General features: G+C 37.4%; 1 protein-coding gene across 2 annotated transcripts; it reads left to right on the top strand.

The window, feature by feature from the left end:
• Window positions 1–101,158: 101,158 nt before the first annotated feature.
• LOC149200154 (uncharacterized) lies at window positions 101,159–140,907 on the top strand. Of its 2 annotated transcripts, XM_089402620.1 has the most exons (4): window positions 101,159–101,528; window positions 101,727–101,791; window positions 136,485–137,584; window positions 138,397–140,907. In XM_089402620.1, the coding sequence occupies exons 3-4, from the start codon at window positions 136,508–136,510 to the stop codon at window positions 140,200–140,202; spliced, it is 2,883 nt and encodes a 960-aa protein (XP_089258746.1). In that variant the 5' UTR covers window positions 101,159–101,528; window positions 101,727–101,791; window positions 136,485–136,507; the 3' UTR covers window positions 140,203–140,907. The 2 variants fall into 2 exon arrangements, with proteins under 2 accessions (XP_089258746.1, XP_089258747.1); XM_089402621.1 differs by lacking the exon at window positions 101,727–101,791.
• The last annotated feature ends 3,272 nt before the right edge of the window (window positions 140,908–144,179 follow it).

Genomic DNA, 144,179 nt, shown 5'->3' with positions numbered 1-144,179 from the left:
TTTAAAGCATTTTGATTCTAAGTGGCCATCTCGATTACAAAAATTGCAATGTCTATCAGTCTTCTTCCCTTTGTTTTTATTTGTCTTATCATTTTGTTGAAAAGATTTTTCATTTTGGGGCTGAAATTGCTTAGGACCCTTGTTTGGTTTAGGACCATTCTTTTTAGGATATGACTTCTTAGGATTCTTTGAATTTGGTTGCTGCTGGGCGGCTAACGCTTTCTTGGAAGAGTTTCCAAGATTAAGAAGACCAAGGTGTAAGAGTTTTTCTTGTTCTCTTATTAAAGAATCACAAAAAGAGTCAAAGGAAGGGGGCTTGTAGTCTTTTCCTTGAGAAATGAAGGCTTCTCTTGTAGAATGGAAGGTGGAAACAAATACAGAGTAGGCTGGTCCCAACTTAGTAAGGATGGAATAAATAAGGTTACTATCTTCTTTCTTAACCTTAACACCTTCCAAAAGATATCTAAGGGTCTTGAACTTAGACAAGAAATCTTCAATGCAAGAAAAATTATTAGGGTCCAATGTAAGCAACTCATTTTCAAGTTGATGGGCTCTAATTTCATTTTTAATCCCAAAAACTTTATTGATTTGTTCCATTGCTTCATGAGGAGTTTCAAGTTCTGCAATATGGAATCTAAGATCTGGAGAAATAGACATCCCTATCAAACCACGTGCTTGATCTTGTCTATTTTCCCATTTAGCAGCCTTGTCTTCATCTTTCGGTTTCTTTTCTTGGCCTATGGCTATTCGGTAGAGACCTTTACTTCTAAGTAAATCCTCCATGTAGGACAACCATTGGAAGTAGTTGGTGATGTCAAGGGTAACTTGGTATTGACTTTCCATTTCAACAGAAACTGAAGCTGAAGATGCTGAAAGTAAGTGTTCCAATGGATAGATCTCGAAAAATTAGGCTGGTTTAAAAAAAAATGGCTCTGAAAAAGGCTTCCGGATGAAGAAGTTATGGCTTTTTGAAAAAAAGTTGTTGAAGTTGCCGACGAAGTGCGGGAATGTGCGAAAATGAAAAAAGTTCGCCCCCACAAAATGGAGACTTGAACCCAAGACCTCTACTCTCTTAAAATAGCTTTGAACCAATTGATCTATACAAAAAATTTGACCAATTGATCTATACAAAAAATTTGAGAGAGAGAGAGAGAGAGAGAGAGAGAGAGGGGGGGGGCTTTGGGTTGCGTGCTTGCTTTGAGAAGGCTCTTTTTCCATACAAAACAAAAAACACAAAACCCAACACGGACATGCAAAGAAAACGAACCTTGCGGCTCGAAGTTAGCTTTACCCAAAAAACTAAATATTTTCAAAAATTGAACCTTGCGGCTCAAAGTTAGCTTTAGCCGAAAAACTAAATATTTTTCTCAATGTTTCTGATTTTCCGAGATCACACTAAGGTGCAGGGAAAAGAGCATACGCATGAGAAAAATCGTTCCTTTCTGTTTCTGATTTGCCCAGATCACACAGAGTCGCAGGGCAAAGAGCATACGCAGAAATGAAAGGTATAGATCCGGTTAAAAAAAAGCTAAATAAACCGAAACCGAAATAAGCAGAGAGAAAATAACAGTAAACTGCAAATAAACACTGTATACCTCCAGATCTTAAAAATGACGCAGCTAGGGCTACCGGAAACCTTTTCGCGTGAAACGAAAGGGGTTCCTCACTGGAACAGATGCTTCGAACACAATAGAGCAGTCCTCTCGGCCCGAAAGCAGTCAGAAACAGCAGATCTAGGAAACGGCAGTCGGATGCAGTTCTACCGGCTTCAGATTTGGATCACCAACGGACGCGGCCCTCAAATAGCTCTGATACCATGTAGGAATTTACAGGGTAAGTTCCTCAGAAAGAACACCAAAAGGACATCGCTCACAACCAGATTACAGATCAATACACCAGTATTTTTGACGTGGTTAAAACCCTCAAAGAGGGAAACAGTCCACGGCCTGAGCCAACGCGGCCACTTCAGGAAATTTATTAATCAAAGAATGAAAATTTACATAAGCTTCTCTCATGCACGGATTACCCTACAAATGACCCTCCATGCGCTTTAAATAGAATTCATGGACCAATCGGGTGTCAAGCCACGGATCAAGTGTCGGTAATACCGAGGAGAGAATGAACCGTCGGATCACTACATATCATGACCGTCGGATTGTAAGTTACAAAATGTACAACGGTAAAGAAACACACTTTACCTAACTCTATACCTAACTCTACACTAGACCAAGTTGTACTTAACTATTTCCTATGTGTCGGAATACTAACACACGTGGCCTCTAATGATAGGTCAAAAATTTGGTTTTTGGGTCAAATGGGCCTAGTGGGATTTGAACGCGAGACCTTTGGGGTGGCAGCATAGTGCTCCACCACTGTGCCTCCGGTGCTTCTTATTAACTATAGCCAACAAATTGTATTTAAAGTTTACCGTCGACATAGTTGGGTGTAGGGTCAGGGCTACACCCCAGCCTTGGTCACAGTTCCCATGATGATCAAGTGGCGGGACCGTGGGCCAAGGCTTAGCCCCAACCTTTTTTCCTTTTCCCTCCACTCAATGCACCACTGCAAAGAACCGCAAGTAGAAAAGTTAAGGGGCTAGCCCCGGGGTCACGTGACCCATCGCAGAACTGGGAGCCCAACTCAAAACCGGCGGTGAAGTGTAAAGGGGCCAACCCTAGGGGACTAGCTCCAAGCCATTCACATCCCATGTAACCACAGGCAGAAGCTTCAAGGCGCTCAGCGAAAGGCACTAGCGGAAGAGGTCCAGGCCTAGGTCCTGTGGACCACATGTGACCCCGCGTGCCAGGAAAAAGGGCTCCCACGGTCAACCTGGAATTTAAGCACATAGTTATAGTTTTATGGGCTCAATGTGACCTATGGCGGTTAGTTGAGGGCCCGACCGACAGGGGTGGGCAGTTAGCCCCAACCCCTAAGCACGTGGCCTCCATATGACCGCGTTTTTTAGAACTGGGATGTTAATGGATAGTTTATTTGCCCGAAAAATTCACCCGTCGGCGGATTGTAGGCCAGGTTTGCACACCGGTTCCGGATTTGGGGCACTCAATCTAGGTTTAGGTCGAATTGTAGGATGGTTAATATAGAAAATCATGAGAGAGCTTGGAAGATCATAATTTTTGGAGTTTTTATCCAAATTGAGCTCAGAAAGAGGGTACTTAGGGGTTTTTGGACCTTTTGAATCCATTGGTAACCTCTATTCTCTGATTTGAGCACATATATAGGGTATGTTTTCAAGTTTGAGGCTAATAATGTATGGATCAGTAAGGGATTGGAAGCAGTTATGGGAAGTTTTTGGGCATGGAGAATAGATTGTAGGGGTAATATCAATTCCAGAAGGCTACTACAATAGTTGTAACTAGCAGGGTTCAGCTCAAGTTAAACTTCTCTTATCATGAAGTTTTTATTATATGTTTCAATGTGGAATTAAAGCATGCACATGATGTTTTTAACTCATTTCAGTTGAAGTAAGTCATCTTTGAAGGAGATGTTTGAGTTGTTGTTGTTGGGAGAGTTATTTGTAGGAGACCATTACCTTGTAGGGGTAATAGTCACTTATTTACCTGTAGCAATTGTTTATCTACTTCATTGATACTAAATATATGAGTGGTCTAGTCATGTTGACACGCCTGGAGATGTAGCCTAGGAGGGGTGAACTCCATCATCAAAACTTTGTCTTTCTCTTCTTTATGATTTCATGGATTCTGTGTGTTATGTTAAGCTATATATGGAGACTATTTCATGATTTGAAAAGGCATCGAATAAACTTGTTATTATAAGACCCAATTTTAAACTTACAAAGCGTTGACATGGTCCTAAGTTTTGTTTATTTGATTTTGGAAAAGAGGAAGAAATTACTTAAATCCAATTTCATATCAAGGATTTCCTAGAGAGTCCCATAAAATAAGCCCCACATTGAGTCCTCAAAAATGTCCAAAGTATCCACCTAGAACTTTCCTACTCACCTAACTACTACATCCCTCAAATAAGTTTTTGACACTTTGAATAGCCTAGAGGACAATAAGAGTTTTTCTCTAGAACAAAGCTTCAATGTTGATTAACCATAAAACCCAATTAACAATGGGAAACCCCTCAAATCCTTAACCCGTGGATCCATCCACCATGTTTTAAAATATTTTGATAAGGATTGACCTCCAACACTCCCTTATCTCCAATATTTTTTTATTACAAAGCATACTTGTTCAAAGAATTAATAAGAAATAAGAAGATGAAATATACATTCACCTTCTCTCTATAGAGAAAGAAAATCCCAGTATATGTCTATCCCTTTTTTGGAGAACTTCCCATGTTGGGAACATGCCTTCTAGCACCATCCAAAAATTTAATTTAATTTTAGAAGGGGCCTTTAGTTTCCAAATACTCTTCCATCATGATACTAGATCAAATTGCAAGCTTTGCATAGACAAATGTATAACCAAATTCATAGTTTAGTTACCATCAATTGGATTACTATACCAATTTTTTTTTTCTTTCGACCCTAGTTGAATTTGATGCTACTAAGTGCCCATTTATGGGTGTAAGCCTTTCGTTCAGGTGCCATGTCACTTTCCGAGTCTACTTCCTTTAGTGTTCCCCAATCCTCCCTCCATGGAAATCCTTTTTGATAAGAAGGCACATCTCGTAGAAAATGTAGGTTTTGATTATCTAGTTGTTGGGCTTTAAGTGCCTCTGGTAGGTCATAAGAACCTTTGTAGCCTAACAATGGACCAATTCCAAAATAGACCCAAGATGCATTCACAACCTCACAAGATAACTAGGAACAAAAAAAGGGAAAGACTATCACTAAATATTTCCATATGTTTGAGGAATTCCTAAAGCTTTTGATGGGATCTTATTCAATATTCAATTGACAAGGATTCTAGATATTTGTGTTTGATGGGATCTTATTCAATCTTCAATTGACAAGGATTCTAGATATTTGTGTTTGTCACATATAGTTTGATTTGTGTGTGTATTCCATGAAGTGTTTCCATGGGGAAAGTCTCTAGGAATTTCCTTGCATTTCATGAATGTACCTATGGAAAATGTCATCAATGAGAAACATGTACACCAAACCCCAAGGAACGTAGGTGGGATTTGATATCTCTCTCTCTCTCTCTCTCTCTCTCTCTCTCTCTCTCTCTCTCTCTCTCTCTCTATATATATATATATATATATATATATATATATATATATATATACATATAAGGAATGTTTCACCACATTCTTGGATGGTATCTCTAGTAATCTCATTAATGTACACTAGTGCACTTAATGAAGCGGGGTTTGAACTTAGGACTTGGTGGCATGGAAATAGCTAAAATGCCCAATAAAATTGGAAACAACAATTTAAGCTAACCCCATGTGCCACACAAACATACATATATATTTTTAATGAAAACATCATAGAGATACCCAAGGGATGCAGTACACCAAACCCCAAGAGATACCCAAGGGATGCAGTACACCAAACCCCAAGGAACGCAGGTGGGATTTGACCCCATATTGCCAACATGGCTTTGGCAAGTCAAACCACTTGAGTTAAAGATTGGGTCTCTCTCTCTCTCTCTCTCTCTCTCTCTCTCTCTCTCTCTCTCTATATATATATATATATATATATATATATATATATATATATCCAAAGAAAATAAGGAATGTTTCCCCACATTCTTGGATGGTATCTCTAGAAATCTCATTAATGTACACTAGTGTACTTAATGAAGGGGGTTTTGAACTTAGGACTTGGTGGCATGGAAATAGCTAAATGCCTAATAAAATTGGAAACAACAAGTCGAGCTAACCCCATGTGCCACACATACATACATATATATTTTTAAGGAAAACATCATAGGGATACCCAAGGGATGCTTTCCTACAGTCATAGTTGAAATCCCTAATAAACACATCGGTTTAGGCTAGTGTGACTCATATAGGGGATTTGAATCAGGCACTAGCTGGCATGAAACTAGTGAAATTCCCAACAACATTGATGACAAATGGTTGAGCTCACCCCTATGGTTGTTTCACACTCAAACACAAGTTCCTAAAGCTCTTAGTGGGTGGGGACTCAAAAGTATCTTTTAGTTTTCAAAGTCCTTGGAGAGGAAAAGTGTATGGAGACTGATCTAAGGAAGGATTTGTAGTGTCAAGTGGTTCAATATAATATATGTTTTCTTGATTCTTTTAATGATTGGGTAAGGAAACTTAAGGAGAGTTTGCATAATGTTCTTATCATATGGAAAACTATGATTATGCGATTCCCCTTAATTATGGATGGATTAATGTGGAAGGTGGTGAATGGAATGAATGTTAGGATAAGAGAGCATCCATGAGTAGGTAGGGGTAGAGACTAAAATAGTCCATGTCATATGATTTAGAGTGACACCACCCAAGGTCTGTAGCTTTCACAACACCTACAGAACCTAAATCATTGTCACAGAGCACACAACCCATGCCATTTGGTTTCTGGCTACTAAATTAATTAATTCAAGGACCAAATCATAGAACACAAACAAAGAGTAATTCAAGTCTGCTCATGAGAACAAAAAAAATGATTTCAAATATTTTTATTCATTCAAAATGTGTTGTTACATGAAAATATGGGAATGGAGTCCTCAGAGTCATTGAAATTCCTATGTTGTTACACAATAATACCATGACAACAACTAGACACCCTCGCTAACTCATACAACAATCAGTCGCGTTCTCTCAAAAGCATGCAACAACCAAAACCAATGCCAACAATCCAATAACCAAACCCCGAGAGGCAGAAGCAAAAACCTAAAAAGAACAAGAAAAACACCCATTTCCTTCCTTGTTCCTGCAATTTATCTTCATGTTGTTGACCTTTTATTATTCCAACTGAAACAAATCGCTTCCCATACTGTCGACCTCTTCACCTTCTAGAATTGAATTGACTCGCTCCATTTCAGCATGTAAACAAACCAAAATTTGTAACCTATGTCCTTTCATATCACATTTATTAATGTTTGTCCTGCATCAACCTAGTAAAACAATTGTCGATTTTGGATGTGTAAATAACTCCACATAGCAAGAGTATCAGCACGTGATCCTAGGAGTGCAAGTAACCTAAATATATTTTCTGCTTCACTAAAACGTAGCTACAGGAGTAGCAACAACCATCCGTTGGGTGTATCAACAATTAACATATCAAGTGTATCAACAACGTAAAATACATGGGAGTAACAACACTTATTACAAACTAAACAAAAACTTATTTTTGGTTGATGAGGATTTCCTGGGGCCAAGTATGCTCCTCTATCATAGAGGCTATTTCAAACTTCCCTAGATTTTTGACCCCGATCTTACGTTCGTATGACACCAAGGGTGTTTGTCAGCTACTAGTTTTCACTTCAAAGATGAGGTTGTTTAAGTTTGGGGGGTTGTTTAGACAAACTTAGGTTAAATAATTTCAAGTTGTTTGAGAGAGCTGGCAAACTCATATGATCAATGAATCCCTTTGGGATCTATACTCCTAAATATGTATATATTGTCATAAGCTTAGAAGGAGTTCAAATGATTGTTGAGTGGTGGTGGAGGAAAGTATGGGAATTTAAATTCCCATCAAAGGCAAAAAAAATATGTCATTTTTACTAAACAATAAATATTTGACATGGGATAGTCTTCAGAAAAGCAATAAAGAAATTTGTAGTAGATTCCCCCATCGAAGATTAGTGAAGAGACTACTACACATTTTATTATGGAGTGTTGATTTTCTTCTAAGGTTTGGAGGGAGGTATAAAATTTACTATTAGAGGAAATTTCAACTTTAAAATGCCAATGAAATTTTCACGTAATTTCCATGTCGTAATATGTAAACCAATCAAAATCCTTTAAATTTAAAAAGAATGTCCTAAATAATTTTAAATCGTTTAATTTGGGTATCTATGAAATATTTTATTATTAATTTGGGTATTGGTGAAATGTTTTGATATTAATTTGGGTATTCGTGAAATATTTATTAATGTTATTTACCTACCTTACCCATATGAATTAAAATATCAAAAAAGTTATTAATGCAATACAAATCGTCATATTAGTGCAAGAATATAAATTACAAATGTGGGACAATTTGACATGAATAACAATGCCCCAAAAAAACACCATAAAATAGTAATATATATATATATATATATATATATATATATATATAAACAATTAAATATAAGATATAAATATAGACGGTTATAGTTAAATATAAAATAGTTGAAAAATGCATTCACAAATTACCAGCCAAAAATATAGATATATAGTTAAATATAGGATAATTATATGTTAAATGTAATTAAATATAAAATAGTTTAATAGTTTAAAAATGTATTCCAGAAAGGATAAATTACCAGATTCGGGCCAAAAAATATATTTCAGGTGAAATTGTGGACAATGTCGTTAAAAAAATACAAAAAAAAATAGCTAAATATAAAAATTATATAGACAATTGTTATAATAAAAGTGCCTGAGGGATTTCGATAAAAGTAAAAAGATAGAAATAATACATTAATTTTTTTTATTAAAACTCATACTAGTCAATATTGTGGAACATAAATAAAAGAAAAGTAATATTAAAAAATTCTCTACATGACATTTTTTATTATTAATTTCTTCTTTTTTCTTTAGGATGCTACTTTTAGGCTGAAATTTCCTCTAATACGATTGGATTAAGAAACATGTGATTTGGAGGTGCTATGGAAGAAGGGATTAGAGTTTGATGTGGTAATCTAATGGTGAAACCTTATCAAGCACTCCTAGTGATTCTAGCATGGGGTATTTGGTTGGAAATAATTGCTAGTTAATTTGAAGATAAAAATTTAATCTCCCCATCCAATGTGAATCTTAAGGTTGTAGTACCTTAAAGAGTTTCTTGTTTTTGAATTAGGACAAGCCTCTTAGGCATTTTTTGTAGAGGTAGTGAATAGAGAGGTTGTCTAGGCATATTTCAATGGAGTTGTTTAGGGAGACCTTCACCATTTTGAGGCATGGAGAGTGATTTTTTTAATGATAATCAATTCTGAGATTCAGGGTTTGATTTAGTATAGGAAATTGGAAATTTTGTAGAGTTGATGGCTCCTAAACTTATTCTTATATTGGTAAATGAAAGAGGGAGCTTGAGTCTACAATGTTTTGGTGATTCTATGCTTGTGATCAAAGGGATAGGGAAGGAACGAAATTGCTTAAATTTGATTCTACAACCATTGTTGGAAGAGGCACAAGGTGTTTGTATATTTTTTCACAATCGTACTTTCTCCCATGTGTACAAGGAAAGGAACATAATTGATGATGGACCATCCAAATTTAATATTCATATGCCTAATGGGTAGTGGTGCATATCGGAGGAAAGACAAGCCCTATTGTTTGATTACTATCATCCTCCATTTCATGATTCTCACAAGCTAATATATGGATGGGTCTAATCCAGATTTTTTCGCTAGTTAGTAGGCTTTATTTAGTTTTATTTGAACTCTTATACTATTTGGAAATTCTATGTAAATAGGCATTGTTCCCTATAAATATTTGTGAGAACTTCATGAATTGTTTAAATTTTTACATGCTTTTTCTTGTTGATGTGAGGGTATTTTATATGAGGTTCTATTGAGGTTTATCTATAAGTGATTGTTAGGATAAGTACCCTCTCAATTTGAGGATAACTTTGGAGTTGAATGCTATATTGTTGTAATGCTAATAGAACATTTCAAAAATATAATTTTGTTCATTGAAATAAAATTATAATATTTTTTCAATATAAATGTTTTTGTGTCTATACACACACACACACACACACAATTTTATTTTTTCACTATGAAGAAAATTAGAGCATTTCATTAATTCAATAAAAAATTGCCCAAAAGGGTATATATAGAGAATCTTCTTTGGTGAACTTACAAACCAATCACAAACAAAACCCCAAGTCTTCTTGAAAACACAAAGAATAGGATTGAAACTGCAAAAAATAAGAGTTCTACGAGCCATTGTATCATGCATTCATATGAGAATCTTGTCATTAAGCCATCACAAAAGTGAATTAATACATAGTTATTATGATATTCCTTTAAATGAATAAAAGTATATCAACCAAATTCTTAACCAAACATATAACCATCTCACAACATGTGAGAATTTTTTGTGACATCCAATCCCATACCCTATAGTCTACTATCTTTGTCAAAGGCACTTTGTATTTTGAGACAAGCTACAAGTGCATGAGTTGGGTAGAGAGGAAGACAACATAATTGATGCATGCATTTTGGGTTAAGAATTTACCTTGTTTACCTAATACCTCATAAGTTGATGAAACTAGATCTAAAAAGAAAGTCCAAGGGAGCTTGTAATGAAATCTTGTTTAGATCAAAAGAATTGGAAGGACACCTTGTCTTAACCCTCATCAAATCAAGAAACATAATATTGAAATCTCTATTATGAATGGAGGAAAGGAGTTTGCATTTTCTATCATTTAAGAGTGTTCTGCCAATGAGTTATCAATCAATGAATCTACTCTTGATCTCAAAATTTTCATCTACAAACTTGAAAAATAACTTGAAGGACATGACAACCCTCCAATCAAGGAAATGAAACTTGCAACCCTTGGATATGAATTATTGAATCTTCTCTTTATTGTTGATTTCTTGGGTTCGAGAATAACTACTAAAAATTGCATCACCTCCTAGGCACTTCACCAGTGGAACCCTAGCTGAAGGAGACCAAGTATAATTATCAACCTTACGGGCACCTAATACTATTGCCAACTTCTCTAGGTAATTAACATTGTGTTGAGTACCTATGATACCATACTTAATATGGACATGTAATCCTCATTCTAGGTTAAAAATAACTTTGACTAGACGTTAGACCACTCTCCATGCTTTTAATAAATCCATATTGTAAATAAAATCTCGATCTAAATCCTCTATCACCTATAAATATTAAAAACCTATCTCACTAGATTGAGGTTGTGGATCCTCAATCTCTGAAGAAATAATGGTCTTAACTTCCCAGTTGGGATTGCTCATAACAATCCACAATATTTTGCCTCTAATTCTTCTATGGTTGAGAACAATGCCTCTAAACATATATCACCAAAACTAATAATACTATTATCTCCTTCCTCCATTGAATATGCTAAAAATTTTGAGATCTAGACCCTTACATCTATATCCTAACTACCAAACTTCGACTATCTCTGCAAATCACCCATTAGATCCCTAGAGTGTGAATGAGATACACTAATAATTCCCCACAGTGGGTCGTGGTCATATCTTGACCATATTTGAGATCTATACACTTTCATTTATATCATAACTACCAAACCTCGAGGGTCTCTACAAATCACCCACTAGATACCTAGAGGGTGAATGAGATGCATTAATAATTCCTCAATTGGTTCACGACCATCTTTTTACTTGGGCTATTTCCTCTTTACCAAAACCTTCCTAGGATAGCCATGATAGAGGTGACCATGGTTGTGATATAACCAAAAGTGAAATGGAATATTTTCATATTCTAAGATCTTAACCCACACTTATTCACACATTCAATGATTTATTTCTTTTGGGAGCTCTCCCATAAAAGAGGTCAAAACAATAAAGTGAGGGGTATTGTGAGGCACTAGCCTTGAATGGATTCAAGCACCTCTACTACATTATCATCTTGTTAGTCATTCAATGGAATAGATGGACATGATAGAAGGTTTATGGCTAGATGAATTGGTTTTGGGTGCCCTTGCACAATGGCAAGGTCCACCAAAAACATACTAAGCACCCTTGCTTAAACTAGGCAGACCACATACCTTGGTAGCTTGCATTAATTAGACACACCAAGAGAAGCTTGGAAGGAAACTTCATGAGGGAGGACAGAGAAGGTTATCACAGATGGCCTCATATGCAAGCATACACTAAGCATGATAGAATAAGTGCCCATAAGAACTGAGTGACTTACATATGACTTGGACATGATTCCATGGGTACACTTGGTTGAGTACATGTCAATCAAACATATTTAATTGGATACATTTGGATGACATGCATTGGTTAGGCAAACTTGTATGCACCCTATCAGACACACTTGGGTGCATCTTGATGGGAACACTTCCAGGTATACTTGTGGGTGTGCTTGGACATGGGCACATCATCATAAGAGTAAAGAGTTGTATCATTTTCCATGTGAAACCATAGGATGCAAGAACCAATAGACAAGTCATGTGGGTGCAATTAAATGAACAATTGGGCACTTGAGTCCACCTTAGATTTGAAGGAGCTTGAAAGATAAGGAAAGTCTTATATAAAAGGGAGGACACCTCTGAAGTTCTAAGGCATTCAAATGTTATTAATATAATAGTGAAAAAGAGATTTGTGATAGTGCTAAGTTTATGGGTTGGCACAATAGGGAGAGAGACGACATCCCACAAGATGAAATTATGTAAAATAATCATGAACTAATTGAAATCACAAATACCATCAGGTGACTGGAACCTAACATAACCATCAGCGTAGGCTGAAGTTTCCTACTCATCTAACTTAACCCTGAATTTCATGAAAACATGATCAAATTCTTATCAAAACAAGATTCATTATTCTAAATGGGATTCAAAATTTTGAGGTTGATCAGATAGATCTTCAAGCTTAGTACAAATATCATCAATAATAAGCATGTCATCTTCTTGATCAAAAGGAGTTATACCTGAAATCAAAGTTTTGCTGACTGCATCAAACTCTAATTTGAAATCCTATTGATCTAATCCTTCTTATAGGAACAAAGGTTCATCCATGTTACTTGAACAATTATTCCCATATAAATTAGAGAAAACGAAATCATCAGGGTCATGGTTGTCCAAGGGTTCAACTTGATTAACGAGTAAAAGATCGACTAGTGAGATATCAAGATTCAAAGATGGTGGATTGATAAGATTATATGAATCACCATCATGGGAAAGATGTGAAAGAAAAAATAATTCTTCATTAGCACTTTGATCTTCCAGTTTAGTGATCATTTCGAGTTGAAAATTCAAAACATCAAAAGAAGGGGCACATGGGACAAAAGGTATATATGTTTGTTCCTCAGGATGTTGAAACTATTTTTGATCGAGAGAACATGATGAATATGAATCAAAATATTTTCTCGACATCCAGACAAAGAAACGAACTTCTCATCCAAGGACTACCAATCCACATCCTCATCCAGAAATTTATAACAAAGATGAAGGAATCTGTCAACAAAATGTTCAAGAGATTCATTTGATTCCATTCTAAGATTATAAATATCATTAAGAACATCTTGATATTCATATTTGTCAAAGACGTGATGAAGCTCATTAACCAATCGTTTAAAATATGAGATAGAAGCATTGGGTAGAGAATATCAACATTGTGTTGCATGACTATCCAATGTAAGGGTAAACAATTGTGTGAGTATTTCTTCAGAATAAACACCACTTGAAAAACAAAATTGAACAAAATCAATTACGTAATCAAGGACGATTGTTGTACCCTTGCCATAGAATTTAAAATGTGACAAGTTATGTAAAAAGTCTATGAGGATTCAAAGATCTAAATATTCGGAGAAACACCTCAGGATTATGATCTGGGATGAAGGAACTAAAGGTAAGAGACTCAAATAGACTTCACAGGCTCAGCTTGTCATCTGGCCCTCCTTCTAGTGCCAAAAATGTTGACGGTGTTAGATGTCAAAAACATTGTAAGGGGATCTCCCTGATGTGAATTCCTAATTAGATCTCATATTGTTTGGTATAGGAGTCTCATCCTACCATACGGCCTGGCCACCATTGGAAAGGTTTCAAAGATATTCTTTGGATACGATTGCGCACAAGAGAACACAACACCTCTTTGGGGTAGCAAGTATGTGATATTTGTGAAACTCCTAATGTAAGGTGCACGATGGAACATCCACGACTGGTAAAAGGAAAACAAGCATTCAGTTAGAAAAGCAGTAGTAGTATCCTAAATGGGGACCCGAGAAGGAAGATAAAGACTTGTTGAATACCTACAGATTAGTCCACATAATAAACAATAATCATTAAAGAATAACAAAATCATTCAATAATAGCCATAGCTAAGAAACGAATTAGTTCATTCACTTAGTATGTAATTAAAGAACCATATATCATAAACATAACAAGAATAGTCCTACTATATCAATGATACATGTATGAAGAAGTGTCGACTCATAAAGCTTTTGATTAAGAGTGAAAGATCCCAAGTATAAAATGATATAAATGAAACAATATATCCAGTAGTATCACATGAAGCCACAACTTGATTTTCCAAAAAATGATCTATCTCCTATGCACTACAAGAGAAGCCAAGGCAAAAGTCCAAGAATCCAAACCCCTTAGCTTGAGTTATGAGGAGCTATTTATAAATAAAAAAGTGACCTTTGAAGAACTCCTGATAATCCCTTGTCCAATTGATTGGCTAATTCCTGCATGACCACCTTATTAGTCACATATCGCGGCATGATATTACAGGATATATGACAACAAAAATATCTGATGTACGTTCCCTCAGGTGTTGCAAACCAATATCGATATCACGTAATGACTCCTTCTCCTAATCAGTCATGCAAGGAGGATATGTAACAACCCTAGTGAAAATTCCATGTAATAAAGTTAATAAAGGAAAAATAATAACCATGGTGATGGGGCACGTATTCGAAGCTGAATGTTGGGAAAAAAACATAGCGATGGGGATCACTTGTGATTAATTAATGGATAAGGAAATTGGAAAAGGGATGAGGCACTAATTGGAATTTTATTTATGAAAATAATGGAAATTAAGAGAGAAGGAAGGTGAAAGGTCGCAGGTTGCATGAAATGAATCAAAATAATGGAAAATTGAATAAAATAGAGGCCTCATTAATAAAAAGGCTTCTGAGGATCAGTTTGCAGACTTTGGTTAGTTCATTTTTGGAGCTCTCTCTCTATAATCTCTCTCTCATACTTTTGGACACTTATATTTTTCTTGGAGCACTCTTGGAGGAGTGTGGCATACTTGGAGATTTGGAGAAATAAGATAAAGGAAGGGTAGGAAAGTGCAAGATTACATCGGGATCAACATCTACAATGGGTTTTTCTTGTAGGTACTGAGTTGTATGTATGATTTCCTTACTAGTTTTGGCATGCATGGCATATGCATGTGGTTTCTTAGTCATGATATGTCATTGGCATGGAGGAATGCTTGGATTAGCGGTGGATTCGCTTAGCCTTTCCATTTCCTGGATAGCCATGGTATTGTGGGTTTTACTTTTGTTTTCTGGTTGGTTCTCATGTTCCTTTGGTTGTGGGTTGAGTTATTAATTCCTGGAGCCTTGGTTGGACAAACACTCTAGAGCCCTGTAACAACTTGGGTTGAGTTACCAGTCCTGGAACCTTGGTTGGAAAAACAATATGGATCCCTTGGTAGGTTGAGTTACTAGTCCTTGAGCCTTCGTTGGAAAAACACTCTGGAGCTCAGCAACAGTTATGGGTTGAGTTACTAGTCCTGGAGCCTTGCTTGGAACAAACACTCTAGATCCCTCGACAGCTTGAGTAGAGACAAATCTAGTGATGGTTAGTGATGTCCGACTATGAGGTGGATCACTGGTTGAGGGTTGAGGTGGTTGGCCTATGGAAGCCCTGGTTTGGTTTTGTTGGATGTGTTCCATGAGATCCCACTTCCATGCTTGGAATATGGCATGGGGGTGGCTGGCTAAAAGAGAGATTTTGTTCAGCCTAGTCTATTGTCAGGTGGTTCATGGAAATCCCATACCTGGTCATCCTATGTATTCATTAAAAATATCTCCTTCTCCTTGGTATTTTAGGTGTAAATATATTGGTTTGTATGTGGTTTTATGGTTGTTCTATCCTTGTTATTTCTTTTGGTTATATCTTGGTTATGAGCATGTTTTATGACAGTGATGATGTATGGCTCTCCTCATGTTTCAATTTGTAAATGAATAAAAAATGAATATGTGACCTAATAGAAGATAATGTAGTTAATGTGATAAGGCATCAATGCTTCTTAGCAATTATCAGATAAGTATGATACCCCTATGCTCAAATATGTTGTTATGACCTGTAGATTGCATATTTGTGACATGTTTGACAAAATGTATGTCATGGCTAGTAGGGGTCCAGTCAAGTCTTTGTTCAAGTATTTTCATTTGTATCATTGTTTCGATGTTACTTTTCATTTCTGGGAGTTTCGTGAAGTTATGGGTAGTGGCCTGAGACTTGGACATTAAAAAGTGGCACAAAATTCGAGATCGTAGGCTTTGAAATAGATGAAAAATACCCCATTCGCTTGCATGCTCTTGCTACTAGAGTGAATGGAGGGCCCTAGTCGCATGCATTCCCATTTCATGGGAGAGAATGAGGCTCTAGGTCAGTAAGGTGTTGGGTTTTCTCAGGGGTTTTTCACTTGGAGTGGTAGATTAGCTCCTTGAGGTTCTATAGCATGTGTAGAAGGTTAGTGTTGACACCTAATCCTCTGCGATTGGGTGAATTTGGAATGTGAACAGTCATCAAAAGATGAACTGAGCAGTCACATTCTTTGTATATAACAATAGCTACCTGATGAAATAAATTGTATCAGTTTTCTGCCAAACTGGAGTTACTCCTGGCCTGACATGGTATCAGAGCCAGCTCCCTGTTTACCTTTTATGTCTTTGTAACTCCTGATTTGCTCCATTGCTCTCTCTATAATTCTATCTGCCTACCTACGTTCTGTCTGCCACACCTGCGCTGCCCTGACATATTCTATTTATGATTTCTTGCGCCCTGTTCATTTGAATACGCTCAGAATCCAAAACTGTTCCATATTCCTGCGCCACTGGGCTCTGTCCATTAACGCATCTGTCCATTAACGCATCTGTCATATGTATTAACGCATCTGTCATCTGTATTAACGCATTTGTTTCGCGTGAAATATTCAGAGGAAGGTCTTCAGAGTCCACGACACCCTTTACAAAGCTAAGCTCCTGGATTTGAAATGGGATTTGGCACGCATTCGTTCTGGCGTAGATATGTTCGGTGTAGATCTCTACCTGGTATCGAAGCGTGGTGGTCTCTGTCCCATATATAATTGTTCATATAAAACTGTTAATAACTCGTCTCTGACTCTACCTGGTATCGAAGCGTGGTGGTCTCTGTCCCATATATAACTGTTCATATAAAACTGTTAATAACTGGTCTTTGTCTCTACCTGGTTTCAAAGCGCTACATATCTTCATCCTTGGTGAACCCAACGTGAAACTCTGAGCTGGTTCGAACTGCTGAATTCTGGTGAGCTGGTGTAATCGTTCAATTTCCTTGATTGTTCGAAGACTTGTAATCGTATCTCGTGTCAGCATTGTATTGAGCTATCATTATTTTCTTAGACCACCAGTACTGAATACAGCCAATGTTGTCATAGTAATCGTCCATCAGTGGATTTCCCACCATAAAGCCCTTGAGATTTATGAAGGGATTAGAATTCCCTTTGTTGTATTCATACACTTTCTTCGCTAGCTGCGGAACATAGTGCCCTGCGTAGCTCTCCCCGCATATGTAAAATTCTTGATACTTGTATTGAGGGAATCTGTCAGCATTGTATTGAGCTATCATTATTTTCTTAGACAAATCCAGACAGAATAAAAGTTATGAACTGGCCTTTGTAATTGATAGTTCAGATCGCAGGATACGAGAGAGCTTGAGGTCTTGAACAACGCATTTAAATCATATAACTGTTCATATATGTAAATGCGTGTGAAAAGTTATTTTTTCCATTGTGATTTTTTTTCCAAGGGTGACATGCTTCTACCATTGCAAAAGCAAATTTTCGAATAATGGATGTGTTGATCGATTGGTTTCTGGTATCGATTGGTTTCAGTCTTTTTCGAATGAAATACTCTTCAAACTCTTTGAACATAGATTTTATCATTTAATGGTAGCAATTAGTCAAGAAAACAGAGCTCCCGCCTGTCATCCTTTCTTATGAAATCTGGAGAGAATGTCTGCACTTTAACGTTGCCATATTTTTATTCTTGGCCTAACATGGTGATTTTTTTTAATCTTTTCAGTGAACTTTGAAATTGTAATATTGTTGCTGCTGCAACTTTGTAGAGCTCGCGGTTAATACCGTTGCTGCTCCAACTTTGTAGAGCTCGCGGTGAATCACTGATTATTTTTAAACAACCAAAGTTATTTCCCACAGAAATCTTTTGAGTACAATTTCACTGTATATCAACAGAAGTTTTTTTTTATCAGCAAAAATATTTTTACAGAATCCATTCAATCATCTTTATGGTAGGAATAGTTCTCACTGGCAAGGAGAACTATCCTGAATGGTCCCGGATGATAAAACACACCCTCATCTTCAATGAGTTGTGGAAAGGAGTGTGTGTCGGAGAAGCAGACAATGACCCAGTGCAGCCTACATCAGACAAAGAGCTTGTCATTTGGGAAAACAAGAACAGCAAAGCCTATGCATTAATCGCAGCATCTGTAAATGAAGAGGTGAGTCGCCATATTTCATCATATTCAACTGCCTTTGAAGCTTTACAAAAGCTGAAAGAACTCTATGACTCACATTCTGCACTTGAAGTTGTTCAACTCATGATTAAACTCTTCACTCTTGAACTGAAAAATAATGATCCTCTTGCTCTTGCATCTGAAGTAAAGTCTATAATGCATGATATCAAATCCACTAAGGTTGAGCTGGATATCCCTCTTATTGCTTTTCTCAAGGCACTCTATCCTACCTACTCCAATTATCTTGAGTCTTTACAAGCAAATGGAAATCTTAAAGATATAACCTTTGACTCTCTTGTGAAAAAGTTTGTTGAAAGAGAGAAAGCCTTTGGAAAGAAGATAGCCCCTGAATCTTCTGAAGAGACTGTGTGCCTTGCTCATAAAGAAAAGCATCCTGCTCAAGATTCTACAAGAGGAAGAGGTGGACGAAGAGGAAGAGGAAGATATTTCAGAGGCAGGGGGGGTAGACATTCTCAAGGAGAAAAGGCAGACTTACACTGCATTCGCTGCAAAAGAAATGGATCACATGATGCTTCTACATGCAAGCTACCATGGGACAAAATTGAGCAGAAAAGAAACCAACAGAAAGGTAAAACTGATGATTCAGACAAAGGTAAAGCACTTGAATCCGCTCATGTAACATTGGAGTAAATGAATATTTGTTTAATGCTTCACTTGCTTCTTCGAAAAATGATTGGTTGCTTGATTCAGGAGCAACCTGTCATATGACTCATAGAAAATATTTTTTTGAAGATTTCACTGATAATGTTGATGGAGCAGTATACTTTGCAGATCAGTCAAAAATCAAGCCATCAGGGCTTGGCACAATCAGGCTTAAACTGCCTGGTCTTCCAGACTTTCTTCTGGATCATGTTCTATATCTCCCACAGCTCAAGAGAAACTTGTTGTCCTTGGTCCACATCTGCCAGCAAGGTCACTCCATTCATATGTTTGATGGAAAACTTGAGGTAAGAAAAGCTTCTGACCACTCACTTGTCATGTGGGGAATAGAAGAAGAAAGGCTTCTCAAACTGCAAGGAACCTCTGCTCATGCACAACATTTCTCATATATTTCTCATCATGAAGAAGGTACACTTCCATCAAGTTTATTATGGCATGCTAGATTTGGACATTTAAACTATGACAGTCTCCGCTTATTGAAGAAAAATGGTGTTGCTGGTTTGCCTACAATTCCTAGGAAACATAAGCAATATGATGCTTGCATTCTAGGAAAGCATAGCAAACAGCCTTTTCATGATTCACATTCAAGAGCACATAGGAAGCTTGAACTCATTCATTCAGATTTATGTGGTCCAATGCCTGTTCCTTCTGCAAATGGAAATAAATATATCATGACATTTATTGATGATTACACCAGAATGTGTTGGGTCTATTTATTGAAGAACAAATCTGATGCTTTTCAAACATTCAAGAATTTTCATAAATGGATTGAAAATGATGCACAATCTCATATTGGCTCTATTCGCACTGATAATGGAAAAGAATATACATCAAATGAATTTGAAAACTATCTTCGCCAACATGGGATCAAACATCAAACAATTGTGCCTTATAATCCCCAACAGAATGGTGTAGCTGAAAGAATGAATAGAAAAATCTTGAATATGGTACGATCCATGCTTTTCTTCAAAAATGTAAAGATAATGTTTTGGGTTGATGTTGTTCTATGTGCTGCATATATAAAGAATAGATGTCCATCTAATGCTATAAGAAACAAGACTCCTTATGAATTGTGGTATGGACATGTTCCTTCGGTAAAACATCTCAGGATCTTTGGTTCCACCTGTTATGCTTTGATACCAAAGGTACATAGAAACAAACTTGGTGCTAGAAGTCGTAAGTGTATCTTCCTGGGGTATTCAAACACCTCCAAAGCATACCGCCTCTATGATGAAGCAAACAAAAAGTTTTTTGTATCTAGAGATGTCATTTTTCTTGAATCATCCAAATCTGACAATGTTGTTGAGCGGCAACTTGATCGCTTGGATAGATTCGCAAAAATGAAATCATTTCAAGAATTTGATAATCAGATTCTACATCTTGAAGGGGGGATTCCTATACTAGATCAACATGTGGAATCTTCTTCTGAAGAACAATCTCCCCTGCATGAAACTCCAACAATGGATGATGCTTTAAGTGATGTAACTGATAGAATTGGGAGACTCAATCTTGATTCAGTCCCAACTCAATCAACAAAGCAGCCTGGACCATCTCAGAAAGGTCCCCCAAAGTGTCTGACAAAGACACTTGAAAGTGTTCATCCTGATGAAATTGGAAAAACAGGAACCAGAAATTCAAACCGACAAAATGGAGGTGATGTAGATGACTCTAATTCACCTGTTGATATGGATGTTTCTTATGATTGTGAATTGAACTTGTCTACAGATTTTGAACCAACTTCCTTCAAAGAAGCAGCTTCTCATGATGAATGGAAAGAAGCAATGCAAAAGAAGTATGATGCCCGCATAAAGAACGGCACTTGGAAGCTGGTTGATCCTCCATTTGGAACCAAACCAATTGGCTGCAAGTGGGTCTACAAGAACAAGTACAAAGCTGACAGCTCACTTGACAAGCACAAAGCTAGGCTTGTGGCAAAAGGTTTTGCACAGAAGGAAGGGGTCGATTATGAGGAAACTTTTTCCCCCACAGCAAAATGGGCCACCATCCGGACACTCTTTGCACTAGCAGCTCAGAACGGTTGTAAAGTCCATCAAATGGATGTAAAAACTTCCTTCTTGAATGGAGATCTAAAAGAGAATGTTTTTATGTCCCAGCCTGAAGGATTTGCTGTGAAAGGACATGAACAAAAAGTATGCAAACTTGTGAAGTCCTTGTATGGCCTCAAACAAGCACCGCGAGCCTGGTATGAAAAACTAACTGAGAATCTTCTAAAACTCAACTTCAATCATTTTGACCTTGATGATGCAACTTTATTTGTCAAGAAAGTTGGAAAAACAGTTGTATATCTTGTGGTATATGTAGATGATCTTTTAATGACAGGGAACAATGAAAGCTACATTGCATCCATGAAGAAGGAATTGGGGAAAAGTTTTGAAATGACTGATTTGGGCTATGTTCATTACTATCTTGGCATTGAAGTAACCCAACATCCAAAATCCATATTTCTTTCTCAAAAGAAATACATTGGAGATTTGTTAAACAGATTTGGCATGACAGAGTGCAATCCTCTTTCTACTCCAATGGAACAAAACTTAAAGCTCACGTCTATTGAAGGAAAGGAATTTGAGGATGCAACAAAGTATAGACAGCTTGTAGGAAGTCTCATCTACCTCACTACTACCAGACCAGACATTTCATTTGCTGTTGGAATCCTCTCTAGGTTTATGCAAAAGCCTTGTGAGGGACATTGGTCTGCTGCAAAAAGAGTTCTAAGGTACTTGAAGGGAACTCAAGACCTTGGAATCAAGTATACACAGGTGGACGACTTCAACTTGATTGGATACTCTGATTCAGACTTCGATGGAGACAAAGAAACTGGGGTATCTACTTCAGGATATGCTATGAGTCTTGGATCAGGAGCTGTCTCTTAGAGATCACGCAAACAATCCGTTCCAGAAGATTCCACAACAGAAGCAGAATACGTGGCAGCAGCTGAAGCAACGAAAGAAATTGTGTGGCTCAGAAAAATTCTTGAAGATTTGCAGGTAAAACAAGTACAATCAACTCCACTCATGATTGACAACACCTCTGCAATAAAGTTGGCCAAGAACCCAAAGTTCCATGATCGTACAAAGCACATCAATACTAAATATCATATGATCCGACATCATGTTGAGGCCAAAACAATCCATCTCCATCATTGTTCCACAAATGAGCAAATCGCAGACATCTTCACCAAAGCGCTTGGAAGAGAAAAGCTTGAAAGATTCAGAACGATGCTTGGACTCACCAACATCCCTTCAGATTAAGGGGGGGAATTTTGACACCTAATCCTCTGCGATTGGGTGAATTTGGAAAGTGAACAGTCATCAGAAGATGAACTGAGCAATCACATTCTTTGTATATAACAATAGCTACCTAATGAAATAAATTGTATCAGTTTTCTGCCAAACTGGAGTTACTACTGGCCTGACAGTCAGGTTGGTTGTGTTTTGTCGGTTCCACTTCCTTAACTGTACATGGGGAGTTTAATTAGATCATAGTAGCCTCTCGTCACATGTTTACCCTGGAGGACTAGTTAACTTGGGTAAATGTGGGACGAGGGTGTTATAGAGTGGTATTGGAGCATGGTTCACCCCTTGGACTGGATGGGTGGTGTGTTGGTCATGCATTCATATCAGGTTCATATGTGTTCTCTATGCTTGTGGTCTATATATTTGTTGTGTATGGTGTTGGTCGTGGTTTCATTTGTGTAGCCATGTGAAAGTGGATGGTGTGTTGTTGGAGGTGTTTATCATGAATATAGGTGGGTTATGCACTAATTATGCATGTCAGTGTTCGTATGTATTGTATATGCATGCATGGCGTACATATGTTGATTATGCATACATTGACATGGTTATAGTTTTGGTGCACGAGGTCATGGTATGTGGTCAGTATGGTCACGCACTGATGACTGGACTATGGTTAGGATGATATATATATATATATATATATATATATATATATATATATATATATATATATATATATATATAGAGAGAGAGAGAGAGAGAGAGAGAGAGAGAGAGAGATATGTGTTGTTATGATTATGTTTATACATGTCTTGTGCTAATCCGGTTGATATTGCAGACAAGATATCCTCCCCATAACTATAATGAGGTATGTTGATTATATTATGCTATAGTTTAGATGATATGGCATACTTGCAAGAACAATATCAAACATGACTAGCAAGATGGTAAACTACAATTCTTGAGACTCTCCCTATGGATCATATGAGCAACGTGGTGTTGGGTACTCTACTGACTTAGCAGACACATTGAGAAGCTTGAGAAATAAGGAGTTGAAAAGAGGATAATTACATAATCATGCAAGCATAGGAGAAACAAGTAGAATTCAATGCAGTAATCCTTCAGAGTTTTTCAGAACTACAAAGACAAGGACCACTTCGGATCAACCATGAACAAGAGGATATGACTAATGGGGCATATGGCAGTAGATCTCATGGTGGGCACGGGTTGGATAGATATGACGCGATCAGATATGGCAGGTTCTTGGATACTCCGAATATGAGAGGTGATGGACACAGGTACTATTCTAGTTTTGGTTCTAACAGGTATCATGATCATCATCGTTATCATCCTTACAGGAGGAGTGATAAGGGATATTTTACGGATGAGTTCAAGCAAAGCCACCTACATTTGATGGCGAAATGAAGAAGTCATAGGATTAAAACTAATGGTTTCTTGGTATGAATAAGTTCTTCAGGTTGCATGATTACTCAGAAAACATGAAGGCCAAAATAGATACATTCAGTCTTAAAGGTAAAGTAGATATATGGTGGGAAGATGTAAAGAATGTTAGAGGTATTTATGAAGAGTATTTAACTTGGAGTGAGTTTGAGAGACTATTAAGGAAGAAGTATCTATCAAAGAGATACTATGACGATAGGGAAAAATAATTCTATGAGCTGAATATGGGATCTATGACCGATGAGGAGTACACTAGCATATTCTTGGAGTTACTGAGGTATGTGCTTTACCTAAAGGAGGAGAAGGCCAAGATTTAGAGATCCATCAGTGGGCTTCTGGTAGAATTCAAGGATAAGATTGAGTTTGACGAGCCTAGATCATTGGAGGAGGCCATCCGAAAGCTAAAACATTGTTTTGAGCAATCAAAGCACAGATCTGAGACTAAGACAAACTAGAAAGGCAATGAAAAGAATAAAGGAAAATGGCACAAGAAGAAAATAAGACCTCAAGGTATACGTAAAAAATAAAACGCAATGCCACCTAAGAAGTTCAATGCATCTAATAGAGGATAGGGATTTCGATCTGAGCAAAAGAAGGGTGATGATAGGGAGCTCGTACGGTGCTGGACTTGTGGAGGAGATCACCATAGGAGAGATTGTCCATAGCATCAGTGTGGTAGACCAGAGATCTACAGTGCGTAGGAGGCATAAAAAAATGGGGGAAGTTGGATAGAGTATTCCACGGATCTATGTAGCATTGGAGAACAGGCAGGCAGATCGCCAGGTGTCTATTATCGAGATGGACGGTAAGATTTTTGATCAAGTCATTTCTATTTTGATTGACCCTGGATCTAATTATAGTTATGTTAGTCCTAACCTGGTGGATAAGTGTAGTTTCAATAAATAAGTGCATCAAGAATCTTGGTTAGTGAAGCTAGCTACAGGTACAAAGAAGAGAGTTCATCATTGGGTAAGAGCTTGTGTATTTGAGTTGAATGGTATGCTTACATCAACACATTTGAATGTATTGTTGTTGGGATCATATAGTATGTTGTTGGGTATGGACTGGTTGTATCTTCATAGGACTAAAGTGGATTGCTATGACAAAGCCATTTAGTGCTTGGATGAGAATGGAGAACAAAGAGTCTTGCACGCTAAGAAGGAAACGTTAGTTAGAATGGTGACATCTATGTAGGTGAAGTGCAACCACAGGAAAGAGTGTGTGTTATTTTTAGTGCATATTTATAGTGACAAAGGTAAGGAAGTTGAATATGTGAATATCTTGAGCGGGTACCCAGTTCTACAACAATTTCAGGATGTTTTTCCGACAGATATTTCATAGTTTCCACCTCACAAAGAAGTAGACTTTTCTATTGAGTTGGTACTAGGGGCAGCACCGACATCAAAAGCATCGTACATGATGAGCACACCAGAGTTAGTAGAGTTAAAGTTGCAGTTGAAGGAAATGCTTGAAAAGGGATAGATTAGGCCAAGTGCATCGCCTTGGGGTGCACCAGTGTCATTTGTGAAGAAGAAGAATGGTACTCTTAGATTATGTATTGATTACAGGCAATTGAATAGAGTGACCATCAAGAACAAGTATTTGTTGTCGAGGATTGACGATTTATTTGATTAGTTGAAGCGATCCGTAGTGTTCTTGAAGATTGCTCTGAGATCAGGATACCATCAGGTACACGTCAAAGAAGAAGATATCTACAAGACTTCTTTCCAGACCAGGTATAAACATTATGAGTTTGTTGTAGTTCCATTTGGTTTGACTAATGCTCCAGCTACTTTTATGTGCTTGATGAATATTGTGTTGTGTACTTATCTGGACAAGTTTGTTATTATGTAAATTGTTGATATATTGATATATTCTAAAAATGAGGAAAAGCATGTCGAACACTTAGTAGCAGTATTGAGATTGATGAGAGAGCATCAGGTGTATGCCAAGCTTAGCAAATGCAGTTTCTTTCGGACAGAGGTACAATATTTGGGGCATGTGGTTTCCAAGGAAGGCATAGCAGTGGATCTAGAGAAGGTAAGTGTGATAATGGAATGGGAAACTCCTAGAAATGTGGACGAGGTAAGATCGTTCATGGGGTTAGCAGGTTATTATAGGAGGTTCATCTGTAACTTCTCTCGCATTTCTTATATGATTACATCGTAGCAAAGGAAAGGTAAAAAGTTTGAATGGATAGAGGAATGTGTAACAAGTTTTGAGTGGTTAAAGCAGTTGATGACGAATGCTCTAGTGTTAATCGAACAAATAATTTTGGTATGTATAGATGCTTTCAAGAGAGGACTTGGTGGAGTCCTTATGCATGAAGGACAGGAAGTATGATATGAACCAAGGATATTGAATGAGCATGAGAAGAATTATCTGACACATGATCTTGAGTTGGAAACGATCATCCATGCCTTGAAGACGTGGAGGCACTATATTCTTGGTAGGTAGTTCATCTTGATGAGTGATCATGGTGGATTGAGGTATCTATTTAACCAACCAAATTTAAATTCCAGGCAAGCTAGATGGTTGACCATGATTAGTGAGTTTGACTTCAAGATCAAGTATATTGAAGGTAAAGAGAACAGGATTGCAAATGCTCTTAGCAGGCGGATACAGGTAAATCACATAGCAACTATGAGTTCTTACGAGACGAATTTGCAAGATCAGATCGTGTAGGTAGGTTAGCAGGATGACATGTACATGGAGCTTATGCACAGGTTACAACAGAGCATAGGTACAAGTATAAGTACAGGTGCAAGTACTAGTATATAGGATATAACCTATCATCTTACATAAAATGGCTTGGTCATATTTAAGGTTAGGATATATGTTCCAAACAACAATGAGCTCAAGAAGCTTATCTTGAGGGAATTTCATGATAAGTTGTATTCAGATCACCCAGGATATCAAAAGATGTTGACAACAGTGAAGAAGTTTTATTATTGGCTGAATATGAAGAAGGACATGGCCGAGTTTGTGGCCATCTGCTTGGATTGTCATCAGGTAAAGACAGAGTGTAAGCATCCAGGTGGCCTGCTATAGTCGATTGCGATTCTAGAGTGGAAGTGGGAGGTCATTTCCATGGATTTTATCACAGGTTTTCTGAGGACATCTAGAGAACATGATTCCATCATGGTTGTGATGGAAAGGTTGAAAAAAGTAGTGCACTTGATTCCAGTGAAGTCTACATATTCAGATAATGATGTAGCATAGGTATTCATTAGAGATGTAGTGAGGTTGCATGGTGTACTGAAGAAGATTCTGTCATAAAGGGATTCAAAGTTCACTTCTAGGTTTTGGAAAGATTTATTTGCAGGTTTGGGTATAGAGTTGGCCTTTAGCGTAGCTGATCATCCGCAAAAAAATGGATAGATAGAGAGGTTCAACAGGATATTGAAGGATATGTTGAGGATGTATGTGATGCCTCAGGAGCGGAAGTGGGAAGAGTATCTTCCAATGTGATGAAAAGAGATATAGGGGTATAGCCAAAATCCCTTTCATTAACATTATCGATCCTGAGGCCTATGGGTTATGGCCCACAGACCCTATTGGAAGCGTAATTGAGGGTTTAAACCTTTAAAACCAAGGACCACACACTTATTCAGTTTTCCTTTGAAAACCGGAGCTACATTACTTTATCGCAATACAAAGGGAAACATGGGAAAACCCACTCCGAAACACATAAGTCGGAACTCAAAAACTATACAGCCGCATTCATAAATATCGTCGGGTCCGGCTCTCACTTCAAAGCCTTATCGCTACCCTCCTCCGATCTCCGATAAGGGATCGCTCTGATCGTCGATCAACACTTTATCGCTATCGACGTATCGGTCGATTGCAATCGCAACATCGCTGAATCACCGTCCGCTATCATTTGGGTTTGCCGAAATGTGATCAGCGATCAAATCTTGATCATCGATCCTGGTTCCGATTTGACGGTCCTCGTTTGATCGCACAATCACAATCACACTAATTCAAATACTGGTTCCGATAGTGCATAAAGGGTTTCGTCGATGCGATATGAGATCTCTACTCCACAACGATTAGATTTGGACCGCTAATCTCTAAGATCCAACGGTCGTTGTGCATTTTCGCCCGCTTCCTCCTTAACTTAATCTCGCTTGTCTTTTGATGGATTTTTGTGTTAAACACAGTTCTGCCACAGTCTCTGTCTACACACGACACACTATATATAACAAATTTTTTGTTTTATGATTGGATCACCATCGATCCTTACAGTGATCAATGGTCGATCAAACCCCGCAATACGGAAACATTCAGCCTATCTATGAAATAACAGACAGGCGTATAATTCATCACTTAAACACACATTTTCCTATTATATACAGAACGATTACAAGCTAAGGCATTTCAGCCTTAGAATTAGTTCTCCTCTCGACTACATCTTATACACACACTGGTTACACAATTTCTATCTATTGCTATATATTACTCTATCCTTCTCTTCTATTTGTCTCACGATATATATATATATATAAGGAACATTGGATCGGATCACTATGAAGGATCTGATCATATCCTCTCCATGAATCACTCAACAACTCCCTAATCTCTCTACATGCATACATATGGTAGACAATTACATTAATTAAGTCTTCTAGAGACTTATTGCTTCCATCATTGAAGCTCTATTTTAACAATATTTCCCCTATTTTAGCTCGATGGTCCACATCTCCTCCTTCTCCGCTTTGGATTCCTCATTTGATTAAGGGGGGGTCAGATGCTTCTGCATCAAACTCCCAAGGCACAAAAATGTATGACCTCTTGGTCATATGCTTCTCCTTGTCCTTAGCAATTCTGCCCACTTCTCAGTGGAACTGCCTTCATGATCTTCTGTGAGCTGCAACCAACCTCTGCAGTAACAGTCTTCCTCTGCGACACGATACCTCACCAAGCTCTCCTCACTCAGTCTTTTGGCATCCTTTTGGTTCTCTTCTCCGGAACCAATTGAGCACTCCTTGCTCTAGGTTGCTACAAATCTTCTCACCTTCTGCTGTCATTCTCTGCACGACAGTAAGACCACAAATTCTCCAACTTTAAACAACTGTACCTCCTTTCCTTTCTTCCCTCTCACAGGAAAACTTAACCTGGCTCTGATACCACTTGATGAAAAGAGATATAGGGGTATAGCCCAAAATCCCTTTCATTAACATTATCGATCCTGAGGCCTATGGGTTATGGCCCACAGACCCTATCGGAAGCGTAATTAAGGGTTTAAGCCTTTAAAACCATGGACCACACATTTATTTGGTTTTCCTTTGAAAATCGGAGCTACATTACTTTATCGCAATACAAAGGGAAACACGGGAAAACTCTCTCTGAAACACATAAGCTGGAGCTCAAAAACTATACAGCCACATTCAGAAATATCGTCGGGTTCAACTCTCACTTCAAAGCCTTATCGCTGCACTCCTCCGATCTTCGATAAGTGATCACTCTGATCGCCGATCGGTGCTTTATCGCTATCGGCATATCAGACCATCGCAATCACAACATCGTCGAATCATTGTCCGCTATCATTTGGCTTTGTCGAAATGCGATCAACTATCAAATATTGACCGTTGATCTTGGTTTCAATCCGACGGTCCTCATTTGATCGCACAATCACAATCACACTAATTCAAAGACCGGTTCTGATATCGCATAAATGGTTTCGCCGATGCGATATGAGATCTTTGCTCCACAGTGATTAGATCTGGACCGTTGATCTCTGAGATCCAACGGTCGCTGTGCATTTTCACCCACTTCCTCCTTAACTTAATCTCGCTTGTCTTTTGACGGATTTCTGTGTTAAACACAGTTCTGCCACAGTCTCTGTCCACACACGACACACCATATATAACAATATTTTTGGCTTATGATTAGATCTCCATCGATCCTTACAGTGATCGATGGTCAATCAAATATGGAAACATTCAGCCTATCTATGAAACAACATACAGGCGTATAATTCAACACTTAAACACACATTTCCCTATTATATACAGAATGATTACAAGCTAAGGCATTTCAGCCTTAGAAGCAGTTCTCCTCTCGACTGCATCTTATACACACACTAGTTACACAATTTCTATCTATTGCTCTATATTAATCTCTCCTTCTCTCCTATCTGTCTCACGACACACACACACACACACACACATATATATATAAGGAACATTGGATCGGATCACTGTGAAGGATCCGATCATATCCTCTCCATGAATCACTCAACAACTCCCTAATCTCTCTACATGCATACATATGGCAGACAATTACATTAAGTAAGTCTTCTAGAGACTTATCGCTTCCATCATTTAAGCTTTATTTTAACAAAATTTCCCCTATTTTAGCTCGATGGTCCACATCTCCTCCTTCTCCGATTTAGATTCCTCGTTTGATTAAGGGGGGGTCAGATGCTCCTACATCACACTGGTTGAGTTTTCTTACAACAATGGGTACAAGCAATATTTGAGGATGAGTTTGTTTGAGGAATTGTATGGGTGAAGTTGTAACACTCCCATCAGTTGGAGTGATCCAGTTAATAGGGTGTTGATTGGACCAAACACGTTGGTAGAGATGGAACAAGAAATTCAAGTAATCAAGAAGAATATAAAGGTAGCACAGAATAGACAAAAGATTTATGCAAATCAAAATAGGTTGTTTAAGGAATTTCAGGTTTGGGAACAGGTGTACTTGTGTATCAACCCAAGAAGAGCTCCTTGAGGATTAGATCATGTGCTAAGATAACACCTTGGTTTTGTGGACCTTTCAAGATCCTTGAAAGGATTGGACCAGTAGCCTATCAACTTGCACTGCATCCAACAATGAAAGTCCATGATGTTTTCCATGTGTGATTTTTTAAGAAGTATGTTAAAGATGTTGATCATGTGATTGATTGGTCTGTATTGTAGGTGGAGCTAGAAGGAGAATTCTAGCTAGAACCTCAGTGCATTTTGTAGAGAAATATGCTCATGCTCTCGAATCGAGCAATCAAGCAAGTTAAAGTGGAGTGGAAGCACTTTGGGCCCAATGAAGCTACATGGGAGATGGTAGATTGGATGCAGTCTATGTATCCTTATTTATTCATTGATTGAGCGAATGTTTTTGGTACATGTTTTTGATATACATTTTGGTATATGTTGTGGGTATATGTAGATATGTATATGGATGTAAATACATCCATGAGTTTGTTATAAAGCTCTAATATTCGATATGGGTATCATGTCAATATAGTTGTCATGTTGGTTGTTTCCCAGCAAGTTGATCATTATAAATACTGCAATGACCTAAGTTATAAAGCTCCATGGGTAGTATGTTTTTCTTACAGCAGTTTTGTTGGTTGTAGGTGTCGTTGAACACCAAGGACAGTCTTCCCCCAAGTGGGAGGGTTCTATAACAACCCTGCTGAAAATTTCATGTAATAAAGTTAATAAAGGAAAAATAATAACCATGGTGATAAGACACGTATTCCAAGTTGAATTTTGGGCAAAAAACATAGTGATGGGTATCACTTGTGATTAATTAATGGCTAAGGAAATTGGTAAAGTAAATGGAAAAGGCTTTGGAAAGGCATGAGGCATTAATTGGCATTTTATTTATGAAAATAATGGAAATTAGGAGAGAAGGAAGGTGAAAGGTCACAGGTTGAATGTGAGGAGGAAAATAATGGAAAATTGAAGAAAATAGAGGCCTTATTAATAAAAAGGCTTTTAAGGATCAGTTTGCAGACTTTTGTCAGTTTAGTTTTGGAGCTCTCTCTTTGTTCTCTCTCTCTCATACTCTTGGACACTTATAACTCTTGGAGGAGTGTGGCATACTTGGAGCTTTGGAGCAAGAAGGCAAAGGAAGAGCAGGAAAGCGCAAAAGGACATTGGGATCAACAACTACAATGGGTTTTACTTGCAAGTACTGAGTTTCATGTATTATTTCCTTGCTAGTTTTGGAATGCATGGCATATGCATGTGGTTTCTTGGTTATGATATGTCATTGACATGAAGGAATGCCTAGATTGATGGTGGATTTGCTTAGCCTTTCCATTTCCTGGATAACCATGGTGTTGTGGGTTTTACTTTTATTTTCTGGTTGGTTCTCATGTTCCTTTCATTGTGAGTTGAGTTATTAGTTCCTGGAGCCTTAGTTCGACAAACACTCTAGAGACTTGTCATAGCTTGGGTTGAGTTACTAGTCCTGGAGCCTTGGTTGGACAAACACTCTAAATCCCTTGGTGGATTGACTTACTAGTCCTGGAGCCTTGGTTGGAACAAAATCTCTAGATCTCGACAACAGTTGTGGGTTGAGTTACTAGTCCTGGATCCTTGGTTGGAACAAACACTCTAGAGCCCTAGATAGCTTGGGTAGATACCAATCTGGTGATGGTTAGTGATGTTCAATTGTGAGGTGGAATCACTAGTTGAGGGTTGAGGTGGTTTGCCTTTGGAAGCCCTAGTTTTGTTTTCTTGGATGTGTTCCATGATATCCCACATTCATGATTGGAATATGCCATGAGTGTGACTGGATGAAAGAGAGATTTGGTTCAACCTAGTCTATGGTCAGGTGGTTTGTGGAAGTCCCATACCTGGTCGACCTATGCATTAATTAATAATAGCTCCTTCTCCTTGGTAATTTATGTGTAAATATATTGGTTCATATGTGGTTTTTATGGATGTTATATCCTTGTTATTTATGTTGGTTATATGTTGGTTATGAGAATGTTTTATGACAATGATGATGTATGGCTCTCATCATGTTTCAATTTTTAAATGAATGAACAATGAATATGTGACCTACTAGAAGATAATTCATCTAATGTGATAAGGCATTAATGCCTCTTAGCGATTCTCATATAAGTATGAGACCCATATGCTCAGATCTGTTGTTATGACCTATAGATTGCATATTTGTGACATGTCTGACAAAATGCCTGTCATGGCTAGTAGGGGTCTAGTCAAGTCTTTGTTCAAGTATTTTCATTTGTATCATTTTTTCGATGTTACTTTTCATTTATGAGAGTTTCATGAAGTTCTGGGTAGTGGCCTGAGACTTGGCCCTGGAAAAGTGGCACAGAATCCAAGGTCGTAAGATCTAAACTAGCTGAAAAAGACCCTAGTCGCTTGCATGTCCTTGATGTGAGAGAGACTGGAGGACCCCAGTTGGATGCATACCCATGTCATGGAAGCGACTAAGGCTCTAGGTCAATAAGATGTTGGGTTGCTTTAGGGGTTGGTCACCTAGAGTGGTAGATTAGTTCCTGGAGGTTCTGTAGCATGTGTAGAAGGTCAGGTTGGTTGTGTTTTATCAGTTCCACTTCATTAACTGTACATGGGGAGTTGAATCAGATCATAGTAGCCTCTCGTTACATGTTTACCCCAGCACACCGATTAACTTTGGTAAATGCGGGAGGAGGGTGTTATAGGATCGATCTCGAATATCATATGAAAGATAACTGCAAAGAAATGCTTGGCCAATTTGATATATATGCCTTTAAAGATTGATTTTAAACTGGGAACACATATTGTGCACAGATTCCATCTGAAAGAATGGCATATATGTAGAATTATGGGGCTAGGTTTGCCCTCAAAGATTCTTTTTCCTACCCCACATGAGACTACAACTCAAATGACAATATATCTACCCAATTGAAGACTCTTCCATGGGCTACCTCCATATTGAGCATATATATCCAATTTTCCTCAAACACCTCAGCGTTCTTACGCCCATGCAAGCGACAACACATGGCTATTAGACAATGATATACATCTATGAGGATCATAGTCGAATAGACTGTGGATGGGCAATGGTAAAAATTAGCACGCTCTTGACACCGTGATTTGATAATGTCACTTATGTCGAGGTCGACCCATCTAATGTAGAAGTCATCATTTGCATACTTTGTGGGCCTAAGCATCTTGCAGCACATTAATGTGAGTAAATAAATTGAAAAACAAAGAAATGCCAGCAAGAAAATGAAGATCAAAAGTGAAATCATGAAAGGCAATGAATAGATTCGCCATACAAAACTTACATGTAATGCAGGTTGATGAAGAGTTTCTTGATCCACAATTGTGCACCCAACTTAGATGAGAATGATTATGCAAATGAATGATTAACTAGGTTAATTTAAAAAAAGAATACATGCAAAATTGTTTCATGCATGATTTCCACTTGTTGACAAGTGAAAGGATTAGTTAATGGAAGTTAGGTGGGCTCCTATTCTTTAGGAGTGCGCCCACATGCAACAAAGAGGCTCATGCTTGCATCCAGAAAGAGCACATGTCTTCAACACGAATGAGTGTGCTCAAGGGGGGAACAAAGGAGTACGCTCAAGGAGGGCACGCTTCTTCAGATCGAAGGAGTGTTCTCATCTCAAGTGCATATCTTCATCAACTTGGAGTGTGTTTTTTCCTTAAAAAGCGCTTTCTTGATTTCGTTTTCTTTTTATGTGTTCTTGTGTGCTTTTTTGAGTGTGTGCATGGCGTAAAGGCTAGTTTCTAAGTCAAAATCAGTAATGAGTTCACCTAACCATGGATTAGACCACATAAGCGCTTCTAAAGGTTAGGTGACGATACTAAGGAAACATTGACTTAGGAGGTTGCAACACTAGGAGAAAACACACAAATAACAAAGCAAACAACATGAAGACACTAGGGGAATTGAAACGACAGTTCATGTAGGATCCAAAATTTACTTAGGCAAATATTTTAGAGGGTCGTTATCATAGTGACAATAGAACTCAATTATCCAGACTAGGACCCATCAATAAAAAAGGCCCTCTAAGTTTATTGCTCCAATTTTTTAACTTTGAAAGCATTGAGATGGATGAAAAATAATATAATGATCCAATATAAATCACCTAATATTCTAATAGTGATCTGTATTTAAACAGGAATGCAACAAATTATAGAGACAACCATAAATACATAGATGCAGCAGAAATAATACTTCATTTCATTAATGTAAAATACTGAAATATGCTTACAAACAAAAATGGAAATAAACTAGCTCGGGCGATGGTAGCTTATCTCTGAGGAGAGATGTGGCAACTACATGCCTTTGAACTGTGTTACAATGAGGCTCAAAGGCCTATTTATTGTTGAGAAACAATGGAAAACCCTAAACATCCAAAAACCTAACCCTAGGAGATGAAGTGCCAAACTATGGGTCATGTTTGGGAAAATTGGTACATCAACTTCCCGGGGTCATAACTTTGGCATACGATCTCCGTTTGATGTGCTAAATACCTCGTTAGAAAGATCTATATGAGGACTACAACTTTCGAGTGGCCAAAATCGGTCAAGGCCACATGTTGGCCCTTGTTTTCCCAAAAAAACATCGTTTAGGGCCTCAAAACAACTCCGGAAGTTCAAGACCCGAAAAAACTGAAAAACTTCCAAAAATAGTAAATTGTGCTGCAAATAAGGAAACTGAAAAACTGAAAGAAACAATGGTGGGGGTCAACGTGGACTAGGAGGGTGGCCACCAATATCCACCTGGATCATTCCTCCCGCCTTAGGAAGCAATGGTCCCCATTGCGTTCAGTGCCTCCATGACATGGGGAAACTTCTGCTGAACTTGGTCCCTGGTGAGCTGTTCTGCAATCTCTGATGCGTCTAGTAATGGTGGGAAGCATGGTTGAGGGTGGTCTACATTGAACACTTGGTGCAAACCAAGGAATGGGGGAATGTTGTGCTCCAAAGAATTGTTTACCACAGCCTGGGGAATGGTGTAAGGACCATATCGGAGTGGTCTGAGCTTTCGATGGGCTCTTGTAAGGCGTTCTTTCTACAGATGCAACCAGAATTTGTCACCCACTTGAAACTTTTGTGACACCCGATGTTGATCATGTCACTACTTATACTTGGAATTTTCCACAATGGAGTGACGACATATCGCCCCATTGGGTAGAGTTGCTCCCGGAGTCAGATCAGACGAATTCTTGACCTGACAGTGCAACAGTACCCTTGTGGGTGAGGAGAAGATGTTCCTATATTCTTTCATGACCATATCCACCTGCTTTTGCTGCATGGAGGAACCCTTCCCAAGGGCCATGGATGTGGCTACAATCTTCCCCTTACTTTGAGAGCGAACCAGAAAGAAAATGAATTTCCTAGTCTGGGAGATGATCTTACTACATTTCTTAGCAGAGATCAAAGAGGTGGTGGTAGGTGGGGCTACCTCCAGTATCTTGTATAATGTATTACCCAAAGAAATAATAATAGAGCGAGGTCTCGACTCATATACAACATGTCACTTCCACAAGTATGGTTGTCCTAATAATACATCACAAACGTAAAGAGGAGCAACATCACACAATACCTTGTCTGTCAAGGGCTTGATGCTATAGGGAAGGCGGCACTATTGGCAGACTCGGAGATCTCGTCCTTGGTGAAGCTACCCAATGTTGTACAATTGCGGGTGTGGTATGGTCAATAGGCCTAGACGCTTCGTGACTTCTGCTGAAATGAGGTTCTTTTGGATGCCAGTGTCGACTGTCGACAATGAATTGCAGCGGCGAACCCTTCACCCACATTTGTGAGAGGAAAAGATGCTCCCCCTCCTGTGGATCTTTGGGCTCATTCTTCTGGATCTTGGTGGTGGCAATAGTGGCACTGGGCTCCTCATCAATGATCTGCTTCCCTTTGTCATTCCTCTTATCGGGTTCTGACTCAAGGTCGGAACATGCATCTGCTTTTGAATCCTTCAACTCAGCCACCAACGACTGCTTGGTCTGACACTCACTTGTGTTATGAGTGGGGCTCTTATGGAACTCACACCACTTTCCTGTGTCCTTCCTTGACTTTGTGGTGTTGTTCTTTTCTTGTGGCTTCGACTGGTTGTCTTGGGTCACACCGTCTTGGCTTTGTCTCTGGTTCTGCAGTTTGGGGAATCATTTCCCTTGCTTTGGATTCGTGGATCCAAAGTCTTGCTTCTTCTGTCTAAACTTCTGCTCAATCTTGACAGCGTATTGGTAGACTGTGCCGAGCAAGTAGATCTCCATGAACTCCATCTCGTCCTGGATGTACCTATGCTGGCAAACACAGTATTTGAGTACCAAATGCCGCTCAGAATCCTTGATACCCAACTTTGTGCGAAGGGTATGAAAAATGTTGGTAAACTCTGGCACGTTTTGGTCCCTTCCCTGTCGCAACGTGGTCCACTTTACGTATTTATCCTCATAGCTTCCGAAGGGGTAGTCCTGCTCGTTGATGGCATCCTGGAATGAATTCCAAGTGGGTGCAGCTGAAAACAGTGAGGTTGTACTTTCATCCTTCTGCTCACAGTAGGTTTCCCACTAGTCCTTGACGTGGGGGGCTGCTTTGAGAAGTGAAAAAGTGATCTTTTCCCAGCTGGAAAAATCATGAACAGAAAAATACCCTTCTAGCAAATTTAACCATTTATCTACGACATTTGCATCTATCTGAACCTCGAATATGGGGATTTCAATGTTAACTTGTACCTTAAAGGGTGTGGTGTTTCTAGAGTAGATGTTGGAAGTAGATGCGTCGCCCTTGGGTAGCCATTGAAGGATCTAGCCAAAGTTGTCCATAATCATGTTTCTTTGTTGCTCAAGGGCCTCTTCAAGCAATATTTTGACAGGATCTCCTACCCCCTCGTCTTTCTTTTCATCAGCCATTGGAGGTCATCGGGATTTGCGAGGCTGGTCTTGCAAAGGTTCGACCAATTCAAGCCCAAACTCCTTATATCCCAACCTCGTTGGGGACATGCAAAGAAAACAAAGAAAGAGCAGACCGCTCTGATACCACTGATACGGATTTAAACAGTAACGCAAAAAATTACAGAGATAACCATAAACACAGAGATGCAGCAGAAATAATACTTCATTTCATTAATGTAAAATACTGAAATATGCTTACAAACAGAAATGGAAATAAACTAGCTCGGGCGATGGTAGCTTATCTCTGAGGAGAGATGTGGCGGCTACATGCTTCTCAACTGTGTTAAAATGAGGCTCAAAGGCCTATTTATTGTTGAGAAACAATGGAAAACCCTAAACATCCAAAAACCTAACCCTAGGAGATGAAGCGCCAAACTATGGGCGTCGTTTGGATAAATTGGTACATCAACTTCCCGGGGTTGTAACTTTGGCATACGATCTCCGTTTGACGCGCTCAATATCTCGTTAAAAAGATCTATCCGAGGAATACAACTTTCGAGTGGCCAAAATCAAATATTCACCCATGTTGGCCCCCATTTTCCCAAAAAAACGTCGTTTAGGGCCTCAAAACGGCTCCGGAAGTTCAGAACCCAAAAAAACTACCAAAAATAGTAAATTGTGCTACAAATAAGGAAATTGAAAAACTGAAAGAAACAATGGTGGGGGTCCACACGGAATAGGCGAGTGGCCACCAATATCCACCTGGATCAAATAGTATGGTAATTTCTAAGAAAAATACATAGCACCTATTAGATTAGATTGAGGAAGCAAGGGTAAATATCATAAAGTGGATAAACATTATGGAGTCCAATAGAGAAACAATTATCCCTTTGATACAACAGGAGTAAATAATTACTTATTTTCAAGAAACCGATCAAATTTTGAAAATTTAAGCCATTAGAAAATGAAATTTTAACCTTGTGGGAAATAATAGAGAGGCTACAAGAGGAAATTGAAACTAGGGTTGAGAATTTGTTAATCCTAGAGAGATCTGTTACTAGGGTTGTGTAAATTACAAGAGAGATGCTCTCATGTAGACCTCGTACTAGCAATTATAAATTATACTTGAGAGAATAATGGTATAAGTTCTAAGCTATACAAAGTTACTAGATATTTACCTTTCTAGAAAGATAACCAAAAAACTTCATTGAAATGTATGATAGAGACCATGAGAAAGAGAAAAACCTTATGCATAAGTTATATTTGCATAATTATGCTTTTCCTCCTCCATTTGAATGGTCTCTCGACCCTTATGTGAAGGATGTCTAATAAAGAGTATTTTTTTCTTAGATACAAAATGAGGAGAGTAGGGCTATACAAGCTCAAAGTTATAGAAAATAAAAGTTCAATATGATGTTGTGGATAAGTGTTGAAACCACCAAGCTCATAGATGTGTTGAGAACTCATGCACAAATGGATTTAGAAGAAATCCACAATGTAATACTAAAGAAATACAAATAACTATGGGGACAAAGGGGCATAATTGTGTCAAAACAAGTGGGAGAACTTAATCCCCACACTTGACAAAGAAAATCATCACTCTCGATAAGGTATAACAACTACCCCATATAGATCATAGTTGTATATGGATACTTTAAACAATATAGAGAAAAATCATATTGTCTTGAGGTTTAAATTCCCTCTTCTCCTACATCTTACTCCATCATGGAAATCTATAGTAGATATACATATAGGGAGAATATATAATACATAGCATAATAGAATAAGAAACATAGTACCATAATAAATATTTCATCACAGACATTATAGAATATGACATTAGAGAGATATGCATGGAACATTAGTTTAATGATGAGTGAGAAAAGCACAATAAAATTTTGGACGGATTACTCTTCAATCGTTCTAAATTGTTGTGCAATGTATTGGAACAAATTCTTTAGTTCTTTTCACTGTTCTGAATAATCCCACCAAATTTTGTTGCACAAAGGCTTACAAGCCTATGGCTAGGGTGTAATGATGGGCCCCTAGATTACTATATGTTTCCCATGCTTTTGGCATGAATCATTGCTAAATTTATCTCATAGACCTAGAATTTTTCTAAGCATAGTTGTTTTAATGGTGAAACTATATTATTTTGACATGTGTTTATTTGAATGAATATGCTTGATTTAATTTTAAGAGAATATGATGAATGTTTGATGTCTTGAGAATATTTTAATTGATTTTCTGGTCTAAAATTGTGCGGACTAATGTTTATTAGCAAGAAGAAATTTTAATTCAGCAATGCTTGGGGACTTTGGAATTAATCCCATGACCATAGATCAAAAAGGGGTTTGACCCTTCCATAAATGCTCACATTCAAAACTCCAATCATATCTCAATCAAAACTCCTCCTCTTTATGAAGGTGACCACCAAGCCACTAGTGAGGAGCCACTCATGAAACAAGTGAAGCCCTCTCATCCTCAATTGTGTTTTGAAATTTGAACTAGTTAGAGGAGGAAGAATAAATCTCCAAAACTCAACTATTCTAGGCAAAGGGAAAATTAGGTATATATCCTCCAATTAGTCAAGGATTTCATTGATCAAGTTAGCATATTTCTCTAGTGCAATTCCAACATTTGTATAAACTGAAATAGTAGAGCGAGGTTCCTAATTTTTTCAATTTGATTTCTATTTTATTGTAATAAGACTAATTTTAGTAGTTTCAAGAGAAAATTCATATACTACTTTTATATTCCAAATTTACAAAAATGACGAATACAAATTTGATCTTGGTTTTATTTCCCTAGTCGTTGTACAAGATTCCAAGAACTTCCTTAGGTAGGGCTTGCTCAAGGGAGTGCCAAAGGAATCCTTATTTTGTTGCTGCCATTTTTATTTTTGTTTTGTGAGCTTATTTCTATTCACATCGATAATTTGTTCACTTTCTATCAATTCAATTTTATCAATGATTTTATTTACAATAATATTTTATATTTGATGCATTTCTATGATGGTTTTTATTCTTATGGATTGCAATGATCATTGCTATGGAATGTGGACTTATGAACTCTATGTATATGATTGTTAATGTTGCATGTATTTCCTCATTCCAATATCTAGATAGTGATTGTTGATCCCATAGAGTGTTCTAATTCTATTAGTCCTTGGTGTAGTACCACTCCTATCCAACTTTTTTAAAATTGCATGAAGAGATGGAGATCAAAATAATTACCCTTGGCTATGTGGAGTGAAGTATAATGATCTTCTTGTAGTTGATCATTTATCTTACTACAACCTCATTTGGATTTTTAGTAGACTGAGGTTATGTAGTTTTTCATATACATTACATAACACCTCATAAGTTTGCTCAATCCTTATTTGACAATTTAAAGTCAGTTGTGGAGTTCAACATCTATGGTTGTAATTTTGTAGCCCAACAAAAGGCTATCTTAGAAATTTCTACATCCTTCATCCAGATTTGGTGTTACCTTGAGTGAGGCCCAGTTTAATGAAGAACTTGGGGCCATGAATCTCATCCAAGAGATCTCCAATAATTAGGATGTGAAACTTGTCTTTGTTGGTCATTTTATTAAGAATGAGAAAATAAGCATGTGCTAATTACATTTTTTCTTCAATGCCATGACCATGGGTGATGAATAAGGGCTAGCGGTAGGATGGATGATGCCAACTAGCAACAATTTCTAAATATTTTTTTCAATTTCATTCTTCTATGCAAAAGGGTGCCTAGAAAGCTACACATTGGGTGGTTCGCTACCTAGAATCAATGGAATACCGTGTTCATTCTCACCATATGAAGGGGGTAAACTATGATGTTTTTTAAATAACTATTGATTATTTGTTAGTACCAAATACAATTTAGGGTGAATTTCTTGTGGGGGACTATATATTATTTGGATGGTATTGAACTAGGAAACAATGCATGAATGACCTTTCTTCTATGCAAAAGGGTGCCTAGAAAGCTACACATTGGGTGGTTCACTACCTAGAATCAGTGGAATACCATGTTCATTCTCACCATATGAAGGGGGTAAACTATTATGTGTTTTAAATAACTATTGATTATTTGTTAGTACCAAATACAAGTTAGGGTGAATTTCTTGTGGGGGACTATATATTATTTGGATGTTATTGAATTGGGAAACAATGCATGAATGACCTTTCTTCAAGAGAATTTCCATACAATGAAAGCTGATAATTTGGAAGAGTCTAACTTGAGATCCTTGAGTATATATTTAAGATATTTCTTCATGAAGTTTGTGTGAAATCCATGGTACCCAAACCCAAAGTTTACAATTATTTTGGGAAAAGTTATGATGCTTCGCTAACAACCCTTCAAATTGCATAGGGCTAAGTGAGATAATGGGAACCAAGCCTAATTGCTTAAATCCCTTGTCTAATTTTGACTAATATATGTTACAAATTAGAGGTGGCATGAGTGGGAGGGGTGATATTTTTCCCGGAAGAAAAATCAGAGATCATATACGCTTGGGTTTAGGTACATCAGCTAATAATCAGGTTATATTTTTGGCTTTATGGAAAGGATTGGAGCTTTCCATAAGCAAAGGTATAGGGAGAATAAAGGGTCTTATGTGATTCGATGATTGTCATAAGGATAATTTCCAAATCTAAGTTTGAAAGGCCCCCCCAAATCTCACTATTGTGAACATGATAACCTTGATATTAGAGAATTTTGAGGAGATTTATCTCTTCCACATATTCAGACATCTAAACTTGGAAACGGACAAACTTTTCAATCCCGGGGAAACACTTGGGAAAGTTATAATATAACTTGTTAGGTAAACTTGACTCAGGATAGAGTCAAAGTTGACCAGGTTAAACAGTGATGGTTTAGGGGCACATGGTATTGTGCACTCATAGTGTTCTGCCAGTGCTATTATATGTAATGGAGCTTATAAAAGACTGGAAGGACTTCATTGTAATGCAAGACCTAGAGGTGAGTGGTGAAGGCTCATTTGGTCGGATTGGCCAGGGTTTTGGCCAAGGATAATGAAATTTCATTATGGTTGGGTTTTTCCCCGAATTTGGGGTTTTCCCGAATAAACATCTGTGTTTATGTGTTTATGGTTATTGTTGATTATTTCTTATATATAATTCCTCTTAGTAATTATTTATGTTATGCAGTAAATTTCTTAACAACTAATATCAGAGCCAGATATTGGCTTCAAAGGGATTCTTTGATACCAGGGGTTTATAGTGCCTGATGAGATCAATGCAGCCTTTTTACAGATCTGGGTCTTGAAAATAATGGTGGAACAATCGTACGCGGAAGAACCTCGAGGAGATATGTGCATCTGCCCAAAACTGTAAAGGCAATCCTGCATGCAATCTCATGCACCTTGCACGCTCCATGATTGTTCTGTTCATCCTTTCTGAACACCATTTTATTGTGGTGTTCTTGGAACTGTCTTCTCTCTGCGAATTCCATGCTCTGAACAGTACCTATCAAACTCTTTGTTGGAATATTCACCTCCATTGTATGATCTAAGACACTTCAATTTCTTTCTTGTCTCAATCTCAACCAAAGCTTTCCATTTCTTGAAAGTATCAAATACATCAGATTTATTCTTAATACAATAAATCCAAGTTTTTCTAGTTGCATCATCAATAAAAGTAACATAATAATGAGAGCCACCAAGAGATGATACCTGAGCAGGTCCCCATACATCTATATGCACAAGCTCTAAGATAGTGTCGTAACTGCCATGGATCGCAGTGAATTTGCGATATTTACCAGTTTGGAACATGCTGATGAATTGTTCGGGATTCATGCAGCTATTTAAAGAATGTTAGCAGAAGAAAATTGTTCATGCGGCTTCGAAAATTGTTTGTTTTCTGCTACTTGAGGCCACAAGTGCTGGAATCTACGAGGTTCTTCTCAGGCTCGCAGTTGGAGCGGTTTGATAGAAGTTTTTGAGCAAATCAAATTGACATAGGATGCTTGTTAGGACTCTCGACATCACATATATCCACAATGGTATGATATTGTCCACTTTGGGCCTAAGCCCTCATGGATTTGTTTTTTGGCTTTACCCCAAAAGGCCTCATACCAATGGAGATATTTGTCCATCCTTATATGCCCATGATCCTCCCCACTTCTAGTCAATGTGGGACTTTGGTCGTATACCAACAATCCTCCCCTCGAACAAAGGACCATCGAGCCTCCCCTCAAACGATTATCCATCTGTCCACTCTCTACCAACCAGAATTCCCTGCTCCAATGCGCTGGAAGCACACGCCTTACATGGAAGCACCACCTACCTCGAGAGCTTGCTTTATCCCAGGTCAACTCCTCTTCACCGTGTTGGGACCAGGACACGTCCATGAAGAATCCGGAGCACACCACCTGTATTACCAGGGCCCACCACCTTTGTTCGGCATTCCGAAGATTCATCCACTTGGATAACTTAGAACTTGGCTCCGATACCACTTGTTAGGACTCTCGACACCACATATCTCCACAATGGTATGATATTGTCCACTTTGGGCCTAAGCCCTCATGGATTTGTTTTTTGGCTTTACCCCAAAATGCCTCATACCAATGGAGATATTTTTCCATCCTTATATGCCCATGATCCTCCCCACTTCTAGTCAATGTGGGACTTTGGTCGTATACCAACATAACTATATCAAGGCCAGAGGAATTTTCCCCCACTTTCATGAGTCACATCCACATGTTCTCTTATGAATTGGAAGATTGATTCGGTCACTCCTTGTTCCACGGGAGAGGCATAAAAATCGAAGGAGATATTTATATAGTTATAGTGGTCCTTATTTCCCTCACACTTGGCACAAAAAGTAATTAGATCACAAAGCATGGAGGTGAAAATTACAACATGTCTCATCCTTTGAAGTTAAGATATTGTTGACTTGAAAATTGGTTGGGCTTTTGGATTCGTTTTGAATGGTAATTGACATGCAAATCCATGTCGATGATTTGTCCCTACTTCTCCATGGTGTCAGTCTTTAATTACTCGCCCTACTCTCCTAGTATGGTCTTTAATTCCATGGCAGATTTCATTCCACTTGCAGGTTCTTGGATCTGAGTCGATCTAGAATTAATGTTTCTCCTGAAGAATCACCTCTACAGGTATGATGAAAAATTGTTATATATTCAAGGGCTCTCCAGGAATTCCTTGTCATTTTCTCCTACTCCATGGTTTTGCTATTTGAGTTTGGAAAGATTGAAAATGGTTACCTCTGAGGGTCATGCTCCTGAGAACGAGATGGAGCATTAGAAATAATATGTTGAAAATCAGTTCAAGGTTTAATGGGCATGGTGGAGATCTGATCCAGGGATCTTTTGCTTATAGATGTATGACAAGAATCACATGTGAAAATTGTAGCTTAACTTAGAAACTTAATGTGCACACAAGAAAGAAGAAGGAAAAAATAAAGGCACAACAAGAAGACACCAAGACTTGATAATGGATTTCGTCCAACTCGGACTACGTCTTCGGGCCCTGCTCGATCAATGGGGAGGCCTTCATATATTAAGTGGCATGAAAAGAAGAGAATTACATTCACCAATTACATAAAAAAGAGGCTATACCTCCATTCTAGACAATGGCTGTGAAATGGAGACCTCAGATGGAGAAATGGACAGCACCAATGCGTTCGTGGTGATGAAAGGGGTTGAAAACATATAAGATTTGTCCAAAATCAGACAAAATACACTATTGGCCCTCCTGAAAACTCTCCTGCCTCGAATTGCATGCTGAAAATCATTCTCCCCCATGCTTTCTTCATTCATCGGGCTTTATAGCACAAAGCCACTTAATAATCAGAGGTTTGTTCTGTTGGAATAGAAACCGTTCAGGTGGAAGGGTCGATGGGCACAACAAACCCTTCAAAATAGCGTTTTTATCGTTTAAAACGATAATACAAAAAACCCGTCAAACACTAAAAATTCCGACAAAAACCTTAAGAACCGGATCTCAAAGTTCATCAAATCGGGCTCATAGACCCATCGGGTCTGGCCCCATATCGCAATTGGCACATCGCTCTTCAATGGCCCTTTATCCCGAGGATCTAGCAATCGTCGATTGTCGATATCGATGTATTGCATCGGCCCGATCGGATTGGTGTATCGCATCGCTATGGCTCAGGGGTCCTGATCCTTGGTCTTGCTGATTGCCAATCACGATCGCAAGTCGGCTCTGCCTAGTTCTGACCGCTCCATCCCAATATCGCCAATTGCCTGCCCCGATTGTGATTTAGTCAGAGATCACTAATCGAGGGTTCTGCTGCTACTTCTTAAGTCCACCCTTCTGGACCCTTCGATTGCGATTTGCCTTCATAAGGCTAAAAACCCATTTTTAAGAAAAAATGCCTCATTTTCCAAAATAACTAAGGCAAACTCTTTCTGCCACAACTTCATCCTCTGGACTCGGATTGGAGTGTCGTTCACACCGTTGGAATCAGGGAGACGAGCACTTCGATTTGTTGTCAAGATACTAGCTTTTCTGCCACTTCGAATTTTGAGATTTTCCATGCCATCATTTCTAAAGATCCACCTGGATCAATCCTCCCCATTGAGGAGCTTTTGGACTGCCCAAAGCTTTCTTTAGTCAATTGGCAAGTGAGGGAATTGTTCCCTCACCTTTTCCTTCTCCAGCCATTTGGCCTTGCTAGGGTGCATTCCCTTAAAACTCACTCGAAGGTATTCCACATCTCCTCACCATGAAGTCTTGGTCCTTCTGTTAAGGTTGATGTCTTCCGTAACTCATCGAGATATTCTGGAGCAAAATCATCAACTATAGGAACTGTGCCCATCTCATCAGTGTCCATGATCAATGGAGGTTCATACAACGTTAGATTCTCTATATTCACTACTGAGTACATTTGCATATATATCGGCAAATCAAGACGAGAGGCATTGTTTCCAATCTTCTCCAATATGGTGAATGGACCATACCGGATGGGTCACAACTTCTTCCCTTCTCCCTTCATCTTGTCCTTGATGTGGAACCACACTTTGTCACCCACTTGGAATTGGTGGTTGACTTAGTGTTTGTCATTTCGAGCCTTGTAACAGGTTTGACTTTTCTCCATCTACTCTTGCACTGCTTGGTGAATCAATTGGATTCGCTGAATGAACTGCTAAGCTTTGTCCCTATCATTACACCCACTGGAGCTATCTTCCCTTCCAAATACCATATCAAAAGGGTCCTTTGGCAAGTAACCAAAGCATGTATCAAAAGGTGAACACTGCATAGATGAATGTATTGCTCGGTTGTAGGAATGATGTACATATGGGAGATGTTTATCCCACAACTTGGGATGTTTCCCACAATAGCCTCATAGCAAGTGTACCGCGGTATGGTTGACAACCTCTGTCTGTCCGTCAGTCTGCGGATGAAATGTCGTGCTTCTTTTCAATTTGGTGTCCATCATCTTCCACAAGCTAGTCTAGAACTCTCCGAGAAAGCGAGATTCCCAATCTAACACAATTGGTGTGGGTAATCCAAAATGGACCCAAACATGCTGAAAGAAAAGAGAAGCAGTCTACTCTGCAATGATATGCTTTTTACAAGGCATAAGAATATACATCTTGCTAAAACGGTCAATGACAACATACAAATAGTCGTGACTCTTTTTAGACAAAGGAAAACCTCCTACAAAGTCCATTGACACACTTTTCCATGGATGACTCGAAATAGGGAGTGGTGTGTAGAACCCGAGTTTTCTATTAGAGGGCTTTGAAACAGAACACATCACACAACCCTTTACATAGCAAGTCACAATATTTTTCATATGAGGCCAAAAACAAAATCTTTTTGCATGACATAAAGTCTTTTCGACACCAAAGTGTCCAGACACAAGAGAGGTGTGGGCCTCTCGAATTACATGTACTCTTTCCCCTGTGGGAATACATAATTTGCCAAGGTGATACAACAGTTTCCCCTGCAAGTGATAGTTTTCCACCTGTGAACCATGGGTTAGTTTTGCATAAATCTCCTTAAAGTCATCATCGTTAGCATATTGTTCAGCATAACTCTCAAAAGACAGCGAAGAATTATGCAAAATAATAGAAGCAGAAATAGGAGGGCAAGATAGCATATTGGCCACTTTATTGCTAGTGCCCTTCTTATACTTTATTACCAGATGAAACTGTTGAAGAAAACCCATCCACCTGAAATGACGAGATTTCTGCAACTTGGTTTGTGACTAAAGGTACTGCAAGGGTTGATGATCTGTATGGATGATAGTCTCCTTGTTGATCAGGTAGTATTTCCACTTTTTCACACTCTACACCAAGGCATAAAGCTCCTTGTCATAAGTGGGATAATTTATCACAGCTTGAGAAAACTTCTCAGAATGGTAACAAATCGGCTTCTTTTGCTGCATCAGTACAGCTCCCATGGCATAACCGCTGGCATCGATTTCGATCTCGAATGGTTGTTGGAGATCGGGTAAGGCTAAGACTGGCGCGGTGCTGATCTTTTCCTTCAATGTTTCGAATGACTTCTGTTGTCTTCCTCCCCATTGGAAGACCTATTTCACACTTGTCAATGTGTGCAGAGGTGTCGCAATAACAGAGAAATTAGCAATAAATCTCCTCCACTACTAGATTGCACCTAAAAAGCTATGAACCTCAGTTACACTAGTAGGCTTAGGCCAATTTACAATTTCTTCAACTTTAGAGGGATCAATTTGTAACTGCCCATGACCAACAATCTGACCTAGGTAACCCAAAGAGGTTTTCCCGAACTCACACTTTGACAATTTTACAAAGAGTTTTTATTTTTTCAGTACATCAAGCACTTTCTTTACATGACACACATGTTCAACCCAAATTTTACTGAAGACAAGTATATCATCTAAATATACAAGAACAAATTCATCAATGAAAGGCAGAAAGAGATCATTCATGGCCCTCATAAAAGTGGTTGGATCGTTGCAAAGTCCGAATGGCATCACCATCCATTCGAACAGCCCATGTTTGGTCTTGAAGGCGGTTTTCCACATGTCCTGCTCTGCAATTCAGACTTGGGGATAACCACTGTGCAAATCCAACTTGGTGAAATAAACAACAGTCTTTAACTAATCTAATAAATCATCTATGCGTGGAAGAGGGTAGCAATTTTTCACCGTGATCTTGTTTAGCGCGCGGTAATCCATGCACATCCTCCATGTGTCGTCTTTCTTTGGGACTAAGACAATTGGTGATCCACACGAAGAAGTGCTCAACCTGATGACCCCTTGGTCCAGCAATTCCTACACCTGTTTCTTGATTTCCTCCATCTCAATGGTCGACATCCTATACATGCCAATATTTGGCAAAGGAGCGTCATGCTGCAAATGGATTTCATGTTGGATTTCCCTCTTCGGAGGTAATCCCTTCGGTTCCTGAAACAACTCATCATAATTAGAAATTAATTCAAATAATTCCTGTTTATGTTCCTTATCGCAACCCTGGAAAGCATCAGCAAATTCTGCCTCTTTTTCCCTTACTACCATAAGCATGCAACCCTTACTGGAATTCACCAGTCTTTTCATTTGTCCAGCACTTACAAGGCTGGCATTGATTTTATTTTGATGAGCCCTTACTATATATTCTACCCCATCTTTTGTGATTTGGTATTTGTTTTCATGATGGAAAAATACTGCCTTTCTATCATACAGATATGGACTCCCTAACACCATGCCACAGATATCCAATGGTATTACATCCAGTTCTACTTCATCCACTAGCTTAGAAGCGATCACAAATTTGACTTTACATTGCTTGGTGACATTCAATTTTGCTTTATCATGTATCCATCCAAGCGGGTAAGGTTTCGGGTGTGGTTTTGTTTCTAAGCCGAGTTTCTTTACCAGGGATTTTGCAATTAAGTTTGCTTGGGATCCAGTATCAAACAGAGTTTCAACTTTAGTATGATTTACAACAACTCTGATATGAAACAGTTTAATTCACTTTCGGTCATTAGAAAGGGACTCATTTAAAAAATTGGTGCCTTCACGCGATTCAGAATTAACATGAGGTGTAAGAGTACCTTTTGTTCCTGCTGCTGTGATCAACGCTTCATCTCCAGAATCCGATCTAAGGTCCTACTGCACAGTTGCCACAGTCTTGCCTTTTCCTCCATACTTCTTTGGACGCTTTTCTGGGTGTTGTTTCCAACAGTGATCATCATCATGGCCTTCCATTTTGCAGTGATTGCAATACGGCCTCTCTCCTTCTTTGGCTGCTGCGTCTTCTTCTCCTTTCCTTTCCATTTCGCTTTAGATTTTCCATTGGGAGGTTTAAACGATGGTTTTCTGGATTGATCATCTCTTTCATTTTTGCCCATGTTCTCAATATGAATTGCCTTTACACTGGTTGAGTCAATAGTGGTTGGTTCAAACAACAGCAATGAATGCCTAATGTAACTATGCAATGAGCCAATATACTTAGTTACAACTTCAGGTGTATCAAGTGCAATACCATGATTCAGTGCTTGCTTTCTAACTTCCTTTGTAAAACTCTGAACATCCTGACCTTTGCCTTCCCTTAAATACTGCCAATTCATTAAATCTTTTTGCTCGTATCCTAAGGGATAAAATTGTTCCTTTAACGCATAAATAAAATCAGGCCATGAGGAAAAGAGGTTACCCACATTCTTACTGCACTGCAATTTTCTCTCCCACCAAATGAGAGCGGTGTTGCTCAGCCGTATAGAAGCTAGATGAATATTTGCGTCATCCTCCATGATCTGTTGAATCCTGTAGTAGACCTCAATCTGCCTAATCCAATTATTAAGATACTCTACATTACTTTCACCATTAAACATGGGAAGATCAAATTTAACATATAATTTAGAGAAAGGTTTCTTAGATGCATCCCTTGAATTTCTACGATTATGGTGGTGAGAGGAGGGAGAACCTTCACTCCCGGAAGGAGAAGGAGGGGGTTCTTCTCCACCGTTCCCATGTGATGAACCTTGTTCTTCTAGGTTTCTCTCTTCTACTTTCTCCAGCCTTAAAACCAGCTGACTGATATTCTCTGCCATTGAATAGAAAGTCTTGCAGAAATTGCGCTCCTCTTCAAGATGAGCTTCATCTTCTACCATGTTTCTCCTTCGATGTGCACGCCCCGCTTCGGGATCGAAAGGCTCTAATTCCCCTTCGCCTCTACGAAATCTATCTCTTGTTAGCCTACAAACATGAAATTCACATCTAAAAAGACCTGCTCTAATACCACATGATCCAGGGATATTTTGCCTATAGATGTATGACAAGAATCACATGTGAAAATTGTAGCTTAACTTAGAAACTTAATGTGCACACAAGAAAGAAGAAGGAAACAAATAAAGGCACAACAAGAAGACACCAAGACTCGATAACAAAGTTCGTCCAACTCGGACTACATCTCCGGGCCTTGCTCGATCAATGGGGAGGCCTTCATATATTAAGTGGCATGAAAAGAAGAGAATTACATTCATCAATTACATAAAAAGAGGCTATACCTCCATTCTGGACAATGGCTGTGAAATGGAGACCTCAGATGGAGAAATGGGTAGCACCAATGTGTCCGTGGCAATGGAAGGGGTTGAAAACATATAAGATTTGTTCAAAATCAGACAAAATACACTATCAGCCCTCCTGAAAACTCTCCTGCCTTGAACTGCATGCTGAAAATCCTTCTCCCCCATGCTTTCTTCATTCATCGGGCTTTATAGCACAAAACCGCTTAACAATCAGAGGTTTGTTCTATTGGAATAGAAATTGTTCAGGTGGAAGGGTCGGTGGACACAACAAACCCTTCAAAATAGCTTTTTTATCGTTTAAAACGATAATACAAAAAAACTCGTCAAACACTAAAAATTCTAACAAAAACCTTAAGAACCAGATCTCAAAGTTCATCAAATCGGGTTCATAGACCCATCGGGTCGGGCCCCATATCGCAATCGACACATCGCTCTTTAATGGCCCTTTATCCCGAGGATCCACTGATTGCCGATTTCCGATATCGGCGTATCGCATTGGCCCGATCGGATTGGCGTATCGCATCGCTGCGGCTCAGGGGTCCTGGTCCTTGGTCTTGTCAATCGTCGATCGGCTGATCGCTCCGATCGCTGACCGCAATCGCAAGTCGGCTCTGCCTGGTTCCGACCGCTCCATCCCAATATCGCTGATTGCTTGCCCCGATTGCGGTTTAGTTGGATATCGCTAATCATGGGGTTCTGCTACTGCTTCTTAAGTCCGCCCTTCTGGACCTTCCGATTGCGATTTGCCTTCATAAGGCTAAAAACCCATTTTTAAGAGAAAATGCCTCATTTTCCAAAGGAACTAAGGGAAACTCTTTCTGCCACAACTTCATCATCTGGACTCGGATTAGAGTGTCGTTCACACCGTTGGAATCAGATCAACGAGCAATTTGATCTGATGTTAAGATAATAGCTTTTTTTCCACTTCGAATTTTGATATTTTCCATGCCATCGTTTCTGAATATCCACCTGGATCAATATCTCAACCAAAATGCTAGAGATGGTAGAAAGTGGGAAGGAAGCAAGGTTTCGTCTCTTAGAGAAGTGATGTGAATGGACAAAAAAATTGCAAGTATGGAGGTTGGATTTCTAATGTTGAAAATGCATGCCAGTGGGGATGCCCTATGAATGGGCAAACTTGGACTCAAGCTAGACAATTGAAGTCAAGGTATGAGTGACCAGGTGGCTGAAGTTGGTGTCAATGCAACTAGTGAAGGCTCGTATCATAACAAAGAAGGAAATCTTGATCCTACAACAAAAGTTGGGCCCTCCGAGGTTTTATAATTTTCATGTGTTTTTATGAATTGCAAATATGTACTATTTTCGGGACAGTTTTGCAAAGTATATGGGAGGTTCCAATGTGAAATTGTAGTCTAGAAATCTCGTAGAGGCAAGAATTTTTTGTTGTGGATATATAAGAATATCGAAGCATATGAAATTACTAAATCATGTAAATGGTTTTGGCCATGCAACCAAATATTTTAGTACAAATTATACCCATTACGTTTAGAAAATATGTATGTTACAAATTTACAAATATTTATCATCATAAAACAAACTTTTAAATACACCTAACCAAGAAACAATGTTGTACAAGTACAGAAAGTGAATAAAATCAAAATATATACAGTAAAATAACAAAAAGTATAGGTGGATTTAAAAGTTTACATCAACAACCTAAACATATTGTGCATGTGTTAAGTATTATGACATATGACAACCAAAGAATAGGCAACGCATGTCACAAATATGCTCAGTATTTAAAAACAATATTTGAAAAAATTAAATAGATATGTACCAAATATAAAAGAGTCAAGCAACTAATTTTATTTGATAAAAAAAGAGTGTACAATCAACTTTCTTTTCAAATTTATGCAAAAAATTAGACCAAACAATGAATTTAGAAGCCAGAGATGTTAAATATCCATGCAAAGGAAACTAAGTGCCATGAAAGAAGCAAGATAATAAAAACTTTTGGTTTGGACCCTTTTGATAAGATCATCTCAGTGAGAGATTTCCAAAAAGTGCACTAATTAGAACTGAAAGTAATCAAACCTTCTAAAAAGGACAAAAAGTTATAGGAAAACAAATACAACCTTATAGGCACAAACAACAAAAATGATGAAATCACCCCTTCCTTATCACTCAAGAAACCTTTGTCATCAACAAGACAACTAGGCTCGTTACTAAAAAAAACAATTATATGATAAAAAAAATGGCAACTTAAAGATATATCATACCTCTCTTCACTTCTTGAAAAGTAACTTCCCTCACCGACCTCTTGCTCCTTTTGTAATCTCCTTCAATCAGTTACAAGGTAACTACTTTCCTTTTCTTTAAATTTATTTAGTTATTTTTTTTTTTTTAGAAGAAGAAGACTTTTGAGTAAACTTTTAGTTTTTAAATTTATTTTAAGTAGGTGGGGTCCCACTAGGCTCATATCGAATATCACCTTCTGACTCCCATAAAAATTAAATATAAATGCTAGCATGATAAAAAAAAATTAACATCATTCATCGTCATTTACCATATCATCCTAATGCATCATCAAACAATATATATCATTATCATAAAATATAATATGAGGATTTATCAACAATTTCAAAATGACATGTATGACAAAAACCTTGTATCTCCCTTATGTCCAAAATAACAACATTATAAAAAATGATACCAATGCCATAAAGCATGTCTTTGTCAAAGTATAAAAAGTAGGCAATCATAAACTCAAGCAAACATCACAGTCAAAATATGTCTAGATGCATGTATAAACTAGTGACCTTCCTTTTCTCATCACTTTTATTTTCACAAGTTAGGGTGCATGTCCAGAAGGAGAACTCTCTTCTTCCTTCATTTTCAGTTCTAGGTGTGCTAGTATGTGAGTGAGCTAAAGTGGCCTGTGTAGATGAGAAGACATGAGAGGGAACTGCAACTTATTTCTATTTTTCTACATGTGTAGGGGAAATTAGAGGCTCTTGTCTAGGATTATGATCAATGTGAGATACAAAAGATGGGATCAATGGGCCTATAACAGGTGGTGGGATAACATGCCTGGAACTGGAGGGCCAATGAGCAATGTTAGAAGCTAGTCTAATGGGATTTGGTTCCAATCCATCATGCCATTGAGGCTACTATTATGGTGGTGGATGGGGCTCAAGAATTTCTATTATGTTGGGATATGGGTGAGGAGGAGATTTATTTGCTGAATTTAGGCTTATGTGATCCATATCAATATTTTGAGAAGAGTTTTCGGCGGAAATCACATCATAATTCATTTGTTGATGCGTTTCGAATCAACCAGTGTGGTTCATTGTCAGGACAAGTTGAAGAACTAGATCATGGCTGCAAAATAAATAGAGAGAGCAGGTTATCTAACGACTATATTCGACGATAAACGACTATATTTGGCTAGGAAATAGCTACATTAGATAGGGTAACCATACAGGACCAAGAGATATGGAAAGGTACCTATAATAAGTTAATAATTAATTACTAAGTTTTAATTCAACTAAGAAATGGACTTTTCTTATTTAAATCTTCAAGGACTTATATTAATATTGTTGTATGAAACAATAGGAAGAAATATTAAATGAGTAATAATCAAATAACCTAATTAGTTAGTTAGTTCTACGACTTAATTCCTAGTTTAATAAGGAATTTACTATATTTAGGGACCTATAATTAGTTTATTAAATAATTAATTAGTTAGTATTGATCAAACTAGTGGATTTTTTTATTTAAATCTTCAAAGATTTATATTAATATTAAATAATAGGAAGAAATAATAAAAGAGTAATAATCAAATAACCTAATTAGTTAGTTAGTTCTTCGACCTAATTCCTAGTTTAATAAAAAAATTAACTATATAGGGAATGTAGCAATTTATAATAGAATATAAATAATATACAAAGGAAAATTAACAATTTCCAAATAGTTATTTAATTTGATTTATTTATATTTATTTTTCTCAAGGTATAACGAGATTAATAGGTTTATTTATAATTCTTTCATCTATGTTTAGGTATAACGGATTTTTATCAAGAAGAATCTTAGATTAAAATGAATAACTAAATTATAGAATAAAAACCAAAGAGAAGAAAGGGAAAAAAGGAAAACCAATCCAGAGGATGAGGGGGAAAGGACAACACAAGGGGCGGGGGCGGGGGCGAGGGGGAGGCTAGGAGGAGAGGGAAGGGATCCAACAGCTGCTAATTTTCCAGCCATCATCTCTATTGATATTTCTCAGCCTTTTTTCAATTTCTATGGCTTCCCTAAATTTCTGGTGATGAAAGGGTGCAATCTTGGCAATAACACGGGCCTCCTCAATACATATGTGATGCTTAGTCTTTTTCGCGTGTTCTGCCAGGGCGGAAGACCGAGTCCTCCCATGTTTTATGTCGGCTAAGTGCTCATGAATCCTCTGATTAATAGAGCGACCAGTCTCACCGACATAGGGGGTCCCACATGAACAAGGAATAACATAGACACCTTTCATGTCCTTGGGGTCAACAGGGTCTTTTACCCATCTAAGGGAGCTAAGGATGGTGTTAAGGGGTCTAAAGGTTGAGGGAACATTATACTTCTTAAGAACTCTCGCAGTCTTATCAGTGGTCCCCTAGATGAAAGGGAGGGCCACCTAGATACACATGCCCAATTTGAGTGAACTAGTTGAAATCATCAAAGTCTACATCGAAGTGAATAGAAAATCTTATTCTCTTCTTCTTGTCTTCATGGAAAAACATGTTTGACCTTCTTCCCTATGCTCTCTTGTTCTACCTGGAAGCCCTACTAAAGAAACTCATCTATGGACAAGAAAAAACTCTTATTATGACATCATTTGCTTTAATCACATATTGATAATTAAAAACTAAAACAAATTAAATAGTAACTTGTATATCTCTTATCTAATGTAACAATTCATGTGTTTGAAACAAATATATGACAGATGTAGTGATTAAAAGCTTATGACAGAAATGAGATGAATAGAGATCTTTCAAAATCTTTGTCATGGGCTTTATCATGCATGTATATCAAAACAGGTTGAACAATTGGCTGCCACTTATCATTTTGTACATGAAAACTAAACAAAAATTAGGATCTATAACCAAGTTGATTGAATGTGCCTAGGTAAGAGGATTGTTGTAAGCCTTCTAAAGTGAGCATAATTTGGTTGTGTAGTAAGCAAAACAAGCCCATAGTCATTTTTTAGGGTTCATAAAAGTACCAATCCCCAAAACATTTCTTTCGTGCTCTAATAATGAGTCATAGTAAAACATTGAGACAAGATGGAATTACTATTAATGTATGAAATGAAAAAAAAAATGCAAGGTGATCTTATCTAAGCAAATAAAATGTGGTTGAATAGCACAAGTTTGAAGACAACCCATATCACTCTTAAATCATTTTTTAACTATGAGAATAAGACTAGGATTTTTCATTGCTCAACATACTATCAAAATTAAGGAGGAGGTGTGTGAAATGTATATAGCATGGAAACTGATAGAGTGAAATGGGTGACTAAAAGTAAACAAGAATGCCCTAAAATATATATTTTGAACGAAAATTGGTTATACGATGGTTTTAAATACATTTGGGTTAGAATTTGCAAGCCCTAAACAAGGCAAAGTCAATATGATACCTCCATTTAAGATATTCCAATGTATAACTCATGAGACAATTAATACATCCAAGACAACAAAATGGATGCAAGAATAGGTGTGACATCATGAATGAGCACAAAAAAAAATCATGAACTCAACATTAAAGATTTTATAGTAATAAAATGATTATGGTGATTATGGTGGCATTGTGAGCTGCAGTAAATAAAATTTATCAACTCGAGACCTTGGAAACATCTAAATTGCATATGAAACAATGAATTTAACCTAAGCCAACAAGTGAGAGGGATTTTTCCATTACCCACATCAATACATTGGTGCACTACTCTTTCAATTAAACACAAGTATATATATTAACATTGGGGATTTTATGCAATACAGAGGTAGGTGGACACATAACAAAGTGCAACTCATATTCCAGAATCATGGGTTCAATCAAAGGCACACAGGTACATGCATGGGGGAAAAGGGTTAGGATGCTTTATTAACCAACTAATAATGCCTTTAGTTGTAGCTAAAGTAGAGGAGATTGTCAGGTAGGAGATGGGTAATCTCTGCCTCCCCATCCTAATGATGGCCTAATAACATAATTTTTCCAATTTCAATTCTTTAATCAATGAAGAGTGCATTGTTCAGTAATATGTTCCATGGTTCAATGATAGAATAACAACGACCCAAAAAGAGTGTGTAAACACCATAATATTCGCAAAAACACAAAGAAAAATACCAGAGAAGAGTGCGTTATGGACCTTGTATGGAGTTATCCCAAAAATATTTCAAACAAAGAGAACCTGTGTGTATTACAAGATTGTCCTTTCAAAGTTTTTTAAATAACCTTGCATGCATGGTGATTATCAACAGAACCGTGTTAAAGCAAAACACAAGGAAGAGAAATGGAATAGGAATTAGCAACGAATGAGAGTATTAACCCCAAAAATATCACAGAGACAGAGTTATATTAATAGATAAACTACTCAATCAACGAGTTTTCAAGTGAAAAAATTCTTCCAAGGAGTCGAAACTATGCATACTTACGCTGCTAAGTTCTTATATCTTTTTCCAATAACCCCAAAACCATTACTATCCAGTTGCTAGCAAAAAATCATCATAGTTTTTCCTTGATACACTAGGGTTTAAGCAGACTAAGAGCAGAGTTCAAATTTGTAATGTCAAAAGGAGGAGGAGGTGGGTTGGTGGCCTGCCTTAACTTGATGTTTCGAAATGAAATGCTTCGAACACCAACACTTCGAACCTCTCGACATCTTGCGGGAGGTAATAAGAGCATTCACCCTATTGCTTTAATTTGCATGGTCAAGGTAGGGTCAACGCCAAGATTGACGCAACCCAAACAATTCGCCACTGAGAAGAGATTCATCGCTCACAAGGAAGAGTCATGGAGTGACTATCTCGTTTGTAAAATAAAGGAAAACTCACTAAGATAACCCTAACCCTACACAAAGTTATATACAAAGAATCAAACCAATCACTTCTCTAAGGTTTAAATCTTGGAGAATTGTAGGGCATAGGTCGTTATAAATATAAAAGCAAGGGAGTGAGCTAATCAAAGCTTAGGTAGATGCCTTAAGTCCTATAGAGCATAAGTTGAATGAAATTATAAATTAAAGAAATGAAATTGACCATGGCATCCTTTATGCATTAATTGTTGCTCGATTATGAAAACCTTAATGAGTAAAACTTTATTATACAACAATTAGATATGATGAAAAATGTGTGAATTATCTCTTCATTAATATAGTTTTAATTGAACAAAATGAACATATTGGGGTTTGAAATTGTAACATAGGAATTGTATCACTAATAACTTTACCATTAGGCCACATGCACAACTTGTATAATTAACTCTTTAAATATGTACTTAAATTGTTGTATATGTGTTTGTTTAATGAGAATAAGAAGTCTTATTAAGTGAATAAAATGAGCAATTAAGTACAGATTAAGTAAGCTTCTTACTAATAGTGGTGAGACAACAATTGAATAGTAAGATCCATTACAATCCAATCCAATCTTGAATTTATATGCAAATAATCTAGTGCATACAGTTATGAGTCCCATATTTTAATTTTTTTAAATACAACTGATTGTACACTAATATAAAAGTTTCTTTCTTATTAACAAACTGGAATGAAAAATTTTACTATTCTATAAATTATATTAAATATAATTCCTATAAACAATCCATTCTAAATGGATTTTCAAACAATTGTTTTAATATTTGATATGACTTTGGTAGGTTTACAATAAGAATAAATAATAACAACCAATTAAAAAAATGCCACACACACTTTTGACTTTTCTCTCTTCTAATTTATTATAATAATGCCCCTAGTGTTCCTCTCACTTAGTTTAATTATTGAACTTTGAAAGGTGTGAACGAACTTTTAGATTTGAACAAGGGCGTAGCTTAAATACAGTTAAATTAAAGAAAAAAACAATAACAATATAATGAGACAAGGCAGTTCCACAACTCCATAGTATAGATATTTTATATGCTTTATCATAAGTACATAGATAAATGTATTAACAAATAATTCCAAAATTTATAATATATAACTTTATAATGTCAAAAAAAATTATAAACAAATATTAATCACAACATAAATAAAATAACGATCATGCATTGACTCAAACACCCCATGCCACCTACATTGATGTCCAAATATAATTCTCTTATTTAAAATATGTATACAAGAATATAATTTAGTATTTTTTAATTCATAACCAATCTATAATAAATTTGAGTTAATTCCTTAATCAAACTGACACATGACAACTTATTCTATATACTTAATTTCTTATATTAATGAATAAAGTTAAGTTTTATATTTTATATTTAATATAAACTATAAAAAAAATCATAAATATTTAAATAAACAAAAAAAAATGATTAAGTGATTATTCACTTCTTCACTTAAGTGATTATTTATACAATACAATGGTTCTACATCATAAAGGAATGGCACAAACGTAGTACTATTGGATATGATATCACCGTGGTCAATTTTATCCTATTAATTCTCGGTCATTGCAACCAAATTTATATGTAACAAGAGAAACAATATAAAATTTGGTATTAAATAGACCTTATGGTCAGTTCTTTGCCTGGAAATCCACGTGTTAACTTTGATATCCAAGAAGAGGAAGAATTCTATAGATGGAGAATTATTTACTCTGAGTTGTAAATGCTAGCAAGGTTCCTCACGTACAGTAGAGTGAAAGACAAGGCAAGTCCACAATATTGGCAATAGGATCCAATGGTAATCGGTGATTCATGAATTCCAACAGGGGCGACCTTCGTCAAATCCATGCAAGAAGCGCGGGAGTTAGCTCCCAACAGTCATAACATCAATGTAAGATTGATGTACTAACATTTATGAACTGACAATTGCTGGTACACCAACGTCATTACACAATAAGACCCAAATTGATTCAACCAATCAAAGTGTAGAAAAAAGAAAAATTAAATTATTTTAAAAATAAATTAAATTAATTTCTAATGTTAACTTTGGAAACTATTGTTTTATTTTTTAGTCTGAGATAATTGAAGGTCAACCATATATTCAATACGTTATACTCGCAGCGGCAAGATAATAAGAGTTGTGGATTATTTTCATTTATTATGCCTATACCAATATGTATTTACCAACCTCTTGTTCGTTTATCACCCAAATTCTTCTTCATTTGTATTTGAGATCAATCTCTCTCTTCCCCCCTTCTCCCTTTCTCCTACTACCACCCCACCTTTGCCATAGGTGTGAGATATGATGTGTAACCATTCTACCAAATGCAATAAGGACTTGTGCCTAACCTCATCTATTTTAACATGGCATTCTTGTGTGATGGACCATAAAAAGAATGGAATCCTCATGGATGATCTCATAATTGTTCAAATTCACCATATCAAAGAAATGCCTATTAGTTTCTTATTACTTATTTTCAAAAAAATAATGGTTCTTATGCACAAACATTAACCTAAACAACTTCATGTGATCGATTATTGGACAATCTTATAAGGATATCAATCTATAGTCAAAATTGTCTTCACTCTATTTGGTTTTAGAGAAACATCTAACAACTCAATGTAGACATCAATTAACAGTAAGAACTATCCTCACCCATATTAATATATTACATCATAACAACAGCTGAATCAGGTGGAGAGCGATGGAGGCGATTCAGGCTAGGGTTTCTGAAGAATGCGCCGCCGCGATCCCTGGAGCCTTGCTCTGCTCTGGAGCGGCTAGAAATCGGATTGCTGGAGACACAAAGTACCTCCGGTCCTGGGCTGGTTTCTTCGAGGGGAAAGAGTTCAAGGATCCAAATCATAGGAAAAAGAAATCATTATGTTACGCCCAACGCTGGGAGCAGGACGACTATCTCAGGGCGGCACCAGATCTTCAACCGGAGGCTTTTACCCAAAATCAATCGATCCTTACCCTGTCGTGCTTGGATGCGCCCCTCTTTGCGACCGCATGGCACAGATCTGGCAGATCTGTCAATGGGAAACAGAGGCGCATGGTTTTCATGTTCCATTTCGATAAGAAGTGGATCCGATTTGTTGATATAGGGTTGTTTTTAACTGATATGGTTGAAGATCAAGTAGGGCTTGGGGTTTTGAACCTGGACCCTCGATGTGTTAAGCTTTTACTGCTCTATGCTGCGCAGATCTGGGATTTTATCTTTTCGCCGCATTGTTTTGACAGAGGTATCACAGATCACATCAAGCAAACGAGAGATGGACCCGATATGGGGACTGGCTCATCAGATCGGGCCAATCATTACAGATCTGGGGTGGATCTATCAGATCTGGCCAGATCCAGGCAGACAGATCCAGAACACAAAGCAGACAAAGCGGATCTGAAGCAAATTTTTATCAGATCAACAGAAGGCAGACACGTTTGTGTGCAGATCTGGGACCGGATGAGTGTCTTGGAGCTAAAAAAGGAGATCCAGGACAAAATAGGGATTCCAGGTGCATTACAAATCCTAATATTTTCTGGGCACTGCTTGCAGGACCATCACACACTCCAGCACTACAGGGTGGTAAAGGACTCAACTATTACCCTTAATCATCGACTGAGAGGCGGATCTAAGGGAGCTACCTCAAAACCTACAGGTACCTACCGCGATGCAGCCAAAGGGAAAGAACCCCCAAAAGGGAAAGAAGCTACAACTGATAATGCACCCCCAGGGCAGTACATTGTGGATCAAGCGCCAGAAAATCCATCCATCTCGCTGGATTTACCAGAGGTAAAATACATATTCTCAGATCTACAGAAAAACGCTGTTATTTGTAGATTTAACGGCTTCTGGCCTAGAACCGATGCTTTGTATCAATGGATCTACACGGTCTGGACAAAAAACTGTCAAATAAAACTATGCTCTAAGGGTTTTTTCATAGTAACTTTTCTCGCAGAAGAAGAAAAGGATAAAATCCTCAACGAAGGGCCATGGTTCTGGGGCAATGCGGGACTGTTTATTACCCCATGGTTCCCGGAGTTTGATGCCAATACTATGGTGGTATCAAGGATGCCAGTATGGGTAAGGCTGCATAATCTTCCGATACATTTTTGGCACTACAAGGCCTTATATGCTATAGGAAATGCCCTTGGAAGAATGTTAAAGATTGATTCAGAGAGACACATAAAAGGAATCTTTACCTTTGCCAGGATATGTGTCGAGGTAGATCTTAGCCAAGGACTACCTGAAAGCATCATCCTAAACTTCAACAATTCACAGTGGAAACAAACTCTGGACTATGAGAATACAGCATTCAGATGCAGGGGATGTCAACAAACAGGTCATCTGTCAAATGCATGCAAAAGTCAAAACAAGAACAAGCCTCAACAAAGGAAGCCAAAAGGATGGCAGAACATAGATGACGTCATAAGGAAGAGAGCAGCGGAAAAGAAAGCCTCATCAAGAAAAGAAGACGAAGAAACAGAAGCAGAAGAGGATGATATTACTATAGAGGAAGATGACACAGGGAACCAGAAGGAAAACACAACAGAAAACAAGGCTTCACAGGTTCAGATGTCAAACGTGGACCAAAGCAAGGTTCAGATGTCAAGCGTGGAACAAAGCATGGGAGGCACCAAACGGTATCATCACTCAGACACTTCAGACTCAGACAAAGAAACAGGCTCTCAGAATGCCGAAATGCAGTTAGTCACTGCCTCGACCGAGCCCACTCAAGGAGAGTGGCGTAAGGTCGATAAGAAGAAGGGGAGAAAAACTTAGTCTCTCTTCTCTTCTCTGTTCTTTTTCTTTGTTGTGTGGGGTGCGAAAGCACTCGAGCCCAGGTGGCATATTCCTGAATGCTTCATAGCATATGCTGGTGTAACTTTTCATTAAATTTTTTAATAAAAGGTTACCGTTTTTTCCTTGGAAAAAAAAAAGAACTATCCTCACCCTATATATAACATAAATTTTATATTCTCTAATTTAATCTATTTATTAACTTATTTCATGCTTTGCATTCTTACCTGCATTCCAAATTTATAATTCCGTTATAAAATAAATAATCAGACTCTTCCTTAACTTGTTTATTAATCTAATAATATCTCATAAAAATATGTTCTTTATTCAATACATGGCCACTTCTCATTAAGTGAAACTCAATTAATTACAAATTCATTCATATATATATAAATGGTAAACAATAGCCTTAGTTTATGAAGATCTTTTTAACTCTTGTAATATACACCTACATTCAAGCACGAGTCACACATATGCATATGTGTCTCCATTTAGGTATATAATGACTTATAGGTTTAGAATTATACCTCACCTCTCGAATTTAAACAAAATAATCATGCTTTTGATTTCTTAATGATATATTGCTTGCATCATACATTTCATGCGTTCATTCCTACATGACATCGTGTTTGAATTTTTCTATTTATATTTGAACATTATATTTAATGTATAATCTCATTGTTCATACCCATAATAGAGGAGAATTTTTATGCGATTATATATTCGTGTAACAATAACATACTTTAATGGTTTTTTAGCCCTTGTTTATGTCTTAGGTTTTTTATTCCACGCATTTTCAATATTAAGAAGATCTAAGCATATTATTTTTTGATTATTTAGTCAATGATGCATTCCGGAGTCAATTTGGCCCATAGGAGTGGCCCGTATGCCACTATGTCTTTGTTTTGTTGCTCTCATGGTTGTTTAATCTAGCTTTGACTCCACCTTAAGCATCCATTTTGAGGGTTTCTTCACCACTAGTATGGAGATTTATCTCATCTATTGTATCTGAGTTGAGATACCTTACTACTCTTATTGATTTTTTTAGATTTTATACATGACTACATTATCACTTTTGCCTGTAATGTCTGACCTCGATGAAGGTGATATGAACACTTTTCAATTTCAACATTAGTCAAAATTGTAATGGAATCATATATTTTTAAATTTCCTTATAATTCATTTCTCACATTTTCCTTGTGGTGAATGAATTGTACTTTTAAATGCTTATTCTTGGTTCATTGCCTTCACCATTTTCTTGTGTTCTATTAGGAGTAGGATGTTATTTTATTTGCATATGTTATCATATCTATTTCTCTTAAATTTATGCAAATTATGAAGGGAAAATCAATGAATTAAAACTTATTTATGGATAGGGGTTTGCAAATTTGTATTATTATTTCTTTTTAAAGCCCCAGTTAGCAACAATAGGGGAGTTGTGTTATTGTATTTGAATATAACTTTATACCTAATTTTCAAGTAATATATTCAATTTTGTTGCAGATGCATATCCACTTACTTCCCTACTCTCTTCTTTACCACACTAAGGTTTCACAACATAAATAACAATTTTGTGAATTCTTAACTTTGTATTCAATGCATTAATCATTGATATCATATTAGAAGATAATCAAATACCAATTTCTTAATTCTATTCTCAAGTCAATAATGTAAATAGATAGAGTCTCAAATCCATTAGACACAGTTACAAAAAATATTAGACATGTACATCAATATTGTTTTTAAATTTTCCCATTAAAAATTTATTGACTTATTCTTTTCTTTTATTCCTTATTTATAATGTTAATGGTAAATTGTCCTAATCAAATAATATTACATTGTTTGATTTATAAATGTCATAATCAATCAATTTTACATTTATTTGATTTATTCATGATTATATAAAGCTACAAAATTACATTTAAAATTTTTCTTTACATTTAACTTTTCATTATCATATAAATTATAAGTTATCACATTCCATCAATTTAATTTATAATTTATAAATCAAAATATTATTTAATTTATAAATTACCCTATTTTATTAATTTAATTATACTTACACAAAATTAATTGTAGTTAGTAAATAATTAAACCATATAAAGAAACAATTAGTTTCAATATAAGTTTTTATAATAGAACGTTGCTTTTAGCGTGATTCTTTAAAGTCAAAACTAACATGGAGTAAAAAAGAGATATATATATATATATATAATTTTTTGTATATATAATTTTTCAAATATTATTTTATTTTTGAAAATAAATATATACATATATGATTATTATTTTTAAGTTTTATATTTAAATTGTTTTAATATGAAAGTGGAATTTTATTTATGGGGCACATAAGTTTATTACTTGGAACATTTATTATATTGGTACCCGAAGTTAATATGAATATCTATAATTAAATTTTTAATTAAAAATGATAAAATTTATATTTAACAAAAATATTATTATACTTGGAACATTTATTATATTGGTACCCGAAGTTAATATGAATATTTATAATTAAATTTTTAACTAAAAATGATAAAATTTATATTTAACAAAAATATTATTATACTTGGAACATTTATTATATTGGTACCCGAAGTTAATATGAATATCTATAATTAAATTTTTAACTAAAAATGATAAAATTTATATTTAACAAAAATATTATTATATTAAGAATTATTATATTGGTACCAGAAGTTAATATGAATATTTATAATTAAATTATTAACTAAAGATGATAAAATTTATATTTAACAAAAATATTATTATATTAATAAATGTGAGTTGCATCATATATGTGTAATATAAAGTTAATTAATTTAAATGAAAAATAAAAAGTGTGAGATTCATTAAAAAAAAAAATACAAGTTATTCATAATAATTATTAATATAAATTTATTTAGAATAAAAAAAAAATCATCAATAATGGTGATCATTAAAACAAATTTATCTATTAAAATAAATTTATTTACCAGAGGGAAGGTAAGTAGTTACAATTAAACAAAGAAAATGACAAATAGGAAATAAGGTAAGTAGTTACCCTCATCCTTAATAGGCTTAATGGAAAGTCTCCATCTTATGGTGCTCTTCATCATTTGCAATTCTTTGAGAGACACAATGACTATGACAATTGTCTCATAGGGACCCTATGGACTTTATCTCCATTGGGGCCACGTTGCAGTGACTTAGCCCTTAGTGTCTTCTCTCTAGTTTAATCAATGGATGCATTCATGTCCAACATACCTTGTTCCACTAGGTTGAATCCCTTAGATGATATCCTCATAGTCCTTGCCCACAATGACTACTTCATGCCACAAAATATATTTTGGAGTATTAATTAAGGGATAGCTAATGACAAACCCCCCTCAATGGCCCATGGAAAAAGAATTAAATGGGATTGCTTAACCTTTTTTTAACCACTTGAAGAAGTAGCAATTGATGCTTGAAATGACCATTAGCAAGTTCCATTTAGGTTGTAATTCTCAAGCTAGTCATGGACCTTTCCATGGCCTTGTGCTCAATGATTTTGATTGTTTCCTCTGGCTATCGTTGAATGTGTTTTAGTGTCTATAATACCTACATGGGTGGAGTCTCTCCTTGTATATAGAAAGGTGGATTATATTATTGGGAAAATGTCAAATTAACACCCTATTAGCAAATGGTTTGATGGAAATATCGTCTCCAAACTATTTGGCAAAATTCCTACAAGAAGATTTCAAGTATTGATAAGTCTCTTGCTAGACAAACCCTCTCTTTATAAATGAATATTATAGATCACATTGTCAACTTAAAGTGTAAGGTGTAAAATAATGAGGGGAACCCACAAGTTCATAAGTGGTTGATATACACGAGAAAGTGGATAGAATACATATTTCTACTAGTTAATTACAATATCGACAAAGATGACATAATTGTTTTGGTGCCAAATCTTCCTAGTGGAGCCCTAGGCATTGATGTTCCCTCCTCATCCAAGTCCCACTCCTTCAAGGATGTAATGAAATCCAACACTTCCTCCTCATATCCACATTACCTTCATCATGGAGATGTCAAAGGATATAATCTTTGTTTGGGAAGTGTTGGAATTGGATGATTATTCTTATGACACCTTGTATGAAGGCATGCTTTAATTTTTCTTTTCAATGGCCTTTGGCCTTCTACACAACTGCTTCATGAGTGGTTGAGTTGTACATGGAATCCAAATGATGAGTTATGTAGGAAGTTGTCCTAGGTACTCATTTTCCTTTTTCTTTTTTATACAATTATGTTGAAATGTAGCAACAAGAATATTCCAATTTTAATTTGTCCTTGAATTAAAATTGAGAATTAAAATTCGAATTTAGTCTCACCAGCTGTTTGAAAAATAATTAATTAATTCATATTGAGTTAATTAGTTAGAGAGATTCAAACATGAAGTCTTTGTGAAGTCATGTCAAAGTTATCCCTTTGATTGAGGAAGTTATCCCTTAATTAAGGAGATAAATATGAGTTGTATTTTAGTTAAGTCCAGTTAAATTAGTTCCAAACAATTGGAGGAATTAATTGTGAGTTCAGTCAATTAATGCATGCATGCATGAAACTAGTGTACTCCAGATAACTGAATATTCTCTCATAAATAACTCATGCATGTCAGTTCAGACAAAGACCCAGTTGAGATTAAAGGCAGGGACAATGTACTATCAGTTGCAAGAATTTTCCTATAAGAAAATCTCTTGCATGCAGAAGGAATTCATTCCTTGAGATTTGTGCAGTTTTACAATGTGTGAGAGCAGTGTGTGAGATCAGTGTCACACAAGGTTACAGCTAGAGCACCCAGGGAAAATTGCGCAAGGAAATAGGAGGCTTGGAGGACAGAGGGAAAGGCATATGAGTTGTCTATTTTGTCTATGAGCAGCAGTGAGGGATTGTACTGAGAGCTGGATAGCTGTGAGAGCTAAAGCTTGTGTAATCCTGAGATATTTCCACTTGTATGATAATACAGATAGCGGGGTTTTTAGATGAGGCTTTCCCCAGAGTATTCTTCTGTGTTTCATGTGTGATTGATTCTTCTTCTCTGTTATATGTGTTCTATTTGATCTTGCTCAAATCGATTAAGCTTCCGCAAGTTTGATTGTAGAAGTAGATTAAGTATTTTGCTTTAGTACATTGCATAATCAGATTAATCTACAGTGAGAATTTCTACAAATTATTCATACACAAATATTTTTATCAACAAAAATAAGTTATACATTCCATTTCACTGAGTTACAAACATAATAAGCAATGAGAGATTATTTCTTTTACATTAAATCATCCTTGAATAATGACAACCAATCATAAATAAATATACAAATAGTTCAAGATACATATATCCATAGCCAAGGAATTCACAACTATACATCATTTATTTATTGCAAATTATCATAATAATATAGGAGATTTTTTTCTAGCGCCAATGATACCATGCACCAAGCGAATGTAACTCGATATTAGATTTGTGGATTTCTTGCACTCCCTTGATGTGGTCCTCGTGCATGTGTGGAAATTTTTGCGTCCTGATTGAACATTGTTGACTCAATGGTTGACTTCCCAACCTACTCCTTTGGTATTCTTCTTCCCCATGGACCCTCGAGTTTCAATGGGGTTGTACGGAAGAAGAAAAACACTAACAAGTGGAGGAGAGCAGTCCATCTCAAAAGTTTCCCACTCAAAGAGTCTCCACTTCCACTAAACTCACTACAGAACTAAGTTTTCACTCTAAATACACAATAGTATCATAATATTCATCCCACAGTAGGGCCAAAAAGAGTCCCTATCACATAACTTGCTCCCTTTATAAAAGGCTTCGGAGATGAGACTGTCACTTCATGCAGAAATAATTTTATTTTTTGCCTATCCATGTGTTAGCCTCTCACCAAGGTTCTCCTAAAATTATTTACTTAATTTCTTATTAAAAATGATATTTTCTCTCACCCACACATTTTTCCCTATATATTCTCCTAGTTGTCCCTTGATCCTAATTTACACTCTCTGTTTTGTGTTCATTAACTTAAGTCAACACGTAGGTCTCATATTTTGTTTCTCAACTACTCCCTAGTTTTTCTCGAGTTGTCTTAGTTGGAAATCTTTGCGTTATGCTCTTACAACATAGAGGTTCTCTCATGAAATTTTATATTATTATTCTTATTATTATATTTATATTATTATTCTTTAATTTCATGCAAAACCTTCTACTCTCACTAAAAGTGAATTATCATTGAATTAATGTTTCTAGTTTAACTCTATGCTCCCTTCCCCTTTCATATATATATGTGTGTGTGTGTGTGTGTTATTTAAATATAAATTATATGTTTAAGGTTTTCCAAAAGTGAGGAGGGCAGGGTTACTTATTAGGTTCAAGTTTTATAATTATACCTATTCTCCATTTTCCCAAGGTTGACTTATGATTTAATTATTTTTATTCCAAAAACCCACTTACTACATTATGTGAATTAGTGTTTATCATTACATGATCATTAACCCTTAATTTTATTCTAACCTTTTCTTCTTGGTGCCAAGGGTTCCAAGTTGTGCATGCCCTTCAAGAACTTTCTTTTGAAGTTCCAAGGGCGCCATGTTGATTTCCCTTCAAACATTTGTAACTATGAGGGGAAAAATTGGGTGTGATGACAGAGACCATTGTCATCTCCTGTGTCACCCTCTATGGTGAGACTAATGGTGTTGGGGATCAAGGAATTTTCCTTGATGCACGCCCCTAGTAAATCCTCGTGAGTGACCCAATCCGGGTTTTCCCTCATGGTATCATGAGTTTCAAGGCAAAGTTATCTCAATACCTTTTAGCCGAAGTCATGACGAGAGTGTTAGTGGGTGGACTTAGGGATGTTATACCACCCCTCCCATGAAATTCCATCAATCATGTGCAACACCATCACCCATGTGTGATTCGTTCAACCAAGCATCTAACATGTGCCTGCAACCACTATCATGCCATTAGTAATCATAACAAAATATTAATTAGAACTTTAAATTTTAGTGTCAATAGTATGCGATGGATCAAACTAGAGTCCGTTGACTCATTACATGTAGGTGCACCTGGGTGGTCCCCTGCCACATTCAATAATAATCAGTACTATCTGATCATAATGTTAGTCATTGATATAATTGCACATGCTAAATTATCATTATGACATAATCATCAACATAATCGCTAACTATAAGCAAGAAGCTAGTCCTCATAATATGTAAACAAGAAAACATAATGAATTTATCAACATGATTACACATAGTCATCAAACATGCCCACCATAGCCATCATTGTAACCAAAATAACCTCAAACTGGTACATCACAATTATTATCACATCCACTAATAATAAAAGTAAAATAATTGGATCCTCGACTTGAGGTCCTCAAAGAATAATGTATGAGCCATAAGGCTATATCAAGGTTAATGTAATGTAAAAATCAGTGAACCAATGTGGGGCACTACAAGTTACACCTCTCTTCTAATGACTTTTTTGTTATCTATCTTATTAACTAAGAAAGTCGTTTAAAATTACTCAAAGAAGAGCCCTAGTTTAAAGCTAGATAAAGTTTATCCATTCAACCATGGTTTCCAACATTTGGCTTAACCACCATGATAATCACAATAATTCCAATCTAGATAAGAATGATAAATCTTTGTATTCCCATGTGGGAATCGAGCTTTCTTAAATTAATTAGAAACACTATGGTTTGATTTATTAAGGTATAGAGTGGAATCAAGATAGTTTCTTTACCTTTTCATGTATTTACATGAGGGTTAATTTTAACAAGGGGTTATTGTTATCGAGTGTAGGGACATCAAATTGACCCAAGATTTGCACTATGAGATTACTGTGTTTAGATGTAGAACATGCTAGCAAATAAGTCAAATGTAAGGAACGTGTCATTTTCTCATTTCTCTTCAAGACAAGATAGGAACTATAGTAAATCCAAATCTTTCCAATATACAATGGTGAATCCTTCTAAATTAGTACCTAAACAACATATTTAACAACCTTAGATAATTTTAATGAAGAAGTTGACCCAACTGGAACCAAAGGAGCCAACTCACACTTTTCAACATCCAAAGGGGAGTGGCATGGAGAAGGAAAATGCCTTTGTGTTTACCCTTTGATTCAGATTAACCTAGTTGAGAATATTTTAGGGGGGTTTAAGTACACCCCATTAATTAGAAAATTTAGACTTTGAGAAAGAGGTAGCTTGAGTACCTAGTTCAAAAGTTCCAAAACACTCATACCTTTCATCCAACTACTATCTATGCAGCCTCCAATAGCATAAAGAAATTGTGTTGGGTGAATTGCATTAGAAAGAAAATAAAGAAAAGAGATCCACCAATATATAACATCAGATGAAACTATATTATGTTTTAGTCTCACTATAACTCAACTAAGTTATTTTCTATGTTGTAATGTGGTATTTCAATCAAGCCAAACTTTTCAATGGAACTTGGCTTGTTTGTTTTGTAGCATCATTTTTTTAAGAAAAACAAGATTACTTAGCAAAAAAAAACCAACATAGATCCATATTAACCCGAGATTTATAAAATATTAAGAAATATTTTAAAAATAAAGGCTCTAAACTTCTCAATGCTTAAAATGATTAAGATTGAGATTGATATAAATTGGGTTTTATTCTTTTGAAGAAAAAAACATAATATTTGTATTTCATAGGATGAAATTTACATATTATATTTAACAATTATTCAAGGCATATATTTTCATAAGAATATGTACACCATAATACATATATCATTTAGTAAAAACGAGGGACACAAATCCTTACAACTCCACATTGCCTTCCTCAACTATCTATTGTGGCTTGTAAAAAAAAAATTCCAAAAAAAGAGATATTAATATTAAGAGACTAATGTAAAGACTTAAACACATAAAGACAAAATTATGACCCAAATATTTCCACTGCAAAGTGACTAAATAAAAATTCAAGGGGGTATTTAGTAACCATCCCTTTGGGAACCTCACACATGTGAAGAATGTCAATCTCTAATATTATTCCAAGCTTTGACTTTTGGTCTACTTTGTAGTTTAACTCCCTGAAGGCATGCTTGAAAGAGATAAAGTTAGATCTTTCTTTTCATAATAGAACCTCATCCATGACACCTACTAAACTCATATTTTGAAATATAAAGTAACCAATAATCTAGTTTATTATGAGTTAAAAATCACCAAAAACTTGAAGAGATTCAATGCTCAAATCCACAACAATTCTCATAAGGACTGCTAGGGCATAAAACTATGTTGAGTTGTTTGTACCACAACCCAAACCTATATGGAAGGAGTAAAATTGAGTCCTATTTAAAATGAATTATTCCAACTACAACATAAAGGCTAGGATTGATTAGGTGATCAAATTTATGCTCAAAATTAAAAATGTTCAAAAATGCTCGAAACCTATACTAGTGCGTATATCTCGGCGATCTAAATCCAACACAACTTGTTTAACTCAAAACCGATATCGTATGCTCCAAATAGTGTTCTGATCGAATTCCCAAACAAGTAAAATTTGCCAAAAATTGACAGGTGACTGGACATTTTGGGCTAGCGGTAGGCTGCCACATGGCCTCTCCGGATTGGTCCAAAAATTTGGAATTTTTATTGGCCAACGGGTTTTCGCCAAGTGTCTTGTTCTTATTGGCTCTTAAATGGTGCAATTTTATTGGTTGACTTGGACCAATGGGGGAGAGCTACGTGGGCCAATTGGAGGTTGCCACATGACCTCCAATGACAGGTCAAAATTTTGGTTTGTGCGTGGAACGGGCCTGGTGGGATTCAAACGCGAAACCTCTGAGGTGGCAGCACAGTGCTCCACCTTTGCACCATCAGTGCTTCTTATTAATTATAGCCAACAAACTGTATTTAAAGTTTACCGTCGGCATAGTTGGGGGTAGGGTCTAGGCTAAGCCCCAGCCCTGGTCATCATGCCCACGAGGATCAAGGGGTGGGACCGTGGGCTAGGGCTTAGTCCCAGCCCTATAGTCTCCACCCTCCACTCAACGCACCACTGAAAAGAACCGCAGGCGGAAAAGTTTAGGGGTCAGCCATGGGGTCACGTGACCCATCGCAGAACCGGGAGCCCAACTCATAACCGACGATAGAGTGTAGAGGGGCCAACCCTAGGAGACCATCCCTAGGCCATGTGCGGCGCATATAACCACAGGCGGAAGCTTCAGGGTGCTCGGTGAAAGGCGATAGCGGAAGGGGCCAACCCCAGGTCCTGTGGACCACATGTGACCCCGCGCAACAAGAAAAAAGGCTCTGATGGTTAGCCTAGAATTTAAGCACCTAACTTTCGTTTTATGGGTGCAATGTGACCTGTGGTAGTTAGTTGGGGGCCCGGCCGGTGGGCTGTTAGCCCCGATCCCTGGGCATGTGGCCCCCATATGACCATGTTTTTCGGAACTAGGGTTTTAATGGACAGTTTAACTTTTTGACAAATTCACCCATCGAGGGGGATTGTAGGCCAGGTTTGCACACCAGTTCTGGATTTGGGGCACTCAAGCTAGGTTTAGGTTGAATTGTAGGATGATTAATATAGAAAATCATGACAGAGCTTGGAAGATCATAATTTTTGGAGTTTTTATCCAAATTGAGCTCAAAAAGAGGATGCTTAAGAGTTTTTGGATGTTATGAATCCATTGGTAACCTCTATTTTATGATTTGAGCACATCTACAAGGTCTTTTTGTAGGTTTGAGACTAAAGGTGTATGGATCAGTCAGGGATTGGAAGCAGTTCTGGGAAGTTTTTGGGCATGGAGAAGACCTTGTAGGGGTATTCTCAATTCCATAAGGCTACTACAACAGTTGTAACTAGCAAGGTTCAACTCATGTTCAAATTATCTTATCATGAAGTTTTGATTATATGTTTCAATGTGGAATTGAAGCATGCACGTGATGTTTTTAACTCATTTCAGTTGAAGTATATCATCTTTGAAGGAGATGTTTTGAGTTGTTACTGTTACGAGAGTTCTTTGTAGGAGAACATTTCCTTGTAGGGGTAATAGTCACTTATTTACCTGCATCAATTGTTTATGTATTTCATTGATAATGAATATATGAATGGTCCAGTCATGTTGACAGGCTCGGAGATGTAGCCTAGTAGGGGTGAACTCCGTCAAAAAACCTTTGTCTTGCTCTTATTTATGTTTTCATAGATTATGTTTGTTATGTTCAACTACATATGGAGACTATTTCATTATTTGAAAAGATAATGAATAAGCATGTTATTATAAGACCCAATTTTAAACTTACAAAGCATTGACACAATCCTAAGTTTTGTTTATTTGATTTTGGAAACGAGGAAGAAATTACTTAAATCCAAATTCAGATTAGTTGGGTATCAGAGCTCCGGTTGACCAAGTTGCAAGATGGGCAGCAAAAAGAATCTCCAAGAGCTATAGGAGAAAAATTTGGCTCTTCGGATGGAAAAGATAGAATTGAGAAGGATGTTGGAGATAGTTGAAGAGGAGAAGAGACACATGCGTTTTGTTTTGCAACAATTTCTTGATGAGCAAGTTGGAGAAAGTTCTACTCCTACACCAGCAAGGGAAACCTCCAAGATGAGGTTGGTGTGTGGTCATGGTTAAAATAATGGTTTCGGACCATTGTGGAAAATGTTGCATGTGCTTTTTGCAAACATCTTCAAGAAGCACACCATAAGCCAGTGGACAAGAGTGGGTGGCTAGAGCCATCTACAAGTTGGCCATCATTGTCATCATCAAAAGATAAAAAGATGTGTGATAAGTTTAAAGAGGTAATCAGTATCTCAAATTCCAATCCTTCTGTTTTCATGCAAAAAAACTATTTCGCAGCGTTCGAGCAACATACCAAGGGCATAAGTATGAAGTTGCTTTCCAATATGGGATATGAAGGTGGAGGTCTTGGAAAAAATGGTCAAGGTATTACCAATCCGATTATGGTTGAGGAAATAACAAAGTATCAGGGATTGGGATATAACCAAAAGGAGTTTGGAGAATGCTCTAAACAACTTGAGGTACATCAAATATCTGAACATGAAATGTCACCACCTTGTGACAATCGTCAAAGCTGCAACTCTAGAGACAGGTATAACTCTCAAGAATGTTTTCCATTGCATGGAAATTTTGAATACTTGTGGAATCAGTACCCTTGTACACTTTGTGATGCTTTTGACCATTGTGTGGCTATATGCGAGAAATGTATGTTAGTGGTTAAACTAATGAACCAAATTTTGGGCATCAAGCATAATCTTTTGCAAGAGCAAACTTCTATGTCATAAAACAAGAAGAAGTTTTTTGTGCTCATTGCAAAGTGCATGGACATGACACTGAATTATGTTGGAAGTTGCATCTGAAACTTCGTTCAAAGAAAGGTAAAGAGATTATGCTACATAATGCAAGCAAAAAAAAAGGTGCCAAAAAGGACTCTCCACAATCCTAAGTGACCTTCAAGACAAGAAGATGCAAAAAGAGAACCCATAAGCCTAGGAGAGACAAAGTTTGGGTACACTTATTGTAAAGTTGTTTTGATTTTTTTTGTAAATACTTGTTGTCATTCTCTGTTTAGGTACTTTTGTAAAGTGAACATTATTGTCACTATGTTCAACAAGTAGATGTTTTTCATTGATTTAGGTATTGACTTGTTATAAGTCCACATGTTCAGGACTTTTTGTGAATGTACAAGATTGTTGTTCAAAGTTGTCTACAAATTGTCATATGTTCATTGATACAAGTATTCGATTTGAAACTTGTGTGAATTAAATCTTTGTTTCTAAGTTTGTATAATATGACTATTTATTGTAGGCAAGATCAATCATATCATGGAAAATTTTGCAGCAGTATACTTTTCATGTACAAGCTCAGCTCGAAGACGTTAACGCAAATTTATTTTGTTTCTGATTTCCAAGATGGAGTCAAGTTTTTCTTCAACAGTTTAAACTTCAAGCTAAAGTGTTTTTGGAGCCGTGCAAACATGAGAGTAGAGAGAATGTTCAGATTCCACTCATCAGTATTTTATTCTTGCAATAACGATAATAATGTGGCTCAATTCTTAATAGGACAACATGGCTTCATGAGGATGATAATTGAGTGCCTTGGTTGGGGCTTGAAGGGCACCAATTGAAATTTTTGCAGTTTGGATTGAGTTTTGGGGTATTTTTGAGTTCCAGCCTCTTTATATTGACAAGGGAGGTAAACTTTTGGAGTCCAAAAGTTCATAGTGGGGAGGTGTGATTAGGTGATCAAATTTATGCTCAAAATTAAAAGTGTTCAAAAATGCTTGAAACCTATACTAGTGCGTAGATATCGGCGATTTGAATCAAAAGCAACTTGTTTTACTCAAAACCGATATCATGTTCTGATCGAATTCCCAAATAGGTATAATTTCCCAAAAATTTACAGGTGATTGGAAATTTGGGGCCAGTGGCCAGTTTCAACATGGCCTCTCCAGATTGGTCCAAAAATTCAGAATTTTTATTGGCCAATGGGTTTTCGCCATGTGTCTTGTTCTATTTGGCTCTTAAATGATGTTATTTTATTGGCTGTAAGCTTCGTTGACTTGGACCAATGGGGGAGAGCCACATGGGTCAATTGGAGGCTGCCATGTGGCCTCTAGTGATAGGTCAAAAATTTGGTTTGTGGGTCAAACGGGCCTGGTGGGATTCGAATGCGAGACCTTCAGGGTGGCAGCATAGTGCTCCACCACTGCACCACCGGTGCTTCTTATTAACTATAGCCAATAAATTGTATTTAAAGTTTACCATCGGCATAGGTGGGGGTATGGTTGGGGGTAAGCCCCAACCTTGGTCACAACGCTCATGATGATCAAGTGGCAGGACTGTAGGCTAGGGATTAGCCCCGGCCCTGTGGTCTCTGTCCTCCACTCAACACACCACTACAAAGAACCACGAGTGGAAAAGTTAAGGGACCAGCCCCAGGCCATGTGCGGCCCATGTAACCACAGGCGGAAGCTTCAGGGCACTTGGCGAAAGGCACTAGAGAAAGAGGTCCAGCCCCAGGTCCTGTGGACCGCATGTGACCCACGCGCAAGGAAAAAGGGCTCTGATGGTCAACTTGGAATTTAAGCGCTTAACTCTGATTTTATGGCATAATGTGACCTATGGCGGTTAGTTGGGGGGCTGACTGGCAGGGGTGGGCGGTTAGCCCCAACCCCTGGGCACGTGGCCCCCATATGACCACGTTTTTCGGAACTGGGATGTTAATGGACAGTTTAACTGTCCGACAAATTTGCCCGTCGGGTGGATTGTAGGCTAGGTTTGCGCGTCGGTTCCAGATTTGGGGCGCTCAAGCTAGGTTTAGGTCGAATTGTAGGATGGTAATATAGAAATTCATGAGAGAGCTTGGAAGCTCATAACTTTTGGAGTTTTTATCCAAATTGAGCTCAGAAAGAGGCTGCTTAGGGGTTTTTGGATGTTCTGAATCCATTGGTAACCTCTATTTTCTAATTTGAGCACATCTATAGGGTCTTTTTACAAGTTTGAGACTAAAGGTGTATGGATCAGTCAGGGATTGGAAGCAATTATGGGAAGTTTTTGGGCATGGAGAAGACCTTGTAGGGGTATTCTCAATTCTAGAAGGCTACTATAATAGTTGTAACTAGCAGGGTTCAACTCAGGTTCAACTTCTCTTATCATGAAGTTTTTATTATATGTTTCAATGTGGAATTGAAGCATGCACATGATGTTTTTAACTCATTTCAGTTGAAGTATGTCATCTTTGAAGGAGATGTTTTGAGTTGTTGTTGTTGTGAGAGTTCTTTGTAGGAGAAAATTACCTTGTAGGGGTAATAGTCACTTATTTACCTGCAACAATTGTTTATGTACTTCATTGATACTGAATATATGAGTGGTCTAGTCATGTTGATAGGCCTGGAGATGTAGCCCAGGAGGGGTGAACTCTATCAACAAACCTTTGTCTTGCTCTTCTTTATGCTTTCATGGATTATGTGTGTTATGTTCAGCTACATATGGAGACTATTTCATGATTTGAAGAGACAATGAATAAACCTGTTATTATAAGACCCAATTTTAAACTTACAAAGCATTGACACGGTCCTAAGTTTTGTTTATTTGATTTTGGAAAAGAGGAAGAAATTACTTAAATCGAATTTCAGATCAAGGATTTCCTAGAGAGGCCCATAAAATAAGGCCCACATTGAGTCCTTAAAAATGTCCAAAGTATCCACCTACCTAGGAACTTTCCTACTCACTTAACTATTACATCCCTCAAATAAGTGTTTAACACTTTGAATAGCCTAGAGGACAATTGGAACTTTTCTCTAGAATAAAGTTTCAATGTTGGTTAACCATAAAACCCAATTAACAATGGGAAACCCCTCAAATCCATGGATCCATCCACCATGTTTTAAAATATTTTGATAAGGATTGACCTCCAACACTCCCTTACCTCTAATATTGTTTTTATTGCAAAGCATACTTGTTCAAGAATTAATAAGGAATAAGAAGATGAAATATACATTCACCTTCTCTCTATAGAGAAAGAAAAGCCCAGTATATGTCTCACCCTTTTTTGGAGAACTTCCCATGTTGGGAACATGCCTTCCAGCACCATCCAAAAGATTAATTTAATTTTAGACGGGGCCTTTAGTTTCCAAATACTCTTCCATCACTAGACTAGATCAAATTGCAAGATTTGCATACACAAATGTATAACCAAATTCATAGTTTAGTTACCGTCAATTGGATTACTATACCAATTTTTTTTGTCTTTCAACCCTAGTTAAATTTGATGCTAATAAGTGCCCATTGATGGGTGTAATCCTTTCGTTCAGGTGCCATGTCACTTTTCGAGTCTACTTCCTTTAGTGTTCCCCAATCCTCCCTCCATGGAAATCCTTTTTGATAAGAAGGCACATCTCGTAGAAAATGTAAGTTTTGATTATCTAGTTGTTGGGCTTTAAGTGCCTCTGGTAGGTCATAAGAACCTTTGTAGCCTAACAATGGACCAATTCCAAAATAGACCCAAGATGTATTCACAACCTCACAAGGTAACTAGGAATAAAAAAAGGGAAAGACTATCACTAAATATTTCCATATGTTCAAGGAATTCTTAAATCTTTTGATGGGATCTTATTCAACCTTCAATTGACAAGGATGCTAGATATTTGTGTTCATCACTTATAATTTGATGTGTGTGTGTATTCCATGAAGCATTTCCATGGGGAAAAACTCTAGGAATATCCTTGCATTTCATGAATGTACCTATGGAAAATGTCATCAATGAACAACATGTACACCAAACCCCAAGGAACCTAGGTGGGATTTGACCTCATATAGCCAACATGGCTTTGGAAAGTCAAACCACATGAGTTAAAGGTTGGGTCTCTCTCTCTCTCTCTCTCTCTCTCTCTATATATATATATATATATATAAAGAAAATCTTGTACGTAAATCTAAGGAATGTTTCCCCACATTCTTGGATGGTATCCCTAGTAATCTCATTAATGTACACTAGTGCACTTAATGAAGGGGGGTTTGTACTTAGGACTTGGTGGCATGGAAATAGCTAAATGCCTAATAAAATTGGAAACAATAAGTTGAGCTAACCCCATGTGCCACACATACATACATATATATTTTTAAGGAAAACATCATAGGGATACCCAAGGGATGCTTTCCTACAATCATAGTTGAAATCCCTAATAAACACATCGATGTAGGCTAGTGTGACTTGTACAAGGGATTTGAATTAGGCACTGGCTGACATGAAACTAATGAAATTCCCAACAACATTGATGACAAATGGTTGAGCTCACCCCTATGGTTGTTTCACACTCAAACACAAGTTCCTAAAGCTCTTAGTGGGTGGGGACTCAAAAATATCTTTTAGTTTTCAAAGTCCTTGGTGAGGAAAAGTGTATGGAGACTGATCTAAAGGAAGGATTTGTAGTGTCAAGTGGTTCAATATAATATATGTTTTCTTTATTTTGTTAATGATTGGGTAAGGAAACCTAAGAAGAGTTTGCATAATGTTCTTATCATATGGAAAACTATGATTATGGAATTCCCCTTAATTATGGATGGATTAGTGTGGAAGGTGGTGAATGGAATGAATGTTAGGATAAGAGAGTATCCATGGGTAGGTAGGGATAGAGACTCCAATAGTCTAGGTCATATGATTTAGAGTGACACAACCCAAGGTCTATAGCTTTCATAACACCTACATAACCTAATTCATTGTTACAGAGCACACAACCCAGGCCATTTGGTTTTTGGCTACTAAATTAATTAATTCAAGGACTAAATCACAGAACACAAACAAAGAGTAATTCAAGTTTGCTCACGAGAACAAAAAAATGATTTCAAATATTTTTATTCATTCAAAATGTGTTGTTACAAGAAAATATGGGAATGGAGCCTCAAAGTGATTGAAATTCCTATGTTGTTACACAATATTACCATGACAACAACCAGACACCCTCGCTAACACGTACAACAATCAGTGACACTCTCTGAAAAGCATTCAACAACCAAAACCAATGCCAACAATCCAATAACCAAACCTCGAGAGGCAAAAGCAAAAGACTAAAAGCAGAAAACCCCTTTCCTTCCTTGTTCCTGCAATTTATCTGCATGTTGTTGACCTTTTAGTATTTCAACTGAAACAAATAGATTCCCATACTATTGACCTCTTTGCCTTCTAGAATTGAATTGACTCACTTCCTTTCAGCATGCAAACAAGCCAAAATTTGTAACCTATGTCCTATTCATATCACATTTAGTAATTATTGTCCTGCAGCAACCCAGTAAAACAATTGTTGATTTTGGATGTGTCAACAACTCCACATAACAAGAGCATCAGCCTGGGAGTGTCAGTAATCCAAAAATAATTTCTGCTTCACTAAAACATAGCTACAGGAGCATCAACAACCATCCTCTGGGTGTATCAACAATTAACATATCAAGTGTATCAACAACGTAAAATACATGGGAGTAACAACACTTATTACAAACTCAACAAAAACTTGTTTTTAGTTAATGAGGATTGTCTGAGGCCAAGGATGCTCCTGCATCATATAGGCTATTCCAAACTTCCCTAGATTGTTGACCCTGATCTTACCTTCGTATGACATCAAGGGTGTTTGTCAACTAATAGTTTTCACTTAAAACATGAGGATGTTTAAGTTTGGGTGGTTTGTTCAGACAAACTTAGGTTAAATACTTTCAAGTTGTTTGAGAGAACTGGCAAACTCATATGACCAATGAATCCATTTGGGATCTATACTTCTAAATATGTATATTGTCATAAGCTTAGAAGGAGTTCAAAGGATTGTTGAGTGTTGGTGGAGGAAAGTATGGGAATTTAAATTCCCATCAAAGGCAAAAAAACTATGTCGTTTTTACTAAACAATAAATCTTTGACATGGGATAGTTTTAGAAAAACAACAAAGAAATCCATAGTAGATTCCCCCATCGAAGATTAGTGAAGAGACTAGTGCACATTTTATTATGGAGTATTGTTTTTCTTCTAAGGTTTGGAGGGAGGTATAAAACTTACTATTAGAGGAAATTTCAGCTTAAAAGTGCCAATGAAATTTTCACTTAATTTCTATGTCGTAATATGTAAACCAATCAAAATCCTTTAAATTTAAAAAAAATGTCCTAAATAATTTTAAATCGTTTAATTTGGGTATCTATGTAATATTTTATTATTAATTTGGGTAATGGTGAAATGTTTTGATATTAATTTGGGTATTCATGAAATATTTATTAATGTTATTTACCTACCTTACCCATATGAATTACAATATTGAAAAAATTATTAATGTAATGTAAATCGTGATATTAGTGCAAAAAAATAAATTAAAAATGTGTGACCATTTGACATTAGTAACAATGCCCAAAAAAAAAATTAAAAAAATTAAAAAAAAAAAAAAATATATATATATATATATATATATATATAACACAATTAAATATAAGATAGAAATATAGACGGTTATAGTTAAATATAAAATAGTTGAAAAATCTATTCACAAATTACTAGCCAAAAATATAGATATATAGTTAGATATAAGATAATTATATAGTTAAATATAATTAAATAGTTAAATAGTTAAAAAAATGTATTCCGTAAAGGACAAACTACGAGATTCTGGCCAAAAAATATATTTCAGGTGAAATTGTGGACAATGTCGTTAAAAAAACGCCAAAAAGATTAGTTAAACATAAAAATTATATAGGCAATTGTTTTAATAAAAGTGCCATATATTGAGGGATTTCGATAAAAGTAAAAAAATAGAAATAATATATATATATATATATATATATTATTAAATATCATGCTAATAAATATTGTGGAACATAAATAAAAGTAAAGTAATATTAAAAAATTGTCTGACATTTTTTTTTACTAATTTCTGGTTTTTTCTTTGGGATGCTACTTTTATGTTGAAATTTCCTCTAATATGATTGGGTTAAGAAACATGCGATTTGGGGGTGCTATGGAGGAAGGGATTAGAGTTTGGTGTGGTAATCTAATGGTGAAACCTTATCAAGCACTCCTAGTGATTCTAGCATGGGGTATCTGGTTGGCAATAATTGCTAGTTAATTTGAAGATAAAAAATTAATCACCCCATCCAATGTGCATCTTAAAGTTGTAGTATCTTAAAAAGTTTCTTATTTTTGAATTAGGACAAGCCTCTTATGCATTTTTTTGTAGAGGTAGTGAATAGAGAGGGTGTCTAGGCATATTTCAATGGAGTTGTTCAGGGAGACCTTCACCATTTTGAGGCATGGGGAGTGATTTTTTTAATGATAATCAATTCTAAGATTCAGGGTTTGACTAGTATAGGAAATTGGAAAATTTGTAGAGTTGATGGCTCTTAAACTTATTCTTTTATTGGTAAATGAAAGAGGGATCTCAAGTCTCCAATGTTTTTGTGATTCTATGCTTGTGATCAAAGGGATAGGGAAGGAACAAAATTGCTTAAATTTTATTCTACAACCATTATTGGAAGAGGTACAAGGTGTTTGTATATCTTTTCACAATTGTACTTTCTCCCATGTGTACAAGGAAAGGAACATAATTGATGATGGACCATCCAAAGTTAATATTCATATGCCTAATGGGCAGTGGTGAATATAGGAGGAAAGACAAGTCCTATTGTTTGATTACTATCATCCTCTATTTCATGATTCTCATAAGCTAATATATGGATTTGTCTAATCCATATTTTTTCGTTGGTTAGTAGGATTTATTTAGTTTATTTGAACTCTTATACTATTTGGGAATGATGTGTAAATAGGCATTGTTCCTTGTAAATATTTGTGAGAACTTCATGAATTGCTTAGATTTTTACATGTTTTTTCTTGTTGATGTGAGGGTATTTTTGATGAGGTTCTATTGAGGTTTATCTATAAGTGATTGTTAGGATAAGCACCCTTTCAATTAGAGGATAAATTTGGAGTTGAATGCTAAATTGTTGCAATGCTAATAGAACGTTTCAAAAATGTAATTTTGTTCATTGAAATAAAATTATGATATTTTTCAATATAAATGTTTTTGTGCCTATACACACACACATACAATTTTATTTTTTCACTAGGAAGCAAATTAGAGCATTTCATTAATTCAATCAAAAATTGCCCCAAAGGGAAGATATAGAGAATCTTCTTTGATGATCTTACAAACCAATCACAAGCAAAACCCCAAGTCTTCTTGAAAACACAAAGAATAGGATTGAAACCGCAAAAAATAAGAGTTCTACGAGCCATTATATCATGTATTCATATGAGAATCTCGTCATTAAGCCATCACAAAAGGGAATTAATACATAGTCATTGTAATAATCCTTTAAATGAATCAAAGGATCCCAACCAAATTCTTAACCAAACATATAACCATCTCACAACATGTGAGAATTTTTTGTGACATCCAATCCCATACCCTATAGTCTACTATCTTTGTCCAAGGTACTTTGTATTTTGAGACAAGCTATAAGTGCATGAGTTAGGTAGAGAATAAGACAACATAATTGATGCATCCATTTTGGGTTAAGAATTTACCTTGTTTACCTAATACCTCATAAGTTGATGAAACTAGATCTAAAAAGAAAGTCCAAGGGAGCTTGTAATGAAGTCTTGTTTGGATCATTAGAATTGAAGGACACCTTGTCTTAACCCTCATCAAATCAAGAAACATAATCTTGAATTCTCTATTATGAATAGAGGAAAGGAGTTTGCATTTTCTATCGTTTAAGAGTGTTCTACCAATGAGTTATCAATCAATGAATTTAAGAGTGTTCTGCCAATGAGTTATCAATCAATGAATCTACTCTTTATCTCAAAATTTTCATCTACAAACTTGTAAAATAAATTAAAGTACGTGACAACCCTCCAATCAAGGAAATGAAACTTGCAACCCTTGGATATGAATTGTTGAATCTTCTCTTTGTTGTTGATTGCTTGGGTTCGAGAATAACTACTAAAAATTGCATTACCTCCTAGGCACTTCACCAATGGAACCCTAGCTGAAGGAGACTAAGTATAATTATCAACCTTAGGGACACCTAATACCATTGTTGACTTTTCTAGGTAATTAACATTGTGTTGAGTACCTCTGGTACCATACTTAATATGGACGTGCAATCCTCATTCTAGGTTAGAAACAACTTTGACTAGACCTTAGCCCACTCTCCATGCTTTTAATAAATCCATATTGTAAATAAAATCTCCATCTAAATCCCCTATCACCTATAAATATTAAAAACTATCTTACTAGATTGAGGTTGTGAGTCCTCGATCTCTGAATAAATAATGGTCTTAACTTCCCAGTTGGGATTGCTCATAACAATCCACAATCCTTTGCCTCAAATGCTTCTATGGTTGAGAACAATGCCTCTAAACATATATCACTAAAACTAACAATTCTCTTATCTCCTTCCTCCATTGAATATGTTAAAAAGTTTGATATCTAGACCCTTGCATCCATATCCTAACTACCAAACTTTGATTGTCTCTACAAATCACCCATTAGATCCCTATAGCGTGAATGAGATGCAATAATAATTCCCCACATTGGGTTTTGCTCATATCTTGACCATATTTGAGATCTATACACCTGCATTTATATCCTAACTACCAAACCTCGAGGGTCTCTACAAATCACCCACTAGATCCCTAGAGGGTGAATGAGATGCATTAATAATTCCTCAATTGGTTCACGACCATCTTTTTACTTGGGCTATTTCCTCTTTACCAAAACCTTCCTAGGATAGCCATGATAGAGGTGACCATGGTTGGGAAATAACCAAAAGTGAAATGGAATATTTTCATAGTCTAAGATCTTAACCCACACTTATTCACTCATTCAAGGATTTATTTCTTTTGGGAGATCTCCTAGCAAAGAGGTCAAAACAATAAAATGAGGGGTAATGTGAGGCACTAGCCTTGAATGGATTCAAGCACCTCTACTACATGATCATCTTGTTAGTCATTCAATGGTATACATGGACATGATAAAAGGTTGATGGCTAGATGAATTGGTTTTGGGTGCCCTTGCATAATGGCAAGGTGCACCAAAAACATACTAAGCACCCTTGCTTAAACTAGGTAGACCACATACCTTGGTAGCTTGCATTAATTGGACACACCAAGAGAAGCTTTGAAGGAAACTTCATGAGGGAGGACAAAGAAGGTTATCACAGATGACCTCATATGCAAGCATACATATGACTTACATATGACTTACATAAGAAGAACTAAGTGACTTACATATGACTTGGACACGCTTCCATGGGTACACTTGGTTGAGTACATGCCAATCAAACATATTTAGTTGGCTACATTTGGATGACACACATTGGTTAGGAAAAATTGGATGCACCCTATCAGACACACTTGGATGCATCTAGATGGGAACACTTCCAAGTATACTTGTGGGTGCACTTGGACTTGGGCACAACATCATAAGAGTAAAGAGTTGTATCATTTTCCATGTGAAACCATGGGATGCAAGAACCAATAGACAAGTCATGTGGGTGCAATTAAATGAAAAATTGGGCACTTGAGTCCACCTTAAATTTGAAGGGGCTTGAGAGATAAGGAAAGTCTTATATAAAAGGGATGACACCTCTGAAGTTCTAAGGCATTCAAAACGTTATTAACATAAGAGTGAAAACGAGCTTTGTGATAGTGCTAAGTTTATGGGTTGGCACAATAGGGAAAATCACAATAGCTAAGTGAAAAGAAGAAGATAGGTCTTGTAGGAGGTAAGCTTGTGGTTGCATAACGGGTTGGATTGATAATCCTTATAGGTAGTTGTGCCTTTTGTAATTATAGTTTATAAATGAGTTGTGAGTAGTGGTCAATTATTCTCTATTGTACATTATAAAATTCTTCATCTAAATAAAGTTAAGGCACCCATCTTGAGCGACACCAATACACGTGTATTGTGGACTCCTTATGTTATTGAATGTTATCGTCCCTTATAATGTATTTAGTTGGCCAGAGAAAAAGTATTATTGGAGTGTTTTAAAGGCCATGGTTGGATGTTTGTCTATTGTTGAATTAAATTGTTAAGGAGGACTTAGTTTCATTTGATACATTATAGTTTAAGGTGAAGTTATGGGTAGACCTTATGTGAAGAGGCATAGTCTAGTTGTAGTAGGTGTAGGCTAGCTAATCCCTTGCATTTAAGGTAAGGAAATGTTGCATTACCTTATGTGCCAAAACAAACTTGGGAGGATCTCAAGTAGCAAAGAAAATTCCAGGAAAATTATAGGTCCATGATGAGTGGAATCACAATATATTGTTCACCACTTTTTGAAGGGAAGGTGGAATTGGAGCACAAACATTGGTTAGAAACATTGATTTCCACCATCGTCCCAATTGTGACAATCATTTTCAAAGCAAATTGACACTCTTGTTTAGCTCTTGGGGAACTTGAAATAAGACAACAAGCTTTGGCATGAGTTACTAAGTAGCTGCTAGAGTGACTTGAAGACTAGAAAATGTAGACTTAGTGCCTGGGTGCAATAGGTAGCCACAACAATCATCTAAACAATGAGCTCTCTTGTTATTTACAGAACATTGCAGCTCAAGTTAGCAAGGTGAGCTAAGTCTTTGGCTCTTGGGAAATATTTTTAAATATGCCTAGAGGGCCAAAGTACTTTTGGATTGTGACATGGAAAATACAAAGAAAGAGCCATGGAGACTAATATGAAAGTTATTGACATGGATCTGGAGTATTGGGATTAAGAGATCATTGAGTTGTACAAAGTACATGTGACATGACTAGAAAACGGGCTAAAGCTTGAGTTCAAATGATCCAAAATGGATCTTGGATAGACTTCTAAGTCTAAAGTGTTCCTCACAGAGGAAAATGAAAGTCTAAGGATGCTCCTGGAAATAGTCCCATTGTGTAGATCTTTTCATTCTGAATCTACTACAATTTGAATGGGATAAAACAGACCTCAGATGCAGAAGTTATCGCAGAAAGAAGTTGCCCTTTTTCCTTTGAAAAAGAGGAAAAATCTTCAAAAAATGGCCTAAAAGGCTTTATAAAGGAAATCGCATCGCAAATGGTTCAAAGGGCAGACTTAAAGCGGAGGCGGAAGAGACCCCCGATCACCGATCTCCAACATATCGGGTCGGAGGCAGGCATGAATGCGATGTCGGGACCCTGGGCGGAGCCGATTGCGATATGCGATGAATCGGATCGGCGGATCGACATTGGCGATGTACAGAACCCCTGGGCCGTAGTGAATGTGACATGCGATAGTGATCTGCGGCATGCGATCTCAGCCGTCGGATCGAAAATGAGATCAACGGCCAGGATTAAATTGGCGGTCGGGAGATCAGCGATCCCCGACACAAAGGGCCGATGCAATAGCGATATGCGATGCGATCTGGACCATCCGATCGGGGATCAGATCAACGGTCTAGATTAAATCGGCGATCAATGATCCCCGATAGCAGGGCTAATGCGATTGCGATTGCGATAAGCAATAAGGGCCGGACCCGATGGGGATTATAAGCCCGATTACATAATTTTTTAAGTTTGGGAATTCAGATTTTCTGTGTTATCCCGTGTATTTGGGATTTTGGCCATGTGATGATGCGATAGCGATATTGCGACTAATGGCAGACCCGATAGGGTTATAGGGGCGATTTAATGAAATTTCAAGTCCGAAATTCACATCCAATACTGTATTTTCATAAAATCTCTGTGTATTGGATTTTTCTCCATTTTCGGGTTTTTGCCTGGAAGAAGGCCTTGATCCCTCTGTAACGGTCCCTGATCACTGTGCCATGCTGCAAGCGGGCATTTTTGGTAGACAATGATGCATTTGAAGCCACAGAGCCGCAGAGCCAGATGGCCAGTCGAACAGACAATGCGCAGAGAAACGGTTGGGGAAGCCGTAGAGCCGAGAAAATGCCTCAAAGAAGCCAGAGAGCACGATTGAGGGCAACGCTTGACGGAGAGCTCAATTGACAGCAGCAAGTTGTTGCTGAAGGTCGCTGGAAGGTTGCTAAGGGATGCTTGGAGGTTGAGCGATCCATTGATGCACGCAGAGGCCGAGAGAAGCTCGTGAGAGCCAGAGCTAGAGCTAAGAGCCAGAGCCAAAGCCGAGAGCGAGAGCACCAGAGCCGCAGAGCCAGAGTGCTTGACAGAGGCATAGCCACCAGAGGTTGGAGGCAGAACCTCAGAGCCACCGAGCTCAAAGCAGACTTCCAAGAGCCGTGATGCCGTAGTGAAGCTGCAAAACAGCAAAGGGTCGAAATGATCAGCTGTTGCTAGTGTCCAGAGTGGGTTGAAGACAGAAGAAGGCATTCCAGAGACAATTAAGAGGATTCTAAGGGAGTTGGTGCAAGCTAGAGCAAGATTGCTCAGAGCGCTGACTAAAGGAGTTGAGTCCAGAGAAGCCTAGATCGGTCATCAGAGTGAGGACAACTAGCAGGATAAGATGGCATTCTAAACCCATAGGTTCAGTGTAAACCAATGGAGTTGAGCATGGAGCTTGTAAAAAGATTTCTTTCCATAATCCCAGAGAGCCTAGTTGAGTTGACTAGAGCTCAAGGAGACGTAGCCCAAGAGTTTTGGGTGAACTCCAAATTAATATTGTTGTTATGTGTGTTGTTTTATTGTTGCATCTTGCTGCTATGCGTGTGTTTCTTATTTGCTGCTTTACTTACTGTCATCTGTATTTTATATCAGCATAAGCAAGTGAACTTAAAGCACATAACCAGTTTTAAAACAAACATAAGCATACACCTATTTTCAAGCATTATTAATTCCACATTTGGTTAATCATAATATCTTGGGAGTATTTAAGCTTTGGAAGTGGGAGAGGTTCTTGTAAGTTAGACAAAAAGCCTATAGTGCCCCATTTTCATATCAGGCGGTATCTGAGCTTAAGATTGATTAACCACACCTTCAAAGAAGGTTACATCAGAATGCTTGATTGACAGAGCAAAGATTGCTTGTCTGAAAGGTGTTTAAACAATCAGAGGTTGATTGTATGCTTGTTTGCAGACTGACTATTGTTTGAGTTTGCAGAGGTGAAGGGAAAGTTATTGATAGCTCAGTCCAGGAAGGACAAGAAGGAAGAAGGGTTGAAGGCATTCTTCTTATCCCAAAGGACCTCAAGGCAATCCTTGAAGCACAAGAGGTTTGTTGCAAAAAGGTTGCTGAATAAGCTCTTTATTAATCTTGTTTGAAGTTCTTTTGTTCATGGGCATAATGACAACTTCTACAAGTGAGTCCTCAAATTCTACTTTCTTCACAAGAGTCTTTGATGAAGACATTAAGCAAGACTTGTCCACCATGATGGATATGGTGAGAGAAATGTATGAGGATGGAAGGAAGAGCATCATAATTAGAGAGAAGTTGAATTCCGTGGAGGAAGAGAAGCGGTTGCTTTCTGACAAATTGCAGGAGATGGAGAGGCAATTTCATATTGCAAATATGAACCTAAAAAGGATGCATGAGTTGGAGTCACAACTCTTTGTTGCCAAAGAAGCCTTGGTCAAGTATCAGCTTGAAGAAGAGGTAAATCATTCCAGTTTGTCTTCAAATTCTTCTAAGAATGTTTATATTGGTTCTTTTGAAAAACATACCAGAGGCATAGGTTCCAAGCTAATGTCCAAGATGGGCTATGAGGGAAAAGGCTTGGGTAAACATGCACAAGGTGTTGTTGAACCAATAATGGTTGAGGAAAGGCCTAAGTATTTGGGTCTTGGCTATGGAAAACCGTATGGAGAAAGTTCCAAAGCTGCCATGAAGGCCAGTGAAATAGCTCCAAGAAGGAGTTGCATTGCAGGTCTTCAAGAGTGTGAAGGTTGTATTCAGGAGGAATGCAATAGCTTGAAACATCATTTGCAGAATGCAGGTGTTCAGAAGCACACACTTGAACCACAGAGTTGTGGAGACTCTAACAACCTTGAAGAGATTGATGGTGTTCCAAAGGGAGTCACTTCTTCATTTGCTTCACCTCCTCATGAAGGCAATAAAGGTGAAAGAGAAAGGTATAAATTTGGTTCTAATCATCTTCCTTTTGATTTTGCAAAGCATGATAAATTTCCACATAGATATGGGAAAAGAATTGCATGTTCCTTTTGTGGTTTGGATAACCATCATGTTTCTAGATGTTGGAAGAGAATGGCCACATACAAGAAACTTTTGAAGGAAAAGAAGCAAGAAGCCAAAGGTCCATTGGACAAGGCAAATCATGTTGTCAAGAGGATGCACATGCAGTGCACTTACTGCCATAAGCAAGGGCATCTTGCTGAAAGGTGTTGGACTCTGAATCCAACAATGCTTCCACAAAAGCTGAAGAAAGTGGAAAGAGAAGATGGCAGAAATGGAAAGGAAGATTCCATGATTGATGTGTTTCAGGATGATTCACATGTTGATGTTGATGTGCAGACAAAGGTAGTACCTTTGAAAGGGATTGGTGAGAAATGGTTAGAGTTCTTATCCAATTAAGATTGCATGTCTATTGATGCATCTATTTGCATTTCTTTGTTAATGGAATGCAAGTTGCAGGATTTTACCAAGAAGGTGACTGGAAAAAGTTGAGTAGGAGGCTCACTTTGTTGTTGCAACATTATGTTCATTTCAGCTTTGAAAGTACAGTGTGCTTAAGCGAAAGTTGAAGGATGAAATGCATGCATAGGCATGATGTGCATGAACACAGGGAGGCTAATGATTTCCTTGTGTTTGAACATGTATGTGTAATTAACTTGAAGAGTTGATTGCTTTGACATGTATGAGATGCAATTTTGACTTGTGAGAAGTTAACTTGGTCTCCAAGATGGAGATAATGATGAAGTGTTTCATCTTTTGAAAAAGAGTCCTAATGGTCTTTTTCTACATGCTTGACTTGAAAGGTAATTTGTTTTAAAAGCATGTTTTGTGGGCTTGTTATCTAGTCCATCATTTGTATGTAGATGTAAGACATGGAGGTGTTCACAAGATGTGAAATATGTTTCTTTTGTTGAAGCAGGAGTTTAGGCCATCCAGTTGTTGTCTGTGTTTCTGTTGTTGTTAACAGTTGCTGTTGGCAGCTTTTCAAATAGGTACAAATGAAAATTTTGTGGAGCAGATGTACTTCACATTGGTTTGAGCCACCTTAGATCAATGATCAAGGCACAAAAGTTCAAACTACCTTCTGTGACCATCTCAGCAAGAGTTCTGCAGGAAGGCAAGGAGGAAGACAGTTCTTCCCAGGGAGACCAGCACATCCAGGAATGAAAGTGGTCAAAGGCTTTGGTTCAGAGGAACTATGCAAGGAAACTGTATGGAGGTTGAATGAAGAGGGTGTTGTTACTCTCATTTACTGTTCAGATCAGTATGTCAGTCTTTTGGAGACCAAAAGTTCTTCAGTGGGAAGGCGTGATCCAAAATGGATATTGGATAGACTTCTAAGTATAAAGTGTTCCACACAGAGGAAAATGAAAGTCTAAGGATGCCCCTGTAAATAGTCTCATTGCGTTGATCTTTTCATTCTGAATCTACTGCAATTTGAATGAGATAAAATGGACCTCGGATGCAGAAGTTACCGCAGAAAGAAGTTGCCCTTTTTCCTTTGAAAAAGAGGAAAAATCTTTAAAAAATGGCCTAAAAGGCTTTATAAAGGAAATCGCATCACAAATGGTTCAAAGGGTGGACTTAAAGCGGAGGCGGAAGAGACCCCCAATCACTGATCTCCGACATATTGGGTTGGAGGCAGGCATGAATGCGATGTCGGGACCCCGGGCAGAGCCGATTGCGATATGCGATGAATCAGATCGGCGGATCGACATCAGCGATGTACAAAACCCCTGGGCCGTAGCGAATGCAACATGCGATAACGATCTGCGGCGTGTGATCTCAGCCGTCAAATTGGAAATGAGATCAATAGCTAGGATTAAATCGGCAGTCAGGAGATCAGCGATCCCCGACACAAAGGGCCGATGCGATAGCGATATGCGATGCGATCTGGACCGTCCGATCGGGGATCAGATCAACGGTCCAGATTAAATCGGCGATCAGCGATCGACGATCCCCGATAGCAGGGCTAATGCGATTGCGATTGCAATAAGCGATAAGGGCCAGACTCGATGGGGATTATAAGCCTGATTACATAATTTTTGAAGTTCGGGAATTCAGATTTTCTGTGTTATCCCGTGTATTTGGGATTTTGGCCATGCGATGATGCGATAGTGATATTGCGACTAATGGCGGACCCAATAGGGTTATAGGGGCGATTTAATGAAATTTCAAGTCCGGAATTCACGCCCGATAGTGTATTTTCAGAAAATCTTTGTGTATTGGATTTTTCTCCATTTTCGGGTTTTTGCCTGGAAGAAGGCCTCGATCCCTCTGTAACGACCCCTGATCACTGTGCCACGCTGCAAGCGGGCGTTTTTGGCAGAAAATGATGCGTTTGAAGCCACAGAGCCGCAGAGCCAGATGGCCAGTCGAACAGACAACACGCAGAGAAGCCATAGAGCCGCAGGGGAGTAATGACACGCAGAGAAACAGCTGGGGAAGCCGCAGAGCCGGGAAAATACCTCAAAGAAGCTAGAGAGCATGATTGAGGGTAGCGCTTGACAGAGAGCTCAATTGACAGTAGCGAGTTGTTGTTGAAGGTCGCTGGAAGGTTGCTAAGGGATGCTTGGAGGTCAAGCGATCCATTGATGCATGCAGAGGCCGAGAGAAGCTCGTGAGAGCCAGAGCCAAAGCCAAGAGCGAGAGCACCAGAGCCATAGAGCCAGAGTGCTTGACAGAGGCATAGCCACCAGAGGTTGGAGGCAGAACCTCAGAGCCACAGAGCTCAAAGCAGACTTCCAAGAGCCGTGATGCCGTAGTGAAGCTGCAGAACAACAAAGGGTCGAAATGATCAGCTGTTGCTGGTGTCCAGAGTGGGTTGAAGATAGAAGAAGGCATTCCAGAGACAGTTAAGAGGATTCTGAGGGAGTTGGTGCAAGCTAGAGCAAGATCGCTCAGAGCATTGATTGAAGGAGTTGAGTCCAAAGAAGCCTAGATCTGTCATCAGAGTGAGGATAACCAGCGGGATAAGATGGCATTCTAAACCCATAGGTTCAGTGTAAACCAATGGAGTTGAGCGTGGAGCTTGTAAAAATATTTCTTGCCATAATCCCAGAGAGCCTAGTTGAGTTGACTAGAGCTCAAGGAGACGTAGCCCAAGAGTTTTGGGTGAACTCCAAATTAATATTGTTGTTATGTGTGTTGTTTTATTGCTGCATCTTGCTACTATGCGTGTGTTGCTTATTTGCTACTTTACTTACTGTCATCTGTATTTTATATCAGCATAAGCAAGTGAACTTAAAGCACATAACCAATTTTAAAACAAACATAAGCATGCACCTATTTTCAAGCATTATTAATTCTGCATTTGGTTAATCATAATATCTTGGGAGTATTTAAGCTTTGGAAGTGGGAGAGGTTCTTGTAAGCTAGACAAGAAGCCTTTGACAAACCAAGTAGAGACTTGTGTTCTACCTAAGTTCAGATCATTCCAGGAGAAGGGTGCCTAAGATGACAACAACATTATAGTAAGGAAGCACCTAAAATTGCCTAAGTCCAGAGATAAGAATGTTGTTGGTTTCCTTTGTTACCAAAATCACTTTGTAATGGATTATCCTCTGAAGAAGAAGTTGGAAGACTTGGAAGCAAGTGCAATCGACTTTGAAGGTGAAACTAGCAACCCTATGAGCAACCCAAGCATAGTATCCTCTCAAGGCAACATTGAAGATTTTGGGTGCCTTGACAATAATTTTGGGAAAGTTCATGGTAGAAGGCAATGAATGTGGTTCATAAGATGAAGGCATGAATTCCTTTTTCTTCATGAATGCAACCATGAGTGGGTTGAAGGTCGAAACTTTGGTAGACACCAGTGCAACCCATAGCTTTGTAAGAAGATAAACTACCACAACACTTCATCATAAGCCTAAGAGTTGCATGCTCATGTTCATGGTGGTGAACTCAACAACAAATCCAATAATAAGACTAGTTCGTTTTGCACCTTTGAATGATGGGGAATGGTTTCTTAGTTTGACTTGATAGTGGCTCCATTAGATGACCATATAATGATTTTTGGGAAGACTTTCTTAAGCTTTCCAAAGTATCTCTAGTTCCCTATGACAACTATTTGATGTCATAGAACCAGGACTTGTGATGACTAGAAAGAAGTTGGGAAGGATACTAAGAATGTTAGCATGAAGATGATTAATGTAGCCATTGAATCCATAGACATGCCTTGCATTGTCACACAATGGTAAGAAGAGGTGGTTTTGGGCAAAGTAGCCTAAGTGCCCAAGATGGTGAAGACCATACAAGGAGTAGTTTGACAACAATAGAGACTTTGGTGGAGCCACCCTTGAAAAGGACTAAACTATTGTAAACCTTGAGGATCCATAAGCAAGATGTTGGAAGCAAGGTTGAGTGTGCATGATCTGTAAACTATCATGGATATTCCACTGGACAGTTGGTCACAACAAATATGATAATATTATATTAAAAATATGAGATTCTACACTATTACAATTTTATTAAACTTTAAGATTTGTAGATTTAACTGTAATTAGTGCATGCATGCAAATGGAAATTATGCAGAAAAATAGAGAACGACAAAATAAGCTCACATACACACACATAAGACACAAGATATGCTCTGGGAAACCCTTTCGGGAGAAAACTCAACTGGAAGGTGAGGTCGCTTCACTCTCTTTCTCTGTCTGGAAAATAAGGCTGCAGGTACAAAGAAGTAATGCCTATGGCCCATGGGATGTTGCAGTGCACAGATCCTCTCTGTGTGCTCTACCTCCTATCTCTCTTGGCTATGTTTGCTCAGCTATGGAACAAAATGCTCTCGAAAGAATGGAATGCCTCTTCCTCCTAGTGGCCCGATTATAACACAACCCCATAGCCTACTCTTGGTTAAGTTTGACTACATCAACTCTTAACTAGAGTTACAATATAGACTCTTCTAGAATCTTTTACATCACAGTCACGTGGCTATCCCCTTTTCCATGAATAATGGGGGTTGACGCGACATCCTCTCGAATTATAGGTGTGAAAACAGGAAGGTCAACTTCTGTGTCGCATAACTTTTGCATACAGACTTCGATTGACACGCTTCTTGCGCCGTTGGAAAGATATATGTGTGTATGACAACATGAAAAAGTGCCACACTAAAGTGACAAGTTTTTATCCCCAAAAAACATCATTTGATGCCTCAAAACATTTGCGGAAGGTTTCAGACCTCGTTTCGCCAAACTGGGTCCCACTAATAAAAATGGTCTCGTGAACTGATTCCTCCACTTTTTCCACTATGAATGCATTGATATGGATGATAAACAATATAATGTTCCAATCCAGATCAGTGCACGAACAAAAATTGTGGAGGTCATTAACAAAGGAATTCGCCAAAAAAGACTTGTGGCACATAGAATCAAGAGGAGGCAAGCCAGGAAGATGCTTCATTTTTTATGAAAAATACTTTAAGTATTGGGTCTAAGCATTGCACAGAAACACTCACATAACATGACCCTCAATTAGATGATGGTTGAATGGTTAAAGAGAAGGTTTGAAAAACCATGCATGAGTTAAATGCACTTCAACTTCATGAAGTATGGAAATTTGATGGTGTCATATTTGTTGTTTTAGAGGGTTAACAGATCCTAGAAGAGGTCGTTGACAAGATTCAACCACCAAGGGGTTGAGTAAGTCTACTGAGAGGTGAGCTAGGAAGACATAGCAGCGGGGCAAAGATGAATAAGGCACTTTTGTTGATAATATAGGTCAGTGAAGACTCTCAATTAGATGTAACAATGGGCCAATGAAGATTTCCCTAATAATGATGTAATTGACAATGCATATTTTTGTAGATTATCCATGAGGATGCATGATTTTTAGTTGACGACAAGCTACTTATAAGAATTGGGTTATAGAATGTTAAATAAGAACAAAGTCCTAGATGAAGTACAAGTCAAACAATTTGGTTGGTAGTGGCCTTAGTAACCACTTTCCAACTCCTTTTATCTAACAAGTCACAATGTAGTTCACAACCTAGGAGCACGCATGAGAACCTAGAACATCTATGTAAAAGTTGCCTTGGAAAACTATATTTGGAGATGACTTAATAGTATGAAGGAAAAGGTGGTGACCTTGCCTCAATTCAAAGAAGTTGGATATGATGTATGAAATGTGGATGGAAATGATTTTTTGGGTGCATTCTCATGGTTTTCATGTGATGGTTGGATTGATCACCCTACTAGTTTAGATCTTGAGGGCTAGTAGTGTATAGAAGCATGACAAAATGGGTCAAAACAATGGCATAATAGTATATTTGGAGAAGTGCAACAGTTGGATAGTGGTATGAAATTCGTAATGAAGGTTAAGTTGTAGCAATTGCAATATTGTTGACACTTGAGTTGTAGTCATAATAATGGGCAACCACGACAATGTTGAACAATTGAATTGTTATAATAGTAGTAGGAATCCACAACAATGTAGGGCTTAAATTGCAACTGCAATAGAAGACATCAACAATAACATAGACATCCTAGAGGTATTGTTGGGGGCAAATTCATTTTGTTCAAAAGAAGAAATGGATAATGGATAATGCATCACAACACTAGCAACGATAATGCTAAGTAGTTGAAGAAATCAAATGTAGATAGATGCATGAGTCTTAGTAGCAAACTTGGAGGACAACAAATTCTTGAGGATGTTATCAAGGATGATAAGGGGAGGTTGCAAGGCACTAACCTTTAATGGATTTAGGTACCTCCACTATGTGATCATCTTAATGGTTACTGAATAACTCAAATGGAGATGATGAAAGGTTCATGACTACAAATCTTGGAAACTCACATTAGTTTGACACACCAAGAGAAGCTTAGAAGTGAACTTGGAAAGTTAAGGAATAAGGTTATCATGGATGATCTCATCTGTAAGCATGCACTAAGCATGATGGATGAAGTTGTTAGGAAGAATTGATTAGCTTATAGATGAATCAAACACATTTAGATGAGCACACTTGTATGAGTGCATGTTGGTTGATCATAGTCAGTTGGGTGCACTTGGATGCATGCACATTGGCTAGGCATACTCGAATAGAACTTATCAAGCACACTTCTTGGGTGTACCTTGCTAGGTGCACTTTTGGGTGTATGTAGACATGGACACACCTTTGGAAGAGTAAATACCTATGGTACTTACAATGTAGCACCATTGGATGTGAACGTTGACCAAAACAAGTCATGTGGGAAAAATTGAGTTGAACAAGTGGACACTTGAGTCCACCTTAGAGTTGAAGGGGCTTGCAAGACAAGGCGAGTCTCATATAAAAAGGAGGATGCATCAAATGTGACAAGGCATTCACGCACAAGTGTAAAAAGTGCTTTGTGGTAGTGCTAAGTTCTTGGGTTGGCATATTAGGGTGAATTAAAATGGTTGAGAGAAAAGAGGAAGAAGATAAGACCCGTAGGAGGTAGGCCTATCATTGCTTTAGGAGTTGGATTGACAAATCTTGTAGGTAGTTGCATTTTTTGTAATTGTAGTCTACAAATGAGTTGTAGGTAGTTGGATGCACTACTCTATTGTAAATTGTAACTTTCTTCATATAAATAAAGTTAGGCACCCATACATGTGTGTTGTGGAGACTTTATGTTGTTGAATTGTTGTTGTCCCTTGTAATGCATTGAATTGACTAAGTATTGCTAATTAGCTAAGTGTAAAATATTACAAGGATGTTTTAAAGGTCACAATTAGACATGTGCTTATTATTGAATAAAATTAATTAAATAAAACTTAGTTAGATTTGCTCTAACTATTCAAATCCCACTTCATACTCTCCCTCTATATCTATTTAGAAAAATAATTCAACATTTACCTACATATTACATATATATATATATATATATAATTTTTTAATTATCCAAATTCCATAAAATTCAAATATTTTTATATATAAAATTTTGTTAAATTCTTTTAAATTTAAAAATAAATAAATATAAAATCTACTATTTAAATGTTTAAAGTTTCCATTTAAAAAAATAAAATGCAATGTTGAATACTTATCCATTTTATCAATCCTTTGAATAATAGAAGATGTACACACAAACACTTGCTTGGATTGCACGCTACCAACTCCCATGAAGTCCGTAAATGAACGAGAACATTTTTATCAGGTCAAAGGCAAAAGGATTTGCAGTTAATGATAAAATTGATTGTTTACCAATATTTATATTTTTTTGGAAAATTTCAAGGGTGTGTTGTTAATGGTAAAATTGAATGTTTACGGATATTTAGGAAAATTTTTATTTTTTATTTAGATTATAGGTTTTCGAAAGATATTTATTTACAATATGGATTACAAAAGTTTCAGAGTTAAGAAATTTAAAAATATTTTAACTAATCTAAGTATAAAATATACACACAAGGTTATTAAATTTTAAAAAATTCATAAATTATAATTTTATTATATATATCTAATAAATATTTTACCTATATTTTATTATGAAGATTTTTAATTTGTAAATATATTTTATAATATTTGCTGGCAACACATTCAGTGTTTCTTTTCATTGTATATTAATTTGTTTTTGACTAAATATTTATGCGGCTTATTTATAGTTTAACATTGGGAATTCATTTTTGTTATTATTATTTAAATTTATTTATTTGTAAGATGATTATTTGAAGTCTTATTATGAGTTGTTTAGTACTTCTATTTCTATTAATTATTATTATTATTTTTTCAACTTTGTTTTTTTGGATCATTTTTGTATTGTTTACATTTTCATGAATTATAGTTTTTCCTCCATATTTTGAATTTAAGATGACTTATTATTATATTAAAAACACATTTTAATAAATTTAATTATAAAAAATTATACATTTTAATAAAAAATATAATACATACACAAGCATATATATTAAAATGTGTATATGTTAATATAAACAATATTAGTTAATAATTTCTTAATTTTTGGGGATGACATTCAACCATACAATATTTTATTAGTTGTTTTATTTATGTGATGAAATCTTTATGTTTTTATTGTTTTTTTAGTTTAATTAAGTTATATTTAAGCTAAGCCGCAGGTACTAGCTACTATGTAGCCCTTGTTACAATATTATGGGCCAATATCATGACTTTTTTTTTTTTTTTTTCAGAGAGTGAAAATCAGCATATATTATATTGAGAAAATATAAGAATATACATATAAACCATTATAGCAGGCGTGCTATTGAGCCTCATTATCAGGAGTAGTCCATCCAATAACATTCCAGAGGACATGTACAGGCCATGATGAGACATGGGGCCGGATAAGATCAAAAGGAAATCCATATGACGATACAACGAGATGCTAAAGACAGAAAAAACAGAAAATAGCATGGAGCCTACAATAATTTGCAGAGCCATACAATCCTGAAGCCGAGAGACTAAAACCGTCTTGACATTGCACAGCGAGGAGGAGCCAGTGATATAAAAATGGCCAGGAACAAAATAGAGCCAAAAACCCACGGCCGCTTTAGAGGGAACCTGTGCAAAGACATGAAAACTTGAAGAAGGAACAGAGACATCAACATGATGAATTTAGCATCGCCGATATGTGAATGAGAAGGGAGAGGATTGGTTCTTTGGAATCCTGAAAAATGCATGCATTTCTCCACTTCCAGAGACACCAACAGGTAATGATAAATAAAGATTGCCACTCTTGACATTGAGCAGACCACCACTTGAAACCCTCCTGCACAGATGCGAAAACCTGCAGAGCAAAACCATGAGATATTGAAAGTTCATACCAGATTTGAGCAGTTCCTGGGCACTGGAAAAACATGTGGGCGTTCGTTTCCATCGCTTGTCGACACATAACACATCTGCTTGGACCCGACCACCCCTTGGGCCAATATCATGACTTATCAATACCACATGACCAAAAAACTATAACTCACTTCATATGATTATTATTCATATAACAATTTTTTTTATTAATCAATTTAATTAATAAAAAACAAAAAGAGCATATATATTTTGGAGACAAATCTCAATTTTTAATTTCTTTAAACCACTATGAATATTCTAGAATATTTCGTGGAAATTACTATGTAACCCTTGTTACAATATTATGGGCCAATATCATGACTTATCAATCCCACATGACCAAAATACTATAACTCACTTCATATGATTATTATTCATATAACAATTTTTTTTAATTAAACAATTTAATTAAAAAGACAAAAAAAACATAATTACTTTGGAGACAAATCTCAATTTTTAATTTCTTTAAAAATTAAATAATTATCAATCCAATAATAATTGACAATTAAAATAGTCCCAAGGGATAGCTCAGTTTGTTGAGTTCCGTGTTTCCAAGTATATCGTAATTTTTGATAATTAAACTAGTCCCAAGGAATAGCTCACTGAGTGGAATGTTGCCAAGTGTCTGGCCTATAAAAAAAATTCACAAGATCAAATCCCCTCTACGCCTTTGAAATTAAATCTTACTAATTTAACCAATAAACATAAAAATGGATGATAAAAAAAATCGGTCCAACAAATCACTATCACATTTCCAAAATACTCTGGAATAAAGAAAAATGAACTTGTAAAAACATTCACATAGAATCAAAATTGGTACGCGTAGACATGGACTTGTGAAAACCTACAAAACAAAAGTCAGAACTGGTACGCATAGCATTAATTAGTGTGCACATGTCACGACTTTCATTCAACCCAAACTGCGAAGAAAACGATTTTCTTAATCTCCACGCATCAATGAATTCTCTAAACATAAAAAACTAAATATATCCCCACCCAACTCTTCTCAGCGACTTGTGAAAATTTAATAGTGTCTTCTCACTCATTATATAGAGTTATTTTTCGCATGTCTTGTTTCAGTTTTATTCCATTCTTCATCAATTTTCACCGTCACCATCGCATCGCTCTGGCTTTGGACATACGCAGCAGCTCTGAAATAGCCATATGAACGTTATTGCCATTATTATTACTGAAACAGAACAGGCAGCCCGAGGTATATGAGCAAATAGCAGGCAGGTAAGTTTCTTGTGTTCTGCTCATGTTTTTATTGTTCTTCTTCGTACAATAAACGCGTATTTGTATTTTGGTTTTGGGCAAGTCAAGGTCAATCAATCGTCCAGCCTTTATATATATATATATATATATATATATATATATATATCCCACCCTATATCTAAGTTATTACTAGTATATTCACGTATTTTGGATTACCAGGGTAGGTGGGTAGCCTTTGTATTGAAGCCAAACTACAGAGATTTCGGCAATCCTTGCTTCTAGCGGTATGTATTTGTATATATTAATGTTATGAATTCATGCTCTGTTTAACAATTTTAATCATTTTGTTTCGAGTTATTTCGATTTATTGCAGGGGTCGGTTATTCGTATGGTAAATGATAATATTGCCTAGATGGGTATTTATTGTTGTATGGTATGATATGTACTATTTCCGTGGTCAGTTTGAATTCTGGACCTGTTCCACGATATACAATGTGCTCTACTATTACGTGGCTTTTGTTTTTTTCTTAAATCTTCGAGTGACCAGATCTCAGATCCTTATCATCTGGTTGGAATTCCAATATAGACTGTAAGATATAGCAAGTAAATTCATGGCCAAAGGAGGTGTGTCCATTGAAATATGGAAATAGGTAGCCTATGTTTTCATATATTCTCTTGATTTAAGCCTTGATTGAGTTGGTCGAATTCTGTCTTTACTGCTGGGTTAAGGAGTATGAGTGTGAACTGGGGAACATTTTGTGTGGACCTGTATGCTTGATCTATGAAATGGTGAAGACCATTTCTAATTTATGGGTGTTTATGATTGCCATGAATGCCTGGTTTTTTGTTCACAGTGATGGTCTTGCAAAGTGTTTTTGTGTATGGAATCTCGTTTAGAATTTAAATTCGAGAGATAGGTTGGTTAGTCAAGTGTAAGTGTTACCCTTCTGTATCGATATGAAACAAATCTAGGTTACCCTGGACATAAATCTTCTTAACTACAGTCTTCCATAGGAGACCATTTATGATAATCCAAACTGTTCTTGTGGTGTTGCATGAATCTATTATAGTAACATTTTGTTTCTGTTCAGAGTCCAGAGGCACAGAGGAGTTACAGATCTCCTCTTAACAATGCACATAATATGCTATTACAAATTTACATTGCCAAAATTTTAAATTTCTGTGGAAAAATGTTTGCTTTTAAAATCATATCAATTCAACATCAAGTGTTTAAGTCGATTTAGGGTTGAGTTTTTCCCACTAATATCTGCATTCACTTTGGGTATATATTTCATTGAAAGTTATTTGCATCTAGTGTTTTCAAAACTGGCCGGTTCAGCTGATCAGACCTTCGAAATCACCAAACAGGATCTCAAATCAATTTCTGGACTGGATCTATAACAAACTGGTCATCTATAGGCTGGACAGGGTTTTGCTGAAAAAAATAATTTTAAATTATATAAAACTTTTATGTCATGTGGATGATCCCATTTCCAACAGTGATGATGAGCTTGATGATTGATCATGTTGATCAATGATATATAGTTAGGCTAGTAGCTAGTAGCATGTTGTGTTTTTGGACTCTAGAGGCCATTTAGAGCCTTCTTGGTTATGTATTTTACTATTTTGTTTAAGATTTACTGCACTTAGTGCCATTTTGCTATATTCACACTTACATGATATATACATGAGTAGACTTTGCATATCTTGTCTCTAATGATTCGGAAGCTTCATTTTACATTGATGTGCATGAATATATCTTTTTCATTAAAATTTTCATATTTTATGTGTTTTTACTTTTTACGTAAACCTGTTCGTAAATTGTGTAATTGACCGATTTTGATCCAAGTCTTGTCTGACCTTCAGCTAATTCTGATTTTGATTCAGACTTCTAAAACATTTCTTGCACCTTTGTTTGGAAAATTGTGGGCTTAGCATGGGGAGCAAGCTCACTAAGGTTGAACCTAGGTCCTCATTGCTAAAAATGCTCCAACTTGCCATGGCCTAATGGAGCACAATGGACATATTGGTTGTTAAACCCCTTTTTATTGATTGAAGAGGGTGCAGATTGCCAAATTCCCATCCACATTCTGCACTAAGAAAATAAAGGATAATGATAGTGCCATATGTAACAACTTAGTCACCGTACAAAATTTGATGAATAAGACCCTCCTTGTGAGGACACACCCAACCTACCCCCTAGCTTTCAACACTCTTGGGGACATACCCACCTTACGTTGTTGGGTTTGAAACCATTGTAGTGATGCACCAATCCACCCCATTGGGTTTTGAACTCGTGATATAGGTTGGACTCATTTTCAAGGGGTGTTACAAATAAAGACATGAGCCCAAAATGCCAAAAGGAACCTACAATATACCTACTACTCATGAATATTGGGCTTATTCTTCCTATCCTACTCTACGATAGGATGAAGCAATGTTAGGAGAAATAAAAAATCCAATGCAACGATAGTGTCATCTCATCAAAAACATAAGACCTCCCTCTGTGTTTGGAAAAAAAGCCAAAACAAGGTTATGTCAACTTGCTTGCAAGATTAGGCTGGCATATTTGTCATTGTATGGCTGAAAACTAATGTGAGCTCCTTAAGATAGAAGAAAACACCAAGATCACACCAAGGTTGGGGTGTGCCACTACATGCTTGCTCTATCCAATGTTGAATAGTGCTAATGTACTCATCACCTTGGGCATGTGAATATGGCAGTCCACCATCAAGCCATTGATCACCTCCATGGACCTCCAAAAGATGATCTACATGCTCCACCATCAGCCTTCCCTTGCTTCCATGAAAATCACCCATGGCACCTTCAAGCAATGAGGGTTTAGAAGGTGTCTTCAATATAAACCTGCAAAAATTCTGCTTCCCTTATTTGCTGCCCTCTATCAAATATCCACATGAAGCATGCCACGAATATTTAGATGTGGAAAAACAAATCAGCTCATGATTTTTGGTCTACTTCTAGAATACTAAAAAATGCCTACAATATGTCAAGATCGAATGGGTTGCTGTCTTAACAAAATTGCAGCCCTGAAAACACAGCTGATTTTTTGTACCTATATAGGATACAAACTGAAGATACCGATGTTTAGAAAATTGCTGGCCAAGTGACGTGATGAAAATGCTCCCTATGCTGCAAGAAATGTGTCTCGTTGATGAGGACACACATATGTTGATCAACAATAAAAAATGCATGACATATATCAACATCTTTTGGCTCTCCAAGACCCAAGGAAACAAGACTTGCAATGTCTTCTTCATGTCCTATGGAATGACTCTCCCAATGCTTATTGGAAATGGAGATTGCCAATTTGGATATTCCTCCATCAAGCTCTCACTATTCTTGTCATAGACGAGATCTTTGATAAGAAACCAACAATACACATCTCATATATGTCTCCCAATCACAGAAAGAGTGTTCAGATCATTATCCTCTGGGCTACCATTAAAGTCACAAGACACAACCCTTAGGGGTCCCGTGTCTCGTATCTTGCATGTTGGACACAACATGACCCATAAAACGTGTTTGACACGTTTTTCAACATGGCCTAAAATCAGGCACGTGTTTGGGCTGTGTTAGACATGTGCCCTAACGTGTCCCAATTTTAGGACGTGTCCCACTAAAATCCCAAAGTAAAAAGCGTCGCGTCTTGATTTTTTATTTCATTTTTTTTGTCAATTTCATGTCTATTCGTGAGAGGAACACTGTTGAGCATGCAACTATCATCGATTCGTAGGCAGAGGCAGGAGTGGTTGAAGAAAAAGACAAAGATGTGGGATGTGTTTCCTGATGATATGGGTTTGGATGACAATATTGAGCTGGAGTTCGCCAACATGGATCTTAATGACCAAGTGCTAGAGCCAATAATTTTTGATGATGAGTCTCTTGAGGGGTCATCCTCCACACCAACAAATGCAACAACAAATCTTGGATTGGGCATAGAGGAATATGGAGCAAAGTTAGATGGCAGTGGTAGTGATGATGATTATGACATGGAGAAGGACCTGGACTATTGAATCTTGATAGAGTCGTGAGTAGTGAGTTATGACCAGTGTTTTACAACTCGGACTCGGACTCGGACTCGGCCGAGGATCGACTCCGACTCGGACTCCGACTCGGTAATGACTCGGCCGGCTCGATTTCAATCACTCGGTCGTTGTAAAAAATACATTAAATATTTATTTTTTTTATAAAAAAACATAATTTTAAATATTTTAAACATAATTTTAAAGATTTTCATTCATGTTTCCAAACACACAGTGGGTGAAGACAGTTTTGGAATTTATTGAAGGTGCTTGGCCCTTTCTTCTAGACCACATATGTATTATGAAGTATCTGTGGCTCCATTGAAGCTACCTGGAACTATAATCTTGAGCAGTCACATAAAATGCTTGAATCTCCATGTTCATTGCACATGCTAAGTATGAGTTCTGTTGAGGTTATGACAATGTTTGCATTAACAGTTTTGTTGGTGACTCTTCATCCTACAGCAGCATGTAAAAGTTGACATGTCAAAGAAGCAGCATAGCATGCCACAGGTATCCATTGAGATAACTGTAGAAATAAGTTTCAACCGCTTGAGAGGAAGAATCACATCAAACTGAAACTTCTGACATGGAAACTATTGAGTTCTTTTGTTGTAACAGGAGATTTTTTCTTGCAGAAACCAAATTCTGGCCCGATGTATTTAACAAAAGGTATTACTGAACATACAAATGCATTTCTGGACCTTGACTGTGGTTATAAGAGATTGAAAATAAATAAGAAATAAATTGTGTAAACATGTGTACAAGAAGAGAAGTGGTCAGAGAAACAGGCAAAACACCAAGAAATAGCCCTACATCAAAAGGAATGGCTCAGGCATCTCTAACTTGGATACAGCTAAGTGTAATGAAATGAAGCGACGAAATCCAAAAATAAAGATATTGAAAAAAACACAGTATTAAACATCTGAAATCGAATTTCGAAGAAATATCCACAGATTCCACACGTAAGTACAGTCCCAACCCAAATTCAGTTAACCGGTATTAATGTTATATAAGTTCAAGGCTCAAGCACTGCTACAGGGATAATCTTAGCCCAAATGCTAGTTAGCACTAAACCGTCTTGACTCATAACACTTATAAGTTATATTGTGATTTGGGGAGTGACTCGGCCAGCTACCCGGCCGGGTTGACCGAGTCACATATGACTCGGCCGAGTCATTGGATGACTCGGCCGAGTCATATGTGACTCGGTCAACCGAACCGGGTAGCTGGTCGAGTCACTCCCCAGGCCTTTGACTCGGTTCGACTCGGCCGAGTCGGAGTCGATTCGGCCGTTTTGTAAAACAATGGTTATGACCAGTAGCTCTGATGCGCTATGATATTCCTACCTATTTTGTATCTACTCTATTTTGTATTTTCTAGTGGCATTCCCTCGGTATCTATGTAATAAATTTTGATTTTAATGACTCAATGAAAATTTTTCAACTTATGGTTTTAATATCTAAGTTCTATATCCAAATTTCTAGTTTTATTTTATCAGTTATGATATTTCTAAATTTCTAGTTTCTTATGTGCTTGAACAATTGTACAACATGAACAACGAACATTGAACTGTGAACATTATCGCTGTAGTAAATTAATAAACTAACTAGTTCTAAAACTATAAAATTGTAAATACTAAATTAGTAAATTTACTAAATAGGTATTGTCATGATTCATATATGTAGATGTTCTGATTTCTTAAAAATATGGATCAGACAATATATATATATATATATATATATATAAAATGTCTCTCGTGTCTTGTTTCCAGGGTTGCCATGTCTTGTGTTGAATACTCATATTTACGTGTTCTTTGTGTCCAATGTCCTCGTGTCATGTGATTGAGGCTGCCATGTTTTTTATCACATGAGCTAGTAGAAACACTTGCAATTTCTTCATCCTCCAGGGGCTTCTCTATCACTTCTATACTCTTCAAATCATCAAGAGATTTATCATCAAATTCAGATTTTTGAAAAGAAGCATAACTTACCAAACCCTTATCCTCCTAGGAAAATAATGATGATTGTTGGAATGTCATGCAAGTGTACATCATCATCACAAGTTGTTTCTTCTAGAACAAGATGGAAATACATATTCTTCAGTGGAACAATATTCATGAGTTTTGCAATAGGTTTTTCCATTATTTCATAATCTTCTTATCCAAATCAAAAATTTTATTCATAAGTGGCTCATGTGATGAAAGACAAGGCTGGTCTTCTAAGTGATCTTCATGAAAACCATCTCCAAGCTTCTCCTATTCTAGCTTACCATATTTTTCTTTGATATACTCAACTAAGGACATCACCGCCACATATTTCTAATTGATTTTAGCCAAGAGAGCATCCAAGGGGTTACTTTGACAAGTATGCACTAGGTTACATATCTTACTTTCTTTATATTGGAAAACATCAATCAAATCTTCAACCCTTCCTTCTTCTTCATAACTAGTTTCCTAACACTTGGGAAACGCTTTGGCCAGACATGGAAATGAAGATATTTCCTTTCTACAAAGATGTTCAAACAATATTTCTATAGAATATTCTATGGTAAGTCCAAATGTTTTCATATATTGGCATCCTCATGGGCAACGTTGAAATCTGAAATAATTTTCATGAAGGATATAACATGTGGTGTGGTGTAGTTGATTCAATGTTTGTGGGACCTCGCAATGTGTTTATCCCAATCTAGATCAGGGACATCATTTAGATATCTTGGGATGCTCAAAAAGCCTCATGGAGGAAACCCTTCCACATCCAATTTTTAAGATTGATGCCATATCCAATCATCTCAAATCTCAAAATGAAAAATTGATATGAAAGTTTCAAAAACACATCCTCATACCTTATTTCAATATCAGTGGAGTTGCCAAGTGAGTCTTCAATTGCCTTCAAGTCTATTGGATGTCTTCACCTCTACAAACAACAAGTTCGATTCAAAACTTTTGGAATAGGGCTTCATTCCTTCAAAGAGTTACTAGATGAGAATAAGATCTTCAAAAAACAAGTCAATTTTAAAGGAACTCAGGTATGCTGTCTATTGTCACCACAACAACTCTTCCTCTCACTTTAGGTCCATTGTCTTCCATCACAGGTGGAGAAATGCTAGAAAATATGTTTATGATATTCTTTAGAATTTAAGGGATGGTGGATTGATAAAACCAATGCCTATCCAATGGGTTATGGAATTGAGATCTACTATCAGTAGGGTTTGAACTTGTATGCAAGGAGGTGTAACTAGGCTATTATAAACATGTCCTAACCAACCATATGGATTTACTTCATTATGCAGACAATTAAAGGAGGGCCCTTCCAAATATGCTCCTCACAACAAGTACAAAATCTTCGAAGTAATAATGTGTGTTACCTCCCTAGCTTGCACTTAATGATGAGAGCCCTAATCCACAAGGTGTGACCTGAGAGGGAACTACCGAGATAGTTACCATAGCCACCTAAGTAAGCCATCCTTTTCACTTTAGGCCATCTCCCCTTTGGCTCAAGAGGTTATACATATAAGTAGGATTACTTAAGCTAAACAATGAGGCACGAGGTGATAAGAGAATAGTTATAATTAGAAAATGTGTTTTATATTTTTTTAAAGGAATTGAGTGATGGAGGGATCTAGATATTAATGCCAATCCAACAAGGGCAGATGGAGTCAAGAAGTCTATCCAACAAGGCAAGCTCATCAAAGGGTTAAGACTACAAGGACTGCAATATGCTTGTCTAAAGCAAACTTAACATTGTCGAAAAATGGAAGGAAATAAATGTTAGGACTTTGAAAAGTGTCACATCAAAACATTGCTAAAGTGGTGTGGCTTACACAATGAAGTATTATAAGCAACAACTCTAGAAATGATAGGAGCAAGATAATATATTCATCAATAAGATATCAAAGGGAAAAAAAGGAAGAAAACTTCTCCATAAAACCCTTCTAGTGTGGTAGATATACCCTTCTCTCTTGGCCCAACAAAGCAATTTCTAGTAACTCGACAACTACGTTACTAGGAAACAACAACAAATATGGATCCAAATGTCCAAAAATGGGTCTACATGCTCATCATTTGAATATTTCAACTCTATATCATGATCAACGTGTCATCTTCCTTGAAATTTGCCTTAAAATCTAAAAATTCCTATCTAGTTACAAGGGTAAATGAATATTGTACACTATTTGAGAACATGCTTTAGTCTATGTATCATATTGTTCTAAGATGACTCTTCACCTAGAGTTGGATGGGATTGATCTAATTAAATTATTAATGGCATACCCATCCTTCGTACACTTTATTATCTTGTATTGTCTTAAAGCTTTCTTGTTAGCATTACTAAAAAATGAAAATGAAAAGTTTGATGTGTCAGACCTTTCTGCTAGCATTATCATGTGTTATGCAACCTATAGGTAATTAGTAATTTACTTATACAACTATATAGCCTACATATTACCAATAAGTAATCTAAATAAAACTATAAATATAATATTTGCTTTTTAGGGTTTCAAACATGTGGCCAATATTCTTAAAACATAAAAAATAAACCAAAAATTCTAATGTTATTTGTTTGGGATCCAATGTGTGAGGGCTAGCTGGCACAAGATCTGTTTTAGTAGCATGGGATCCATTTATGGGTTTGAAGGATCCGTTTAGCTAGTGGATCTAATGTGGATATGAGTAGATCCATATTTATATCTGTATTCGTGTCCAAAAGGCGAATTTGTGGATCCAACATCAAGACCTCATGGATCTGGTAACACAACTCTACAACCACGAGCAAAAATTTAGAAGCATTAGAACCATAAACTGTACATTAGAGAAGAGAACCCTTACACATCACAGATTCACATATGCTCCAAAAAATATGTATCCATTGAGCTCAATGGAGGGGAAACTCCAAAAATCTAGCAATGACTACAAATGGAAAGAGCTGCTCTTTAAATAGAGTCTAGCTTCATCTTCTTAAAATAATATTTGTTTTCCTAGATCCATTAATCTCTCCCAGGAATACAATAAATAACTTCTTCAACAACTTCATTACTAAAAGTAACAATTATTTGTTAAAATCCACGTTTTTGCCCAAGAGAATTAATAAAATATGTTAGGAAAACAATACAACAATGTTCTCATGTAACGAATCACATGAGACAAGTCACTTTCATCACATGACAAATTTTTAGGGGTAACTTATAGGGATACTAATGGACTAGAGAAACTTACCTTCTATTTTGATTGAGGATAATGTTGTTAGTTTTTGTAGCATCAGAGGTGTTCTAGTCTCGAAAATTTGTGGAGAGGCTAAAACGCATGAGATCTCCATAACCTAGAAATCGTTTCTGGAAAATCCACTTAGAAGTGTCTCAATTAGATTATTAGCCTATTTTTTAATTATTTCCTAAGTCTAATCTTAGGAAAAGGGGTTAATTAATTAGAATTAATTGAGATAAGGTGAGAATCATCTAGAAACTCACACGGATTGACTCCGATATGATCTTGGCCTTGATTAAGTTTTAATCTTCGCTGTTGGAGCTCTAACATAAGATTATAAGAAGAAGTCGATGGGTAGATGACGAATACACTTGAGACACTTGTAAGAACCACAAAGAGTTCGATTTCCTTGGAAAGTTCAATTTTCCAGAAAGCCCTCAGTGCTGGAAGTAGGGAAGCAGAGATACAGAGAAGCAGGGATAGTGATTCGGAGGAAGTTTTCCAGATCCGAAGAGGCAGCAACAAGAGGTCGAGTTACTCCCAGTGAGGTAGCGCAGAGGACTGCGCAGTCAGCTTCAGAGGGCAATTTGATTTGGCTGTGGGAAAAATTGATTCAGCGTCCAGAGGTCTGGAAAGTCTTCCAGAAGGCCGAAGAATCATTTTCCTTAGCTGAAACAGGCATAACGACTTGATCAAAGGCTGTTCCGGGCTAGACATCAAAGAATCTGAGCAAGCACTGCGCAGAGGGTCCAGGAGGATGAGTTTTGTGAAGCAGAGTTGTTTTGGGGTTGCTTGTGGTGGAAGGAAAATTTCCTTAGATAATTTTGGCCAGATTTTCTTGTTGTTTGGATTGCCAGCTGGGCATCCATAGATTGTAATTAGATTTCTCTGCTACATAATAATAAAAACCCTCATCTACTACACCGATTTTCCCACATTGGTTTTTTTGGGGGACTTTTGTCCAAAAATAATTGTGTTGATTTTTATGTGTTATAGTATTTTCTCAGTTTCCAATGCTCTTTTCTTCCCGTAGTTTATTTGTGAAGGTTGCAGTGTGAATTATTTGGTATTTGTTGTAGCAGATAAATTGTTAAATTAATTTAACAATTAGAAAAATAATTTTCAGTTGTTGCAATAGCATTTCAGTGGTGAAATTTTCACATGGTATCAGAGCGTGATTGATAAGCTGAGAAGCTCAGAAGCGAAGAAGAAAATTTCGTTGTTCAGAGGGAGTAGCAGGCTGAAATTTTCTACGTTTGCGCAAAGCTTGAGACAGGCAGTTCAAATTGCTGGGCAAGGGCTCAATTTTCAGTGGTAGGTTGGTAGAAAATTTGAGTTGCCCGGAATAGTAATTCCAACAGGTGGAGGGAGCAACAACAACTCAGATTTTCACTGAGTAGATTCCTTGGTTGGACGCAAAGGGTTTTGCAGTAGCAGAATCAGCGTTGGGTGGAAGAGAAAAGCACACACAGAGGGAAATTTCTCTCAGAGGTTTTCTAGACCAGAAATCCAATTTTCCCAGTTGCAAATTGGCAGTAGCTGTGAGCAGATTTTCTCACTCCAGAAGGGAGTGCGAGTAGCGGATCCAACAACCAAGTAGAGGAAGAGGAAGTTTCCAGACCAGATTTAGAGATGGCCACAACTAGGCTCAGAGATCAGGATAGGTTGGAGGGAGCCTCCAACTACGTCATTTGGAAGGCTAGGATGTCCTTCCTTTTGGATGAATATGGTCTGAAGACCTATGCAAAGAATGTGGTAGCAATACCCCATGATCCAGATCAGCAGAAGGAGTACATAAAGGAAATGGAAAAGGTGAAGAGGATGATTTTGGATGGTGTTCGAGATCATCTAGTCTCACATGCAGCAGACAAAGGTACGACCAAGGAAATGTGGGATGCTCTCTCTGAGCTATTTCATAGTTCTTCTGAGTAGCGGAAGATGTTTCTCTAGGAGAAGCTAAGGAGCATAAGGATGCAAAAGGATGAGAGCATAGATGGCTTCCTCTCCAGGATTCAGGAAGTCCGGGATCAACTATCATTCGTTGGGGAGGTACCCAACCCACAAAGCTTGTACGATTGACACTGAATAGTGTCTCAAATGGCTAACAAGTATTTGTCCAGAGTATCTTGGGTAGAGACACCTTGCCTAAGTGGAACAGGATGTGGTCTGAACTACAACATGAGGAGTTGAGGCGAGCTCTAGTAAAGAGTACCATCAACGACAGTAGCAACAAGGGCGTGAAGGAAGAGGAAAATGTGGCCCTAGCATCTAAGGGTCCCAGATAGGGGCAAGGGGAAAAGAAGAAGAAGAAGGACCTGCCAAAGGTCAAATGCTTTAGATGTGGTGAGTTCGGTCACTATACTCACTACAGTAAGCAGTGTCCTCTTAGGAAGAAAGAAAAGCCGGAGACGCAAAACCAGGCGACAACGTCAGCAGAGATTGAAAAGTTGTCCTCTAGGTTGGAGGAAAAGTTTGCTATGTTTGCAACCATACCTCCAGGAGAGAGGTGGGGCGATATGGAGTTGTAGTTCCAGTGAGTTGCAGACATGGGCAGGGTCCATTGAGGAGTCCACCTCATGGATCATTACCTGGTTACGGGGGCCCACATTATTCAGTAGTAAGATGGATCAGTGGTAGTGGATGTAGTCAGGTTCTAGGGTGATAGTTGCAGATTAGTAGTAGTTAGGTACTGAGGGGCACAGTGTAGTGTTGGCAGCAACGCAAAGTGGCACAGTGTAGAGTCAGCAGCGGCGCAGAGTCTTCAGTGGACAGTGCAGTAGCTAGTAGTAGTTAGGACTCGGGAGACAGATGCATCCTACTAAACACAATTGGTTCAGTATTTTGGATGCTTCTTAGTTGTAGTTGCAACAACAACAGATGAGAGGGAGTTGCAGTGCAGATGCAGAGTTGGCAGCAATATGGCAGTGTCAACAACAGCATAGATGCAACATCAGAGTTGCGCAGTGGTTGGTAGGCAGTGGCTAGATATAAGTAGCGTGACAGAGGGTGGTACAAAAACAAGGTGTTGTGGCAGTATGTGCAGCACTAGAGAGAACACCTTCCTCTCTAAGAGGGAGTGTTAGTTTTTGTAGCATCAAAGGTGTTCTAGTATCGAAACTTTGTGGAGAGGCACAAACACATGAGATCTCCATAACCCAGAAATCGTTTATGGAAATTCCACCTAGAAGTGTCAATTAGATTATTAGCCTGTTTTTTAATTATTTCCTAAATCTAAACTTAGGAAAAGGGATTAATTAGTCATAATTAATTAAGATAAGGTGAGAATCATCTAGAAACTCACACGGATTGACTCCGATATGAGCTTGGCCCTTGATTAAGTTTTAATCTTGGTTGTTGGAGCTCCAACAGAGAATCATAAGAAGAAGTCGATGGGTAGATGAAGAATACACTTAAGACACTTATAAGAACCACAGAGAATTCGATTTCCTTGGAGAGTTCGATTTTCCAGAGAGTTAGCAGTGTTGGAAGAGTTCGAGCTTCAGTAGGGAAGCAGAGACAGAGAGGGGCAGAGAAAGTGATCTGGAGGAAGTTTTCAGATCTAGAGAGGCAGTAGCAAGAGGCTAAGTTATTCGCAGTGAGGCAGCACAAAGGACTACGCAGTCAGCTTTAGAGGGCAATTTGATTTGGCTGTGGGAAAAATTGGTTCAACTTCCAGAGGCTTAGAAAGTCTTCCAGAAGGCCGGAGAATCATTTTCCTCAACAAAGACTAGCAAAACAACTTGATCATAGGCTATTTTGGGCTATATGTCATAGGGTGTGCGCAAGCACTGCGCAGAGGGTCCAGGAGGACGCGTTTTCTGAGGCAGAGTTGTGCCGAGGCTGCTTGTGGAGGAAGGGAAATTCCCTTAGATAATTTTGGCCAATTTTTCTTGCTGTTTGGATTGCTAGTTGGGCATCCATAGATTGTACTAAGATTTCACTGCTACATAATAATAAAAACCCTTATCTACTGCACCAGTTTTCCGCACTGGGTTTTTCTGGGGACTTTTGTCCAAAAATAATTGTGTTAATTTTTATGTGTGTGTGCTAGTATTTTCTCAGTTTCCAACGCTATTTTCTTCCGTAGTTTATTTGTGAAGGTTGCAGTGTGAATTATTTGGTATTTGTTGTAGCAGATAAATTGTTAAATTAATTAACAATTAGAAAAATAATTTCCAGTTGTTGCAATAGGATTTCAATGGTGAAATTTTCATAAATGCATCTTGCTTGGAGATAATTGATGGTTGTAGATCCTCTTACTTCATCATCATGATACATAGGATGTTACATGTTTTTTAGTGGCCCATATGATGGCTAAATTTGAATCATGGTTACATTTGTTGTTTAGATGGATAGTGAAGATGCATTCCTCAATGCTATTGGTTGATCATCCATTATTAGCCTTTGGATCAACTTGCTTGGTGATGGTGCTAGTTCATTGCTTCATGATGTTGCTCCTTGCATGTTTGTATGGTTTGATGGTATATAACGTTTTGGAGGAGTGCTCTAGTCTTTTCAATTGTGCATTGCATTCTTTACTAACATTTAATGAGATAAACAAAGGATTTTATGGAGCACCCACCTTCATGCTACATAGATTACTTACGTGCCACTTCATGCTTGTGATGGAGTGTCCAGGTAATTGAGATATCTATTGTGTTCCTAAGGTGATAATTGATGTAATAAACTACTAATCTCCTACAATGCTCACCCTTTTATACATTTGGACTTCATGATGAAGCAACCTAGGGTTTTAAGGCTAACATTGGCATGGTTGGTGGCATCACACTTCTTAGAGAGGGTGCCCTAGGGTTTGATGTGTCTGTCATAACCTTATGATGATGTATGATTGAATAAATACTCATTCTTATGAAGTGCTCCACTCTATCATGGATTTTCAAGCAGTAGTTGAAGTTGAACCAGCAGCCCCTCGGGAAAAGAAAAAAAAGACTATGGCCAACTACAAGTATCACAGATCACACCCGTACCAAATATAGGCAATCAACCAATGGATTTGTATCTATGTAAATACTACAAGCCCTGTTATAGAACCATACGTATGGGAGCTAGAAGCAGCAGGTCCTCACTTGCCTCTCCAGAGGCAAGGGGCAGCACCTAAGCGAGCAGGAGGGATATTGCCTTAGCTAGGTTGGCTCCTAGGCTACATCAATTGTACAACAAGCGATGTTATCAGCGATGCCTCGCAGCATGGAATGTTATTTCTTCTTCTCTTAACCCTTTATCACCTTCTCTCACTGTCGCTCTTCCTATTATTATATTATCTGGATAGGGATTGATGACATGGCACCTTGGGTGAGGGTACTCAAAGGTTTGAGGTGTCTAATATGGTCTTATGATGATATTTGATAGGATAGGAACCCCCTTTTGTGGAGCACTCCACTTCTCATGGTTTTCTAGTTTTTTCTAGGTTTTTATGGTTTGAGCGCAAGGGCCAACCCTCTCCTTGTTGCATAGGTGGACATCATTGTTAGAGTGCTTGGCTTCATTGTTTTACTTTGAGATTGAGATTTCACTTTATGATGACCATGCACCTCATTCTTATGGAACACTCCTTTGCTTGCACACATGTGGAGGCATTACTCATGGATCGAGGCCATTTACCATTGGATAGTGATTGTTGCACGCTATGGAGGTTGTTGGGGTCTTTGATGACTTGGCCCTTGGTTTATGTTGTCTATTCTATGCTTGTCAACCTCTTATATTGAGATACACTTTATCTACCTCAATTTATGGATGGTTGTTACACTTTGGAGTCACATGTGCAACTTGAAGGTCTTTATTGCATATCATCTTTTGAGGTTGGTTATATCTTGGAGTTTGAGCTCAGATGACTTGTGGCCCATTTCTCTTGAGTTCTTCACTTATTGAGGAATCTATTACATTCCTTTCCTTGATGTGATGAGGACATCTGCTTCAGGAGGCTTCTTGTGTTAAAATATATAACTAGGTTCAGTCTTCATAATGACGTGTAATCATGATTTTATGTAATTGATGAAAAAAAAGAAAAAGAAAATTATTTTGTATTGCTTGAGTCATGGGTTTCATGCTCAAGGAATTTTATTTTTAGTTGAAGCTCCCATTGTGAGCTATTAGGTTTGGTCATCAAGTCATAAAGTCTAGTGAGTCAATGTCAAGAAATGAAGACTAAGGAATTTTATTTTTAGTTGAAGCTCCCATTGTGAGCTATTAGGTTTCGTCATCAAGTCATAAAGTCTAGTGAGTCAATGTCAAGAAATGAAGACCCATTTTGGGCATGTTATACATTGTAAAAAAAAAATTGTTTGGAGTCATTAACCCTCCAAGACCTTATCACAAGCACCCCTTGAAGTCGGCCTACAAAAGGAAATTAAGATGATTCCAGAATGGCATGTCGGCCTAGGCACAAGGTCAAGTCGGCCTATATCACATGGACAAACCACTATATATAGGAGCACTCGGCATCACTTGGAGGACAATTCGGTCAAGCAATCTGAAACAAGAAGAAGTGCGAAAAACACAAGGAGAATAGCCTCATAACCAGCGAGAAGCAAAGGAAGAAGAGCGAAGGAATTTGGGACTGTTTTTGGGTCATCTTCCTCACACGTGTGACAAAAACTAGGGTTTATGCAGTAGGGTTACACCAACCCTTATAGAAGCCAAGTAAAAGGTCACTATATCGTCAATTGTGCTAGACGAGGTTATAAGAAAAAGCTCTCAAGCCAAGCGAAGAAGGAAAACATCATCAAGAACCTTAATTCAGCCTACACGTGTGATTTTTGTAGAAATTTCAGGCAACCAAGAATTGCAGATCTGTGGAGAAAGGCCGAAATACCAGTGTAGCCAAAATTTGTAGTGATAGAAGTCAGTTTGACTAGTTTTGACTTGGGCAAGAAGAAGAAGTAGTGAAGAAGGGTCTTGTGACTTGGTTTTGGAGAGGTTGTTGTGTCAAGGGTCTTGGTCTTGGTATTCGTCACTTGAAGTTTCTATAAGAAGAAGAATTTGTTTGGGTTTTCCTCTCAAGTTGGAGAGGTTTTGGCCCTGGTTGATTGCCTACATTCTGTGTCTCTTGTCTCCTTATTGTTTATGATTTGGTAGTTGTTTGATGAAAAGGAACACTATAATAATCTAAGTCAAGAAAAGAACCTAATCTAAAGAAGTAAAAAGCATTCACAAGCAGTTATCATTACAAGAGAAATCACTTAATCCTAATGCCCTAGATTTCTCAACATGGTATCAGAGCTAAGGTAACAAATCAAGGAAGGGCAACTCATCAAGAGACACTCAAGCATTCAAGGATCAAAACTCTAGAAGGGAATCAAAGCAAATCTAAAAGATCATCTCATCCTAAAAGCATCTTGAAGTCAAGATCTACAAGGAAGTGTCAAAACCCTAGATCAAAGAAGAAGTCTCGGGATCTTCAAGCCATCATCAAAGAAAAGGACCACAAAGACCATACCTCTACTCAAGTTGAAAATATCTAAAATCAAAGTAACTTGAAGTTTACTCATCCAAGAGAAGCAAGATCAAGGACGTTGTCATCATCATCAAAAGTTCTAAGGTGATCTCCCTCTCTTTGGAGCCAAGGATCACTCTTGAAGAAAACTATCTTCATCAAGGAGAAGTTTTCTATTATCTATATCATCATCAAATTCAAGGAAGCAGCAAGTGGAAGAACCATCTTCACAAGTAAGTGTATTTATGTGTACATCTGAATCTGTCAACATGTCTTTTTGCAAGGAAAGCAACAGGCTGGTTGGGGCTTCAAACTTTCTTGCATGGAAGAAGATGATAGATATGAATTTCATTGAAAATGAGGTCATGGAACATGTTAAGGGCTCAATCTCCAAACCTCCAAAAGAAGATGATCAAGCACTTACAAGGTTCATGAAAGGGGAAGTAAGGGCTCAAAGGATTCTCATAGAATCCATCAAGGATCCCCTCATTCCATATGTATCTAAACTTGAAACTTCAAAAGAAATATATGACAAACTGGTAGAGTTGTTTTTCGTAAGCACTGCAGGGGAAGTGATCTCATTAAGGCAAGAACTCTACAAGCTAAGGAGATCAAAAGAAGAAGAAATAACCTCATACTTTATGAGGATATCTGAAATAAGGGATCAACTTCAAGGTCTGCGACAAATAATGTCTGACAAAGAGATGACCACCGTAGTACTAAATGCACTACCAGAAGAATGGGGTAACTTCACATCAAGCATTTATGGGAAGAAGGAAGCTACTCCATTCAAGGATCTATGGTCACTATGCAAGATTGAAGAAACCAGGTTGAAGACAAAAATTGATATAGGATCAAGTGAACAAAATCAGGGATATGCTAGCAGCTACAATGACAAAAAGAAAAGGAAAATTTGGAAAGTTTGGTCCTCAGAAAAAGAAGAAGAATATGACCAAGGTTCAATGCTATATGAATGTCAAGAATATGGGCATTACAAGAGAGATTGTCTTAAGCTCAAGAAGGACAATAACAAAAGAGGAAGAGAAGAAGTCCATATCACTAAAGAAGTGGAGGAAGCTAAAAAGAAGAAATCCAAGAAGTAGGAAGTAAAAGATCTCTACTATGATTGAGTTGGTCTTTCTCACCTAATTCTTTTCAAGTTTTTGTTTTGTTTTTTATTTTTTTATTTTTTTGTTGTAAGATATGACCATCATGAGTCACTAAGGAGCATGATAGGATGCATCATGGCATCATAGAAGCATTGAAAGCAAGAGCTCGTGAAATCATCATAGAGAAGCATGAAAGATAGAAGTCTATGGCAGTCACCTATGGAAGGATATAGCTCTTGGAAACCTCATTAGAAGCATAAATGGTACTTATGAGAAAAGGGAAAAGTCATCTAGTACAAAGCACATCATACATCAATCAAAAGGAAAACATTTGCTGAATGAGGATACTCAAGATCCTCTGTTGGAATCTTCATTGGAAGGTTCACTGATTAAAAGGAAGCAAGTGTTTCATCAAGAATTCCAACTTGTGGGAATTCATGGGATGGTGGAATGATGTCAAAAGAAGTGAAGCAGATCAAGGAATTGAAGTTCTTTCAATCAAGGAAGCTGCTGAAGGAAGTCTAGATGACCTAAAGGAAAATGAGGTATGTATGCTTGTATTTGATAAAATAGAGTCATGTCATATGGTTGCAAGTAACATGGATAAATGCTCTATCTCAAGAGCATGATCAAAAGAAAGGATCTCCTCCTTTGAAAGGATGCAAGAAGGCATGGGTCACACATTGACTAGATGAAATCAACATAATATGTCCTCATATGAAATATGAGGTGGTTGACAAAAATTGGAGGAACTCTGATTGGAAGTTCCTAGAAAGGAAATATGTGAAGAAAGAAAGGAAGAGATCATGAAATATGCAACTATGGAAGAGGCAATCAACATCCAAGGATTTGACTATGATATCTCCATGAAATATATGAAGACCCTAATGAACTCTGAAATAGAAAAAGACCCTTGACAATATATATCTTTTGGAGATGTGTCAATATGTATGCAGGACGTTGATGCAAATAAGGAGATTTCATGATGAAAGACCATCACAAAGGTCTGTTTGATTTAATGTTCCTTTTCTATTTTTGAACAATATCTGGATGGGCTAATAATGCAGGGCTACCAAAGGAAGAGCTGTAGATGTCATCTACAATTGACACTCATGTGGTAGGATAAAAGATCTTGAAGGAAACATGATGCGAAGAAGGTAGCAAGGTATGAAGGAAAGGCCAAATATGGACTAATGGATCACTTTCCAATGAAAGAAAGGATGACATGACTGACATGATTCATGAATGAAAGTGATGGATGGTCGATGCCCTACGAAGAAGTCCCAAAAAGATGAAGACTCCTGAATAAAGAAAAATAAGTTCATGACATCGAAAGGAGGAGCTATTCAAGCAATTGGTTGTCCCATGATCTCCACCTAAAGAGCTGTTGGAAGCAAGTCCCTAGTCAAGAGGGAGCTTGGTCAAGTCCCTAATTAAGAGGGAACTTGGGTACATTCCTTTTATAGGAATGGGTACATTCCTTCAATGGAATGGGTATGCCCTCCCTAAGTTGAGAGGGAGAGATAGACACTTCATTCTTGTCTTCACTTGGGAAGATAGAATGGGGGATAGGGTGAGCATCTGGCATCCAATACTCTTTGAGGATGTGGTAGGGCATCCAAGATAATAGTAGTCATAGAGAACCGATATTATTTGAGGACTAGGAATCCAAGATAAGAATAGTCCTGGTGGAACATATTCTGAGAGAATCCGGGTAGGGTATGTTCAGAGAGAGACAATAATGAGGGTGTCTACAAATCATTGGTCTCAACAACATCGTGCTTTGATCTTGTGGAGAGATAGAGTTGTTAGTCAAGGCCTTTCCTTGTGACAATGTTGGAGGATATGATGCTAAACAGATGGGTTACCAATCTGACTCTTCTTATGAGAATTATTTAGATTGAGAATGTCCAAGAACTTTGTATAGGTTATGAATGCCTCCCTAGTTAAGAGGGAGTGTTGAAATATGTAACTATGTTCAGTCTTCATAATGACGTGTAATCATGATTTATGTAATTGATGAAAAGAAGAAAAAAATTATTTTGTAATGTTTGAGTCATGGGTTTCATGCTCAAGGAATTTTATTTTTAGTTGAAGCTCCCGTTGTAAGCTATTAGGTTTGGTCATCAAGTCATAAAGTCTAGTGAGTCAATGTCAAGAAATGAAGACCCATTTTGGGCATGTTATACATTGTAAAAAGAAAATTCGTTTGAGTCATTAACCCTCCAAGACCTTGTCACAAGCACCCCTTGAAGTCGACCTACAAAACAAAATTAATATGACTCCAGAATGGCATGTCGGCCTTGGCACAAGGTCAAGTTGACCTATATCACATGGACAGACCACTATATATAGGAGCACTCGACATCACTTGGAGGAAAATTCGGTCAAGCAATTTGAAACAAGAAGTGCGAAAAAAACAAGGAGAATAGGCTCATAAGCAACAAAAAGCAAAGGAAGAAGAGCGAAGGAATTTGGGACTATTTTTTGGTCATCTTCCTCACACGTGTAACAAAAACTAGGGTTTTTGCAGTAGGGTTACACCAATCCTTATAAAAGCCAAGTAAAAGGTCACTATACCATCAATTGTGCTAGCCAAGGTTATAAGAAAAAGCTCTCAAGCCAAGCGAAGAAGGAAAACATCATAAAGAACCTTAATTCAGTCTACACGTATGATTTTTGCAGAAGTTTTAGGCAACTGAGAATTGCAGATATGTGGAGGAAGGCCAATATACTAGTGTAGCTTTGGAGTAATACAAGTCAATTTGACTAGTGTTGACTTGGGCAAGAAGAAGAAGCAGTGAAGAAGGGTCTTGTGACTTGGTCTTGGAGAGGTTGTTATGTCAAGGGTCTTGGTCTTTGTATTCATCACTTGAAGTTTCTATAAGAAGAATAATTCATTTGGTTTTTCCTCTCAAGTTGGAGAGGTTTTGGCCTTGGATGATCGCCTACATTCTATGTCTCTTGTCTCCTTATTATTTAGAATTTGGTAGCTATTTGATGAAAAGGAACACTATAATAATCTAAGTCAAGAAAAGAACCTAATCTAAAGAAGTAAAAAGGATTCACAAGCAATTATCATTACAAGAGAAATCACTTAATCCTAATGCCCTAGATTTCTCAACATCTTGCACACATATCTCCACTATTTTCATGAGGACATCTACTTGAGGGGGTTGTTTTGCACATATCTCTATGCTATTTGTTGAGGGTGTCCAGATATGGAGAATCTGTAGTTGGTCTACCACTTTTTTTTTTATCTTAGGATGATAGCATGTGCCACATGGTGATCTATATGCACATTCTTCATGGGACGACTTGGTTTTGGAGATCACATGTGTGATTAGGTTTGGTTATTTGGTTCATATTATGAGGACTTAAGTCATGGATCAATTTGAGGAGATTATTTTTACATGTCCCTTGCTTCTTTATTGAGGTCAATCCTCTTTATTTATGCTTGCTTCAAACATGGGACATCTCTAAGAGGGTGCACATCTGGATAGACGTCTATCTTGCTATTTTTGGAGCCTTGACATGGTCTAACCCTCAACTAAAGGAGCCACTCAACCACTTAGCTCTATTTTGGGGATACAATTATAACTAACTCCATATTTTATTATTTCTCGACTTATATATTGGAGTTCGATAAGACATTCATTGTATTTGTTTTCCTTGATATTTTATTGTAACTGCTTGGAGAAAATTGTGGATCTCCACAAACTCCTTGCGACTTCTAGTAAGCAAGCTATTGAGATTGTTATTTTATTGTTATTCCTTGAAGAGATTGGTGGATCTATGAAAACAATTTGTTGTTGATTGTAGAGAGGAGATAGAGTTGAAACCTATATAAAGGTTTACTCTCTCCATTTGTAAGGGATTTGGTGAATGAAAGAGCTCCAAGGTTATGGAATAAAAGTTCTCTATCTTTTGTCTAAGCTTTGTGTATTGTATCTGCAACTTCATTTATGTGTTGCAAATATTGTTCTAGGTGCACCATTGGGAGTTATTTTTTGTAGGTTTGTGGATGCCAGAGTCAACTCAAGGGCCATGGAGGACCAAATGTGCTACATTGGAGAAGATTATGTAATCCTTAAATCTTCTTATTTTGCTTCCTTCAAGATGAAAACTTTATGCACGTGACTTCACTTGATTTTGTGCATCTGTAAATAATCCTTGGTATGGGCCACCCTTAGAATTGCCTTGGGAAGTGGATCTTAGACAGATCATGTCCCTCATTAAACTTGTGGGTCTAGCAACTAAATTGGGGCTATTGTGCACATCACCTTGGCTAACTATTTCCCCCCAATAACTATTAGAAGAACCCTCTAACATTGAATGTGTGACCCCATAGCCCAAACATGATAAGGCACTGGTCTTCCCTTTCATCCACCGCCCCAGAAACATAAAACTTCAAAAAGAGTTTTTCCTTTTTGTTTTCTGTTGCTAAGCTCTCTCTTGCTCCCACACTACACACATTGAGCTTAGTTAACCATAGGGAAGCCCCCCTTAGGTGAGATTTCATCTAGTCTAAAGTGTGAAAGGCAAGGCTACTGAGGTGACAATATATAACTTGCCTGAGTTGCCTTTGCACCAAGTCAAAACCTAGGAAGTAATAAGACATCCCATTAATAATGCATACAAATGTGTGCCAGGTGGCCTTAAGAGCTAGGTCACTCTCCACCATGGGCATACATCAATAATGATCTCCCCAAATAACCAAAGCACTCAAGTAATAGAGGTGGGGCGCCTCAAAATGAGTGGTCAAGATGTAGTGAGAATTTTCCAGCAATAAATTTTGAAAATATGATAACTCAGACAATTTTTGTCATAATCTATATTATACCACAATTTGGAAATCTTCTAGTCACTCTGCATCTAATGGCATTGATCTAATGGAAATTTGGGTACTCTGTCAAAAGATAACTACCCTTCAAGCTAGATCTCCTAAAAATATGCAATGAAACTCTAGATATAGGGTTTGGAAGCTTCTAGATCTCGTCCAATCTGAAACGTCTTCATCAATGGCATGGAAAAGAGTGCAATGATCACGAAAAACCCTTCAGTAGTGGATATATATCTCCTCAAGGTGAAATGTCCCCTCATAAAGTGGCACATGTGGCTCTCTAGGTTGATGTCCTCTCAATCATGAATAAATGTGCACTAAAGCTCTCCCAATGTTGGACATCCTCAACTATGAGTGCAAGAAACCATGAAGAACCTTCTCAATATAGGGCATAAACCATGAAGAACCTCCTCAAGAGATTTGTGGCATCTTCCAAGGTGGAAGTCCTCAATCACAATATAAATAAATGTGCAATAAGGATCCAAGAAAGGTGGATTCCCTCAATCACAATATAGATAAGTGTGCAATAAGACTCCAAGAAAGGTGGATGTCCTCCTCAAAACAAGTGCTAAGAAGGTGGATCTATGAAACATGGCATCAAATCTATGAAGAACACATATAGAATGCCACAATACTCAACCAACTCCATGATGAAAGGGAGCAACCCCTCGTCAACCAACAAAATAGGGCCATGCCTCAACATGTGTGCAAATGCTAGATCCAAGGAACAATGAGTCAAATAAGCCATGTATCAACATCAACCACCATGTCAAGGAAGCCATGTCCTCAAACAATTGTATGACAAATGAGAGAACATCCCACAAGGCTAGGGCACTCAATGGTAGGCTCCTCCATCAAGCAGTAGTACATAAAATATGTAGAAGAGGGGAGCGCTCTGTATAAGAGTGTTGCCTATATCATAATGCGCCATAATATGCCATCAATATGAACATGGGCATTCACCTCATGGACATGAAACCAAACTAGACCATGTTAATTCCAAGAAGAATGTCAAATCAAGTGATAGCAAGGGAAGAATGCCAATCAAATTAAGATACCAATACAATGGTTGCTTTTTCCAAAAGTGCTAGGGCATTCTATCAAGCGAATGTTGGATGGTGTTGTCATTGATGTCAACCCATGGAGTTTGACTGGGTTTGACTTTGATTGAAACACCCGTCATTGATGTCAAATTGATTATGAACACTTTTAATAATTGCCTGATTACATTAAGTAGGGAGCTCCACTAATTGGATGGTTGAAAAGCTAGGTCCTAGGATTTGGATTTCCTGGATTGAGGACATACCCCGACATTGTGGAGGATTTTTGAAGTGGCAAATTATTGAGTTTGGGTTGGTGATCCATGTCATTGGATTCTCCTCAAAAAGATGTTTCCGGTGGTATGTGGTATGCCACATGGTTCATCTTGGTTTGAGAGATATTCGCAATTAAAGTTAGGGATCCTAGTCAGTGGGCTAAAACCCCATAGGACAATGTCATGGCACATTCATTCAAAAGTTAATTATTTAAATTTAATGGTTATTAAGGGTTAGTTATTATTATTAAAATGATAATTTAGGAAGGGTATTAAAGTTTTTTCTAGGGAGTGCCCATTAGCATTTAAAAATTAAGAAAGACCTTTGTTTTTCCTCAAGGCCAGCAGCCTTCTTTTCTTAAGTGCCAAGGCTACATCTTTTGACTAATTTTTAGGAATTTAAAGTTCTTATGAAGCCCTCTCTATGGTCTCTAATGGATATCCTTTAGGTCTATAAAAGGAGATTAAACCTCTCCTCAAAAGGTATGAACTAAACGCACAAGTTTGAAAGAAATTCACTCTGAAATTTCGGCTACCTGAGAAAACAAAGGTTCGACCTTCCTGATGCAGAGAACAACAAAGAACCTATGGCAAAGCTTTTGTTTGGGATTTTTTTTTTACCTACTTCAAGTAGCTCAACCTACTCAAGGTATGTCTATTCAATCTGATTCCTTTGTTTTTGTATACCTCTGAACAGCCCAGTGAAGGACTACAATGTGTTATCTCTGCAATTTGTATGAAGGAACCAGCAAGGAAATTTGAGGCATAAAATCTAGGTTAGGACTTTATACCTCTTTTGACATTCAGCCTTGAGAAGCAGATCAGTTAATAGTTATTAGAATATGATTTGACCAAGAACATGACCAAATCTGGTAGCTCTAGTCTCTGTCACATAATCCTGAGCACTAAAGTGAAAGTTTCAGTCCACATTCGGGCTTTATTTCAGTACATGAGGGTTTGTTTGTTTAAGTCTTACTGAAGGATTTGTTTGGGCATGAGTGCTTGCAAGTTGATTAGTGAAATTCTAGGTCATCAAAGAGTCAAATGGCACATCTACAAGGCTCTCTAGGGCAAACATCTTTATAAGACAGCGAAGGTAATTTCGGTAATTTCAGATCGCTCAATCTTTGAAGAACCAGCAAAGAACATTTGACGGTTGAATCAGGTCTGCAAGTCCATTTTAGGACAATGTTTTGATACCATTCATACACAGTCACGTAGACAGGTATACCTTGTAAGTTGACAATAATTTGGTGTACCTACAATCACTTTAGACAGGGATTCTTAGCAATGAATTGAAGTCAGTATCAGACCTTGATGTGTCTTGACGTGTAAACATGATTTGAGTTGACTCATAGACCTGATATATATAAGTTGACACCTTAACTTTGACTTGATACGACTTAGCAGTATCACATGACATAGACCTATGACTCTAATGACCTAGGATTTGAATAGATGCCTTGTAGGATGACCTAGAGGGTATAAGTAGCAAGTGACTTAAGTGTGACCTTACAGGGCAGCAGTTCTTTGAAGACATATCACCGTATTGTACAACTTATTGACATGAAAATGGACAAATGGACAACATTATATGAGTAGTGGTCAGCAGCATTGAAAAGACATGTTGGTAGCTCTCCGAGGGTAGAGCTTGAGAGCATTGGCAGCAGGTCATAGGGATGACCTGCGGCATCTTGGAGTATGCCATTATCAAACATTTACGTTCAACATTAGTAGTGTACAAGCGGTGTGGTACAGTGATCTAGTCTGAAAATTGTGAAACGTGGTCCACCGACTCTTTAGGGTGATTGCAGTCACCTTCAGGTTGTGGCCTGAGAACTCTTCAGGGTGGCAGGGTGGTGTTAGGGCAGGTCACAGCCTGCACAGGGCGTATGGGCATAGGGGCATCCTTTCAGTTGTGGATGATAAATTACAGGGCAGTGAAGCATCCTTCCGACAACAACTAGCAAAAAGAGTGTTGGGGCACTCGTCAGGTTGTGGCTGACTCACAAGGCGTTGGGGTGCCCTTTCGGTTGTAGCAGGTATTAGGGTGTAGTAGCGTCCTCCAGGTTGTAGCCTATAAAGCAGGGGGTTGGCACCTCCTTTTGTTGTAGCTGATAACTTGATGTAATTATTTTCTTTTAGGAGGGAAGAAGACAACTACTAAGAAGTGTTCGGTGGTTTTTGTTCCGGAGGGGGTCTTCCACCTAAAATACTTTGTGTCTACTGTTTTATCTTTCTGCATTGTTGTATGGTGTTGTCTATTGTTGATTATTGTTTACGATTATCTGAAGAAGAACAACAATAATAATTGAAGATTAACTAATGCTCTGAAAATGATTTAAAAGTCCTCATTGCTAAGAAATATTGATTCACCCCCCCTCTCAGTATTTCCAACAGGGAATCATACATGGACATGTATCATCAACCATCCGATGATCATTGGGGCTTCACAACCATGTCTATTAACATGAAAGGATAGCAATCACTAAGACAAACAAAGCATCAACATCATCAAGCCATCCATGACTACATCGCCAATAATCTCATCAAATTCAATCACAACTCTTAGGCCATCGAAAGATCAATCTATAAACTTGCCTTTGTGATGAAAATCACACGAGTAGTAAAGAAATTCACTAGCATAAGCCTCATGCAAAATGAGGGTTTAGAACATGCAATCATCAAAACTAAAGGACAACCACATATGAAACCATAAATGAAGTGGAAAAAACTAGGAAGCCTTCTCTATAGAATGAACAACCAACAATACATCATTCTTCAATTGTGATTTTACCAAAAGATTAAGAGGGCCTAAACATTCACACTTAACCTTCAACCCTAGTTAGGGAAGCCTTGAAAATAGAATGAACAACTCTAACTGAGAAATTATAGCAACAAATATCCTTCAATAAACACAATGGTTACAACAAGACAAAGGGAGGGTTTCACCTCAACCCTAGCATCTTTTTACTAGAACAAAACTACCTTTCTACAAAGATTATTCCATTAGATTTGTACTAGTAATTTCCAGCAATTAAATCAACCCAAGAAAATAAAATAAAGATTAACCTCACATTGAAACGCCCCTTAACTTCTTCCTCTTAAAAGATATTCAACTACGCTTGGAGAGGAACTCCCACTATTCCAACCATGCCTCTAGCAAATGCATCTTTTCTCTATTTATACCTTTCTCTATGCAAATTAGACCTTCATCCATAAAGTTTAAAAAAGTGAATAGTATTTCAATTCATGGAAAGTATCCTCCTTCTTAGGGATGTTATATTTGGTCCTCTTTTAGCTTGTAGGTCCATTTGCCATTTTTCGTCTTTGTATTTTCTTAGAGTATGCATTAATTCTTGGGCTTAGAGCATTTCCACCACTCCACAAGGTGCTTCCTCATGGAAAGCTTTCTACTCCAAATGTGTAGAACATGCCTCAAACCAAGTGTCCTTTACCCAAATGTCTCAAGGGTTAAACATGCCTCCAAATATGTGGAATACGCTTCAGATAATGTGTAATGCCCCACAAAATCACTTTATTGTTCTTTGAATGCCCTTTTACCCAAACATCCCTTTGACCAAATCGGTGCTCCAAGCTAGGACATTCCTCTGTCACTTGTCATTGCCTAGGCCTCTTCTGAGATAGAGCATTTTCTCTCCTTTATGCTTTTGACTTCCCATGTTGGGGGCACTCCTATTTTAGGGTGCATTTGACTCCTTAACTTGTCGTAGTCATGTTTTGAACATCTTCTTACATATGGCATTCTTCTTCAAGGGATCCCTTCATCGACTATGTTAGGTGTGCCAAAATGGAATTTCCTAGTGTAGTGTGCCTTTGTGAAGTTTCCATCAATTTGTAATTGCCCTTGAACTTCTTCTATGCTCATTGAGAGAGGAAAACCCCTGAAAATGTAAAATGGAGCATGTATTTTCAAGGGGTAATAGGTGGGATTTGGCAGCTAGTTCTATCTAGGCATTCTATATGCCAACATAATTGGTAAAATACATTGGTAGTTATGCAAGGTGATGATTGTACAAGAAAGGTTATCATATATGGAACAAAAACACACATGATTGAAAAGATTGGAGGGCAATTACTAGGTCCCATCTACTAGTAGTTATTTGTGTAAAATACTTCAAGATTTAGAATTATTTAAAATATAGGTGGAGGTTTCTAGCTTTGCTACCTCCCAAATTTACACTTCCAAGTGTTAAAGCCCTAAAACAAAAGTTCGTCCTCAAGGGAACTAAGAGGGGTTACTAATTTCCCTCTCTCACTTTAAGCTAGGTCTCCTTTAGTATGATCCCTAGGAAAATATATGATTAACTTTAGAGGTAGATAGATGGGTAGATCAAGACTAGTGCCTATCCAAATTAAGGCAAACAGAGTGAAAGAATCAAACATACACGACTATTTTCTTATGAGATAAAGTCAAAAGGAAGGCGGGATAAACAAGCTACAACTCTCCATTGTTGTAGAAAATCTCTTGGAGGAGCCCTAATGAAGGTGGACGTCCAAACTTACATGAGGGTGTGTCTACCAATGGGCAATGTAAATTTGTAACCGCCAATAATTATGAAGGAAAATTCACGTTGATATTTCTAGCAATAAACACAAGGATATGAAAAGGGAGATGGCCCGCAATCAGGTTGTTCTAAAGAAAGGAAGATTGTTGCCCAATTTTGATTCCTTCATAACACATTTGATACAAGTAATTCCCCATGTTACATTCAATAGGTCAAGATGAAAAACATTATGCCTCACAAGAGAAAGCCTTAACTTTGATTGCCTTCAAAAAAGATATTCAATTAAGCTCTGATGTCCATTTGTAGATACCATCAATCTCCTTGAACTATGAGTGATAAATGGGATGACCTAGGAGAATGTGCAACAAGGGGATGTTCTCCTGATAAAATAATCAAAACCAATTATCAAAAGGAGAAACCATGTGCCAAAACCATCCATTGATCTCCAAAACCATGGGCACAAATGTGGAGAGACCTCATAGAGCATGAAAGATAGTTAGGTCTCCTAAAAAAATGTACCAATGATGTCAAAAAGGGAAATGCTCCACTATTTTAGGGAATCAACCGGCTCAAAATATTCAAGACATGCTCATAATAGTAAACGGGGCTAGAGTGCTCTAAGAAGTTATGCCAACAGATGGGAGCTTGACTAAATTCAATAACCCAATACCATCAAAGAAAGAGGGTGCCTTAGGAGCGTGTCCACAAAGTAGTACACTCCTCAAGAATAGATCTCAACCATTTAATGCAAAATCAATTTTCAAGGCATGCACCCTAGGAATATGTGCCCTAGTGAGAGCCTACTTCCTCTAGGAGATATCAATCAAATGATGAAGCAATAATCCAAAATAATATGCCATTAACCTTAGGATTTCATGTGAATTATGCAAGGTACCCCATGCACTACATCAAATAGCAACAAATAATCAATAATATTTAGGAAAACCCTTAGTTGATGGGTATTTCTTCAATGAATGTGCTAGTAATTAACTAAGAGCGCACTATGCTAATCAAAACCCCATGAAGAAACCCAACACTCTACCAAACTCCACATGTGCAAGATGTAGGCCTCCAAAATGTGAGACAATGATGCCAACAAAAGATGATAATCCATGAATAATATGCATCCAAAACCACAAAAATATGGCTCCTAAGCCATCATCCTCCAAGCACAAACTACTTGGATAGGGTCTTCAACCTAGGACAATCCTTATGATACATGAAGGGTAACAAGCTCCATTTTGAAAGATTGGAGATGGTGCTACCATAAAAAGTACTTCAATAACAATACAAAGAAGCTTTACGAAGCAATAAGTCCAAGTTGTAACATTTTTGATAGACTTAAGAGAAGATGGGGATTGCAGGATGCCAAAATAAGGTAGCCGAATCATTGTCAATCTCTTTGCAAAACAAAAAATTCTTTCAAATCACGAATAATAGAGTTGATGATAATTGAGTTAAAGCCTGCTGATTAATGCTTGGCTGCATATATCTGGGCTGATAGATGGAATGTGCTTAATTTCTCATAAAGGAGTTATGAAGTGAGCCTTGTTATGACAAAATCTAGCACTTAGTTCAAAGCCTCAATAGGTGACCTAGACAATGTGCAACACACAGAAGTGTTACCGCTGTCACCTCAACAACTACTCCCCTGAGCCCTCTCTTTAGTGAAGGACATGATCCAACACAAGGGAGACTTCCCTCATAGGGCTTAGGGATCAAGTAACACAAGGATCTTAAGCTAAGTACCCCCGAGGATCCTACACCATATATCCACCAAATAAAGGTATGATAAATCAAGGTTTGAGGTGAAGGAATAAATTCCAGATTTGGGTACAATAGAGATATGGGTCAAGCTAAAGGCTATGGTTGGCCTAAAGAGTCTCAAGTAGGTTTCTTGAACATATCAAATCAAGAAAATAGTTGAGGCTGCTATAAACTAGGGCTTTAAATCAGCAAATTGCAGAAAAACAGTAGTTTATGACAGCAGCAAATTTGGTCGTGAAAATTATGAATAAGCTATGTGAAATGAAGGCTAAATTAGAAGCAAACTAGAGAAAAAGTTACAACACATTTTGACAGTTAATAAGGCATAAAACAACAAATAAAATCCTAGAAAATGGCTGAAAAATGCATGAAAAACTTCAATTTTGCTTCTCTAATGCACTTTTACACAATGTCTAACCCTAGGGTTTAGCTCAACAAGGGACATTGAAGAAAATACCAAATAAACTAATGTAGCACAAAATATTAATCCCATGGAACATAATACCAAGATAAAACAAATAAACTAACTTCACCATGTAACATCCAAGATCCACCATAATGGAAGTTGCTTAACTGTGACTTCATAGCACACAAGAGAGAAGAATCACTAATCAAGAAGTTTTGATCCAAGTGTGACGATGAATCCAAGAAACAAATTGACTATATGACAGTAACTAAGTTGATTTACCTTTACTAGAAGCCTCTACAAAACAAATTATCCATTATACAAGGTAGATAGGTCATCAAGCCAATCCCCCAAAACAAAACAAAAATAACGAAAATAAGCCTCAATTAGCCCGCATGTGAGGGAAAACGTCTCTTCAAAGGGTGACTTCATATCCAAAGTAATGTTTGTCCTTGAAATGGTGCAAAATATGACTCAAAATGCATGCCTCATTCACAAGTCATGTCTCTCCATTTCCAACAAGGTGCCTCATCACTAAAATAGCCCTCTCAAGCCACAACATCACCCTCTAATCCACCTAATGGAAGTTGCTTAACTGTGACTTCATAGCACACAAGAGAGAAGAATCACTAATCAAGAAGTTTTGATCGAAGTGTGACGATGAATCCAAGAAACAAATTGACTACATGAGGGTAACTAAGTTGATTTACCTTTACTAGAAGCCTCTACAAAACAAATTATCCATTATACAAGGTAGATAGGTCATCAAGCCAATCCCCCAAAACAAAAAAAAAAATAACGAAAATAAGCCTCAATTAGCCCGCATGTGAGGGAAAAATGTCTCTTCAAAGGGTGACATCATATCCAAAGTCATGTTTGTCCTTGAAATGGTGCAAAATATGACTCAAAATGCATGCCTCATTCACAAGTCATGTCTCTCCATTTCCAACAAGGTGCCTCATCACTAAAATAGCCCTCTCAAGCCACAACATCACCCTCTAAAATGCCTACATCATCAAATGTAGCACATGGGTGATGTCATCAAGCTAGGGCATGATGTCATCCTAGAAGAAGGTGCACAATCCCCTCCAAAGGGGTCCCAAGTGATCATCATTATCAACCATCATCAAGAGAAGAGAAATGTCCATCAAGAAGGTATAATGCCAGTCTGGAGGTGTTTTGTCATCTCCTTGGTACACTTGATCCCCAAGCAAAATCCAAGCCTAGATCATCAATGTCCAAGGTTTTGAGGCAGAGGGAGGGTCTCATCAACTATGCCAAGTCAACCTCAAGTTCAACACCGCTCAAAAAGTGCCCAACTTCCTTTGTCAAAGTGCTCTACGTCATCATTAGATGTAGTTGGACATCACCTTTGAAGTGCTGGAGAAGCATCATATCATCCCTTAAGTTATCCTGGTTGCACCTGGAAGAGCCATCTAGCACATACTCAAGGAATCAAGTGAGATCAACATCATGGGTACAAGAACCATAAGAGCATCAAGGTGGACCATATTCAATGTCAAAGCCATCAAAGTACTTCACACAAGTATCATCTTCAAATGTCTTACTAGCTTATGATTGTATACATGTTACCATAGTTAGGTATTTGAGGGTTATCACGTGACCCTATTAGGTGCTTCCAACCCTAGGGGTAGGAACAGTTCCTTGGTCAACCCTTTCAAATGATAGGGGCAAGTCATCCATGAGCGCCTCTATAGAGGGAGTGCTTAGCTACTTGAGTTACCTTCCCTCACCTTTGTTTTTCCAAGACCCCTTATTTGCATTTTTCTTCATCTGATTTGGCTTGTTTAACAAAATCCATTGATTTATCATGTAATAATGATGATATAATCCCCTGTTAATGATGGGCGGTTTATTGCTTCATTGGGGTTAGGATGTTCTTAGGGAGTTCCTTTTACTTTGATAGACGTGATATACATGGTTAGTCTTAGGTAGAGCTCAAGCTATAATTGGCTTTTGATTGCTTTACATCCCTTGTTATTCTTTTATATTTTGATATTTATCTTATGCTTTTTCTTTTCTTACAACTGCATCAACCTTTGGTATTTCCAACCCTTTCTTCTTGTAGAATGTGGTACATAGAGAACCAATACGAGCGATTGATAAAAACCAATCAAAAGATGGGAGAATGAATAAAGGGAATAATGACAAGTGTGAAGTATGAATTTTGTGCCCCTCCTAGATAGTGAAACAAAGACCCTAGGGAAGGTCACACTGAATTAGGAACAAATGATAACCACCAAGTTGAAGTAATGGAACCAGTATACGAATGTAGCAGTATAATCCAATTTCAACCTGTGACCCATACTAGCATGCCTTAAACATTAAATGAAAGCACCTACATGCAAAATTGGTTAATGTACCTCACAATAGATGACCCACCTTCATCTGATGAGTAGGCTAGACAGATGAATGTACTGATCGAAGAATAGGTGAGAAGCATTTGAGGCTGGTTATCAGTGGATCATGGTAGGGGCTGCTGGCTCGCAAGCTGCATCATAGGAGAAATAATTTCTCCTAGGGTTACGCATGTATGTTGATGGGTAACATGCCCAAGCATATTGGTGATATATTGAGACACAATTTTCAATCCTCTTTGAGTTCTTTTGAGGGGGAAGGGTTATATTCTTGGAAATAACTGGACGATCAGGAAGCATGGCAGGGTTTATGCAGTACTATTTATTTGACAAGACTTTCATTTCTATGGATGAGATACAGAGCTACTTTTAGTGGTCATTTGTCCAAGTTCAATCGAGGAGAAATGTGTTCAAAGTTGACTTTGTTGATTAACTTTCATGTAGAATGGTTATTTCTCATACAGATATTGTCTATTGATATATTAGAGTGTGGATAAGGCCTGTTTGCTAGCTCTACTCACTTATGTTGGGTGATGGAGCACCATCAAGTTTTAGTCTGACGATGTTCACCCAGGTACTTTTGTATGTTTATATTGCAATGCCTGATGCAATTTTCAAAAATAAAGGAAAGCAGAGAACTCAAAAGTTTGCAGATGCCACATGTAATAACTTGTAAATTTTACAATGTATGACTCAGACATGAGAACATTACAGATGGCAATCTGGAATTTACATTTTAGGCTGCCAGGCACGAAAAATGGCTAACCATAGGGCATTACCCGTTTTCCTGTAAATACAATGGACACGTGGAAAAAAATTACCTTCATATAACAACTGGGTGGGGGCCATACCAACGTCTTACTTTCACTGTTCATGCTATGCCATTGCAACTGATAGTTCAGGCCTGCACTATATGATTATCAAAGGCCAGATTATATTCAAAATGAAAGCCATCATCATGGCTGCTAGATGAGGTTAACCAGAGGCTGCAAGGCATGCAGAAACAACAGCATCTTCGATGCAGATGATCAGAGAGGCTTATGTAGACTTCCTGGATCTAAATAAACCAGCGGCTGGAAGGCCCAAAGAAAAGACCAATTTTTTTCATACAGATGATTACAGGGGTTTATGTAGACCTCCTAGAATGTATATAAGAAACAACAATCGTAGGGAAAAAGGTTTCTAGTCAGAGTATTTGATTTTAGGTATTATGGTTCAAACTAATGTGGATAAACGTAACTCCTTGCCACAATTTTCTTTTGACTTTGTAGACAGTGGTTTCAAATGTTCCCAGATTTCAAATGGATTTGCAACTAGAAAGCTACAAGTATAAGCCTTGCTCAGAATTTGATTTTCATGGACAACTGAAATCTGCAACTAATCTCCCCTGAATTAGGAGAAAACAGGATGAACTGCAAACTGCCCCTTGAAAGGATAGATGCCTTGAAGAGTCCATACTAACAAACTAATCATAAGTAGAAATACCAGTCCTAATACTGCAACTTCTTTCCATGTATCTCAAGTTTTAATGGAACTCTCAGTCATGGTTGCTAGTCCAGATGAATCTCTTCTTTTACAACATGCTTGGCATTGAATGTTCTCAGTGTTGACACAAAATGTATTCAAGATTTATGATCTGTGAATTAATTAGAAGAACTTCTGAGTTGATCCATATGTTTGTAGTATGTACCAATTTTTTTTTTTTGTTAATGAATGAAGAAGCACATGTAGATTAACCCTGAACAAATTAATACGCTTTCAGATTTGGCTAGGACAAAAGGAAAAATAAAGTACTGTTTGACATGTCTAATCTAAGTTTGTCTAATCTATTGTCCAGTAATTCCCCATTTCAAGTACTTTATTGCCTAGGCCCTAGCTACTAGTGTGCATGGCCTTGATGTCGGCTGTCTCAAAAATTATGTTTGCCTGTTCAGATCTTAACTGTCATTCAAGACAGATGGAGAGACTGGCTTTCACCATACCAGAAATGCAGTCATCTTCTCATGAAAGCGGTGGTGGGAGTGGGCCAATTGATGAAATATTTGGAAGTCTATTACTGTCATCGGCCTCTACTAACTCTAATGATACCTCTGACAGTCCACATATTCCCCCCCGGATTGGAGACAAGTATCAAGTCAATGTGCCACCATTTAAGATGAAAATGGGCCATGATCAACTGGGAATGAATAGAAGTAAAGATAATAAGGATGGCAAGACTGAAGACTTTGAACTACTGTTTGTGGAAGGGTTGCATGTGCCAGTAATGCAGATCTGTTGTTTCTCACCTTTTGGAAATGGAAGATCCTCAGATAATGAGTTCCATTCAAAGGAGTCTTCCCCAATTCCAGCTATAAAGAAAGATTGTGGATTATGTCAACTGGATTTTTCTGAGGTGGAAAATGATCGATGTACCCATGAGATTATTAACAGCAGCCAACTCAGAGAGGACAATGCAGTTTGTTCTATTACAGATTTGAAGACAGAATTCTTAAGACCAGAAGATACTGCTACAGAGTCTACTGTTACAGCTGAGAATGTGCTTGATACATCTTATTGCAATGGGGGTCAAAGAAAAAGGGGCAAGGTTGGCTGGAGGACGGTCAAGAAGATGAAAGTTGGTTTTTTGGACTCAAACAAGCACTGTATTGACTCCAATTGCCAGGTTCAGCAGCAAGGAACGTATAATACAGGGGAAGATGCAAGTTCGAGAAGTTACATGATAGTTCCTGGTAGGCAAAGTGCATCGTGGAGTAAAAGTGAGGAAGATTTATTCATACTCGGGCTGTATATCTATGGGAAAAATCTTAAAGCTGTGAAAAGATTTGTGGAAACCAAAGAAATGGGAGATGTATTATCACACTATTACGGGAAGTTCTTCAAGACAGATTCATATTGCAGATGGGCAGAATCTAGAAGGACAAGAAGCAGAAAGTGTATCCAGGGGCAGCGCATTTTCTCTGGATGGCGGAAACAGGAATTGTTGACACGCCTAATTCCTCACATACCTGAGCATTTGAAACATGAGATCCCAGAGGTAAGTTTTCTTCTCAAAAAGTCTATTAGATATGTAAATGTAAAAATGGCATGTTGTTAATTACACATCAATGGAGTGCTGATATGAAATTTTAATGTCTCTTACACCAAATTAGTGCTATAAGGGTGAAAATAAAGTTTGCATTTGCGATGGGATGATACATCTTGTAACTGACACATGAACTAAATATCATAATCCAGCTTGACCAGATTGATCTTTTTGTTTCACAATATATAAATAACCTAAATGCCAAATTATCCTATTAGCAGAAAATTGTGAACAACATTTGCAAAAGTGAACTCAATTTTTCAAGTAACAACCATCGGTTTTTGAGATCCGGGATATGAACTCTAAGGGTTTTTTTCTGTAGTTGATAGTTAAGTGACTTCCTTGTTCAGGCACATGCTGCTCCCTTGTATGTTGCCCAAGAAGTTGTAAAGGGATACTTTTGTTTACTCTTGCCAGGATCAGGTTGCTTCCTTGTATGAAAGCATGGGGATTTGTAAAGGGAAGCTCATTGGTATCTCCCCTGTTTTGTCTCATGGGGATTTTTTGTTCATGGGAATCTGGTTTTAGATTTTGGGCTGTGTTTTAACATTTTAGCCCTTGATCATTGTTTGTGGTGACAGTCTATCAGCTGTCCTTTTTTTCATAATATGTTTGACAATCAATTTATTTTTTAACTCAATAGAATTATGAAGCATATTTCAAAAGAAAAATCTTCTGGTTATGAATTTTTTAGCCTTACTCCTGTTATGATAGTTTGAATGTTCTTATAAGTATAGGGTCTAACAGAATTTTCTGATAAACAGGTAACAAAGGCATTTAATGATGGAAGAGTTTCTATGGAAGAGTTTGTTACAAAGCTGAAAACATTAGCAGGACCAAATGTACTTGTTCAAGCTGTGGGAATTGGCAAAGGCAAGGAAGATCTTACTGCAGTTCTCACAGAGCCAGCAAAGACAAACCAAGTTAGTTCTCTTCGTCATGAAATTCCTATGGGCAGGGCATGTTCCACCCTTTCTACTGAAGAGATTATTAAGTTCCTAACTGGAGATTTTAGGCTTAGCAAAGCTCGAGCAGATGACTTATTTTGGGAGGCAGTGTGGCCTCGTCTCTTAGCGAGGGGATGGCATTCTGAGAAACCTGACAAGGCTGTCTTTGGATTGAGGCAGCCTTTAGTTTTTCTGATCCCTGGTGTACATAAGTTTTCAAGAAGAGATCTAACGAAAGGAATTCATTTTTTTGATTCTGTTAGTGAGGTGTTAAGCAGGGTAGCCTCAGATCCAAGACTGATTGAACTAGATACACATGAAATAACTGCAGTTGAAGTGAAGCCAGAATGTGTCCAGGCTTCTGAGAATGCAGATGAAGAAAATGGGCATCCGGATCATCAGCGTTTCTATCTTCAACCTAGATTTAACACACAGGTTTCATCCTTGGCATTTACAATAGTCGACACCAGTCTAACATCACAAGGAGTAGGACCATCTAGGATACGAGAGAGAGTGACTTTGCCTCTGGATGATGGCTCAGATAGGTCTGAAAATGTGTCATGGGAAACAGAGGATACAGACAACTTAGAATTATCGCCATCTCAAGGGGATTCATTGAACTGTAATTCTGAAGAGTCAACCCGATTTATAGTTGATCATGACAGCTCGGGTGAGAAGAATAAGAATTTTGGATTGTGCAAGGTGAAAGCTCAGGATTCATTGAACTGTAATTCTGAAGAGTCAACCCGAGTTGTAGTTGATCATGAAAGCTCGGGTGAGAGGAATGAGATTTTTGGATCGTGCAACGTATCAACCCCCGATCAATGGGATTGTCTTCCCTCTCCCTTGAAGCGGAGGAAACTAATTACCTGTATAAATGATAAAGAGGAGATAAAAGCTGCTAGTTTGGTAGAATCTAGTGAGTCAAATGATCAAACAACAATGCTGAAATTTAATCCCAAGGAAGAATATCCTGAACCTCAACCTCTTTTAGGAGCTACTCCATTAGAAATAAGCATGTGCGTACCATATTCAACTCAAGAAAGTGCCGGGAGAAGCATCAATGCTACTTTTGTGAGTACAGATTGGCCTTCTGCAAATAGGATCAATAACAATTCTCAGAATTCTAGGATATGCAGATTGATACCTGAGATAGGGTCTGGTCTGAACTTACCAGAAGATCAACCATTAAATACTATGATCAACTCTGTCCCAGTAATCAGTAGTCCAGTCTCCGAAGCTTCAAAGTCTGAAGAAACTTCTTATTCCGAGGCAAATTATGGGCACCCTCAGGTTGTGCTTAATAATTCAGGAATTGTTGTGAAGTCCTCAAGTCCAGGCCCAGATGAGAGCCATTCTACCGGGCCACGAGAAAACGACGGAAGTGCTCCACAGGAAAATGTACGCAGGCAAAGCACAAGGATCCGCCCCTTGACTAAAAGAGCATTGGAGGCTTTTGCTTGTGATTTTTTCTCTCCTAAACGGCGGAGAAAGGGTAGTGAGAAGACTTTGAATCCAGATGGCTGCCGCATGAAATCTATCTCCAGGCGGGTCGAAGATGAGCCAACATGTTCGCTGAATACTTGTAGTTCAGAAAGCAATGACATTCTTATAGGTCACTAGAATACAAGTGTGGAGTCTGTCAAAGATAATGTAACAGGGACAGTTTACTAGATGTTAAGTCTCAGTTGTGTACAAGAGAACATAAACTGGCTTTATGGGGAAAGGCCTAAGACATTTATCTACCGAGAAAATTAAAACTATGCAGAAGGAAAAAGAATAGATGTTTCGGTACCAGCAATCTCAGAGTAGTGCAGACTGGCCAAAGCAAAGGTCAGGCAGGCAGGTCAGGAAACGCCGTGACTGGTGATCCAGCTGCCCACGTGGCTTCCTTCCCTGGCCACTGGATGACAAGTTTCCTATGTTGGCCCTGGCAATTTCTGAAGCAGCGGAAGCCTCTGAAGAACAGCAGCAGAATAATGATGGTCCAGAATTTACTGTTCCCAAGCGCGAATCACCAACCAACGGCTGCTGGAAGGGGCCATCTAACAATGATAGTAGTGACCAACCCCCTGCATCTGTAATGGTTCCTGCTTCCTGCTGCTGCAAATTTTTTATGTTTTTAAGATGATTGATTATGGGCTTCGTTTCCAGTGGCCACCAGCACGGCAAATTAATGTTCTTGGACTTAGATATGTTTCTGTTGCTCGTTCCGGAATTGGTTCTGTTGTAGCCAGCCACTTGTAATTTAGTTTCTAAGATCTGCTTTGCTGCTGTCCAATTTTTCCTTTGGTTGTTGTTAATAAATGCTTATAAGTTGCTATATTATTATTGATAGAAGCTACAAAACGCATTTATTGAAGAAAACAGTGCACTTTCCATGGAGTGATTTGGGTGTGGAATCGACAACACATGTTTCTAAGTAGAGATGGTTTACCTTACCACAATGCCAATACCAAGATAACGCACCTTCCATTTTTTCATATCTTTGGAAACTGCAAACACTTAGTGAGGGATGAGGATAATACTTTTTTGGCACAGTGAAAATGATTTTTTCCACTAAAATCTAGGGATATAATTTTGGGTGAGATTGACTTATTTTGAATGTATAAATTTGTGTTGCATGGGTACCTGCACCGGGGGTGGGGTTCTCGAACCCGTCCTGGGTTCTTGCACCGAAGTACTGGATTCGGGTACGGGTTCTTTCCAAACGAACCCAGAAGAACCGGGTTCTTCAAAAAAAAAAATTGGGTTATTTTCCTTTAATGGGTTCTTGGGTTCTTCGGGTGCTTGGGTTTTTCGGGTTCTTCGGATTGGGTTCTTTGGGTTCTTTTGGTTCTTCATAAAAAAACTACATTAAAAATTTAATTTTCAAATAATTTTTTTTATTGAAATTTAAAAAATAACTTATAACAAAGGTAAAACTTATAACAAAACCTAAAAAACCCTAAATCAATTCTTGTAAATCAAGTTGGAATGAAACATTCTTCCACGGTCCTTACCATCAAACTCTGTGTTGCACGGGTACCCGCACCCGGTTTTTTAAGTTTTTTACAAGTCTTTTTTTTTAAGAATTCTTGTAAATCAATTTGGAATGAAACATTCATTCCCGAGCCAAATAACCATCAAATTATAAACTGTAAATGCACACATACAGGTTCAGAGATTTTCGGTCAAATAGAAAGTAGGATTGAGACCAGCCATAAGCTGTAATCAGCTGATGCTGTTAAATGGCGAAGGGCTATTTTGGACAATGGCTAAATTAAGTATCAAAATCTGCCAATTTCTCACAACATTCTGATAACATCATGTTAAGATTAAAACTAGGAAAATATGCCTAAATCATATATGGTCTCTACAGACTTGTACACCAAGTAATCTCTAAAAACTGCGAAGATGTTTTATGTTTAGATAATTAATATTCAGGCAGAGCTTTGCACTCAAAGACAAACTATCCCTCAAGCCATCAGATGGCTGCTGTGCATTTTATTGGGAAACAAAGACTGATAAGCGTGTTTTGTGGAAGGGTAAGGCTGCCACTGTTTTTGGGATTGCTTTACCACAGAGCACACCATGCATGGGGCAAGTGGATGATTAGACATCAAGAAAATTCTAGACCACTATCAGGTTGAGAAGAATCTCCTATGAAAAAATTGTGTTTTTATATGGGAGAGACTAAACATTCAAAGCAAAGTTACAAGCTCAAGCTCCAGCCAGAATGAGCAATTTAAATAAGGAGAGAAGCTGTCTTGAAATTAGAGCAGGAGGCAGAAATGCTAACACTCCTTGGCTGTGTAGGAGGAAGGGTTCGTACGACCACAGCCTGATTCATTGATAGGCATCCTTGCAAATGAACCTAAGCTGCATAGTTATTTTAAAGCCTGTGTGTGACAAAATCTGTCCCAAGTTTCACCAAAATAGCTGAGTCTAGCATTTATCCTAGTATGTATTTTGAATTTTCAGTTTTAGTAGTAGCCTTGAGCTCTCTCACATAGCTGTCACAATGTCATGGTTACACGGAAAAGATTCAAAAGAACAGTTTTTTGGTGATAAATTTTGAAATTTCAATGTCAATGTTGAATGTTCAATGATGTGCATGTTTAAATGATTATCATTAAAGTTTTCTTGTTTAAAGTTGAAAAAATATACAAATTCAAATTTCTATATATTATTAATTATAAATTTATAATTTATAAAATTTAATTATTAAAATTTAATATTATTATATTACCTGACGAACCCACGCACCCTGTTTCCAAAAATGTCGTCCCCGTCCCCGTCCCCGCACCCACGTTTCCTGGCAACATAGGTATATATGAATTTGGAATTCTAAAAAATTTCATACAATTTCAAGTGAGATTGTGATTTCTTATTGTTTAAAATGTTTTTTTAATGCATAAATGGATTCAACACCCTTAAAAATCCCAAGGCACTTGAACTTTGCATTTTGCAAAATAAATTAAACTTATGATTCTTGAAAATCTCTACCAGATTTTGGCAAAATTGACTAGATTCAAAAAATGAAAAAAAATAATTTTATCTTATTAGTTAGACCACTTATTTGCCAAATTGTATCAACCTGTCTACAATGGAGTCATACCTACCAACTCATTGGAGGAGGATATTTAAAATTTCATAAACCATTTAAAATTTCAACTTCAAGTTTACTAGAAACTTGAAATTTCATATTCTCCATTCTAATCTGGGTATAAGCCCTTTCTCATTTAGGATGAACACTATAGGTCTCCATAGTACACTAACTGGCTAACGTGGTTGAAGAAATTTGTCATTATTATCAACTATAATACCTCCATTGTGCTCATCCAATGCACAGCTGAAACCTCATGTCCAAACTTCAAAGTAGACAACTATAATATATAGGCCATCAAGCAATATACATAGCTTTTAATTAAAATTTCAACTTCAAGTTTACTAGAAACTTGAAATTTCATATTCTCCATTCTAATCTGGTTATAAGCCCTTTCTCATTTAGGATGAACACTATAGGTCTCCATAGTACACTAACTGGCTAACGGGGTTGAAGAAATCTGTCATTATTATCAACTATAATACCTCCATTGTGCTCATCCAATGCACAGCTGAAACCTCATGTCCAAACTTCAAAGTAGACAACTATAATAGATAGGCCATCAAGCAATACACATAGCTTCTAATATCATTAACTCTGTGAAACGTTATGGCAACCCATAAGGAACGCAACTTCATATTGTGTGAGCACCCTAATGTTATTATAAGGCATCAAGCAATAAATATAACTTCTAATATCATTAACTCTGTCAAACATTACGGAAACCCAGGGGGAACGCATCTTCACACTGTGTGAGTGCCCTAATAACATTGTATTTTGGGCATTTTGGATGGAGGATTAGCGAGGCATCTCCACACTAATAACATTGTATTTTTGGTATTTTGGATGGAGGATTAGGGAGGCATCTCCACACTCTTTGAGCTTTGGAGTGCCCTAATACCACAGGGTTTGGATATAGTCTTTCCCAATGAGTTGTAAATTTTTTATAAAAGATAAACAGTGAAATTCTGATTTGAGTGGCCATGCATCATTTTGATGTTTCCCTCATCCT

This window comes from Pinus tabuliformis, chromosome 2_1, assembly GCF_031772625.1.
Source record: "Pinus tabuliformis cultivar Carrire ecotype Pingquan chromosome 2_1, CPIR1, whole genome shotgun sequence".
In the NCBI taxonomy this organism is placed as follows: Eukaryota; Viridiplantae; Streptophyta; class Pinopsida; order Pinales; family Pinaceae; genus Pinus; species Pinus tabuliformis.
This window is presented reverse-complemented; position numbering and strand designations above follow the sequence as displayed.

Bases quoted from the DNA above. Each gene is read 5' to 3' on its own strand.
- LOC149200154 (XM_089402621.1), top strand. From the start codon at position 136,508: ATGGAGAGACTGGCTTTCACCATACCAGAAATGCAGTCATCTTCTCAT. The intron at 137,585-138,396 runs GTAAGTTTTCTT...TCTGATAAACAG, and splicing joins TGAAACATGAGATCCCAGAG to GTAACAAAGGCATTTAATGA.